The sequence below is a fragment of the Coenobita brevimanus genome, chromosome 38 (assembly GCF_032717465.1).
Source record: "Coenobita brevimanus isolate Jiangsu-jjx chromosome 38, ASM3271746v2, whole genome shotgun sequence".
In the NCBI taxonomy this organism is placed as follows: domain Eukaryota; kingdom Metazoa; phylum Arthropoda; class Malacostraca; order Decapoda; family Coenobitidae; genus Coenobita; species Coenobita brevimanus.
In genome coordinates this window covers 52501-185000 of record NC_136991.1, presented here as the reverse complement: position 1 = coordinate 185000, position 132500 = coordinate 52501, and the positions used below count along the sequence as shown (strand labels likewise).

Sequence of the window (132500 nt, the reverse complement as noted above, 5' to 3'; positions counted from 1 at the left end):
CATATATATATATATATATATATATATATGTCATATATTTATATATATATATATATATATATATATATATATATATATATATATATATATATATATACACACACACACAGTATATACTTGTACTGTCTCTCTCTCTCTCTCTCTCTCTCTCTGGCTCACAGATTCCCTGTGTTAGGGATTTTGCTGGAAGGGTGTTAGGCTTACCGCCCTCCGCTTGTTGGCTCCTAGTTGCGAAGGTCATAGGTCCCTACCCTAGGGTTCCCTTCTTTATTAAAATTGGAAAATACCCAGTTCCATCCTGTATTGAGGACACTGGGTGCCAGTGGGTTAAATATTCAGCTTGTCTTTGATCATCAGTATTAAGACTTTACGTAGCAGAACCCAGAACTGACAACCATCAGACATCGGTCTCTAGGGGTTAAGTAGGAATGTTTCTCCTTTATTATGAGTCAGATTGACCCTCCAGTGTGACTACGTTTGGTCATGAGCTGAACTGAGAGATGTTTGTCAGGCTAAACAAATGTTCTATAGTAGATGAGCAGGTAGAATGCCCCATCTGGAGTAATGGCCTTGCATAGGTTTAGTCCTCGTGAGGTGACTGGAAGTTTTCCGTTAGGTAATGCCACCAAGGGCAGTACCTCTAAATATACTGAACTGCAGAACTGTAGTCTAGCTTTGATTCCATACACCTTGAAGTAGGTAATAAAAGTGTGGATTGGCTGTTCCAATTTTTAGCACGTTTTAGTAATATTAGCTCATTTCTTAATGGTTTCATAGTAGTAATTATGCTTAGCAAGCTTCCAGCACAGTTTGGGAGCCAATTTAGTTACCTCTGACTTTTTTTCTTTTTTTTTTTTTTTACATTAGGTGGGTCAGCCATGGTCACCCCAGCTGTCCTCTCCATCCAGCCCCTCACCACTGGCCTCACTCAGCCCTGTCACTGTCAGCCCTGCCAGCCCCATCAGCCCACACCTCAAGGTAGCACTGTAGTTTGGCTGTTGTTATTGTGACCCTAGATTCATATGAGTGTGAACCCAGTGGATTGTAAGCTGAAACTGCTCTTTTCTGGTAGTCCGCCATCCTCCGTTCTGGGGATAGGGAGGAAGTTAAGGGACACTGTTGTGTTAATTGGGCAGCAGAGCCCCCAGGTAATATCAGTGCTATCACATGGGGGTGTCCCTTTCTTGTACCACTAAAGCATATGGCTGTAGATAGATAGATAGAACAAGAACAGTTAAAATAATAAGGATCACTCAGAGTGCAATGCCTGTGTCCTACAATTATTGTAAGGCTGAACCTCTGACCCTGCCTTCTGACAATGGCATATGACAAACTACAGTGATTCCTTGGTTGTTGTGCATGATTGGTGTCGCACCTTGTGTGTGATAACGAAAGCAGAGAACCTATGGGATTTATCCTGATTGGTAGTGGGCATCCCACTTGTAAACCAAAGTTTTTCCATTTACAACATTTTAGACCCACCAAAAACATACCTACTGTAATGGTATTAGAAACACACATAGTTACGGTTAGTTTAATAGAAAATGATAAAAAGGACATGATAAGGAAGAAATACGTATCAAATAGAGACCGGAGGTGGGGTTGAGGTATGGGGTTCTGAGGCTAAGAGTGGAGAGTTCGTGGTCTCCACCACCTGGAATTAAATCCTCGAGTACAGACTCATCTTTATATCCCTCAAAGCCATCAGAAACCACAGATTTTGCATCATCATTGTCAGCAGAAACTAGCTTAGGTGCACAATAGCAAACTTTTTTCCCAAAATATGTGTGATAATGGCAGGAGTGCAAATTTTCATCTAGCAGTGATAATGAATGCTGCGATAACCAAGGGATCACTGTATTGTCAAATTCGAATTATATCATCCTTGCCTGATGCTTAACCCTTCCACTAAGTTTGGTCCAGACTGGATCAAAAGTGTTTCAGTTAACTTTCCCCTGCAACCTTGTTCCCAAAATAGCATCACCTCATTTTTGGCAGATCATAAACCCTTCCACCAAGTTTGATCCAAATCAGATTACAACTATTTGAGTTAAAGGGTTGAATCTTTTGACCTTACCCTGTGCCCTTTGCCTCTGGATGATTGTTTTCAAAGTTGAATTGCTTCTGTACCTGACAGCTTTTTCATAAAGTGTACTCAAAATCAGATCAGAACTGGCTGAGTTGAAGTCAGATAACTGGATGATGTGGAACCTACTGTAGTGCCCCTGTTAACAGGATGGAGAAATCCAAATGTGGCATCCACCTGGAAACCAAACCTCCACGCTCTTCCTCGTGCCTCACTATGGTGGAGTACTTTCCGCTGCAAGGGAGCTTTGGTTCACTGAATGGGACGTTTGCTTGCTTGTGACTGCTCAGTCTGCTTGGCAAGAGACGAGGATTACTCAGTAACAACAACAACAACGACAACTTGCCCGTGACATATAACCTATTACAGTTAACTCTCAGTTATCCAGTGTAATTCAGCCAACCCCTGTGCTGGATATTGCATAGTATTCCTCAGTCGGTTCTCCATTCAGTGTCGAGCCGGATAATGTGTTACTATCCATCTTGACCCTCTGTCCTAAAAACTTTCCCCTGAGTAAAAGATGAAAATTAAGCATAAAGTACAATTCAGTATTGATACAGTACAGTAATACAGTACATAGTTTACTATGTACACACCTAGTGTTGGCATCGATGAAGGGTAGAGTTGTACGCCATGCGATACAGTATAGTTCACTTAATCCCATGTGGTCTAGTGGCAAATGACTTCCACAAAGATTATTCCAGCTCTACCACCTCAGGTTCTATCACTGCTGAGGATGCTGGGGTAGGCACTGGAGATGGAGTGGCAGAAGGTGTGAGGTGCAGCTCCAATGAGGCCTCAGACTGGGGCAAGACCTTTGGTGGAGACACCTCTCTTCAAGGGACTGAAGGTGATGCCATGGCCAAAGTACCTGGCTGAGGTGAAGAAGTGGCCATGGTGCTGGCTGGCTGAGATGGAGGAGGCTGACGTGAGGAAGTAGAGGACTGGGGTGACAGAGGCCAGTACAAGCAGGTCAAAGGCTGGGGTGACAGAGGATGATGCGAGGAGGTTGAGGGTTGTGGTGATGGAGTGGCAGACATCACTGGACGGAAAATGGACATATTGGAGTACTGCTTCATGATCCTTCTTGACTGCAGCTTTATAACATTCTCATGGTCCTCTCACAGGTAGGTGGCCATGGCATCGTTAAAGATGGGCACCCCATTGGGATGCTCATAGTAGAAGTGAAGGATGTCCACCACATTGCAGATTTGCTGGAGCCTGTCACCGCATCAGTCACAAGAGCAGAGCGTACAGATACATCTTCACTATACTAGATCCATGGGAGAGAATGAGAGAGCATCGGTAGGCTGGGTGGGCCGCTTCTGCAGCACATTTCCAATGTGCCATTTGTGTCTTGTGTCTGAGCTGGATGATACGCCTCACCGCTGGATATTGCATAGGACTGCTGATTTCTTCCTATTTTGGTGCCAGATATTGCTATAATAGAGCTGAGCAAAAAGCGCCATATATTGCGTTGGCTGGATATTACGATGATGGATTATTGAGAGTTTATCGTAGCTTTTTCACCAAAATTTAACCACGTGTTCTTTTAATGGACCTCATTCATTATTGCCAGTGTGGTACAATTCATTTCAATAATTTTACATAATTTTGCATGCATGCAAAAGGACTATCAGATAAAGAAGCCAAACCAAGCACATAACCCCCTCATGTTATGCATGCAGGTGTAATTCATCCTCTCCCAAAGAAGGGTGACCATTCTCAGCCCTCTGACTGTTGCCTAACTGCTTTGACATCCATTCTTTCTAAAGTTTTTGAACGTATTCAAAAAAAATTTGAAAGCACCGTACCTATCAGAACTTTCCTTCCAATTGCCAGTATGGGTTCTGCCAGGGATGCTCCACTGCCAGGCTTCTCACCTTCCTTGCAGACCCATGGTCATCCTCCTTTTGAAACTTTGCTGAAAGTTTTGCCATTCCATTTCTCATCTCAAAGACTTTCGATTGATTCTGCATAAATCTTTAATTTCCCTACTGCTCTCTTAGTGTTTCTGTCCTTCAATCTGTGCCCTCATCTCTAGGATCTTCTTTGGTTGTTCTATAGTTGTTGTTGTAGACAGCCACTGTTCTTCTCCTTGAGCCATCAGCAGTGGTGTTCCTCAGTGTGCTATCCTGCTACCAACTCTTGCTTCTATTCATCAGTGACCTAAGGTGTACATCTAACCCTGTCCACTCACATATGCAGAAGACTCCACTCTTCACCCTTCCATTTCCTTCATGCAGCATCCATTGCATTAGTAACAGCAACAAACATGGGATGAGGCTATGGCACACCTAATGTCTGATTTATCTTACATCTTTGATTGGGTTAAAAGCTGTGGTTGGCCTAAAAGTAATTGTATGTTTTTAATGCATCAAGAACTCAGTGCTAACATCTTTTGGCCCATCTAAGTCGTCCACAGGAATATCCTGTAATTTTTAACAATATCTAACTCAGGCCTTCATCATATCTGAACTCACCTGGGGTTTCACTCTCTCAGGATTTACCTTGGAAAGATCACATTATCTCTCCTGTAAAAAGTGCCTCCAAGAGATTAGGTGTGCAAAGCTTACTTGGTGCCTTCTTTACCCCCGCACAGTTGTTTACTTTATTCCAGGGTTTTATTCACTTCTGTGTGGAGAATAACTCGCATGTGTAGGGAGGCTCCCGTCATACAACACTTCTCAGCATGGTGGAGTCAAAGGCTTTTTGACTTGTTAACTCTCCTCCTCTCTCACATACTGTATATACTTGTATTAGAGAGGGTGGTGTGAGCTGGGGAGAAGGCATTGAAATAGTGGGGGATAGGGCGACATGGAAGAGATTTGTTTGTAGCCACCCCTTACGGGATTCGGGCGTCTGGCTATAGATAGAGAGAGAACTTTCCTCCTCCTGCTTGCTCCCTATAATCTCTGTATCTTTGCTGCACTGGTGCATCATTATCTCTTTCTTATTGCTATTTATGTAGTCACTGCTCCTCTGAACTGTATGCTTGCATCCCCTCACCACTATGGCAGGCTTGTAGCACCCATCTGACAGTAACTCTCATCCATTTTCTGTCCAGTTCTTGAATGCAAGAGTTAACCTTTTCTCCTAGTTAATCTTGTATGCAGCAGGTCAACTCTGGACCTGTCTTATCTGTATTTCCTGCAGCCCATGATCTCCAGTCTTTTTTAAGCACAATGTGTCTAGGCATGTCAAAATGAATGGATCTGGAATTTGGCTCTCTGTTATTTTGTTTTTATTTTTTCATGGAGGGAGCAACCTTGTGGGCTTTTGGCCTTTGGTTCCTTCTTCATTACAGAAAAAAAAAAAATCTTTATCAGGTGCGAGGGTATGCTGGTCCAATGAGTCCAACGCAGGCGGAGGCGTTCCAGCGACTGTGGCGAACAAGTTCCATGCCCTCACCCCCACGCCACCCCAGGGACAGGATGGCCTCACTTAGAATCACTGATCAGGACAAGGGATTGGAGAGGATTGGAAGGTGGGATACTGAGTAAACAGCATATATGGTACCAAGTCGTTATCATGAGATCTGTTTTGACATTCAGTTTTACTGTTAAGTTTTCAGTAACTTGCAGAAAATATATTTAGCTGTTGGTCAACCCCAGTCTGTGTGGCTGAACAAGCCCATCAACTGCAGGCAAGCAACCACCCCTGTAGGGCCGTCTAATGTGGTGGACTGATTTATGGATGACAGTGCCTCACAAAAGCGAGGCACAGGGAAAAGCGTCAAGGTTTTCTTCGTGAATGGATGCCACATTTGCAGTGCTCCACCCAGTTGGGTGGGACACCAGAGCAGGCTCCACACTGCCTTGTTATCTGGTTGTGTGGTTACATCCTAGCATTGCAAATGGTTTCTTGGGGTATAGGAATCTGTACTTGTCACTCAGTGTCGAACCACCTCAAGTTGGAAGAAGAATCATAAGAAGTGGAAGGAAAGGAAGGTAGAAGTAGGAAGAGAAATGGGCAGACATAGAGATAGAATCAAAGGTGAAGGAAGAAGTAGGCAGCAACACATCAGGTGAGTGGCTGATGGTTCCCACCTTGTACCACCCATGTTTAGTAAAGTTTCATTGAATGGTGAGTGGCATACTGGCTGTGCTGTTGCCTATGTCTCCCTCTGTTATGTTTTATATTCTTATGATCTCTTGGCCAAATCTAACCCCAGTCTTTGATGGGGAAGAGAGGTTGGAATGATGGTGGGGAAAAGAGATTGAGGTAATGATCATGGGGAAAAGAGGTTGGGATGATGATGATGATGATAAGGAAAAGAGGTTGGGATGATGATGATTTTGTTATGATTGCAGGGAATTGGCAGCAGACAAAGGAGTGGGATGGAGAGAATACTGGGACTTCTTGGGAGAATTTGCTAACATGTCATCGGAGGAGGGAATGCAGAAGCTGGAGTTGTACCTCAAGTCAAAGTTCAAGCGGGTAATTGAGTTTGGCTGTGCTCAGATCAGTTCCAGGCTTCCCCTTCCATCCAGTGACTCTCTGTGTCTGTCTGTCTGTCCCTGTCTCTTTCTCTGTCTGTCTGTCTGTCTCTCTCTCAAGTATTTTTCAGTTTTTGAAAAGATGTTTTTGTGTGTGTGTGTGTGTGTGTGTGTGTGTGTGTGTGTGTGTGTGTGTGTGTTAGAACATGCTTGTATTTTAACACTGTTCTGGGCCAATGACACACCGATGCGCCTTTTGTTGGCCAACCAACGGTGGCGCATCGTTTTTTAACAATTTTTCATGACACAAATATATGGCACAACAATTTGGTGAACACACCAGACATGCACAAGTATTCCCTCCAAATGATGGGAAGTAGAAAACATTTTGTTTCTTATGCACACTATTATTTTTCATGTACTGTACTGTATATTCAGAGGAGTAGACTGTAGCACCAGTCGAGCAGGGCAGTACTCCCGAGGTGGATGGAAAGCTCATGACAGGGAGTGCTGGAGCTTCCGTTTCATCAGCCCTCAGGACTAGTTCCTGACCATCCCCCTTTGCTGGACTTTTTTAGTGTCTCAGTCACACAGAGAATAGGCCAGCATGCTCTCTAACACAAATTTCTCTAACTATCTACACCAAACTACATGCACAGTACACACTACAATTCCTTTTCCAAAATTCCAAAAAAAAATCATGGCGTCTCATCACCCAGCCTTGGAGTCCCGGGGGGGGGGGGACCATAAATGCCCCCACCTTCCACCCCTCTCCCGGTGACGACTCGAGGTGCCTGGAACCACTGTCTGACTCTCTTCTTCATTTCTGCAACATTCGCGGCCTTTCCTCTAACTTTCACTCTGTTGAGCACCACCTCTCCTCCTCTAAACCTCACCTTCTTTTTCTAACTGATGTCAGTTGCCTCAGCTGTCTGAGTCCTGTCCCCCGCCATTTCACTGCCCTGCCCCCAACTCACACCCCCCTCTCTCATATACCTCTCCACCCCATCCCTCCATCTCATCCTCGGCCTCCCCCTCCCTCTTCCCCCTTCCACCTCACTCACATACACTCTCTTTGTCAGTCTTTCACCCTCCATCCTCTCCACATGGCCAAACCACCTCAGTGTGTTCCTCATAACGCTTCCACATCCACACCACAACGCTCCTTTATATCCTCATTCGTCAGCCTGTCTCTCCACGTGACTCCACAGGCTCCTCTTAAATAACTCATTTCCACTGCTCTCACTCTTGACTTGTGTCCTTCCAACAATGTCCAAGCTTCACTTCCGTACATTAGAGTTGGTATCACAATACTGTCATGTAGTAACTTTTTCACTTCCATGCTCACTTCCCTGTTTCTTATCACTGCTTTCAAAGAACCAGCAACCTTTCTTCCCTGCTGTACCCTTTCAAGCACTTCACCCTCCAAACCTCCATCCTTACTCATCACACTACCCAAGTACTTAAACGTACTCACATTTTCCAATTCCTCACCATCCAACCTCGTTGTACATTCACTGACTTCACCTCTCTCAAAGACCATCACTTTACTGTTCCCTACATTCACCTTTAGATTCCGTTTCTTACACACTCTCTCAAACTCATCGACCAACCCTTGCAGCTCCACTTCGTCTTCACTCAACAACACAGTATCATCTGCAAACAACAGTACAGGGAGTTTCCAAACACTATCCTCTCTCACCAGGACCACTTCAACATCCACTACCCTACCTTGTACCTCTTTTATTACCCCATCCATGTACAGATTGAACAACCATGGGGACATGACACATCCCTGTTTCAACCCAACTTTCAAAGAGAAAAATTCACTTAGTTCACCATCCACACGCACTGCAGCCTTCGCACCATCGTACATACTCTTCACAGCATTCAACAACTTCCCATCTACTCCATATATTCTTAACACTTTCCACAATCCTTGTCTATCCACCCTGTCATATGCTTTCTCTAAATCCATGAAAGCCGCATACAACTTCTTTCCCTTCTCTAGAAACTTTTCCACTAAAGATCTAAGAATGAATATCTGATCTACACAACCTCTTCCCTTCCTAAAGCTTCCCTGTTCTTCTCCAACTAATTTCTCTGTTCTTTCTCTAACTCTGTCAATAAGTATCCTACCATACACTTTTCCTGTTATACTAAGAAGACAAATGCCCCTATGATTACCACACACTTCTTTTTCCCCTTTTCCTTTGTTCATTCATTCATCATTCATTGCCAGACGCCATGTATCCCATACAGGGTGGCCAAGGGCTTAGAGTTAATTGTTTTACAGGGAGGGGCACTAATCCTCCACCAACCCCACTTGACGTAGGGATGCCAACAGCATCTGGTGTTCCCAGGCGGTCACCCATCCAAGTACTAACCAGACCCAACGTTGCTTAACTTCGCTGATCGAACGGGAAGCGGTGTACTCAACGTGGTATGGCCGTACAAGGGAATAATTATACCTGAATTCCAATCTTCCGGGACTCTACCTTCCTCCCAGGCCAATCTGCACATCTTCCACATCCATTCTACTACTATCTCTCCCCCATGCTTCATCATTTCACCACACACTCCATCAATTCCTGGGGCTTTCCCCGATTTAACTTTCTTCATTGCTTCCACAACATCTATCCTACTGATTTCTTCCTGTCTTCTCACCTCCCTCCTTCTCCCAGCCATTCCCCAGCCACTTATACCCGCATTACTTAAATAAACAGAAATCATGGGTGTGTAATTATCTATCTATCTATCTATCTATAGCCCGACGCCCTAATCCCGCAAAGGGTGGCCGCAGACAAAACGCCTCCAAGTCACTCTGTCACCCACCATTCGACTCCCCTCCCCCCAACTCACCCGCCCCTCCCTCATATACCTCTCAACTCCATCCCTCCACCTCATCCTCGGTCTACCCCTCCCTCTCCCTCCCTCCACCTCACCTACATACACCCTCTTAGTCAGTCTTTCATTCTCCATTCTCTCCACATGTCCAAACCACCTCAGTGTATTTCTCCTAATCTTTTCAACCACATCCACATCTACCCCACAACGTTCCTTCACTTCTTCATTCGTCAACCTGTCCCTCCACGTCACTCCACATGCTCCTCTCAAGTAACTCATTTCCACTGCTCTCACTCTTGACTTGTTCCCCTCTTGCAAGGTCCACGCCTCGCTTCCATACGTCAGGGTTTTTTTAATGCATAGTATTATTTTTTATTTCCACTTTTTTTTTGTCAGAATCATCACTGAGACCAGAAAATTTTATGGGAATTGTGAAAGTAGTTGTATTTTGTCATTGTATCATGAAATATTGAATAAGTCATTTTTTTTTTCATGTGTAAATGCACTTCGTATCTTTTAATGCATTCGCAATATTTTTTCAGCGCATGTTTTGTGGTTATTTATGGTCAAAATTGGATGAAATTTTGATATTGTATGCAAAATACGTAGTATGTTACTATCACAACAAAAAAACTATATACAGTAATTCCTCATTTATCAGCACATAATAGAGCCAAAGGCATGTCTGGGTAGTGGCAACATCCGGATAATGAACACTATTCCCCTACCGTACCCAGACCCTACCTATGCCCACGTCCAACCTATACCTAACTTATTTGTACAGTACCTAAGCTTAATTTGGCACTGTGTTCTGGTCATTCAGGCATATTTAGACATCAAAACACACATAGGAATATCCAGAGTAATGCTAAGCACCACGAGAATCATGCAGAAAAACCACTGAAAACCAAAAAACACCTTACCTAAACGCTGTTGTATGCACAATACCCCTCCTTATTTTGGCAGGTTTTCCGGTCATTCTGCCATATTTTGACATCAAAACATACAGTACATTGGATTATCCAAAATAATTTTCAGCACCAAGAAAACCATGCAAAAAAAAAAAAAATGAAAACAAAAAAACACTCTACCTATACACTACTGTATGTACAGTACCCCTCCTAATATTTTCACTGTTTTCAGGTCAGTCTGCCATATTTAGACTTCATAACACACACAGGAATATTCAAAGTATTGCTAAACATCAAGAAAACCATGGAAAAAAAAAAACATTGAAAATCAAAAAACACCCGACCTATACATGACTGTATGTACAGTGTATCTATCTATAGCCCGATGCCCTACTCCCGCAAAGGGTGGCCGCAGACAAAACGCCTCCAAGTCACTCTGTCACCCACCATTTGACTACCCTCCCCCCAACTCACCCCCCCTTCCCTCATATATCTCTCAACTCCATCCCTCCACCTCATCCTCGGTCTACCCCTCCCTCTCCCTCCCTCCACCTCACCTACATACACCCTCTTAGTCAGTCTTTCATTCTCCATTCTCTCCACATGTCCAAACCACCTCAGTGTATTTCTCCTAATCTTCTCAACCACATCCACATCTACCCCACAATGTTCCTTCACTTCTTCATTCGTCAACCTGTCCCTCCACGTCACTTCACATGCTCCTCTCAAGTAACTCATTTCCACTGCTCTCACTCTTGACTTGTTCCCCTCTTGTAAGGTCCACGCCTCACTTCCATACGTCAGGGTAGGGATCACAATGCCATCATGCAGTGACTTCTTAACTTCCATACACACCTCCCTATTTCTCATCACTGCTTTCGGTGTACCAACAACCTTCCTTCCCTGCTGTACCCTTTCACGTACCTCATCCCCCAAAGTTCCATCCTTACTCATCACACTACCCAAGTACTTGAATGCACTCACATTCTCCATATCCTCACCATCCAACCTCACTGCACACTCTGTGACTTCACTCCTCTCAAACACCATAACTTTACTTTTGTTTACATTAACTTTCAGCTTCCTCCTCCTACACACTGTCCCAAATTCATTCACCAAACCTTGCAACTCCCATTCATCTTCACTCAACAATACTGTATCATCAGCAAACAGCAACACCGGAAGCTTCCAAATCTCACCCTCATTCATTAGGGCCAGCTCCACATCCACTGCCCTACCTTGCACCTCCCTTGCAACCCCATCCATATATATATTAAACGGCCATGGAGACATCACACACCCCTGTTTCAGTCCCACATTGAGATCAAAGAACTCACTCAGCTCACCATCCACTCGCACCGTAGCTCTAGCTCCCTCGTACATACTCTTCACAGCACTCAACAATTTCCCCTCCACTCCATATATGTACAGTACCCCTCCTAATTTTGGCACTGTTTTCAGGTCAGTCTACCATATTTAGACATCAAACACATATAAGAATATCCAGAGTAATGCTAAACACCAAGAAAACCATGGAAAAAAAAAACATTGAAAACCAAAAAACACCCGACCTATACATAACTGTACGTACAGTATCCCAACTAATTTTGGCAGCTTTCAGGTCAGTCTGCCATATTGAGACATCAAAACACACATAGATTATCCATATTAATGCTAAGCATCATGAAAACAATGCATATACAACAAAAATCCATTAAAAAAAACTGACGACGGTTTGAAAATCAGTTGTCTGTGACAAGTGATTGCTCCAAGGGCTCAAAAAAAATTCAGCGGCCAAATATGCCACTGGAAATTGGTTATATTGGTATGAATGGTATACCATCATATTCACTGGTGTTTATACTATATGGTAAGCTAATAAAAACACTTAACCCACCGCGTCCTGTGGATGTATATATATGTCCGAACGTTTTGTCACTGTGACTCCCGTTGACGTATATAAACACTCTGCAGTTGCAAGGTCCGTCATTTGCACATTTTTCAAATTTCGCGCGTGATTTTTGGCACGTATACACAGGACACCTTCCTCTACCTGGTGCCAGGTGGGGACAATGCCTTACCCCACATGATCCCCCCCGCATGCCGTTGTCTCGGCAACTCACCTGTTACTAGTGACCCGGCCAGTAAAGACATGTCGCGCCATGGTACGAAATTCAAGGCCAGAGTGATTCCCCAATTGATGATGACAATGTGGAGGACAAAGTTTACGTAGCGTCAGAGGAAGAAACAGCCAGAAATGACGATCAGGTAATGTCGCCGAAAAAGGTACAGTATGTTGATGTGTTTGGTAAGTGAAACAACACTTATATTGCCTATATTACTGTGTGAAAACCAATATTCTCTTGTACTACATATAAATTCGTACCAAATAAATAAATAAATGCCTATTATGAGTGGTTACCCCTCCCATAGAACACATTTTCTCTGGAGCCATGCCCCATAGAAGACAGCCAGGTGAGGGTACTGTTACCCGTACCAGCATTTTAAAGCTCAGGTGAGTGATTCCTCTATGAATTTTCGATGTTTCTCATTAAAAGCTGAGGTTTTAGCCCCCCCAAAAAAAAAAAAATCTATCTGTCTATTGCCAGACGCCATAATCCTATAAGGGGTGGCCATTTGACTTTGAGTTCATTGTTTTACGGGAGGGGCACTAACCTTCCACCAACCCACTTACTGGCATGTAGGGAGCATGTATGGTTTGGTTATATGGTTACCACCCAGCATTGTAAATGGTTTCTTGGCTAAAAAAAAAAAAAAAGAAGAAAAGAAAATAGAAAATCTGCTGGGATTGAGGGAGGTTATTGGTTTAAAATCTGCCAGGATGGGGCAGGTTAAAACTGATACATAAAACTAAAGAAATACAGCAGTAATAAAGTGTTACCTTCATGAAACTTCCCACCATCCTAGTTCAAAATTTTGCCAGCATCTTCCAAGAGGTAAGCATATGTCTAGATGTAGAATTTGATGAATTTTGCGGAATTTTGATACGACCAATAGTAGTAGAATAAATAGCAAAAAAAACTTGAAAATTCATGAGTCAGTGTTATCATTGCAGAGGAGGGTAGGGACTGAGGGAGTGAGGGTGGAGCCGGGAAGGTATGGAGGAGGGACAGGAGGGCGGGAGAAGCGAGGCTGTGGGCATAATTCTCCCCTTCTGTCAGCAGGTGGACAGGCACTTTTACCGTACATTAACTTGTGCCTTACGGTCTGTTAGACATCGAGTGGCCATGCAGAAACACAACTCACCATGACCAGGGGAATTTCGACCTTCAACAGAGAGGCAGACAGACGCTCTTGCTGAACATGTACTCGTGGCCTGTGGTCTGTGTTCGATGGAGGTGGCGGTTGGGAAAGACTTAGCCCCCATGGCCGCGCGATATTATACATTCGGTTGGGAATGTGTATGAACGTTTTGACACCGCTTGCGGGTTACAGTCGTATTACTTGGGTGCTGGAGGTTTGTTGGGAGTGATAGGATTGAGCACATGACTTTGACCATTCAATACAGGGGCAGATGGACATTTTAGCTCTGGTTATGGGTTACAGACTACTTCCTGCTCATGGTTGGAGACCAGCTGCCACAATACCAAACGTTTGAACATGTCAGCCGGCTGGCCGAAGTTCTCAGGGACTTTTTCTTCTGGATAATAGCAAGTAAATTCGGATAATGGTTTAATAGTGCCAAGGCCTAGCATCTGGATACTGAGCATCCAGATAAATGAGGGACTACTGTATATGTGAAAAATGGGTGCTTTGTTACATCAAAGCAAAACAGTATACACAAGCAGGGCATGAGTGGTAAATATGGGGAGCCACCCAAGGCCACACAGCTCCATTTTGTTGGAAACTCACCCCTGGCCCGGAAACAGGGTAGAAAAGTTACACATGGCTGGCCTGGATTAATGTTAAGCAGTTTTAATACAAAAATGGTTAAATGTTCTACAAGGGAACTCAACCCTGTTCTTTTCTACAGCTGATGAAAGAGAGGGAAGAGCTGGATGCCAGTGAGTTGACAAGGAGATTAGCAGGAGAGGCATCTGCAGAAGAATGTACCACCCTATCAGGTTAGAATACACATTTTCTATAGTATTAATGGGAAGTGGACACGTAGTGGTGCTGTGGGTTAAGGCACCCTAGTTGGATGTTGCCAGTGAAGGTTTATATCCAAGGGATAGTTGTGGTTTATCACTCTTATCTTAAATCTCGGGACCAACTGCCTAGCCTCAGCCTCCTGCGCTCCTCATGGGGCAGTGTAGGATTGGATGATGGATGGATGGATGGATAGTTGTGGTTTACTGCTTGCATAATGCTATTCAGGAAAGAGCAATTGGTCATCCCCCCCTTAAATGTTGGAACAGGGTAATTTAGCCCCAATCCCCTATGATACTCTTGGAGCAGAAAAGGCTTGGATGATAGCTAGATAGGTAAGTGGGAAAGAGTGTAAGATGATGATGACGATGATTATGATCTACAAATATGAAAGAGGGTTAGGTGATGATGATGATGATGTACAAGTGGAAAAGAGTGTTAGATGGTGGTGATGATGTACAAGTGGAGAAATAGTTTTGGATGATGATGATGATGATGATGATGATGATGATGATGATGATGATGCACTTGCAGGAAAGAGGGTTAGGTTGGTGATGATGTATAACTGGAATCAGAAGTCCTGTCAACTGTCCTGCTTTTCTCTCCATTCATTTGTTCATTTTTGAAGGCTCCAACTGTGCTTGTATGTGTCGGCCATGGTCACCTAATGGCAACTCTCCATGCTGGTCGGTCTCTGGCAGCTTCCCTATTCAGTCCCTTATCCCTGAGGTCATACTCAGTGACCTCGTCCCAGGTCTTTTTCAGTTTGCCTCTCGCAACCCTACCCCTAACATTAACACTTCTCACTTTCTGCACCCAATTATCATTCCCCATCCTTTCCACATGCCCAACCCATATCAATTTACCTCTCCTCATCACAACATCAATACACTCCAGTCTCTTCCTACTCCTCAACTCTCCCATCATAAACCTAGACCCCCAGGCCTCACACTTAGGAACACACTGCACATTCACCTAATCGTCATCATTTTCGTATGTTTGAGCCTGTTAATACCCTCTTCCTTTACCACTCAAGGCTCGTTGCCATACAGCATTACACTTCTAACATGCTGCCTACAAAGATCCCTTAGCATGGAGGGAGAGCCCTCTTAGTGTCAGGAGAGGCAAACTGTCCCTGAACTTCTTCCAACCAGACCTCACTCTAGGCACAGAGCTAGCTCCAGCCCCACCTTCAGCACATAACATGGCTCCCAAATAACAAAACTCTTCCACACACTCAAGAGACTCAGCAGCAGGTTCAGTCCTTTCACGCCTGACAACCTCCACCTGTTCTCCCCGACACACTGCACACATGAAATCAGCAATATCTCAGTCATCCTCTAATACCACCACATCTCTTATGTACCCATGTATCACAGACACTGCACCAGATGAAATTACTTCCCACATCCTTGTGGCAAATTGCACATGGCCATTCTCCCTCTTTGACAGTACTGCCCCCCGCCCTAGATAACATCACTTTTGTTTTATCTGCCATTTACTCTAAAGCTCTTGTGTCCCGTACCATCTCTCCAGTTTGTAAATCTTTACCCCTGCCCCCTTTCATTCTCTGCAGTCAGCACCAAATCATCTGCATGCAACATGTCCCATGTGAGTCCATTTCTGAAGTCACATGAGAGGCCTTCAAGTACAGTCGCAGCACAAAGTCCTTGATCAGGGTGTAAGGGAAAGTCAATGCCACCACAGGGCTGCAGTGCGTTGGAACACTTGCCCTTACACCCCCTGCAGGGGGTGATGGGGGAAGGAGGCAGGGGGTGTAAGGGAACGTGTTCCGATGCACTGCAGCCCTGTGGTGGCATTGACTTACCCTTACACCCTGGTCAAGGACTATGTGCCACAACTGTACCATGATAAACAACAAAGGGTTCAAAACTGACCCCTGGTGCACACTAACATTCGCGGAAAACTCATCACTCAAATCACCATTCATCTTTACCTGGGTATGAGAACCCAAATACCTGGCAATAACCATCCCAACCTCAAACCCAAACAGATAATCTTTTCATCCTCAACAGACTCCATCAACATACCCATCTCCCACACCAAGCCCTCGTCCTCCCATTATCCCCTGATATCACCTTTTGCTCCCCAAACCTTGCTCCAACAACATCATGGAGAGTGATCAGAACCCTTGGCTCTGACCACCTCGCAATCATCATCATTACCAAAACCAGAATCACCCCAGCTGGCCAGACACACATTAATTATAAGAGAGCCAACTGTGAGGTCTTCACAATGGAAACAGAACAGCACTGAAACATTAAACAGTACACCCATCACAAACATCAAGACTGCTCTGCACACTTTCAGTATAATTATTCAAAATGCAGACAAAAGACACATCACTAGAATCAACAGAAAGAGATACAACCCCAACTTCACACCAGAAATTCAAGGCGTCATCAGTCAATGCTACACACTACAGCACTCCCCAACGCCCCATATACAAGACACAGTACAACAAATACAGAACTCCACACTCAGATAAACAATAAAATATCAGAACAGAAGAGCTAAATTGGAATAATTATTATCTCCAAACACTTGACCACAAAACAAACATCAGCAAACTCTACAGAACACTAAACAGGATCACACTCTCCAACAGCAACACTACACAATCCTATGCAGCCATCACAACAACAGACACCATACACTCACACAAACAGCAAGCAAACACTCTCATCAATCACTTTTTGCATGTCAGCCATCTGAACCCCCATCGCGATGGCTGACGTCTCATCTGACGCACGAGACTTCCCCACAAATCCAGACTTCGCACCTTTCAGTTACAACCAGATGAAGCACATCATTAGCAACCTTAAGCACTCATCTGCCTGTGGACCAAGGCAACATAAGCAACATACACCTTAAGCACCTTGGACCACAAGGCATACAAGCACTCACCAACATATCAAACTATCTTCCCCGTGAGGACAGGGTCCACCTGGCCAGGCTGAGATGTGGGCACCATCCAGCCCTCTTAAGCTACCAGAAGAGGCTGGATGACTCCGTCGCTGATGCCTGTCCAGGATGCAACACAGCATCCCATACTATTAAGCACATTATGGAAGACTTCATTCCACACAATCACCTACGCCAACAACACAGCATACATTCTTTGAGAGCTCTGTGGGAAAGCCCGGTCTTGGCCATGGCCTTCCTAAGGGACTCGGGGCTGTTCGGCCAGACTGCCTAGGGAACAACTACTACTACTACTACTATAGCAACTCACACATCATAATACCCAACACCTGGAAGCATGGCACTATCATCACTATCCCCAAACCCAACAAAGACCCCGCATTACCATCCTCACACAGCCCCATCACGCTATTCTGCACCTCATGCAAAGTCACTGAACGACTGGTATTACAACTAGTTACACCTCACACCCCCGTAGCCCCATCACAACATGGTTTTAGGCTGCTACACTCCACAGACACTCTTCTTACAGACCTTACACAAAGAATTTCTGATGACATGAATTCAGCCAGGCCACCACACAGAACACTCCTAGTCACACTAGACATTAGCAGAGCTTTTGGTGCCATCCTCCGCCACAACCTCACAAACAAAATATTCAACACAAACGTGCACGGTGACACAAAAGGATGGCTGGCAAATATTTAGCAGGCAGATGTGCACATGTAACATTTGCTGGTCAGTCATTGAACATCAGAAACTGGCATCCCTCAGGGATCTGTTTTGCCCCTTACTCTCTTTAACCTATACATGCATGACATACCCACACCCCACGCACCACAAATACACATAGCTTCCTGTTGGAATGATATAACACTTACGTGTACACACTAAAACACAAACACAGCCGCACACATCCTCCAACCGTACCTCAACACACTACACGAATGGTTCACCGCAGACAGACTCAAAATTGTCCCACCCAAATCTACAGTGACAGAACACAGTCACATTCTACACCTCACCATAAACAACTCTCCCCTACCACACACATGCACGTGCACACACACACACACACACACACACACACACACACACACACACACACACACACACACACACACACACACACACACACACACACACACACACACACACACACACACACACACACACACACACACACACACACACACACACACAATCCTTGGTGTAACATGCAATACATCAATGCCATTTAAACAACACATCACAAATATTAAAAATGAATTAACACCAAGACTCAGTGCCTTAAGGTCACTTGCCCATACAACATTTGGACACAACAAAGAAACCACCACCACAGTATACAAACAGTATATACATTCAATGATGAATTATGCTAGCCCCGCATGGGCTTCTAATCTCACTGAAACACACTACAACACTCTGCAGACCATACAGAACAAGGCCCTAAAAATAATCACATGCTGCACAGCTGCTACACCCACAGATCACCTACACCAAGAAACCAAAGTCCTCAAAGTCAAGGATCATCTAGACATGAGAGGCACACAAATTCTTGCTGCAGCCACCACAAACCCACACCATCGACTACACTGCACGGTAGCACATCCACACACACCAAGGAACATCAAAACAACACCCAGCACACGTTATCATACACAAATACTGTCATCTCTTCCCCCTTGCCCACCTCAAATCAGCTTCCAGAAGCATATCCATACTCAAATAATTTGCCGCTCCATTCAATCACTTAAAGACAACACACAGCTGCATGCACGGCCTCCTGATATCCACCCTTCTGAATCCTACCTCCCTCGTGAGGACAGGGTCTACCTGGCCAGGCTGAGATGTGGGGATCATCCAGTCCTCTTGAGAGTTATCAGAAGAGGTTGGATGACTCCATTGCTGACATCTGTCCGGGATGCAACACAGCACCCCATCCTATTAAGCACATTACGGAAGACTGCTTTGCACACAATCGCCTGTGCCAACAACATAACATACACTCCTTGAGAGCTCTGTGGGAAAACCCGGTCTTGGCCGTGGCCTTCCATAGGGACTCAGGGCCTAGGGAACAGCTATTACTATTACTACCACCCCATCCAGCCACTCCTCATTCCCAGGCATTCCCATTGCCCACTTCATCGCCTTCTCCAAATCAACAAAAACAAGGTACAGTTCCCTTTTCTTTCCCATATATTTTTCCTGATGCTGTAACAGTGAATATGGCTTCAGTGGTCCCTTTGCCACCATGGACTTTGAAAATCAGTGTGGGAAATCTGGTACAACTGAAATTGTTAACTTTATTTAGCTTTAGATCATTGTCATCCCTGTAGGTCCATGTGGATTCACTGCACTGATTTTCAGAGTCCATGGAGAGAAAAACAGGAGTGGCTACAGAACTTTTGATGCTTACTGTGCAAGTGGGAAAGAGAGTAGTATGGTGAGGTACAAGTGGGAAGGAGGATTAGGTTGATGATGTTAAGTAATCCTGATCTGTCTGGTCAAGCAGACCCATTTGCCACAGGAAAGCAACTGCCTCTGCAGGGCCATCCTGTGCGATGATGATGATGATACACTAGTGAGAAAGAGGATTAGTATGGTGATGATTATGTAGGAAATATTTGTCTATCTTATCTATCTATTGCCAGATGCCATAATCTCGTAAGGGGTGGCCATTTGACTTTGAGTTATTTGTTTTACGGGGAGGGGCACTAACTCTCCACCAACCCACCTGTTGACACGTAGGGAGCATGTATGGTTTGGTTATATGGTTACCACCCTGTGTTGTAAATGGTTTCTTGACTTACAGGAAACCATTTGGCTTATCACTCAATGTAAAGCCACCTGTAAAGGAAAGAAAAGCAATAAGAAGTGACAGGAAAAATGGGAGAAATAGGAAGAGAGGAGGGAAGGCACAGAAAAAGAATGATAAATGCTAAGGAAGAAGTAGGCAGCACTACATCAAGTGAGTGGATGATGGTCGCCACCACCTACCATTCGTCAGGTGTAGGAAATAGGATTATAGTAATTATGATGGTGTGTTAGTGGAAAAGAGCATTAAGATGATGATGATGATAGCACTTGGAGTTAGAATGATAGATATGAGTTATCAGTGAAGCGTATGTCGTGAATAAGTGATTGAGAATGTAGCCTACTTCATGAGGCATGTTATAATTGTGGTAGTTCATACTTTGTCATGTTTTTCCCATTTCTTGCTCTCAGGACACTACTTCCCTCGATCATTGGATGGGAAGAGAGATTGGGATGGTAATGATGATGATCATGATGATAATATGCTTATAGAAGAGCAGTTTCATATACAGTGCCATATTCAAAAGAATTGGTGACTGATTTTGACATTAATAATTAGAAATTCAGATTGCTTTGGCAGTGTTCAGGGTATGTGCTGCAAGGCATAGTACTAGTGGTTTGAGATATACAGTACTGTACATATCTGGCAGAATGATTGTATGATTCTCCTACATTCCTCATGGGGCAACACTGGATTAGATGATGTATGTATGTTATTCTCCTCCCTACATTTATATGTGTGTACAGTATCTGGAAAGGCAAGTAGTGGCTACATCAACTTATGACTTGAACTATTAAAAAGTTGAAAGTTAAATTGTTGAGGGGAAGGCGGACCTGGCAGTTTTTTATGGTACTTTATGGAACATGACAAAAAATGATAGAGCATGTCGGCTTCTCTGTATCATTACTGGCTGCAATCGGTATTATTGGATGCAAGCTGGAAGATAACTACAGCTGTTTCTTAACTGACCATCACAAAGGGATTACCTTGCCTTCTTCCATTCTAAGTTTTAAGCATATGGTCTCTAGTATGACTGCCTTGCTGTATTCACAGTGAGAAATCATCATCATCATCATCATCATCATCATCATCATCCAGACCTCCATTTCCACCCTAGGGCAGGGTGAGGAGTAGAAATGATAATGTATAGATAATTATCATTAAAATTTTTAGTAAATTGTTCCTGCAGGATTATGACATTTCAAGATTAATGTACATCTCGGCTGTTTTTAGAATGGTCACTCATACTAACGTAATGTGTTTCCTTAGTTATCGGTGAGGGAAGCTCAGCTGAAGTCAGGTAAGTGTGGTAATACAGGGAATGTGTAGCCTCACTAAATTCTTTCACTTTAACTTGACCTAAAATTGTCATCTCTCCATCTTGAATGCAGTTATTACTATATATATAACAATAGATTAACAAAGAAACATCACTAGTCATGAAGAAGTGCCATGGAAAGGATGCAGAGATGTAACATTGTATTACAGGGTATTCTGCCCTTGAGTTACTGTATGTGAAATACTTCAAAAGGATGAAAGTCTGGACCAAGTTAAGGTGATTGAAATGCAGTTGCTTAGTTAACACTTACTTACATTTCAGATCTTCTCTCCCATCTTTATTTTATCCTGCTCTCTGTTTACCTTTCATTTACCTTGCTTCTTACATGGGAGCAGTTATAATTAATTAGCAGATAAGATCATTGTAATAATATGCTTCATGGTGTAAGAAGACAATTTTTATTTCACATCAGACTTTGTATATAGCATCTTTGCATATTATATTTTTAGAAAAGGGAACACAAAGCCAGATTGCACAGGTAAAAAAGTTTGTGATCTGAACTGGTAGTAAAGTGAATCTGTTGATGATGATTGATGGCTTCACCCACTCATATTCCTTGTACTCTAGCTCGGCCTAAATTTGCCATTGCTCCATCTTGATATGGAGTTGTAACAATGGATTAACACTAGAATATGGTCCATCCATCCATCCATCATCCAATCCAATGTTGCCTCATAAGGAGTGTAGGAACCCGGGGCTAGGCAAGTTGGTCCTGACATTTAAGATGAGAGTGACCAGCCTCAGTCATCCGTGTGGGGCATTACATGAGCAATAAACCCCAACCACCCTTTGGATATAAACCTACACAGGCTGAATCCGATTGGAGCACCTTAATTACCCACTAAACCACCAGGCGCGATTATTTGGTTATATGGTTACCACCCAGCGTAGTAAATGGTTTCCTGGTGTACAGGAAACCATTTGGCTTGCCACTCAGTGTAGAGTCACCCATAGGCCGAAGGAAAAGGAAAGAATGAAGGAAAAAAAGACAGAAGAGGGAGTATAAAGTCACCCATAGCCAGAAGAAAGTGGAAAGAATGAAGGAAAGAAAGACAGAAGAGGAAGGATGGAAGAGGAAGGATGGAAGAGGGCAGACACCCAAAGCAGCAGTGCATTGAGTGGATGGTGAGCACCCCCACCTGCCTCTTGCGAGTCATTAATAAGTGCTATGGAAAAGACGTACAATAGAAGCATAACATTGCCTTATTCTCCTTTGAACTGTGTAAAATAGTCACAAAAGGACAAAAATCTGGGCCAAGTTAAAATGACAAGACTATAATAATTATGATGATCACCCTACCATAGTTATAGTAGAGCTGTTGGCCTTGATTTATTGGTCCACAATTGTAAATCAGTTGAGCCAGTGGAAGGTCATGTAAGTTAACAGAGTATGCTGGCAGTGACAGATTACAAACCAAGATTAATTTGACATTACTGATTAAACAGTCAGTGTGTAGCTAAGATCATTATTAATGAGAACTCACTGAGTCAGATCTGCTTCACTTGTCCATCTACTGTTCATTCAACTGTAGTGTAATTGGTGTGTGCAGCTATTGCCATGGCTTCCTGACTCATTACAGATATTGTTTTACTCCTTGAGCAACTTGGCCACAGGCAACAGTCATCTACCTCAGACAGGATTTTATGTACTTTCTTGTTTATAGATATGCATAACCTCATCACTTTGAGGGTGTATTTTTCATTGTAATTATGTTTATCTTCAGACAATTAACTTGAGTTAAGGGAGACTTTTTTAACTGGAAGGGTTAGATTATAACATACATTAAACCATTGTCTAATAGATAGCCCTCATAAGGAGTGAAATCATGTGGGAATAGCAAAAATAGAGTAAAAAATTGGTCATTGTATTGAAGGGGTTAAAACTGTCCATTGCTTCTGTTTTTTCTGCCACTACGTGAGGCATGATTTATGATTTTTCCATTTCCAGATCACACAGATGTTTATCTATATCACTGTGATAAAATTTATGTATATATTTTTTTCAACATCTGCTACCACCAGATGATTTTAATAATCATGGGAAAGATCTCTTGTTGTGAAGGGACAGTATACATCTGCAGTATCTGTCTGTCTGTGGTTGGATGCCTTATTCCGGGAAGTGATGACCCCAAACAAATTGCCTTCATTTTACCTTGTTCTCCATCATCAGGCTGCCTTCTGTTCAGCTTAAACCACCCTTATTCATATACTCATTACAGGGTATTCTGCCTTTGAGTTATTTGAAATACTGTAAGATGCAAAAGGATGAAAGTCTGGACTAAGTTATGGTGAATGAACTATAGATGCTTAACTAACTCTTACTTACATTTCAGATTTGAGTGATGAGTTTTCTGTGAATGTTGGTGTGCATCAGTCTTAGCCCTTTGTAGTTTATCATGGTGCAAGCCCTCCCTCATTACTTCAGAAATGGACTCCCATGGGAAATATTGTATGCCGACGATATGGTGTTGACTGTGGAGAATGAAATGGAAGCAGGAGGAAAGATTTAGGAAGTGGAGAGATGGTATGGAGCACAGGGGCTTGAGAGTAAATGCCGATAAAACAAAGGTGATGGTATCTAGGGTTGGTGGCAGTACTGTCAAAGAAGAGGGAGGGGCCATGTGCAGTTTGCCACAAAGGTGTGTGAAGTAATTCCATCTTGTGCAGTCTTTTTGATAAGTGGGTGCAAAAGAGATGTAGTGGTATTAGAGGTAGGCTGTGAGATAATGCTGATTTCATGTGTGCGATGTGTTGGGCAGAGTACGTGGAGATTATCAGGCACAATAGGATTGATCTTGCTGGTGAGTCTCTTGAGTGTGTGGAAGAGTTCTGTTACTTGGGAGACATGTTATGTGCTGGAGGTGGGGCTGGAGCCAGCTCTGTGACTAGAGTGAGGAATGGTTGGAAGAATTTCGGTGAGCTGTTGCCTCTCCTGTCATTGAGAGGGCTTTCCCTCCGTGCTAAAGAGATCTTTGTATGTGGCATTTGTTAGGAATGTAATCCTGTATGATAGTGAGACCTAGGCAGCAAAGGAAGAGGATATTCATAGGCTTAAACCTACAGAAAGGACAATGATTAGGTGGATATGCAATGCGTCCTTGAATGTGAGGCTTAGGGGGTCATGGTTTACGAGGGAAGAATTAAGAGGAAGAATGGGACTGGGGTGTAATGGTGTTGTGATGAGGAGAGATAGACTAAGATAGTTTGGGAATGTAGAGTGGGTGGGAGATGGCAATTGCGTGCAGAAAGTGAGAAATGTGAACGCTAGGGGGGTTGCAAGAGGCAGACTGAAAAAGACCTGGGACGAGGTCAGAGAGTGTGACCTCAGGGACAAGGGACTAAATAGGGAGGCTGCCAGAGATCGAGCAACATGGATAGCTGCCATTAGGTGACAAGGCTGATGCATACAAGCATGTTGGAACCTTTATAAATACAACAAAATGAAGCAAACCCCATCCCTCCACCTCCTCCATGGTCTCCCCCTCCACCTCACTCGCCATCATTCTCTTAGTCTGTCATTCGTCATAAATGCCTTCACTGTGAGACATCTCAGAATTGATTGCAGTCATATGGCACTAGCAAGAATAAAATATAAATATCATTATGATAATGGTTGTATGTCTGGTGCTTTTTTTTTTTTTTTTTTTTTTTTTTTTTTTTTTTTTTTGCTAGACCTAAACATATCGGAGGCTTTCTGTGATTTGCTTTTTTAACAAAGCCATGATTTTTTTTTTTTTTTTTTTTTGCAAAGAAGCTTAATTTGTGTGGTGCCCTATTTAACTGTTTTTTGTGCTACAGAAGAAAATAGGCTGTGGCCACACAGGATATAGGGAGGCTTGGGTGGGTTCTGGTAGGAGGCTTTACATCACTGTAACCCTTACAATTGGCCACTCTGGCAGTAAGCAAATGTGAGCAAGAATGAGAATATGAGTGGGTCAGTGTGGGAAGTGTTGACAGTAAACTTTACATACTTCAAGCCAGGCGGGCAGTGGCATAAAATAGATATTGTGCTATTCATAAACTGATGTGTCATTAACACCCTGTATTTAGGATGTATCCCTTACCAAGCATAGTGACAACATTTATCACCCTGCATCTTTACTGAAAGAGGACTAGAAGAACAAATAATTTTTGGTGTTTACTCATGCCAGCCTTCTCTCACCTCCTGCCCACTTCCTGTGTGACCATGGCTCAAGGCTTTCTGTGATTTTTTGCTTTAACCAAAGAACTATGCATGTCTTAGGCATTTCTTTATTTTTGCATATCAGGTAATGGAAGTGCTGTGAATGTTTCTGGTGCTAATGAGTGTAGCAGTAGCACCCTGGGGGAGCTGTGCCAGGAGCTTGAGGCACTCAGACTAAACACTTCACTCTCACCACCTCAGCCTAACTCAGCGCATCTTGCCAGTGCCAGCAGGTGACACATCTGTACCAGTACTAAATTTAAATATGATATACTTCATTATATGTGGTGGTTTGTGGTGAGGACCATCATTTACTCACATGATGTGGTGTTGTCTACTTCTCCTTCCCCTTCATCATTCCCTTCACTCTTCCTACATCTCTCATCCTTCCTGTTACTTTTTATTACCCCTCTCTCCACTTCTAGTATCTCTACAATGAGTGACAAGCTTAATGGTTTCCTGTAACCCAGGAAACCATTTACAATGTTGGGTGGTAATCATAGAACCAAATAATGGGGATGACATGGAGCCTGCCATGGTGCCTGTACAAACAAGGTGGAGTGAGCAATTGCGCTGTCCATCAGGCAAGCAAACCTCCACGTTTCCCCACACCTTGGTGTTGTGAGACGTTGTCAACCGCAAGGAATTGTCAGTTCTCTGCACAGTAGGTCCTACAGAGGCCATTGCCCAGCCAGACAGACTGAGATTGATCAGTAACAATGACAACAACAGCCTGTACAGTAATATTTGATTTTGGTGGTACGGGGGATGATGAGATAGTAGTTTGCGACTGCTCAGCCAGAAGACTGGGATTGATCTGCAACAATGACAATACCCTATACAGTAATATTTAATTTTGGTGGTATGGGTGATGATGAGATTGTAGTTTAAATGGGAATTTAAATTTAAATGGCCATGTGGGTGAAGCAGCTCATGATAATGAAGGGGTACATGGGGAATGTGCATATGGTACAAGAATGCAGAGGAAAAAGATACTCGAATTTGAGGAGGCAGTGAACATTATTGTGTGCAACTTGCATTTTAGGAAAAGAGAGAGTAGACAGATTACATGTGAGACTGGGGGAAATAGTAGCCAGATTTACTGTTTCCTGGTCAACAGGGCTGATAGGATGTTGGTGAAACATGTTAAGAGTAAGCAGATTGCATATGAGTCTGGTGGAAATAGTAGCCAGATTGATATTTCCTGGTCAGGAGGCCTGATAGGAGGTTGGTGAAAGATGTTAAAGTTATAGGGAGTGAAGAGTGTGCAGGAACACAAATTACTGTGACATGGTGCTGAAGGAGTGGGAGGTGAAGAAAACCTATGCACCCAGGAGAAAGTATGGAAGGTGAAAACCATATAGTAAGGGATGCCTACTATAGCCTTCTATGGCAAAATGAGTCGAGTGGTGACTGAACATGGAGCTGTTGACAGAAGTGTTAATGAACAGTACAGAGCTCTCAAGAATAGTCTCCTGAGAATTGCTGATTTAGTGTGTGGATGTACAAGGGGTCCCACCAAGACATAGGTAACATGGTGGTAGGATGAGGGTGTAGAAGCCACATTAAAGGAGAAAAAAAGATTCCTGGGAATGGAAAAAGGCTGGTAACAAAGAGATGCCAAGTGTAGGGCTAAAAAGGAGGTATACAAGGTAAAATCTTAGTCTCAGGGACTTTTACTGGATATCCTAGATAGTGCTGAAAGAAAGAATGTGATATGTAAGGTGACATATCAGATGATGGAAATCAGGGATATCATAGGTGAGCAGTGTGTGAAGAGTGATGAAGGAAATGTGGAAGTGGAGAGTTAGGGTATTAAAGGCATCTGGAGAGAGCATTATTACCATTTACTGAATGATGAGTTTGACTGGAACAGGGAAGGTTTGGAGTCAGCAGATCCAGTGTTTGACCCCTGGCTTTTGATTGATGATGCCATTGTGGGCAGGGCAGTAGGCAGGATGCGGTTGGGGAAGGTGGTGAATGTGTCTAGGTTAACTGCTGAAATGCTGAAGGCCTCAGATGTAGGAGTGGGTTCAGTTATGTATTTGAAAAATTCATAGAGAGAGAGAGAGAGAGAAAGTATTGTTTGTGGTAGGAGGAGGCACTCACCATCTACTTACTTGATGTAGTGCTGCTCTCAGGCATCTGCCCTTTCCTCTCTTCCTTCCTTCTTTCATTCCATCCTTTTCTTTCTTTTCTTCATTCTTTCCTCTTCCTTCTGTTTATGGGTGACACTACACTGAGTGACAAGCCGAGTGATTTCCTGCACACCAGGAAACCATTCACTATGCTGGGTGGTAAACATATAACCAAATTATGGCGCCTGGTGGTTTAGTGGGTAATTAAGGCACTCCAGTCAGATTGAGCCAATGCAGGTTTATATCCAAGGGGTTGTTGAGGTTTATTGCTCACATAATGCCACTCAGGGATGAGTGATGTTGGCCACTGTCATCTAATATTTCAGGACCAACTTCCTTAGCCTCGGACTCATACGCTGTTCATGGGGCAATACTGGGTTAGATGATGAATGATGATGAGATATGAGTGTGTTGTCCCAGATGTCTGGCTGAAGAGTGTGATTGTTGATATGTGTAAGGGGAATGGTGATAACCTGAAAAGAGGAGGTTATAGAGTCATAAAACTTTTGGACCAGATAATGAAAGTAATGGAGAGGGTCATAAAATGTATGATAAGGGTAAGAGTGAATAGTAATGAGATGCAGTTTGGGTTTATGCCAGGCAAAGGAGCCACTGATGCCATGTGCATTGCCCAGCAGCTTCAGGAAAATTATATTGGGGAGAAAAGGGAGCTGCACTTTGTTTTTGTTGATTTGGAGAAGGCCATTGATAGTCTTCAGAGTGGATATGATTATGTGTATGCGTGCTCACACCCAGGTGAGAGGATGAGTTTTCCATGAATGTTTGCATGCATCAGGGGTCAGTCTTGAACCTTTCTCACATCACTTCAGAAATGGATTTCCATGGGAGATGTTGTATGCTGATGACTTGGTGCTGATTGCAGAGGATGAAATGGAGGTGGAGGAATGATTTAGAGAATGGAGAAATGGAACTGGGGACAAGGGTTTAGGAGGAAATGTGAATAAAACAAACATGATAATATCTAAGGTTGGTGGCATTACTGTCAAAGAAGAGGGAGTGTAGCCATATGCAGTTTGTTTCATTACTGTGAGAAGTAACTCTGTCATTTGCAGTATTTATGATAAGTGTATACCTCGATATACGATACCCTTACATGCGATACCCCGGCTTAGTAAAGGTGGTAGAAATACCACCATATCTCACTTAACGATGGCCAAACCCTGGTTTAATGATGGGTTTTTATTTGTTTTTTACTGATTTTGATGATATTTTAGGCAAAAATTGTGTGTCTAGGTTGATTTATAAACTGTTTCAAAACTTAGATTAATGTGTTTTAGCCATAGGTGGGGTGAACATTGTCATTTTGGGGTACAGTTTACTAAGCTTGATTTTTCCAGACTTATGTATGACAATTTTCAGATTTTATTTTTTGGTTTTAGTGAATTATTTACAGGTGTTAGGCTTAGGTTAGCTTCTTTTACAGCTGTTAGGCTATTTAGATTGGCTTTAAACTTGTTTTTGGACCCATTTGGGTGAGTTTAGGACTTGGTTGGGGGGGGGAAACCCAAGTCTCAAAAGTGCATCCATATACAGTACTTTACATATTAAATCTACCCCGAGATACGATACCCTGCCTAACAATGGGTTTTTACTTAACCAATTATATTGTTAAACTGGGGTATACCTGTAATGGTATCAGAGATTACTGCAAAATAATGTAATGCTGAAGTGTTAGGTTTTGAGTATGTAATGATTGTCAGTCATGAAGGGATTGATCTTCCTGGAGAGTCTCTTGAGTGTGTGGAGGAGTTCTAATGTTTGGGGGATATGCTGTGTGCTGGAGATGGGGCTGGAGCTAGCTCTGTGGCTAGGGTAAGGAGTGGTTGAAGGAAGTTTAGGGAGTTGTTGCCTCTCCTAACATTGAGGGGGCTGGAATCTTTGTATGTGGCCTGTGTTAGGAGTGCAATGCTGTATGATAGTGAGACCTTGACAGTAAAGGAAGAGGGTATTCATGGACTCAGACTTACAGAAAGGACAGTGATTAGATGGATGTGTAGCGTGTCCTTGAATGTGAGCCTTGGGAGGGTTAGGATTGCTACTGAAGAGTTGAGAGGAGGGATGGGACTGGAAAGTATTGGTGTTGTGATGTGGAGAGGTAGATTGAGATGATTTGGGCATGTAGATAGAATGAAGGATGACAGTTGGGTGCAGAAGGTAAGAAGGGTGAACATCGATGGTAGGGTTGTGAGAATCTCTATCTATCTATCTATAGCCAGACGCCTCAATCCCGTTTGGGGTGGCCATAAACAAATCACCTCCACATCGTCCTATCCCCCGCCATTTCACTGCCCTGCTCCCAACTCACACCCCCCTCTCTCATATACCTGTCCACCCCATCCCTCCATCTCATCCTCGGTCTCCCCCTCCCTCTTCCCCCCTCCACCTCACTCACATACACTCTCTTCGTCAGTCTTTCACCCTTCATCCTCTCCACATGGCCAAACCACCTCAGTGTGTTCCTCGTAACACTTCCTATCACGTCCACATCAACACCACAACGCTCCTTTATATCCTCATTCGTCAGCCTGTCTCTCCATGTGACTCCACAGGCTCCTCTTAAATAACTCATTTCCACTGCTCTCACTCTTGACTTGTGTCCTTCCAACAGCGTCCAAGCTTCACTTCCATACATTAGAGTTGGTATCACAATACTGTCATGTAGTAACTTTTTCACTTCCATGCTTACTTCCCTGCTTCTTATTACTGCTTTCAAAGAACCAGCAACCTTTCTTCCCTGCTGTACCCTTTCAAGCACTTCACCCTCCAAACTTCCATCCTTACTCATAACACTGCCCAAGTACTTAAACATACTCACATTTTCCAATTTCTTACCATCCAACCTCGCTGTACATTCACTGACTTCACCTCTCTCAAAGACCATCACTTTACTCTTCCCTACATTCACCTTTAGATTCCGTTTCTTGCACACTCTCCCAAACTCATCCACCAAGCCTTGCAGCTCCCCTTTGTCTTCACTCAACAACACAGTATCATCTGCAAACAACAGTACAGGGAGTTTCCAAACACTATCCTCTCTCACCAGGGCCACTCCAACATCCACTACCCTACCTTGTACCTCTTTTATTACCCCATCCATGAACAGATTGAACAACCATGGAGACATGACACATCCCTGTTTCAACCCAACCTCCAAAGAGAAAAATTCACTTAGTTCACCATCCACACGCACTGCAGCCTTAGCACCATCATACATACTTTTCACAGCATTCAACAACTTTCCATCTACTCCATATATTCTTAATACTTTCCACAATCCCTGTCTATCCACCCTGTCATATGCTTTCTCCAAGTCCATGAAAGCCGTATACAACTTCTTTCCCTTCTCTAGAAACTTTTCCACTAAAGATCTAAGAATGAATATCTGATCTACACAGCCTCTTCCCTTCCTAAAGCCTCCCTGTTCTTCTCCAGCTAATTTCTCTGTTCTTTCTCTAACTCTGTCAATAAGTATCCTACCGTACACTTTTCCTATTATACTAAGAAGACAAATGCCCCTATGATTACCACACACTTCTTTTTCTCCTTTTCCTTTGTACAAGGGAATAATTATACCTGACTTCCAATCCTCCGGGACTCTACTTTCCTCCCAGGCCAATCTGCACATCTTCCACATCCATTCTACTACTATCTCTCCCCCATGCTTCATCATTTCACCACACACTCCATCAATTCCTGGGGCTTTCCCCAGTTTAACTTTCTTCATTGCTTCCACAACTTCTATCCTACTGATTTCTTCCTGTCTTGTGAGAATCAGACCAAAAAAAAGACCCGGGACAAGGGCATAGAGTGTGACTCAGGATGGGACTGAATAGGGAGACTGCCAGAGATTGAGCAGCTTGGAGACCCACCTTTAGGTCACCAAGGCCGATGCATGCAAGCATGTTGGAGCCTTTATAAACTATATGATGCAAACGATACGATATATGTAGAGAGAGGGAGAGAGACCCTCTGGATGCATGGGTAAAACGTTAACTTAAGGTACGGTGAAGGTAAAATCTGCTCTTATGGAGATCTATGTTCCATAATAAAAATCTAATATATTAATCAACCCTTTGGCCTGACCCCAATGTACATACTAAAGACCTACTGTGGCCTCACCTAGACTACAGATATGCTGCCTAAGGGCATTGCATACTGTATAGAAGTAAAGCAGATGTAAAACACTGACATGAAAGAGATTTAATTGGAGATAAGTGGAAAAACAAACCATATGGATGATTTTATCTGTCAGAAACCCCTCTCTCTAGTACCACTGTGCACTGTATGCAGTCAGCATGATTTTGTTGCACATGAGGCACTGCTTTTCTCAACTGAGCATGGGGATTCCATGCATGCAGAGCTCATGTATCTAGAGGGTGTGCTGCAGATACATATATGATATGCAAACATCCTTGTGCTTTAGACACTAAGCTGTATGTTCTGTTTTTACTAATTATAAACTGTTCATTTTTATTTCTGTTATTAATATGGTGTACCATGAGCCTGTGTATTTTTCTTTTAATACTCATATTAATAGAATTGAAGCAGTATTTTTCTGTTTGCTATGGTGTTGCTCAGTATATTTAATTGCTATAACAGTTATATTACATAATGTGTAAACCCCATATTTCAGTATCCCCTAAATGAGTGGTAGTATCCTTTAAAAAAAAAAAAAAAAAAAAAAAAAAAAATCATCCATCAAATTTAACAGTTGTTACTATTATTCACTGTTTTAAATGAATATAACATGAGCATAAATCTAATTATTTTGGGGTAAGCCAGTAGTACCATGTGTCACCCATAAAATACAGAGAATACCATGTGTTCACTTTTTTATGCTCGTTTTTTTCATTGAGCCCACAGTCAGTTCAGTAAAAATTGCCATGTAAACATTGATTCTTTCGTGTAAAACTGATAGGTACCCCAGTTCCCATAATTTTTGGTACTGTACCAGTTGTATGGGACAATTTATGATATATTAAATCACACTCATGACATACAGAAGGAGGACTGTCTTTAAATTAAGTCTTTATTGTATGTCAGTGATGTATTCCAGTATACAGGGTGGTCCATATGTTGCACTCTCAAGTTATTTGTGTTATGGGTACACCTGAGTCTCCTTTTGTGAGGAGCAAAGACATTCTGACTGCCATATGAAATTACTGATCCTCCTTGAAGTCAGTGAAAAAAAAGAATAAAAAAACGACACTTTAAAGTATGAAAAGAGTTACGAGAAATGGAAAGTGATGCAGGATGGGCATCAGTAATACTGACTGAGTCTTTCCCAGTATACGTGAGAACTGAGTTGCGTAACAAATGGACCATTCTGGATATCATAACTTAAGTATTACTGCTGCAGTATAATTTATACTAATGTACTGTATATGGGATTCTCCACAGTAAATTTCTTGCATTCTGGAAAGCAAATGAAGAGGTTAGGCAAGATGAGCCAGACGCTGGGCCAAGGAATGAGGTGGAGGAGGAGGTGGCAGCTCGACAACTTATGTATATTATAAAATCCACCTCCGTCACGGCCTTCCGCTTGGCCGAACTGATGGGGGAGCTGGCACGTGATCTCCAGTCCAACATGGTGGCCAAACTCTCCCTTCCCAAGACCATCAGAACCAAACTAAAGCCAGAGATCCTTTGTCTGAGGAACGTGGTTGGGAAGTGTTGCATGGACAAGCCAGTTCTGGAATTGGAATATGGTTTTATCCATATCCTCTTAGCATCCAAAACAGTAGAGCACATCCAGAGGAATTTGATGCCCTGTGACATAAGCATGCTGGTGGAAACAATGAAAATTTTTGTCTCACACCTGAACTTCACACAACTGGACTCCTCAGATGAAGAAGGAAACATGCAAATTCCTGATACCACAGAGAAGGAAATCAATGCACAGCATTTCACTTGTGTTCTACATTGCCTTGAAAAAGCTCTGCGCATTGCATATAGTAGCAGTAACTCAACAGAAAACTTAGACCTAAACAGAAATGACACAAAGTTAAATTTAATGCAGCTGGGTGAATGTAGGTGTCTTTGGAGAAAAATTAATACAGAGGATGGTTGTAAATCAAGAAATAACACAGAGGATTGGTCTAAATTAAGAAGTAACACAGAAGATGATTATAACTTAAGAAATTACACAGAGAATGATGAATCTAAACTGTGCAGTCAAACTAAAGTGCCAGGTAGTGCAGGGAAATACAACAAGGCCTTTGCCTTCCTTCATGAGATGTTGTTCAGTGGACAGAAAGGATCAAATGAACAGAAAGAATCAAATGGAGAGAGAGAATTGAGCATTTCACCAATCCAAAATGATGATAGTGTGGTCAGACATTTACTGTTTTGTGATGATGACAATGATGATGACAGTGTGGTGATCAAGGCAAAACTGAAGGTTAAGAATGGGGTGAGCATTGCACAAGAGGTGCTACAGGGAAGTGGACAAGACCCAGAAACACAGGTACAGTACAGTACATGCAGTTGCCATCATTGTAACCCCTTCACTCTGATGGCTTGGTTATTTTTATTTTACCATACAAATACAACCTCCTTCCAGATGTTATACTTAGACAAGACTTGAAAAAATACATCACAGGATTGAAGGAGGTACCAGGAAGTAGGTTCTTATTGTACAAAAAACTTGACTTCATATGTTCTCAAAAAGTATGTAGGCCTATGTAGCATACTGTATAAAGGTACAGTACAGTACTTTATGCAGTTTTCTAGGCATTTTTTTTGCATTGTAGCTCCACTGTTATAGGCACCTGAAGTCCATATACAGTAGTGCTGTTAGCACAGCCATGAAGTTGATTTAACACACTTGCATAGTGGGACCTAATTCTTGCTTAAGTAGAATACTGTCTGTACAGGGAAGTGGACAAGACCCAGAAGCTGAGGTACAGGGAAATGAACAGAATACAGAGGATGTTGAAGGGTCGGAGACGGATTGTGACCAGGACAGCTTTGCCACTGCTGCATCCTCTGTTGAAGATGACATGCTTACACCAGAGGAGGGGGTCAGGGTCTATATTAATGGGTAAGTGAAAAAGAAAGAGAGAGAGAGAGATGATGCCTTTGAGTCATGTGGACACATCATCTGGATGTGCTGTTGCAGTACGAGTATTAGTACAGTACTGAAGAGGGATACCTTCTCATAATGGCACTGATATAACCAGGCATCCCCACTGTCTCTTTGGTCAAATGTTCCTCAACTCTCTCCTGATCTCCAAAAGAAAGATAGGGAACCACAGGAGAAGATCAGCTGTAGCCTACAGTCCATTGGGCTCACATCCAGATGAACCTGAGATTGCAACAGTAAACAACGAGGCCATCATTGTTTTCTGTGGACCATTACACCCTGAAGGGGATAGTAATGGAATTGGTGGTAACTGTTTTATTTATATTTTATTCTTTAGCAAAGCTACTCAGAAACCCATACTCCTACATCAGTATGACACAAAAAGTACCTGTACCATTAAACTTTTATTACCTATTTTGAAATGTCTTTTTCATAAACAGATTATCAGCTTTTTCAGTTTAGAGATGCTCTACCGAATCTCATAATCAGTTCATGAAGTCTTGTTACTTTTGGTACCTGTAGGAGACACCAACCTTGAGCTTTAAGTTACCATTGAGTTAAGGCTCCTGCATTGTTTGCGACAAGAGCAAAGGCATGTTAAGTGAAAACTTTTTAAATGTTTTAGCAGTGTAGTGGCAGGGCCCCACTACCACCACCACCACCACCTGCTTGCCACCCATTTTTTCTTCCTTATCCCACCTTACATATTGTGGAGAGATGTTAGTGATATGTTTTCTTCTTTACTAACATTAGGAATTACTAAATGATATTTGACTGTTTCTTTCTTCTGTGGGTGCTTGCTGAATGGCATTTTTGGCAAACCGTGACTGGTGAAACCTGGTGTGTGGTACCAGGAAGGTGTTGTCATTAATGGATGATGTGCATTAGCCAGTGGTTAGCCATTAGGCGTGTGCCATTAGATAGTAAGAGGACATGTACAGTGATGTTTAGTAATATACGTGTTTGTCATCCATGGTTTGTGCAGTGGTGAGGCGAGTAAAGTGGATGTGGATGTGTTGACGGCACTTGGAGGTAAGATGGTGGATGCCAACCGGTATCCACACCTGTACCAGTGGCAACAACTCATATCATCTTATTCTGAAGCTGAACGAAACAGGTTTGTCAACCCTTTACTATGTATTTCTTAATCCCTTCAATCCAGTGACATAATTTTCATCATAGTCAATCTCACTTTAAATCTCAGGACTGTAGCCTAGCCCCAGGCTTTTACACTTCTGGTGGGGCAGTACACATAAAGGAGTGGGTGATAGATAAATAGATTGATTCAGGCTATCACCAGACAGTTTCATTCAACCTACTCATGTTCCATTGGCAACACCTCATATTATCATATTTGAAGCTGATTGGTGCAGAGAAATCAGCACTTTATTATGCACTTGTTGTGGACCCAGGCTCATCCAAACATAAACCCATGGGATTGTAGGCTGAAGTTACTATTTCATTGCACTCCACCATTCACCTTTGGGAGGACTGGCATGAAACTGGGTTATGTTGCTGGACAGTGGAGCTGCTTTGTTAAATTAGTGCCACCATGTGAAAGCATCCCCCTCCAGATCCTTGCACTTCTTAATGTCTTTAATAGATAATATTTTTTTATTTTATTGTTGGTGGTGATGATTTTACTTGCCATGGGATAGAATTTTATAACTGGAGATGTTATATAGATGATAGGTCTTTCATAACATGAATGAACTAAAAAGAACATCACGTGGATTGAATAGGCTAGGTAAAAGGAGCAGTGATATTTTTATGCATCCATGCAATGTATTCTGCACAGTACACATCAATATCCTCTTTTCTGGTATTGATGCAAATTATGCTGATGTGAGGGCAATATCTATCTGTCTATATATATACCTATGTTGCCTCCCCTAAAGAAAGGGGGATAGCCGAGACAGGACAACACACTCCCAACTTAATCATCAGAGCAATATATGTACCATAAAAAAATAATGAAGTGCAAATATTCAAAATGAATCACTAAAGAAAAGAGGCTACAAAGCCTATTACATGCTAAATATGGCCCTAAGCACATTTTCTATTTATGAGGAACTTAACCCTTATTCCCATCTAAAGGTGCAGTGAGGCAGGATCCAGAAATAAGGAAAGAGAAAGTACAGATGTAAGAGAAATGTCAGCAGCATTCCCATTGAAATGAGTCACACAGTCAATCTCTTTCTATCAAGAAGCCGATGCCTTAATCCCAGAAGACAGCCAGAAACACTTGCCTCTATATTATCTTGTCTTTAGCCATCAGGCTGCCTTTCCTGCAGTCCACACAACCTTCACTTATATACCTCTGCACCTCATTCTTCCAACTCATAGTCAGTCTCCCCTTTCCCCTTTGCCCTTTGCCCACATCCAGTCAGGCTTTTCTTCTCGCATCATTCAAGCTCCTTGAATCATGGGTCCACCTCCTCGGACTAATCATTGACACTTTTTTTTTTTCCTTGTACAGTTGATGCATTTCACATATACCAGCCAGATAGTCATTCTGTCAACTACCTTCATAACCTGACAAAGTCTGTGTGTGACTTCATAATGATTTAAAGTGAACCTATGATGATGATGATGATGATGATGATGATGATGTATGAAGGGTTTTCCTTTAATACTAAGAATACTGTACAATTCTTGTGTGAGCAGTATTATGCTGAATGGCAGTGAGAGTTGGCCAGTGAGAGAAGAGGATACAGGCAGATTGGAGTACACAGAAATGGGAGTGTTGAAATGGATGAGTTGGATGTCATTGACAGTTGAAAACAATGTATTGCAAGTGAACTTTAGCATAAGAGATATAGTATTACAGAAGTGATATGAACACTTCTGTCATGATGGTTTGGACATGCTGAGGGGAAGGGGGAGGGTGAATAGTTGAAGAGTCACAAGTATGAAGATGATGTGAAGAATGTATAGAGGCAGAGTGAGGAAGACCTGGGATGAGATCCTTTGTGTGGTGCAGGGGGAGGAAAATAGCTTAAGGTAATGACACATGGACAGCTGCCATCAGCTGAAGAGATCTGCACATACTGACATGATCAGTGGTCTCTTATTGTGAATGTAATGTCAACATATGTTGAATTTAGTTTGTTTCTTCCACCATAATATACTGTATATATATATATATATATATATATATATATATATATATATATTTATATACAGTATATATATATATATATTTATATATATATAACTCGGCTCCTCCCTTCCCACAGCTGGGCATCTCCGTACATTTCCCGGGGTCGCTACCCATCTTGCCAGAGCTCTACCCCATCTCGCCTTTCCTGCCACACCACCCCGGAGTGCCCCAACCCTGGGCCAGCCATGGCTTCAACCCCACACGTTCTATTTCCAGCCAGCTTTGTCCACCATGACTCCCCTAGTTGAGTCTGATGCCCAGCTCTTAGGCTGCATAGTAGGCATTGTAGCACCTCTTCCCTGGCAATGTATTGTGTTTATTATACATTAATATGCTGTTATATATTATTTATATACTGTAATATTTATGTCAGAGTAATATGCACCAGAAACAAGCAAGAGATTATTAGCATGCCATAAGGAATAGATGCTACAAAGCCTCGTTAACCAACAAGAATATGGCCCTGCATATCTGTATGTATAAAGACTCCTGGCCAAGTTATATGATAAACAAGTCCCCTTAGTAGTTAACTGCTATCACATGCCTTTTTTTCTTTTCTTTGTTTTTAAGTCGTGTAATTCACTCTAGTTTGATTATAAAGTGATTAGTAGGTGTTTGAGTGAAAACAAATGTACAGTATATCTAAACAATCCTGTGCACAACTTAAGCTTAGGTGAGTACTGTATATGATTATGACTCTTCTTAGCACATCATCCTTACTAAGTTTTGTCCCTGCAGTTGCTCCGCTAGTTGCAAAAATCATTGATTCGGATTCTGAGAATTAGTTCATAACTCAGGTAGTTCATAAGTTTAAATTCAGTAAAACCTGAGGCCAGGTGTGTAAAAATCGTTGGTGAAATTATGAACACTGGTAAAAACTGAAATATCATTGTTGTGCCAGTTGCTTCAGGTAAATTATTACAGTACAGTCAGCGCTCACATAACGCGCGATCAGAGTGCGCGAACCTCTCATAACACAGGAGGTGCCATTTTGTGTCCCAAAAATGTCAGAATGCGGAAAAAATAGATATAACATGGTCGAAGGAAGCTGCTCATTTTTTACACCTGACTATGCTGTGACGATGGACATAATGTGGCAGGAGGCTTCCAGTTTATGTTTCAGAGTCATACTCTGCAGCCAATGATAGACAGAATGCGGCTTGAGGCATAACATTACAGTTGGAGTTCACAGAACACGGCAAATGATAGACAGAGAGCTTATTGTATCAGCCTATGACGTATTGCTATCACGTGTCTGTGCAGGAAGTTGTCATGGTCCACTGAGCATTCGTGCCCCAGTTGAGCCTACCCTCTCCCCTCACTCTGGCTGCACATGTGCTCTGTGTGATCTTTGCTATTTCTTTTGGCCATGGAACTCCACTCCATCTACCCCCAGCAAGCCCACGATCTCTTCCATTCAAAGTGAGGAATCCTCCTGTGTTTGTATATAATGAAGTCTATTAAGTAGGTAAATGTCCTGGAAAAAAAATCCCTGAAAATTGCCCCAAAGTTGGAACTTGGGGCTGGCTTAGGTACCATGAAACCCTTTAACATATATTTGGCCCTATAATGGGGACAATATTCCCACATTATGTGAGTACTGACTGTATGTCAGTTTTGAAAGGTTTAATAATTTTAACAAGGGAAGTTATATAGTATTCAGTCGATTTAATTGAAAAAATAACTCAAAACTGTAAATGCTTCTCAAAAAAGTTCTTAATCTGAAAGTCCCTAACTTGAATATTTTTAGAAAGGGGAGCAACTGTATATCTTAATATTGTCTTGTATGTTTTTTTTTTATGTTATTTGAATGTCAGCATAGCTTATGTTAGTGACGTGCAAGAAGACATAGAGGTGTAATGTGTAGAATAAATTTCTAAATAAGAGATGTTACAAAGTCTCTAAAGCCATGCAATATATACCTCTGTGTCTGGCCTTAGGGTAGAACACCCAGATTGGAGTGATGGGCTTAGATTTAGTCGTTATGAGCCTGGGATGTATTTTTAATGCGGTTTTACCTTCTAATGAGAGTTTTATTCACCTTAGGATGGCTTTCAAACTGGAGAGAGTAGATGTAACAGTATTGAACCTCTGCAATGTAAGTCTGCCCTCAAGTTAATAAAATTGTCTGGTAAGAGCAGGAATAAACTAAAAGGGGTTAGTTATAGCCCTAATAAACCCATTCAGTGCAAGAGGCTGTTTCTAACTTGAAAAGAATTATCTGATAACAGCAAGAACAAACTAAAATTGATGTCACTGGGATTCCAGGGCCAATTGAGGTTTGTATTCTGATCTCTTTAACTTGGCCCTAAACTGACATCTGCCCACCTTGAATGCTGAACTGTAACAAGGGATTAACACTAGAGTATGGTGCTAGTCATGAAGATGTTCTGTGGAAAGGATGTAGAGCTATAGTATTGGTTTATTTTGCCATCCAGCTGGAGAAAATATGCCACAGAAGGACAAAAATCTCTGTCTGCTGGAGGTGAAAGAGCTATAACTTTTGAAACTTTGACTGTCTTGAATTTATGCAGAGAACATCATAACAACTAGCAGCTATAGAAAGTTCCTTGGGGGGGGGGGTGCCTCTCTCTCTCTCTCTCTCTCTCTCTCTCTTTCTCTCTCTCTCATCCAAAAATCAGGATTTAATGGTGAGTGTGACCCATTATTTTTCACAGGTTATATATGCTGTGATAAAGTACAACTATTCAGCTTCAAAATAAGCCCTAATTGTGGCTATTATGATAACAAGTAAGCTTACTGTATGCATTTCAGGGAAAACATTCGTGTGAGCATGCTGAAAACTGAAAATGTTTGCTTCCTGTTCATTTTCATTTTCTGTGGTATTATTGTTCTAAATACAATAAATTATACATCATTGAAAAGGAAATTTATTCAGCTGCATTTTGGAGAAAAAAATATTATTGTCTCAAACAGTTTTTATTTTGGGGGGAGGGGGACAGAATTTTTTTTAAAGTTTAAAGTTTTTGCATGTTAGATAAATTCTACTTGCTCTGTGTATATTGCTTTTTTGAACATTAGTATGATAAAGTACGATTACTAACCTTCAAATCAAGACCAAATTGAGCTCTCTATGATCAGTAGTAACTTTGCTACGAGCGGTAGTAGTGAAACATCTCTATGCGACTGTTAACACAGCACTTCAACTAAAGTCACACACCACAGCAGTTTTTTACAAGCACCAATGATGGTAAAGGGTTAATAAATTTAATTATTAAATTTACTTAAGCATTTGGTAAAACAGTGATATTTCAGTTTTTACATGTGTTCACCAATGATTTGTGTGTATGGCTTTGGGTAATAATAAAATTACTGTTTACTTATAGTCTTTTTGAACTATGAAACATTTCTTAACACCATTTACAGTAAGTCTGTAAGTAGGGCAACAGCTGTAGCTTTTTTAACATCTTTTCTTCGCTATGAAGTCCTCTAGTAATTGGGGAAAAAATGCTTATTAAAATTCCATTGATACATGTGAGTTTGATTTGCCAGTTTCTCCCAGTTTCTAGAACCAGTAGTAAATGCCATATGGTCTGGTAGTAGAGCTGTTAGGTTTGGTTTACATTCTAGTGTGAATCCTATATGCGACCAGAGGTTCTTCCATGTAAAACACAACCATGGCTGGTGTAAGTCAATCTCTTGCCAATAAAAATGTTGGACTGCAGTAGCTAGGCCTCAGACCCCTACACTCTAAAGGGGGATGATATAACAGTGGCTGTTTTTTAACACTGTAGTGTGGACTGCTAAGAACTGTATTGTCAGTGTATGTTATACAGTCAGCCCTCACATATTCCCTTCACTTTTGTCCTTTTTTAATTTCTATCTTTCTATCTATCTTTAGCCAGACACCATAATCTCATAAGGGGTGGACATTTCTCTTTGAGTTAGTTGTTTTACGGAGAGGGACACAAACCCTCCACCAACCCACTTGTTGACACGTAGAGAACACGTGTGGGTTGGTTATATGTTTACCATCCATTGTTTTAAATGGTTTCCTGACTTACAGGAAACCCTTAGGCTTGTCACTCAATGTAAAGTCTCCTGAAAGGAAAGAAGAGTAATAAAAAGTGACAGGAAAATGGGAGAAAGAGAGGAGGGCAGACACAGAAAAAGAATGATAAAGGTGATAGAAGAGTAGGCAGCACTACATCAAGTGAGTGGATGCTGGTTTCCACCACCTGCCACCAGCATTTGCCCCCTTCAGATAATTTTATTCAGCTCAAGAAATGCTTTGAATACTGTATATCCCTCATTAACCCTTTACTGTACTTCTAGAGGTCTGTTCTTTTGGAACAAAAGATGGGAAGAATATGAAAATGCATTATTGGACTGAAGGTGTTAAGGTTTATAGTCTGTTTTCACCTGACAGATGTGGGCATTTTCCACAACTTGAATACTGTAATGAGTTGTTGTTGTGTGAAAGTTCATCATCCTTAGTTATGGTGTAGAAATGAGTGTCCTCGGTTACTAGTCAAATAAACCCTCCACTCTAACTACGCTTGGCCATCAGCTGAACTGAACTGAAAGGGGTTTGAAATCTATAGAACAAACACATTACAGGTGTGCTTTTCTTAGTATGTCAGTGTATACTCTGTCCACATTGACTTGATCTAAAATTGTCATCTGTCCATCTTGAATCCTGAAATTTAGTAAGAGATCAACACTAGTATATGATGGTAGTAATGTAGTGTTATGGAAAGGATATAGCCCTGTAGTTACTGCTGTATGTTGTTTTGTAATAGACCTACAGGAAATAAGCTGCAAAATGATGAAAATATCTGAAAAATTAAGGTGAATGAACTGTAGGATTGTGTTGTAAGTGGCTTTAGAAGTTTGATAATGCCTTTTCCTTAATCATTTATTCAACACATTACACCTCAATAGACCATTATATATTGTTTATAAATAGCATATGGGAGAATGTTTAGGTGTAATATGGTGTGCAAACATACTGTATTGCCAGGAAAAAAGTGCTGTGAAGCCTACTGTACCACTTACAATACATCCCTCTGTTTCGTTTCGTTTTTAAAGGCTCCAACATGCTTGCATGCGTCGGCCTTGGTCACCTAATGGCGGCTCTCCATGCTGCACGATCCATTGCGGATTCCCTGTTCAGTCCCTTAACCCTGAGATCACACTTAATGACCTCGTCCCATGTCTTTCTCGGTCTACCCCTCGTAACCCCACCCCCAATATTAACACTTCTCACCTTCCTCGCCCAATTATCATCCCCCATCCTCTCCACATGTCCAAACCATCTCAATCTACGTCTCCTCATCACGACACCAATACACTCCAGTCCCATCCTATCTCTCAACTCTTCCATTGTGAACCCAACCCTCCCAGACCTTGGACGCAGGGACGCAGTACACATTCACCTAATCATTGTCATTTCTGTATGTCTGAGCCAGCGAATATCCTCTTCCTTCACTGCCCAGATCTCACTACCATACAGCATTGCACTCCTAACACATGCTGCATACAAAGACCCCTTAGCACGTAGGGAGAGTCCTCTCAATGTCAGGAGAGGCAAGAGCTCCCCGAACTTTTTCTAACCACTTCTCACCCTAGCCACAGAACTAGCTCCAGCCCCACCTCCAGCACACAACATGTCTCCCAAATAACAAAACTCTTCCACACACTCAAGAGATTCACCAGCAAGTTCAATTCTTTCACATCTAACAATCTCCACCTGCTCTCCCCGACACACTGTACACATAAAATCAGCATTATCTCACAGTCTACCTCTGATACCACTACATCTCTTGTGCACCCTTTTATCACAAACACCGCACAAGATGGAATTACTTCCCACGCCCTTGTGGCAAACTGCACATGGCCACTTTCCCTCGTCTTTGACAGTACCACCACCAACCCTAGATATCATCACTTTTGTTTTATCTGCATTTACCCTTAAACCCTTGTGCCCCATACCATCTCTCCATTTCCTAAACCTTTCCTCCGCCTCCCTTTCGTTCTCTGCAATCAACACCATATCATCAGCATACAACAACTCCCACAGAAGTCCGTTTCTAAAGTCACATGAAAGGGCTTCAAGTACCATGATAAACAACATGGGACTCAAAGCTGACCCCTGATGCACACCAACATTCACGGAAAACCCGTCACTCAAATCTACCTGGGTGCGAGCACCCACATACATAGCCATAACCACCCTAACCAGCCACTCCTCCAAGCCAAGTTTTCTCAATGCCCACTTCACCACCTCTCTAGGGACTCTGTCAAAGGCCTTTTCCAAATCAACAAAAACAAAATAAAGATCCCTTCTCCTACCAATATATTTTTCCTGAAGCTGTCGAACAATGAATATGGCATCATTGGTCCCCCTACCTGGCATGAACCCGAACTGCATCTCATCAATATTCACTCTTTCTCCAATCATACCTTCTAAAACTCTCACCATTACCTTCATTATCTGATCTAAAAGCTTTATACCTCTATAATTTCCTCTTTCCAGGGCATCACCCTTCCCTTTATACACATTTACAATTACACTCTTCAGCCAATCATCTGGGACAACACACTCATAAATAATCCTATTTATCAGGTCAGTGACTAACCTCACCCCTATATCTCCTGAGGCCTTCAACATTTTGGCAGTCAACCCAGACACAGCTGCTGCCTTCCCCACCTTCATCCTGCCTATTGCCTCACTCACAGTAGCAGCATCAATCAAAGGCCAAGGGCCAGACACTGGATCTGCTGGCTCCAAACCTTCCCTGTCCCAGTCAAACTCCTCATTCAACAACCGGTTATAATGCTCTCTCCATGCATCTGTAATATCCTCACTGTTCACCACTACCCTTACTTCATCATTCTTCACACACTGCTCACCTATAATATCCCGATTATCCCTCTTCACCTGACCTGCCACCCTAAATATCATAGTTTTCCTTTCCCCATGATTTAAGTTATCAAGTAAAAGTCTCTGTGATTCAGACTTTGCCCTGTATACTTCTCTTCTAGCCCTACATTTGGCAGCCAAATATTCCTCTTTGCTACCACCCTTCTTCCATCCCTCTGTCTTGAATTAATATAGAATTGACTCTTTTTCTTTTTTATTTTATATATTTTATTTATTTATCATCCATCCATCAGTCATCCAATCCTATGTTGCCCCATGAGGAGTGTAGGAGCCTGGGGCTAAGTAAGTTGGTTCTGATATTGAAGATAGAGAGTGACCAGCCTCACTCATCCCTGAGTGGCACTATGTGAGCAATAAACCCCAACCATCCCTTTGATATAAACTTACACGGGCTTAGTCCAATTGGAGTGCCTTAATTACCCACTCAACCACCAGGTGCCAAAATTTGGTTATATGGTTACCATCCAGCATAGTACAGTAAATGGTTCCCTGGTGCACAGGAAACCATTTGGCCTGTCACTCAGTGTAGAGTCACCCATTGGCAGAAGGAAGAGGAAAGAATGAAGGAAAAAATGACAGAAGAGGGAGTGTAAAATCACCCATTGCCAGAAGGAAGAGAAAAGAAAGAAGGAAAAGACAGAAGAGGAAGGAAGGAAGAGAGGAAAGGACAAATATCCGAGAGCAGCACTACATCGAGTGAGCAGATGGTGAACGCCCCCATCTACCACTTTTTGTTTACTTATTTAATTATTTATATATACAGAGGTCCAGGAAGTGGACTTTCTGACCACCATGTGGTGGTGGTGGTGAAAATCAAGGTTCAAATGCAGTGGAGCAATAGAAGGAGAGGAGGACAGGAAGAAGTAGTCCATACAAGGAGGGTAGAAAGTTGCAAGAGAATGGAAAAAAGGCAGAATATAAGAGGGAAGTGGAGGAGCAATGGGATAAATATGATTTGGAGCAGATAGGGGAGGTGGAAGGTGTGTGCAAGATATTCACAGAGGAAATTTGTGCAGCTTGTGAGGTGGTGTGTGGGGTGAAGAGAAGATGAAAGGGGATACAAGGAACAGCATGGTGGAATGGTGAGGTGAGACAAGCTTTGGTGCAAAAGAAGGAAGCATGTGTGTGGATAGGACATAGTGGCATGGAGGAAGTTGAGAGACAAGAGAGAGTTACGTGTAGAGAGGAAGAGAGAGGTGAAAAGATTAGTAAGAGAGAGTAAGAAGGATGAGGAATTTGGAAGGTTTTGAGTGTAAACTGGAGGGAATGTAAACTGGAGGGAAAGAGTTAAAGACAGTTAGACAGGGTGATAAAGAAGTTAGTCAGGGAGTGAAAGCTAAAAATGGCAGATTGCTAGTGGACAAAGGAGAAAACATGAGCAGATGGAAAGAACACTTTCAGGAATTATTAGACATAGAAAATGAAAGTGGTGCAAAGATAAGTGGCTAGGGAATAGTTGGGAGGAGGGAGGTGAGAAGAGATGAAGAAATCAGTAGGATGGGAGTAGTAGAAGTGATGAAGAAAGTCAAAATGGGGAAAGCCCTAGGAATTGATGGAGTGTGTGGTGAAATGCTGAAGCATGGGGGAGAGATAGTAGTAGAATGGATGTGGAAGATGTGCAGATTGGCCTGGGTGGAAGGTAGAGTCCCAGAGGATTGGAATTCAGGCCTCATGGGGCAACACTTGATTGGATGATAAATGAATGAATGAACAAAGGAAAAAGGGAAAAGGACGTGTGTGGTAATCATAGGGGCATTTGTCTTTGGAGTGTAGTAGGAAAAGTGTATGGTATGATACTTATTGAAAGAGTTAGGGAAATAACAGTGGAATTAGCTGGAGAAGAACAAGGAGGTTTTAGGAAGGGAAGAGGTTGTACAGATCAGATATTCATTCTTAGGTTTTTAGCTGAAAAGTTATAGAGAAGGAAAAGAAGTTGTATGTGGCCTTCATGGATTTGGAAAAAGCATAAGCAACGTTGGGTCTGGTTAGTACTTGGATGGGTGACCGCCTGGGAACACAAGATGCTGTTGGCATCCCTACATGTCAAGTGGGGTTGGTGGAGGATTAGTGTCCCTCCCTGTAAAACAATTAACTCTAAGCCCTTGGCCACCCCGTCTGGGATACATGGCGTCTGGCAATGAATGAATGAATGAATGAAATATGACAGGGTGGATAGACAAGGAATGTGGAAAGTATTAACAATATATGGAGTAGATGGGAAGTTGTTGAATGCCGTGAAGAGTATGTACGAGGGGATTATGGCTGTAGTAGTTCATGTGGATAGTGAATTGGGTGAGTTTTTCTATTTGAATGTTGGATTAAAACAGTGATTTGTCATGTCTCCATGGTTGTCCAGTCTACAGTATATGGATGGGGTTATAATAGATATACAATGTAGAGCAGTGGATGTTGGAGTGGCTTTAAGGAGAGGGGGCTGTGTTTGGAAACTCCCTGTACTGTTGTTTGCAGATGACACTGTATTGTTAAGTGAAGATGAAGGGGAACTGCAAGGCTTGGTGAATGAGTGTGTAAGAAATAGAATCTAAAGGTAGATATAGGGAGGAGTAAAATTATGGTCTTTGAGAGAAATGAAGTCACTGGATGTACAGTGAAGGTGGATGATGAAGAAAAAGAAAATGTGAGTGCATTTTAAGTGCTTGGTTAGTATGATGAGTAAGGATGGAAGTTTGGTGGGTGAAGTGGTAGAAAGGGTACACCAAGGAAAAAAGGTTGCTGGTTCTTTTGATACCGGGAAGTGAGCATGGAAGTTAAAAAGTCGCTGCATGACAATATTGTGATACTAACTCTAACGTTTGGAAGTGAAGCTTGGACCTTGTTGGAAGGACAGAAGTCAAAGAGTGAAAGCAGTGCAAATGAGTTATTTGAGAGGATAATGTTGAGTTACATGGAGGGATAGACTGACAAATGAGGAAGTGAGGGAGCATTGTGGTGTGGATGTGGATGTGACAGAAAGCATTAGGGGAAAATACACTGAGGTGGTTTGACCATGTGGAGAGGATGGAGAGTGAGAGACTAATGAGGAGAGTGTATGTGAATAAGATGGAGGGGGGGAGAGGAAGGGGGGATGACAAGGATGAGATGGAGGGGTGGAGTGGAGAGGTATATAAGAGAGGAGGATGTGAGCTGGGAGCAGGGCAATGAAATGCAGGGGACAAGGTGACATGGAGGCAATTTGTTTGTGGCCACCCCTTATAGGATTAAGGCATCTGGCAATAGATAGATAGATAAATGGATAGACACTGGGGGTAATAACTTGTAAGTATAATCCTTCCAGTATGGTGTAATGTACATCCATTTTTTCTTCCTTTTTCCAGATGATATTTTTCAACTTATGACAGACCTCTAGGAGAGGAATGAAGGGCTTAATGATGGGTGTATCTGACTCCTCCTGCTCAAAAAATCTTTCCCAGGTTGCAAAAAAGTAATTACAAATTTGCAGTAATACTGTGCAGTTCTGTGGCCACCCCTTACGGGATTAGGGAGTTCGGCAATAGATAGATAGACAGTACTGTAATATAAACAAAAAACTACATCACCAGTTTGAAGGGCATAACCCACTGAGCCTGGGAATATGTTTTTCATTTAATTCTTGACACTATTTAATTCACCCTAGACTTTTTGAACTGGAGTAGTTAGATATAGCCTAATAAACCTTGCAAATACAAGAGGACTTTACCAAGTTAAATATAATTGTTGGGGAGCAGCATACATAAAATAAAAATACAATATTAGATTGAAGGGCTTAATTTTCATCTAGTCTTGATGCTACATGATGCACACTCTGAATGCAGTGGGTTCTATTCTAAGTGACTTTAGAGATTTTACAGGACCTCTTTTCCAATGTTTTTTTGTGCATATTATACCTCAATATCCTCTTGTATGTTTTTCATGCAAAGCATGTTGATGTTAAAATGCTATAATATGAAAGAATGTTAAGGCTTGCTTTTGTTTTTTATGTTTAGAGACCATTGGCCATGGTAGTATGTGTATGTCTTTTCAGCTGTTGGCAATTCTTTTGTCACCGTCGTGAGCTTTTCCCTCCTCAATCCATTGGTCTCCACACAGGACCTCAGTCCAGGTCTCCTCAGTCTGCCCTTGGGCATCTTCTCTCCACATTCTTATTCAAGACTCTCTCCAACCAGTCACCCTCATCTATCCTCTACATGTTCAGACCATTTTAACTTGCTTATTTGCTGAGGATGAGACATCACAGAGCATCCTATTCTATATAGAATATGGCCAAGTACCTTATCAGTTGTGCAATAATGTATGTTTTCTGTCCCATCAGTTTCTTTAATGGTACTGCAGAGGGAGGCGCTGGCTCAATCGGTAGAGAGATGGCCTGCAGTCCTAGCGGTCCCAGGTTCAAATCCCGGCTGAGGCAGGGAACAGTTTAAGGATTTGAATTTCATTAAATCAGGCTTTACTGATCTACCAGAAGACACACCGACATGTCGTAAAAATACCCCCACTAATACCAATACACCAGTCCTGTATGAGACAGCCCTAGCATGTATTCAATACGGACGGTGGGTGTTAGCGCCGAAGTGGTGACATGTAGAGGTGTATGGTATGTAGGAGGATTGCTGGGCCTTGATAGCAGGCTGTGAAGCCTATGTCCAGAGTCAGACACATTAAAAAAAAAAAAAGGTGTAAAGTTTAACTTTTCAGCCCTGTGAATTTTTCTTTGTTCTTGCCATAGTATACTATGTGGAAACTTTTGCTTTGGTATGATGAGTTGCTGTGTTAAATAAAGTGCAGTACATGAGTACAGTAATTTGCTTCAATTTATGCCAGGGAGCTTCAGCAGTGTGTCTTCAATGATGATGTATTTGATGCAGTGATATACCTGGACAGTACTGTATTTTATTTGTGCTGGAGTTAGTGCTGCTAGAGAGAAATGCCTTCAAGTGGTGGAACTGATATAACCAGATGGCTCCACTACTTGGTTGTGCAAAAATATCACAACTTCCTCCATATCCCCTGAGCTGAGGATAGTGGACTGCAGCAGAAGGGCAGCTTCAGCCTGCTGTCCACCTGGTTCACTTGCAGATGAGGTTGGAGCCACAACAGCAACAACAATGATAAACTGTACATTATTTTGCATAGAGTATATTGTTGTACTGGAGGTGTCTGAAACAGTGTCAAGTATATATTTTGTGCCTTGAGTGAGGTACCTAAATTATGGTACAGTAGCTCTGAGCAGTATACTGTTGACAGGGTGTCTCGTATATAGTTGTTCATATATTATATATGCATTCTGGTTCTCATTCTCTTGTGTTGTAGGGACAGCTTAGTTACCATTACCAGTGGTTACCTATAACCTTTCTGATGCTTTAACCCGCCCCATCCCGACGTTTTCTGGGCAGTGGTCTGCCCCAGTCCCGACATTTTTGGACCATTTTTGGTGAGAAACATCAAAAATTCATAGAGAAATCGCTCACCTGAGGTTTAAAATACTCGATCCAGGTAGGAGTACCTCCTTACCTTACAGGGTTTTCTATCAGGCTGGCTACAAAGAAAACAAGTTCTATGGAAGGATAACTATTCTACACCACTCATAAATGGTATTTATTTATTTATTTGGTACGAATTTATATGTAGTACGAGAGTATATTGGTTTTCAAACAGTAATATAGACATTATAAGCATTGTTTCACTCACTAACTCATCACCACTCCTGACCTTTTTTTGCCACATTACCTGATCATCATTTCTGACTGTTTCTTCCTCTAATGCTATGTAAAGTTTGAACTCCACATTGTCATCGATTGGAGAATCACTCTGGCCCTGAATTTCGTACCGTGGCATGACATGGCTTTACTGGCCAGGTCACTGATAACAGGTGAATTACTGAGAAAAGGTCATGCAGGGAGGGGGAGGAGGTCATGCTGGGTAAGGCATTGTCCCTGCCTGGCATCTTGTAGAAGAGGGTGTCCCGTGTATACGTGCCAAAAATCACTCGCGAAAATTGAAAATTGTGCAAATTAGGGACCTTGCAATGTCCTTGCAATGTTGCCGTGTTAATTTACGTCTCCGGGATGTGAGTGCACATCACGTGAGGACGTGAATTCACGTCTCCGGGACGGGGCGGGTTAAACTGTCAACTCTTTTTTATTCATTCATTTATCATCTAATCCACTGTCGTTCCATGAGGCATGTTAGAGCCCAGGGTTAGGCAAGTTGGTCCTGACATTTAAGATGAGAGTAACCAGCCTCACTCATCCTTGAGTGGAATTATGTGAGCAGTAAACCCCAACCATCCCTTGGATATAAACCTGCACTGGTTCAATCCAACTGGAGCACCATAATTGCCCACTAAACCACACAGGCTCCATAACTGATTATATAGTTATCACCCAGGGTAGTAAATGGTTTCCTGGTATACAGGAAACCATGGCTTATTTACTTTTCCATAGATTGCATGGTTGATTAGCATTTTCACAGAGCAGCAAAAATATCCATGCTTGTCTGTCTAGCAGCCTGTTTACAGCCAGACATCATAATCTCATAAGGGGTGCCCATTTGTCCCTGAGTTAGTTGTGTTACAGGGAGAGGCACTAACCCTCCATCAACCCATTTGCTGAAATGTAGGGAACATGTTTGGGTTGGTTTTATGGTTACCAGCCAGTGTTGTAAATGGTTCTGTGACTTACAGGAAACCAATAGGTTTGTCACTTAATGTAAAGCCACCTGAAAAGGAAAGAAGAACAATAAAAAGTGGCAGGAAAGATGGGAGAAATAGGAAGAGAGGAGGGCAGACACAGAAAAAGAATGATAAAGGTGAAGGAAAAAAGTAAGCAGCATTACATCAAGTGACAGGATGATGGTTGCCACCACCTACCACAACCTTGCTTATCACCAACAAATCAATTCCTCCTTGCTACACGCAAGACATAAGGTGCCATGTTCAGATCACTCTCTACTGTATATATGTTTGTGTTGGAGTTGGGATTTGCGCCGGAAGTTTTCCCATCACTGCTTGTGCCTGGGGCTTGGCGGGCAGTCTGACTCAGGCCACCCTAGAGAGAGGACGCGCCCTTGCCTGTACCTATTAGAATAAATCTCAAGCTGGCCTTGCTGTTTTCATCTCCCTCCTGGTTCTTACCCCAACATGGTGCAGTGGAGTTCTATGGGTGACCCAGGGGCGATGCCGCCAGTGCTCGAGCAGGCAAACCCTGAGTCAAAAGACTGTTTCCGCCACATGGCACCAGGAGACCAAGTACGCAGCAACATGTGCAATGTGCCACCACCCCAGCTACAACCTCCAGAAATAGGGACAGCCAGTGTACCCAACCCTGCACCTGGAGGCACAGGCCCAGTGGTGAGTACCTACACCACCTATGGCTCCTGGTACTCCTGGTAAGGCTATTATGGGAATGTCGCCATCCCAGTTCAAGGCATGGGCTTGCGGCGTCAAGTGCTACAGCAGTGGTTGCAGGTGGGTCCCACCCTTGGCCGTAGGTTACGTGAGATTGCTGTGTGATCCCGAAGCGCAGCAATGTGTGGACACACGGGTGGCCAAACATAAATTCAAGGCCATGTGCACGGAGGAGGCCATCGGTGTGGTAGGGAGCATGGTGGTGGGCCCCAGGTATGCTGTGGGAGCATGGTCAGACTTCTTCACATACACACAGGAGCCCAATAATAGTGTGTGTTCATATATGGTAAAATGTAGAGCCAAGGTGGTAGTGGGTGATTTTAAGTGCCCCCAGTATCCATAAATCTTGACAATTTCATGCCATCGAAAAAGCTTTTGATGGGGTGCACAACATCAGTATGAAAACAGAAGTGCTGCGGCAGCTTCCAATATTGCGATCTGTGGAAGAAATCACAAGCGCCTATGAACTGTTCAAATCGGCGGAGAAAACCACAGGAATGCGCAGCCATAATGATGTGGCAGGTGCTTCAATGAGTGACGAGGAGGAAGCGGAAATAGCCGGTGCCACTCGGGTGCAGCGGGTGGGTGCAGGTCCATCCCAGCCTCCTGCCCCTCCCCCACCAGCAAAGGGCTGCTGGAGGTGTGGTGGCAGCAAGTGCAGTGGGGAGCGCTGGTGCCTTGCCGTCAAGGCCACCTGCCGCAGATGTGGGAATGTTGGCCACTTCCAGCAAGTGTGTAGGTCAGCGAAGCATCACGGTAGCCAACGCCGAGGCGTCAGTGTGCCTCAGGCTGGAAGTGACATGTGATGACCCACCTGCAGCATGCGATGTGATGGCGGCAGCCGACATGGGTGCACAGGTATGCATAGCAGGATGGCACCTCATGTGGGGCCTCGGGCTGACACTGTGAAGTCTACAGAGACCTACCATGAGTATTAATCACCTCGCAGGCGGGAGCATACGTGTTGTGGGATGCAAGGAATGCAGCTTCAACATGGGCGGAAGGTTTGCTATGACGAACCTGTACTTCACTGATGGGGTGCAGCAGCTGTATCTGTCACTGCAGACGTGCAAAGTGCTGGGTGTGGTGCCATGTGACTTCCTCAATGTGCCTGTGACTGTAGGGGCCGTTGAACAGGTGGAAGAGCCCTCAGTCCCTGCCCAACCTGATACTCCCCCATACGCCCTGACGGAAGACAATGTGAACCTGTTGGAAAGGTGGTTCTTGGAGCACTTGGGGTGCATGACATTCGCAGTGAACCGCGCCCCCCTGCCAGAGATGAAGGGGCCAGCCCACCACATCCACCTGCACCCCTGTTCAAAACCCTACTTGGCGAACACGCTAGTGTCTGTTCCCCACCCCTTCTATGACAAAGTTTGCCAGCACTTGGAAGAGGACATAAGGAAGGGTATCATCGAGCCTGTACCAGCTGGAGAACCCATGGAGAGGTGTTCCGGTATGGTAATGGTCCCAAAGAAGGACAGGTGGTCACACAGAACAGTGAACAATCAGCAACTCAACCAGGCAAGCTAGCGGGAGACCCACCACACCCGCCTCCCCATTCGACGCAATCACCAACATGCCAAAGCACATGTACAAAACAGTAGCAGATGTTTATTTGGGGTACCACCAGATTCCCCTGGATGAAGAAAGCAAGAAGCTCCACTACTGGCGGACACTTACGGGCCACTGTGCAGGGCAGGACGCCTTTACCAAGCCTTTTGACGATGCAACAGCAGAGATCCTGGTGAAACTGAAATGTGTCAATGACACTCTCCTGCATGACCATAGTGTAGCTGATGCTTTCTGGCACACATGCCAGTTCCTGCGAACATGTGTGGAAAATGAGATCACGCTCCGCCCAGACAAATTCTGCTTCTGCAGGAGAAGCATGAGCTTCACAGGTTATCAGCTCAGCTGGGAGGAGTATCAGCCTAGCCAGGACTTGCTAAGCAGTATAACTAGTTTCCAGATGGCGCCACGCCCCTCCCTCACAGATATCCGATCGTGGTTCGGGCCGGTGAGCCAGGTGGCGCCACTCCTAATTGTTGCACCACTCATGGAGCCCTGCAGAGAATGATTGAAAAAAACCATCAGGGAAAGTGGTGTACTGGGATGGCCAACTCCAGTCCATCTTCAAGTTAACAAAGGAGGCTATAGGCAAGCTTGCAGTGGAGGGCCTCCAGTATTACGACACCACACAGCCCACAGCAGTGTTCACCGACTAAAGCAGGCTTGGCATTGGTTTTGTTGTCATGCAGCAGTACTGCCAGTGTGTGTCTGAAGAGGCCCCCCTGTGCTGCAAGGGTGGCTGGAAACTGGCCCAGTTTGGCAGCCACCATCTAACATCAGACGAGAAGAGCTACTCATTGCTGAAGGGGGAGGCCCTTGCCATCACATAGTGCCTGATAAAGGCATGCCTGTTCCTGCTGGGATGTCCAGACCTCACCTTCATCACAGACCACCGTGCACTCACCAAGATCTTCAAGGACAAAGAGCTGAAAAACATCAGCAACCCCTGCATATTCAACCTCAAAGAAAAGACATTGATGTATTCATTCACATAAAGTATTGTATCTGTAGGGGGAGATGAACCGCACAGCAAATGCACTCTCAAGATACCCCCTGCTATGGGGCAGACTGGACAAGACAGACCTGGTGGAAGATGAGGCTACATGTGTCGCAGTCGCAGCAACGATGGCCTGCTCCCCAGAAGATGAAGAAGGCGCCATCATGGATCTCCATCAAGTGGAGGAGGAAGCGCACCAGGACGAGGGCTGCAGGCTCCTCCATGAGAGCGTGAGCAACAGGGACTAGGTCGACTTAAGGATGAGGAGCCGATAGCACTCCACCCTTACTGCAGGATGAGGAGGCATCTGTTATGCCAGGGGGACACCGTCATATGCACCAGCAACGAGGGACACCTGCGACTTGTAATTCCCACAGTCCTTTGCCCCATGGTCCTAGTCAACCTCCATCCAGGTCACCAGAGCAGGGACTCCATGCTCAGGTGCACCAGGCAATGCATGTACTGGCCCAGCATGGATGCTGAGGTGGAGCAGAAGAGGAGGCACTGTCAAATATCAACAGTGAAATCAACATCCCATCACAACCCACAGAAAACTTGCTGCCCACACCCCCACCTGAGTACCCCTCCCAGCAAACAGTGACTGACCTGTTCCAACTGGAGGGGGAAGAGTAAACTGCTTATGCAGACAAGTTAACTGGCTGGCTGAAGGTGGAGCATCAGTCCAGGGGCACCGCCAGTTCACGGCTCATAACGGCCTTTTATAAGTGGTTCAAAAGGTTTGGTGTCCCGTAGGTACTGTCTTGTGACAGAGGTACAAACCTCATGAGTTGGGAAATGAGGGCATTCCTATCCTCGTGGCGTGTGCAGCTGAGGGTGTCATCGGCCCATTACCCACAGTCCAACGGCCAAGCTGAGGCCGCAGTCAAGTCCACCAAGAGGCTGCTGAGAAACAACACTGGCCCAGGAGGCTCCCTGGACTCGGATACTGCCGCCAGGGTCATATTGCAGTAACCCAACACCCAGCTTTTGCCACCGACGCCTCCCCAGCCCAGCTGCTGATGAGGTGTCAGCTGAGAGACTCTGTACTCACTGCCAAAGAACACTACAGGATCAGCAGGTGATGGGCCAGGATGTTGAGAAGCAGGGAGCAGGCCATGGCCCACACTGGGGATGCAACAGCCATGAGATTTAACCAGACGGCACACAACCTTGCCTCTCTCAATCCAGACCAGCAGGTGCGCCTACAGAACCAGAAGATGGAGCGGTGGGACTGTGTTGGGATTATTGATGACATTCTAGCCCCAAGGCAATACCTGGTGTGGCTGGACGGCAGTCGGCGAGCCTTCCTCAGGAATTGCTGCCACCTACAGTACACACCTATGAGGAGACAGGGAAACAGACACCACCACACACGTTGAGGGTGGCCCCCGGTGGGAAGCTACCGTAGGGGAGAGGCCCCTTAACCTCTCCCTCCCCTAGAGAGGCCAGGGCATGCTTGGTGTGTCCCGAGACACCTAGAAAACTATGTACCATGACATTGCTGTGTTTTGTACCCCTAGGCATGTTAAATTGTTTTATAATGTGTATAACATTGTTGCACTTGTACCATGATACCAGAGCAGTGGTTGCTCCAGTACATGTCACTGAATTCCTTATTGTTGTAGCAATTATGCCATTCTGAAGTCAGCATATAATTATGTAACATGTAAATTTTGCCAGCATTGTGTCATGTAACGCTTAGTCTTAAGTTATGATGTGTGTCAGTATCTGCCCATTGTTTTGTTATTGCAGCAACCTCCTCCTCCTTGACCAATGTGCTTTGTGTCAATACTGCAGGAAGTGAAGAATTGACCGTAATGGAGAGGGGGTGTTGGAGTTGGAATTCAAGTGGGAAGTGTTCTCACCATTACCCATGCCTGGGGCCTGGCAGGCAGTCTGACTCAGGCTTCCCAAGAGAGAGAAATGGCCCTTGCCTGTACCTATTAGCATAAATCTCAAGCTGGCCTTGCTGTTTCCATCTCCCTCCTGGTTCTCACCCTAGCAGTTTCCTAAATAATGGTATCTTAAAATAATATGCAATTTCCAAGTCATATAAGAATTAAAATACTTGATATTTATGGTATTCTTCAATTTATGTGGTACCTGCTGGGCAGTCATAATTCTAACAAGATGTATAGCAAATATATTTTCACTATTTATTCATAACCCAGAAACTGAAGCAGTGTGTAAATTTTAAAAAATGTGTTAGGGAAATATAATAGCTTTTCCTATCAGTCCATAACAAGAAGGGGCACTCAGACAGTGCAGCACCCATGCCCTACTGTCAGCCTAAAGGCTGAACATTTGACTTTGTCCTGTGACCTTGGTTCTCAATTGATTGTTCTCAAAACTGAACTACTTCATCTTTGCCTGACACACAACCTCTCTACCAAGTATGGTTCAAATGTAATCAAAACTGTTCAAGTTATATCTAGTGTTGAACCTTTGACCTTCGCCAGTGACAGTTCTTATAGGTGAATAACTTTTATCCTTGCCTTAACCCCTCCACCAAGTTTGGTGTAAATTAGTTGTGAATTATGTTAACCTTGCCATATGGGCTTGACATCTGACCAGTTGTTCACAAAAACAAAGGCCAACCCTGGGAAGGCCCTCAACCTTTCCACTAAGTTTGGTCCAAATTAGTTAAATTGCTCACAAATACAGTACAGTACATAGGCAGGCTAGCACAAATATATGCCTAGCAAAACTATACCACACTCTTACTGTCATGAACCTGGGTGCAAACATCATTAATTTTACTGATTTTTTTTTTTTTTTTTTTTTTTTTTTTTTTTTTTAAGATTATTGTACTGATCATCTGCTTATCATCCCCTGAGCAAATAAGAGAAATTTTCTTTGCCAACAACAATGCCAGATCTTAGAAGTCATCCTTGTAATAAATAAAGATTTAGTCAAGATCTTTATTGGAATGTGTAGTATAAATCATGTAACCTGTAAAATTTTCAATGGAAAGTGGGCTTCGTGTAGTACCAGAGGTGAGCTTTAGTGGAGATAAGAGCAATGTGATGCAAATAGGGGGCGATGTTGAAGAGATGGAAGATAGAGAGTGGTGGTTGGGGGGTAAGAGAATGGAGGAAGTAAAGAAGTACAAATACTTGGGAGTGTGGATAGGAAGGAACGATTTAAAGGGAGAGATTAATGAAACAGTACGGAAGGGAGGGAGAATTTGGGGAAGTTTACTAAATGCAGTGAAAGCGAGAGCAAATGGGTATGAGGTAATAAGAGGATTGTGGTTGGGGTTTGGAGTGCCAGCCATAATGTATGGAATGGAGGCAACTGGATGTACAGAAGAGATAATGGAACAGTTGGAAAAAGTTCAAAACAGAATAGGTAGGCTAGGACTGGGAGCAAAGAAATGGACAGCAGAAGAAGCGGTGAGAGGAGATACAGGATGAAGCACCTTTAGAGAATGAATAATGAAGGCGAAGATGAAATTCAGGCTGAGACTAGATGCAATGGAGGATGATGCCTGGATTGGATGAATCTACTTGTGGACAGAGGTTAGAAGCAGATGGGAAAGAGAATGTAGGAGGGGACAGAGGAAACTTGGGATGATACAAGACAGACCAGGAGCAGAATGGAAAGAGAGAGGGGGTGGCAAAATAGAGAACTTAGGAGGGGGCAACTTAATGAAGATGGTAGAGAAGCAAGTCCAGGAGGGGGGGATAAGAGAATGGAAAAGTGGGTTGGACAAGAAGAAGACATTGGAGATGCATAAGAAGAAAACGAAACCGGGGAGAGAAGAATGGTATGATGGGAGTTTGGGTGGCAAGATTCCCTTTAAAGTAAGAGCAGGGGCCTGGGAGCTAAATTCAAGAACATGGAGGTGGAATTGGGTAGTCAAGGAATGCAAGAATTGCTGGTTAGGTGGGGAGAGAGTGGAAGAGACTGTTGAACATGTAGTGATTGATTGTGAGGCCCATAAAAAGGAGAGAGATGTGTTAGAAGAGAGAATAAGGAGATATGTGGGAGCAGAGATGGGATGAAGTGAAATCATGATAGAGGGACAGCATGGTTGCCTGGATTGGATGAATTAAATGAGGATAAAGTAAGGGAGAGAATGGCAAATTATGAAGAGTTTCTTATGTGACGTATGGAAGAAGAGAGAGAAGAGGAGAAGGAGAAAGAGGGGAGAGTGTAGACGTGGAGTGAAAGTACGTATCTTAATCTTTTCATAGCTAGTCTCAAACTATCTCCTACCAAATTTTACAAACTAGTCTAAAATTTTTCCTTTACCTTTACATTTCTCTTGGGGCAATGCCGGTATCTAGGCGATACTGGCGAGTTGGAAGGTGAACCTCCCCGCAGTTACCCTAAGAAGAAGAAGAAGAAGAAGAAAGTTCGGGTAAAGCGATCATAGTGATAAGCGATGTAAACTTTAGTGTCAATAGGCAACATGGCGCCTACTGCCCGTAATCGAGGGTCAGGACACAGCAAAAAGGAATTGCAAAAAGAGATACTTAAGCGTCAGACCAGTGCTAAAGAAAAGTAAGTAAATTTACCTTGTGAATAATAACAGATTCAGGCCAGGCAGTATTTGTGTAGTTTTCACTGATGCAAGTAAATTTATACGCAAAACTTGGTTTTAGGATATCACTTATAAGACCGAGTGACAAGAGTGAAAGATGAGTTTTGGGCGAGAGTAGAAGCATGTATGGACAAATTCGAGAGGAGCGAGAGAGTGCTTTTGATTGGAGACATGAATGGCAAAGTTGGGAATGTACGAGAGGTTGGTCAGTGGGGTGTGCCAGCTGAAGTTGATGGAAATGGTATTGCTTTGGTGGACGTCTGTGCTGGTAAGGGGTTGACAATAGCCAACACCTATTTTCGTCATAAGATGATACACCGGTATACATGGAGAGTAATGAGGAGGATGGATGGTGAACTTGTTGAACGAAAGGCAATGATAGACTACGTGTGTGTGGATGAGCGAATGAAAAGACAAGTGTTGGATGCAAGAGTGTGGAGAGGGTGGGGGAATGGAGTCTCGGACCATCACTTAGTGATGGCCAAGGTAAAGCTGCAAAGAAAATGGTTGAGGAGACGAAGGGGAAGACAGGAGGAAACAGCTCCTGTGAGAAGAGTGGAGAATTTGCAAGATAGTGAGAAAGTGGGAGAGTATAAGAGCATAATGGAAGAAAGATTGGGAAGGTATGAGCTAGAGCAGATGAAAGGGGTGGAAGACGTATGTAAGATATTCACGGAAGAGATAGGTGCAGCGTGTGAGGCGGTTTGTGGAGTGAGGAGGAGATGCAAGGGTGTGCAAGGGACAGCATGGTGGAATGATGAGCTGAAACGGGCTGTGGACCAAAAGAAGGCATATAGTGAATGGTTAGCGAGTAGAGGTAGAGGAGAAGATGAGAGATAGAAGAGAGAGGTATATGTGACCAGGAGAAGGGAGGTGAAGAGACTAGGGAAGGAGAGTAAGAAGAAAGTGGATGAAGAGTTTGGTAGGAATCTGAGTATGAAATGGAGGGAGAGTAAGAAATTGTTTTGGAAGGAGGTAAAGAAAGTGGTCAATTTTTACACGTTACCCTCATCCGATTTTCGACTTTTCGTTAACATTTTCTAGTAGAACTGATCATTCTAAGAATCTTTTCTTCTATGACATTTCTCTCGCAAATTGATAATAAACGAGTTACACGCGATTTACTTCCACCAATCACAATCACAGACGAGCGCGCGCTCTGTCCGCTCACCCGCTCACATTTCAAAGTTTGTCCCGGAAGACCAAACTTTACACGTACTCCTCATTTTTACACGTTTCCCTCATCCGATTTTTTCATCCAACCTTAGTGTTTCCTGTTGTTTTTGGTGTGATTCGATCGATTTTAACCTTCGTTTCTATCGCAAGTCGCTAGTTTTTGTTGAACGCCACTAGCGACTTCCGGTGGAAAGAACCGGTCCAAATCAACAAAAATCCCACCAAAAACAACCGAAAACACTCAGATTGGATGTTTGTTATTACTTGAAATGTAATTTTTTGCGGTTCTTCCCCCTCCCCCAGGAATACTGGGGGACCTGTGGGAAACCGGGGTGTTGGGTGGGGGAAAAACGCAAAAGCGAGTGATTTCTTACTGGAACTGTTATCAAAATCAAATGAAAAACACTAAAATCCTTCGGAAGAAAATAATTTTAAGCTTCTTAGGGAATTCGTGTTTCCTAACTGGGGGGCTTCGCCCCCTAGACCCCCCAACCCTGGCCGTGCTTCCTAACTGGGGGGCTTTGCCCCCCAGACCCCCCATGACATTAACCAAACCTCATCTAACCTAACCTAACCGAGTGTAAATAAGAAATAATGCAGACAGAGCGTGCGCTCGTCTGTGATTGTGATTGGTGGAAGTAACTCGTTTATTATCAATTTGCGAGAGAAATGTCATAGAAGAAAAGATTCTTAGAATGACCAGTTCTACTAGAAAATGTTAACGAAAACTCGAAAATCGGATGAGGGTAACGTGTAAAGTTTGACCAAGAAAGTAAGGCAGTGTGAAAGGGGAAATAGTAGATTGTTGGTGGAGAAGAGAGAGAAATTGAGATGGAAGGAGCACTTTGAGGATTTGTTGAATGTAGAGAGTGAGAGCAGTGCGAGTATAAGTGGTTGGGGAATGGCTGGGACAAGAAGAGATGAGAGGTGGGAGGAATAGATCAGTAGGTCAGAAGTAGTGGAAGCAATGAAGATGATCAAGTTGAGAAAGGCCCCAGGAATTGATGGAGTGTGTGGTGAAATGCTTAGGTATGGGGGTGAGATTGTTGTGGAGTGGATATGGAAGTTGTGTAGATTGGCTTGGGAAGAGGGAAGGGTTCCAGAGGACTGGAAATCAGGTATAATTGTTCCTTTATACAAAGGAAAAAGGGAGAGATAAGTATGTGGTAACCATAGGGGTATTTGCCTTCTTAGTGTGACTGGTAAAATATATGGTATAATACTCATTGATAGGGTTAGGCATAGTGTGACTGGTAAAATATATGGTATAATACTCATTGATAGGGTTAGGCATAGTGTGACTGGTAAAATATATGGTATAATACTCATTGATAGGGTTAGGCATATGACAGAGGAGCTAGTTGGAGAAGAACAAGGGGGATTTAGGAAGGGAAAAGGGTGTGTAGATCAGATATTTGCTCTAAGATGTTTAGTGGAGAAGTATCTAGACAAGAGAAAGAAAGTGTATGCTGCCTTCATGGACTTGGAGAAAGCTTATGACAGAATAGATAGGCAGGGTATGTGGAAGGTATTAAGGATTTATGGAGTGGAGGGGAAATTGTTGAGTGCTGTGAAGAGTATGTGCAAAGGAGCTAGGGCTACGGTGTGGTTGGATGGTGAGCTGAGTGAGTTCTTTGATCTCAATGTGGGACTGAAACAGAGTTGTGTGATGTCTCCATGGCAGTTTAATATATACATGGATGGGGTTGTAAAGGAGGTGCAAGGTAGGGCAGTGGATGTGGGGTTGGCTCTAATGAATGAGGGTGAGATTTGGAAGATTCCGGTGTTACTGTTTGCTGATGATACAGTATTGTTGAGTGAAGATGAATGGGAGTTGCAAGATTTGGTGAATGAATTTGGGACAGTGTGTAGGAGGAGGAAGCTGTAAGTCTTCATTACTACTTCTGCTACTGTGACAATACCACCACCACCACAATTAATAGTACCATTTTCTTTTGGTTGTTCAGGGATGTGCGTGAGAGTGAGAGTGAGATTGTAGCAGTGGTGGAGGGGTGGTGTCCGTCCCAGTACACAGCCCTCAAGGCTCTGCTCTCAGCTAGGCTGTGTGCTGCCATTTGGGGGCTTATAAATGACTGTGATGAGACTTACAATTATTGGGAACCGGTGAGTTGATTTTACAGTAAATTCCATTTATTTTGTCCTTTTCTGCAATTAACCCCTTTAATCCAGTGCCAGGTGAAAATGTAGGAGAGTGTCCGTGCTTGTAATTTATACAGTAATTATTATTATTTGTTTTTATCAATAAACTATAGCCTAATATTCAGACTGATAGCTTTAAAAAGCTGCAGTACTACTGTATGGTACATAATATTAAAATACCGCAGTTAATTATACAGCCTTGTCAGTTTTACTTGCACACACTTTGGCAGATAGCTGCCGACAGAATTGGACTTTCAAGTTGATTCAATCCCAAGATCAGTTTGTTATCCATTGTTTCATGCTTGCTAACCTAACTTCATCTAACCTAACCAAACTTGATTTAACCTACCCTAACCAGATGACTTGATGACAAACGGGTTTCGGGTCAAGTTGATCTGGTTGTTCCCAGTAGGATGCTGCTGCAGAAGTCAGCAAACCTAACCTTATTACTGGGTACTCGTAGCATCATTTTTGTCATTTACATGTGTCATAATGAATAACACAGTTTTGAACCTTAATGCCTGTCATAAAATTTCATCATCATCACCATCATCCGGATCTCCTTTCTCACTCTAGGGCAGGGTGGGAGTTCTTCTGCATCTGGACCAAGTGACATATTTTCCTCTTTATTCTGGTCCTTTACAGACATTTTCATTCAAGTTATGTGTGACTTTAAAAAAAAAACTGGTTAGATATAGCCTTCACTAACCCTGTCACTGCTAGATATAATTAAACAGCAGAATGTAGTTTGATCATTGTTTTTTGCAAGAATGAAATCTAGAATGTCATCAGATTGAATGGGTATGCAGCATGCACTAGGAGTGTAATGTTGGGCGGTAGTGAGGCCTGGGCAGTAAAGGAAAAGGATATTCATAGGCTCACACTAGTAGAAATGATAATGATTAGATGGATGTTTAGTACATGGTTGAATGAGAGGCCTTGGGGGTGTGTTAGGATTGCGATTGAAGGAGCTGGGACTTGAATGTCTTAATGTTGTGATGAGTATGAACAGACTGAGATGGTTTGGGCATGTTAAGAGAATGCAAGATGACAGCTGGGTGTGGAGGGTGAGGTGTGTAAATGTTGAGGGTAGGGTTGTAAGAGGCAGACCAAAACAGAGCTGAGACAAGATCATAGAGTGTGACCTCAGGAATAAGGGACTGAATAGGGAGACTGCCACAGATCAGGGAGTGTGGTGTCTCCATTAGGTGACCAAGGCTGACACATACAAGCATGTTGGAGTCTGTGAATGAAACAAAATGATTATTCATGTATTTGAAGTAGTTATTTATTTATTTATTAATACTGGTATTTTGTTAAGTGGTATTTATTTTTCAGACACATTACCTACTGTATGGCAAGGGTTTCCAGACATGGGAGTATTCGCCAGCATTTGCACTGCGCTCATACACCTACTTATTGGTGCACGCTGTACCTGGCTGGCTGTATTGTACACTTCTCCAGCCCAACCCCATGCTGGTTTTCTTCTTTATTCGATGCTGCCTTGCACTTGGATGTTCTGGCTCTGAACTGTACTTTTACAGGTACAGTATGCATACATTGCATTTATATTTGCAGTTACATCAAACAGTCAAACACACTTTCATTTGTTCACTCACTCACTCTTTCAATCCCATTTACTCTCATAACTACCATTCAAGAGACCATTGACTATGCTGGTATGTATAGATCTTTTCAGTTATTTCCCTCCTCAGTCTCCTGCCTCAAGGTCTCTACTGTACACTGGATCTCATCCCAAACCTTCGTCAGTCTGCTTCTGGACATTCCTCTCTTCACCTTCATATCTTCAGCCAGTCACCCTTTCACCTCCTCTTAACATTCCCAAACCATTTCAACCTATGGGTTCAAATGATTTTTCTTATATCTTTTATTTCAAATCTGTCATGAATTGTACTGTTCTTAGAATAGTTTCAGCTGAATTATCTCTGAGTTAAACTTTAATATACCTGGGATGTTGTAATCTGTTTCCTATAGCCATCATGCCTTTCCTTGCAATAATATAATGTTACCTTTGCTGTTTACCTCTTCATGTCTGTGTCGTATTTTTCATCTACAAAAAACTCTTAATTATCCGTCGCCACAGCATCCTGCCCAGTGCAGTATCCGGTGCAGCTCTTGGGGCTAATAAAGCAACATCCGGCAATTTGTATGCAACATCCAGCGATGAAATAGGATGTAACCAGCGGTCCAGTTCAATGTCTGGCGTTGAGGGGTCTCAACCAGCTCGTAAGCAGTAGCCAACTGGCACCAGGGAAACTCCTGAAACTCGGGAGCCAATGAAAATGCCCGCTACATGCCAGCCAATCTGAATTGCCGTGGGCGTGGCTTGTCCGGCCCGCCAAGAATACCCCTGCTCTCTCATTGTCACTCATGGATGTCATAGAGTCAAGACGTGTCTGTGCGCTTCCGCTCTTCTGACAGTGTGGTCACAAAATGCTGGTGCTTTGACAAACTCTTTGGTGCCTTATGTTCAAACTGTTGTACTGTATGGTATTGGAAAGCCAATGGCCTGTCAGTGCTCATGTCCTAGTGCTTTATTGTGATTGTTAAACTACCTCTGTGCTGTATTATGTACTGTACTGTTTATGAGTGCATACCCCCAAGTGCTGTTTCTCCTCATTGATGCCAACATTTGGGGAGTATATACAGTAGTACATAATGTACTGTACTGTATTATTGTACTGTATCATTACTGTGTTGTTTTTATATGCTTAGTTTGTATTTTTTACTCATGGTAAATTTTTGTATATTTACCTAGTTGTGATATACAGGAAATGAGCTACGTTCATGCGGTCCTGTCTCTGTTTCTCAATAAGTCAGATTTTGCTTTGAACTCGTTTAAGTTTTTAGACTGGACGATCTCTTTGTCCAGGCATTTCCACAGGTCTGTGCATCTACTCTATATGAAAAACTATATTTCTTGATATCCTTGAAGCAACTCAGCTTTTTCAGTTTCATTCCGTGGTCCTCATGTTACTCTCCCATCCCATACAAACAGATCTTTTCTGTCAACTTTATCTGCTCCTGTCATGACCCTGAACACTGCAGTCATGGTGCCCTTCTCTCTCCTTTCTTCTAAGGAAGGCATATCCAGCTTCTCCAGCCTCTTTCTGTGTGACAGATCTACCAGGCTAGGGACCCTCTTGGTTGCAGATCTTTGTATTCTCTCGATCTTGTTTATATCTTTTTTTTTTGTGTGTGGGGACCACATTACTGGCACTGCTGCATATCCCAGCCTGGGGCAATTCATGGCCACCATAACCACCATAAATTTTTTCATCATCTTTTCATCCATGTAATGAAATGCTACTTCTGTGTTAGTCAAGAGTTTATACGTCTCTCTAACTGCCTTGTTAATGTGTTTTTCAGGTGAGAAACTATCCTGGACCAGTACTCCCAAATCTTTCTCTTCTCTCACTTTTGTGATTGGTTTATTACCCATCAAATAATACCGTGATGGCCCCATGGTCCTTTTACCTATTTCCAATATACCTGTATATGTGTGTGTGTGTGTGTGTGTGTGTGTGTGTGTGTGTGTGTGTTTAATCTGATTTTTTTTTTTTTTTTTTTTTTTTTTTGATATTCCTTCTTCTGTTGATCTTGTGTAAAAAAAATATATATATATTTATATGATGATGGCATTATATCTGCAGGGGTGTGTGTAAGGAGTTTGGTAGCAACATTGGTTTGGTGACGCTGGGAGTTCAGGTTTTTTCTGCTGGGATGTTCACTGCTGCTACTGCCTTCCTGCCCTCCAGCTTTGCCATGTGAGTTGATATAATGTTTTTTTTTTTTTTTTTTTTTTTTTTTTTTCACACAAGAGAACTAGGCCATTCCCACAATCTCAGTCCTAAGTTGTACGGTAGTTGCAAGAAATTCTATGAGCCTACTGCCCTCCCACGTTCCAGATTTGCCTTGTGAACTAGTATAGCATATTGTTTTTAACCTGACGAAGACCCCTAACTTCTTCATTTCAGTTGAATGCCAATTGTCGACAGATTACAGTAGAGTTTAAGCAATTGGTAACCAAGGAGGCTCATTCCTACTCTCCAGTTTTGCCGTGTGAGTTGGTGTAGTGCATTTGTTTTGCCTGACAAAACTTGGCCACTCTCAAAACTATATTTCAAATTGTGGTTGAATGATATTCAGTAGTATAGCACTCCCATAACTTAAATGTATTTTTACCTGCAGTGATAGCCAGCAGGTCAGTGAGTGGCCAGCGTTCTTCTTTTTTTTGTTTCTCCCGCTGCCTCTGGCAGATTTGTTAAAAAGAGACCTTTGGAGAAGAGCGTCAAAGACTTTGGCCAAAGGAGAAAACCACAAAATCCTTGCACAGGCAAAAATGTGGACCCGGTGACTTCAACACTGTCCATATAGTGACCCCTTCAAAGGTAAAGGACCGAGTAAAGTGGGCCTGCTCACTGTTTGATCCAACTTCCTCATGACAGGTCCCAGAGCAACTCTACTCATTTTTGTTTTAACTCTCAATTTTCTGTTGTTGCAGTAACTGGCCCAACGCAATAGCCGGTGCATTTTGCTTGGCTCCATCAAAGCAATATTTGGCAGAATTTGACAATATCCGGCTCCAAAACAGGAAGCAGCCATAGGTCCTATGCAATATCTGGCAGAAAGGCATATCATTTGACTCTGATGTGGGACCCAACTGGCACCCAGAAAAAACCCACAACACACCAGTCAGTCAGAGTGCGTTGTGAGAGCGGCCCACCCTGTGTGCCGAGCCTACCGTTGGTCTCTCATTCTTTCCCATGGATCTCATATAGCGAAGAAGTATCAGTGTGCACTGCTCTTGTGACAACACTGTGGCAAAACTGTACTGCTGTGACCTACTCTGTGGCCTCCCATGACTCGCTCATTGCTGTAGTGCTGTTACTGGGCTTGTGTCCTTTCAGTCCTTCATGTCCTAGTGCTCTGTAGTAATTCTGAAATTCAAGTGATACCTACCCCTAGTGCTGTGTTTTTGCTTGTGGTCGCATGTGCCATGCTCGTTCCTGTTGTGCTGTGACCGTGCCTGTGGTCTCACATGCCTCATTCTCTGCTGTTGTGTTGTGACACACCTTGTGGCCCTTAAGTGCTCCATGTCCTAGTGCTGTGACTACTTGACCCTAGTTCTGCATGATGGCAGAGTTTTTGGCATTTGTGGCAGTGCCCTGGCTGCTGCAGGCCGTGCTGGCCTTGTGCTTGGTCCTGGTTGTTGTCTCCAAGGCACCTCCACCACCTACTAAGAGGCGTCACATAGTTTTCTCCATGGAGAAAAAGATGGAGCAAGGCTGGACTATCGCAAGGCTGATGCGGCACTATGACATGCCCCAGACCACGTTGCAGGATCAGCAGAAGAACAATGATTCCATCAAGATGTTCTTCTCAGGGTGAACATGGCATGACTATGCTATGGAACGACCGCAAGATGATGGCCAAGCCACGCTTTGGCGAACTTGACCAGGCCTGCCTGAAGTGGTTCCGACAACAGCGTGCCAGTGACATGATTGTGCGTTCCATCGAACTGAAGGCTGCGGGCACCAAGTTTGGTGAGCAGCCGGGGAATTGGATTTCAGGGCCTCTGAAGGTTGGCTGACACGGTTCAAACTTAGACAAGATCCATCTAACAAGATTACTTATGGTGAAGCTTTGGATGCAGACTATCTATCTATCTGTCTATTGCCAGACACCATACTCCTGTAAAGGGTGGCCATTTGACTTTTGAGTTATTTGTTTTACAGAGAGGGGCATAAACCCTCCACCAACCCACTTGTTGACACACAGGGAGCAAACACTGAAGGAATAGATGAGTTTTGCACCAAACTTATAAACCCAATTGATGAAGAAGATCCGTGTCTCAATCTCATCAGGTTTATAACATTGATGAACTGGTCTGTTCTTTTTTTTTTTTTTCATTGCTGTAGTTTGGTGAACCGAAGTATCTTGCTGAATTGTTAAAACTCCCATCGACACGCCCGGGTGTGATGTTACGCAGTGAAGATGATTCCTTGCATCTTGATGAGCCAGGAGCCATTCACCAGTCATCTTTCTCTGATCGTTCTTTTGCATATAGAGCCCCTAGATTGTATAACAGATTGCCATTGTCCATAAGACAACTCTCTACTGTTGAATCCTTTAAGAGACAGCTGAAAGCCTTTCTTTTTTCAAAATGCTATGACCTGGAGAGAGGTACTATGACGGATGATTATAGGGTTTAATTATTGCCACTTTCATGTATATATGATGTAGCTTGTATTGTATACAAGAAATGTCACAATTCTTGTAATTGTAAAAATATTGTATGTGTGTCGAGCGCTAGTGAATTCACAAAAGGAAGAACTGGCGCTTTTGAGAAACAAAAGGCCAGATTCTTGTTATTATTATTAGTTGTCCGTAACACACCACCATCTGCACAGCTACTCACAACACTTCATTTCCTGACCACTCACTATTATTCGCATCACTTTCTTTGCATTCTCTTGAGTGGTTCACTTAACACTTCAAAATCGTTATTTTACAAACATTATATAATAAAATAGCGTGATACTAAATCGTGAAAAACTATTCAGCAGTAGTAAATAATGCTAAACAACGAAACATATTTACAAAGCTTACACCAGACACTTTCATTTTTCTCATATTTTAGCAACATACACTTACTCTTACTCTTTATCACTTATTTACATTTGTTCAGTCACTTTTCTAGAGGGGCTAGAAGTTGACGAGTGTGCGAGTCATGGTTGTGTAACGTAGGCAGGTTAGCTTGGCTTGGAGCGTGATTTGCTGGCTTGTTTTTTCAGAGGTTTTACAGTATATTCACAAGTAGGTGCATACTTCCTTTTCTGTGAACTGTAACCTCTAGCTCCTCGTTTCTTGATAACAACAAGTGAAGTTGAGGGCTGGAGTGAGTACAACAGACCACCTGTAGACACCATGACTTCCTGAAGCAAACTGGGCTCACGTGGTTACATATTGCGTGATGCGGTGTGGAGGATGCTAAAAGGATGAACTGGCAGCCCCAAGCATGGGCAGTTGAATACACAAAGTACTCTTACTAAAATACTGTACTGTACAGGACACAACTTTTGAAACTATCTATCTACTGTATCTATCTATTGCTAGATGCCTTAATCCCGTTCGGGGTGGCCACAAACAAATCGCCTCCACGTCGCCCTGTCCCCCGCCATTTCACTGCCCTGCTCCCAACTCACACCCCCCTCTCTCATATACCTCTCCACCCCATCCCTCCATTTCATCCTCGGCCTCCCCCTCCCTCTCCCCCCCTCCACCTCACTCACATACACTCTCTTCGTCAGTCTTTCACCCTCCATCCTCTCCACATGGCCAAACCACCTCAGTGTAGTCCTCTTGACGCTTCGTATCACATCCACATCCACACCACAACGCTCCTTTATATCCTCATTTGTCAGCCTGTCTCTCCATGTGACTACACAGACTCCTCTTAAATAACTCATTTCCACTGCTCTCACTCTTGACTTGTGCCCTTCCAACAACGTCCAAGCTTCACTTCCATACGTTAGACTTGGTATCACAATACTGTCATGTAGTAACTTTTTCACTTCCATGCTTACTTCCCTGTTTCTTACCACTGCTTTCAAGGAACCACCAACCTTTCTTCCCTGCTGTACCCTTTCAAGCACTTCACCCTCCAAACCTCCATCCTTACTCATCGTACTACCCAAGTACTTAAACGTACTCACATTTTCCAATTCCTCACCATCCAACCTCGCTGTACATTCACTGACTTCACCTCTCTCAAAGACCATCACTACTCTTCCCTACATTCACCTTTAGATTCTGTTTCTTGCACACTCTCCCAAACTCATCCACCAAGCCTTGCAGCTCCCCTTCGTCTTCACCCAACAACACATTATCACCTGCAAACAACAGAACAGGGAGTTTCCAAACACTACCCTCTCTCACCAGGGCCACTCCAACATCCACTACCCTCTCTCACCAGGGCCACTCCAACATCCACTACCCTCTCTCACCAGGGCCACTCCAACATCCACTACCCTACCTTGTACCTCTTTTATTACCCCATCCATGTACAGATTGAACAACCATGGAGACATGACACAACTCTGTTTCAACCCAACTTTCAAAGAGAAAAATTCACTCAGTTCACCATCCACACGCACTGCAGCCTTAGCACCATCATACATACTCTTCACAGCATTCAACAGCTTCCCATCTACTACATATATCCTTAATACTTTCCACAATCCTTGTCTATCCACCCTGTCATATGCTTTCTCGAAATCCATGAAATCCGCATACAACTTCTTTCCCTTCTCTAGAAACTTTTCCGCTGAAGATCTAAGAATGAATATCTGATCTACACAGCCTCTTCCCTTCCTAAAGCCTCCCTGTTCTTCTCCTACTAATTCCTCTGTTATTTCCCTAACTCTGTCAGTAAGTATCCTACCATACACTTTTCCTATTATACTAAGAAGACAAATGCTCTTATGATTACCACACACTTCTTTTTCCCCTTTTCCTTTGTACAAGGGAATAATTATACCTGGCTTCCAATCCTCCGGAACTCTACCTTCCTCCCAGGCCAATCTGCTCATCTTCCACATCCATTCTACTACTATCTCTCCCCCATGCTTCAGCATTTCACCACACACTCCATCAATTCCTGGGGCTTTCCCTAACTTTCTTCATTGCTTCCACAACTTCTATCCTACTGATTTCTTCCTGTCTTCTCACCTCCCTCCGTCTCCCAGCCATTCCCCAGCCACTTATACTCGCATCACTTCCATCCTCTACGTACAACAATTCCTTAAAGTGTTCTTTCCATCTGCTCACTTTTTCTCCCTTCTCCACTAGTAATCAACCATTTTTATCTTTCACCCCCCTGCTAACTTCACTTCCACCCTGTCTTACTCTCTTCACCTCTTTCCAGAACATTTTCTTACAGTCCCTCCACTTTTCACCCAGATTCCTTCCAAATTTCTTATCCACTCTTTTCTTACTCTGTCTTACTAATCTTTTTACCTCTCTCTTTCTTTCTACATATAACACTTTCTTCCACCTCTCAACTTCTTCCACGCCCCTATTTCTCATCCATTCATTGTATGCTTTCTTCTTTTGTGCCACAGCCTGTCTCACCTCTTCATTCCACCACGCTGTTCCTTGCACCCCCCTCCGTCTTCTCTTCATCCCACACACCACATCACATGCTGCACATATTTCTTCTGTGAATACCCTGCACACACCTTCCACGTCCCCCATCTGCTCCAATTCATATCTACCCAATTGTTCCTCCACTTCTCTCTTATATTCTGCCTTTTTCTCATCCTCTTGTAATCTTTCCACTCTCCTTGCAAATACTCCTTCTTCCCATCCTTCCCTTGTTCTATTATTCTATCTTATTTGTATCTTGATTCTGGCCACCACCAAGTAGTGGTCAGAAAGTCCACTCCCCCAACCTCTATAAGCTCTTTCATTACACATCTTCGCATCCTTTCATCCACACACACATAATCAATCATTGGCTTTCTTTTCATTCAGTTCACCACCCACCCTTCTCATGACTCACCATGTATACCTGTGAATCATTTTGTGTCTGAAGAGGGTATTGGCTATCACCAACCCTCTCCCAGCACAAATGTCCACTAACGCACTGCCATTTTCATCTATCTTTTGAAACTGATTCATGGATTTTAAAAGGAATATCTCAGCCTGTTGATTGGACCTTTTAAAAGGAATGTCGGAGACTGTTGATTGGACCTTTTGAAGGGAATGTTACAGCTAAGGGGTTAAACAAGTACAGTACAGTATAGTCATTTTCCTGTCCTAACAATTAACTCAGTGACTGAACCTCAGTAACTGTAGAGCTGTTGCTTGAAATGTGGTTACAAGTTTAGTAGCTAGCCTTACAGTCATCACCCATGTGAAGGAAATGCAGCCACAAGTAAACAAAACAAAGCCCAAGCTGATACTATCACATTGTTACAGATGTTATTATACATATGTGATTTGTTTTCTCCCAACCCCTTTCAGCCACTTTGCTGGTGTAATTAGCTGGTTTTGGTGCTGGCTTTATCATCCAGTCCATAAAAAACAGCAGTATCATGGCCAGCCCTAATATGCAGATGCCCTAAGAGGAAATATGACATTTTGGTATATGAGGTGTCTCGTGGACAAGGGGCGAATGCGCCATTTTTTTTTTTTTTAGTTATGAGCGTTTAAAGTTCAGGAATAGGTGGCAGACATAGAATATTATAGAATAGCATGTTATTATATATCATTAGAATCCTCTGGAAGAGGCAAATTTATACTGCAGGAAAAAATGAAAACACACACACACACACACACACACACACACACACACACACACACACACACACAGTAAAACACGCGATGGTGTTTTTTCATCATATAGTAATTATTGTTCAATCAACTTGAAATTCATTCCTGTATTAGATGTAAATGAAACTAAGATACTTTGAAATTTTCAGCCAAAAATTCCTATAATTAATATTTTTCCTATAATTATTAATTAAATATTTTCATCTCCTTATCTGCAACAGGTTGTTTTATTGTGTGTATGATAACCATTATATTGTTAATGACTGACACAATGAAGTTATAATACCAACTATTTACAACTCCAACCACACACCAAGATGAAGGGGGGGGCGGCCTAATGGTTAGTAGTTGAGGACGTCATCAGAGTGTAAACAAAGCCAGGCTTCACTCACGTGCTTGGCGGGATGACTAGCGGGGGTGCTTGCACGCGTCTGATAGGCTGAGAGGCGGCCCTTTAACTCTGACAGAGGGAGCCGCTTGCCCATTGGCTGGGCACGTGCCGAGATTCGCCCCTACCGCTCTGAATTCACAGACCCTCCCCGCCCTCCTCCTCCCCTCCACGTGTGCAAAACAAGGGAGATTGAACCTAGAATTCTGAACCCACATGGGTCGGAATCGGAAAACACTCTTCACCACGAGATTTTCAGTGCTTCCATCTATCGGAAAACATGCATAACTCATTTTTGATGGGGGTGGCGCATTCGCCCCTTGTCCACGAGACTCCTCATATGTACGTGTCATCAAATAAAAAAACAGGTTGGGAAATGAAGATGTCGTTTTTTTCTTCCTTAACAAGGGATTTTTTTTTTTTTTTTAACCTCTTGCAGTGTATAAAATACCGTAGCTTTAAATCATATTCCCATCACATCCCTCTAATTAGAGTTGTGTTTTTGTGCTAATTTCTTATTAAGTAATAACATTTAAGATGGAGTAATGTCAGTTTAGGTCAGGTGAAAGTGAAATGTTTGTGTATTGATGGTCATGCTTGTGAGGTGAGCCAGGATTTGGAGGGCTTGAATAGTGATTAAATGAGTATGCTGCCATTTCATTGGGTAAGCCATTGCTTAGTTCTTCCTGTGCCATATTTGTCTCTTTGCTCTTGGAGGAACCATGCTTCACCCCATCCATGGATAGGGAAAAGAGATTGGGATGATGGTGACAGTGGCAATGATGATGATGATGATGATGATGATGATGATGATGATGACAATGACCTATGATGATGATGATGACTGACAAGTGATGATGATGATGATATGTGGCACCATCCAGGTACATGACACTGCTGTCTGTGGGTGCATGGTTCCATCAGTCTCCCCAGCTGGCCATATTCACTACTGCCATATCCACCTTCCTTGGATGGCCCTTTGCAGGTGCCCTTGGGTGAGTTGCCTCCTGTACTGTAGCTTTGGTAAGGTCACATCCTCTGTTTGTCTTTTTCATCTGTTGGATGATATTTGTAAGCTGAGAGAGTTTTGATGTGTTTGTCTAATATGCTCAGGTGTCGAGTTATTCGGACAACAGAAACTGGACAAGGACCATACTATTCAAACCCCTGTCACTCAGTATGTTTGCATGTACTGTATAACGGTACAATGTATTCTGGTGACTTTCCAAAACTCTCACTCTTACCCCTTCTTACCACACTGCTTCACGTAAATTACCCCGTGCTCATGCCAACCATCAGGTACAGCACTGAAAGAGATGTAACTGTTTTAATTAAGAACATGATTGGTATTAAAATAGCGTGGATGAAAATATATGTTAGGCTGGGTACCCGTGTGTAGATGCCTAGCTCCTTGGCACTCTTGTTCCTCCCCCTTCCCCCTATGCTGTTGTCATAAAATTTCACCTTCTCTTGTATCATGCAGCCTTCAGTAGGGATGTTATTCTCTCTCTGGCGCCACATGTAGCACCCTTTGAGCTTCTCAGTCGGCTTCAGGACAACATTATGAACTGCCAGGTTCGCATCAGTGATGCAAACCTGGCAGTTGGATCATCTTTATTTTCTCCTGGTCTTTCCAAATCATTCTGATGACGATTTCATTCACGCCATGCTTCTTCGCCACTTCTACCTGCCTCTTTCCATGTTCTAACTTCCATTACCATCTTATACTTCTGGGCATATGTGAAGATGCGCTGCTTTCTGGGTGGCTGGGGCCGATCACGCATGACTAAAAGTCAATGTCCTCACTCGATATTTAAAAAAAAAAAAAAAAAAATCTTGCAGCCAGCTTGGGTAGAACTTGTCGAAACATGAGAAAGGACTGATAGCAATATGCTTAGTTGGTCTGAAATGTGTTGCGAAATGCAAAATCAAATGAAGAATGTGGAACTGAATGCAACTTATGAGAACACATGGAGGAAAGAGTAATTTTTTTTCTTATTAGAAAATGTTTTTGTTCCATTTCATCTCCTAAAATTGTGAAACCCATAAATTTTCATCTGATCGTACAGCCATGAGTGTGCACAGGACAGGTACCTGGATGTAAGCCGGCCAGTCATAGCGCGTCTGATGGGTGACATCACTCGCGCGCAACTTTCAAATTTCATTGCCAGGCCAGCTGACTTCCCGCGTGAGTTCGAGTTCTTCTCCATGTTGATAATGACCTGTCGCATTATGCTGAGCGCGTTACAACAAAAACATTTTACTCTTGCGTTTTACTAAAGGACTGAGAGTATTTCACCTCTTATACTTATCACATTTCTCTGCTGGCTGATGTGTTTGTGCATAGAGACGCTTGTCATTTTTCTCTGACCACATTTAGTTCTCTATTAAGATGTGTCAGGGAGGAGAGTGCTTGATATACCCTTATTGTGAAGTAGACATAGAATAATAGTAGATAAGCTTTTGTCCCTGACTTCACATTAAGGCAAATTATTTTTCATTAGGATAGTGAGAGTTGGGGAAAATGGACATTTTTTGCTGGAAAATCCCAAAAGCCAGCCTCCATCTGGAGCCATCCCTCTCAAAGGGGCACTTTCAGACCATGTAAACACACGGTCACCCCTCGCAGAATAAACAAAACATTGTGTTTTTGTAGGATTTTGCTAAAACAAACTGACCATAGTCAACATGGCTAAATAATGGTACATGAAATGGTTTATTTACACTTCCTTGTCAGTTTCTTATGCATATTAAACCTCTTGAAATTCTCTTTTATGTTATCTTACATGAGAGGGGTGGTTGAGGTTTATTGATTTCTTGACAGTGAGAGGGCTATCCCTCCGTGTTAAGGGATTTTTGTATGCAGCATGTGTTAGGAGTGTAATGCTGTATGGAAGTGAAACTTGAGCAGTAAAGGAAGAGGGTATTCGCAGGCTCAGACATTCAGAAATGACACTGATTATGTGGATGTGCAGTGCGTCTCAGAATGTGAGGCCTGGGAGGGCTAGGTTTACGATGGAAGAGCTGAGGGATAGGATGGGACTGGAGTGTATTGGTGTTGTGATGAGGAGAGGTAGATTGAGATGGTTGGGCATGTGGAGAGGATGGGGGATGACAATTGGGTGCATAAAATGAGAAGTGTTAATGTTAGGGGTAGGGTTGCTAGAGGTAGACCAAAAAAGACCTGGGACGAGGCCATTTAGTCTGACCTCAGGGATAAGAGACTGAATAGGGAAGCTGCCAGAGATTGAGCAGCATGGAGAGCTGCCATTAGGTGACCAAGGCCAACACGTGCAAGCATGATGGAGCCTTCAGAAACGAACAAAAATGAACAAACAATTCCACACAGGAGTGGTCAACTGGTCACTTTTGCCTAAAAAATGTGGACTGAGAAGCTTAGTCCCTGGATCCCAGTGCTTGCGACTGGAAGTGAAGAAGTATAGGATAGTTATGTTTTTAGTATCAATATAGTGTGCCACAGTGTCATAAGATAATCAAGCAGTGTAATGTGGTACACAAAAAGAATGCCGAGGAAGAAGTGTCATGAAATATCTAAAACCGCTAAACACCACCCTTATAATGAGGACTTCACAGAGGCACCAATAGGACCAGGGTCAGGTGACTTTGCTGTTTGGTTACACAGACATTTCTCAGCTCCCTCCTAGTCCCCTAAAAGGAGGATGTCAGACTGTAGCCAAAGGGCAACTTCAGCTTGCAGTTTGCTGGGCATAGGCTCAGGTGAACCTAGGGGCAACAGCAAGTACAACAACTATATCCTTGCTTTCCAGCATTTGCATCTCTTTCATCACAATTCCAGTGAATTTAATGCTTTGTCTAGTTCATTTTATTTCACTTTGGAAGGACCTTAATTAATGCTGAGGTTAATGAAGGCTTCATCTAAACCTGCCACTTCAGAGAGTCTCCCTTAAGCTTATGACAGTTTCTTGCTAATGACAGTATTTTTTTTTTTTTTTTTTCAGTATTCCCATCGCATATGACATCATTGTGAGGAAGAAGCAAGTTGTTATGTTTGTTAAGTGGTGTTTCATCTCAGCCATCACAATTCTGGTGAGTTAAACACCTTCACTCCAGTGGCACACTGTTGCCTCAGATATCATCTTCATCATCATCATCCATTTCATCTTTGTCTTTGTCATCATCCAAACTTCTTTTTCCTATCTAAGGATGAGGAGTTACATGGTCCAGAAAAAAAGGAAGGAGAAAATGAAATTGAGGGAGAACTGACCAGTAGCATAACTAGTAATATGGGCCATACACTCATTCTCACCATTCAGGCCTTTAAAATATTAGCTCCACCTCACAGGTATGACCATCTGCACTTATATATTGTATACTGTAAATAGTTTGTGGATACCAAACTAAAATGCGAAATATGTTCTTGAGCAGAAAGGGCCATTTGAAATGATTTCTATCTCCTTCACCCTAAGGGGTGTGTTGGAGCTGAATAAAATCATGTGGCATTACCCAGAGTATAATCATTAGTACAGTAAATAACTTCATTTACAGAGGCTCCAACATGCATGCGTCGGCTTGGTCACCTATTGGCGGCCCTCCATGCTGCTCGACCTTTGGCTGCCTCCCTATTCAGTCCATTATCCCCGAGGCCACATTCTGTGACCTCATCCCAGGTCCTTTTTGGTCTTCCTCTTGCAACCCAACCCCCAACATTAATACTTCTCACTTTCTGCATCCAGATGTCATCCCCCATCCTCTCCACATGCCCAAACCATCTCAGTCTACCCCTCCTCATCGCAACACCAATACACTCCAGTCCCGCCGTACCTCTCAACCCTTCTGTCATAAACCTAGCCCCCCCCAGGCCACACATTCAAGGGTGCAATGCACACCCATCTAATCATTGTCATTTCTGTACATTTGAGCCTGCGAATATCCACTTCCTTTATTGCCCAGGCCTCACTACCATTCAAGATTACACTCTTAACACATGCCGCATACAAAGATGCCTTAGCATGGAGGGAGAACCTGCTCAGTATCAGGAGAAGTAACAGCTCCTTGAACTTCCACAGAGCTAACTCTAGCCCCATCTCTAGCACATAACATTTCCCCCAATTAACAAAACATTTCCACACACTCGAAAGACTCACCAGCAGCATGAATCCTTTCACGCCAGATAATCTCCACCTGCTCACCCCAACACTTCTCGCACATGAAACCAGCGTTATCTCACAGTCTGCCTCTAATACCACTACATCTTTTATGCACCCACATACCACAAACACTGCACAAGATGAGATTACTTTCCACACCCTTGTTGCAAACCACATATGACCACTCTCTCACTTCTTTGGCAGTACTGCCACCAGCGCTAGATACTAGTACCTTTGTATTATCAGCATTTGCTCACAAGCCCTTGTGTCTCATACCATCTCTCCACTTCCTAAATCTTTCCTCCACCTCCCTTTCATTCTCTGCAATCAACACCAAATCATGCATACAACATCTCCCATGGTAGTCCATTTCTGAAGACACGTGAAAGGGCTTCAAGCACCATGACCCCCCTGACTGACCCCTGAATCACACCAGCATTCATGGAAAACTCATCACTCAATTCTCCATTCACTATTTGGGTGTGAGTACCCACATACATAGCCATAACCATTCTAACCATCCACTGCTCAATCCCAAGCTTTTGCAGTGCCCACTTCACCACTTCCCTAGGGACTTTGTCAAAGGCCTTCTCCTAATCAACAAAAACAAAGTACAGATCCCTTTTCTTTTCTGTATATGTTTCCTGAAGCTGACAAACAGTGAATATGGCATCAGTTGTCCCTTTGCCTTGCATAAACCCAAGGCATTCCCTCTTCCTGCAATCATACCATCTATGCCTCTCCATTACCTTCATTATCTGGCTCAAAAGCTTTATGCCTCTATAATTTCCACTTTCTAGGGCATCACCTTTCCTCTTGTACACATTTACAATCACACTTCAGCCAGTCATCTGGGAAAGGAGTCATTAATGATCATATCAGATCAACAGCTAACCACACTGCCATATCTCCTGAGGCCTTCTGCTTTCCGGCAGTCAGCCCAGACACTCCTACCGCTTTGCCTACCTGCATCCTGCCTACTGTATTGCCCTGCTTCCAGTAATAGCATCATTCAATGACCAAGGGCCTAACCCTGGATCTGCTGACTCCAAACCTTCCCTATTCCAGTCAAACTCCTCATTCAGCAACTGATTATAATGCTCTCTCCAGGCATCAATAATATCCTCACTGTTCACCACTACCTTTCCTTGATCATCCTACACACATTGCTCACCTATGATATCCCTATTTTCTCTCTATATCTGATTTGCCACCTTAAATATCATATTCTTCCTTTCCACCCTATTTAGGTTATACAGCAAATATCTTTGAGACTCAGACTTTTCCCTGCATGCCTCTTTTCTAGCCCTATACTTGGCAGCCAAGTGTTCCTCTTTGTTACCACCCCTTTTCCATTACCGAAAAAGCCTTCTTTTCTCCTTAACTGCAGTTTCTACACCCTCATCCTGCCACTATGTTACTTTATGTCTTGGAGGGCCCCTTGTCCATCTGTACACTGAATCAGTAACTCTCAGGAGTTGTTCATTAGAGCTCTGTAATGTTCATTAATATACTCCTATCACCAGCTCCCTGTTCAGCCACCACTCTACTCATCATGCTATAGAAGTCATCTCTTACTGCTTGATTTTTTAACTTCATATTTTCCTCCTTGGTGCATAGGTCCTCTTCATCACCCACTCCTTAAGCACCATGCCACATCAGTAATTTGTGTTGCACACAGTTCTTCCTCCCTGTAACTTTAACATCCCTCACCAATCTCATATCAGCCCTCCTGACTAGGAAATAGTCTATCTGGCTGCTATTTCCCTCTGACTCGTAGCTGTGTAATCAACCCACTCTTTTCCTAAAATACATGTTGCACACAGTCATGTTCATTGCCTCCCCAACAGCGAGTATATTTCTCATTCCTCATTCTCGTACCATTTGCACATCCCCCATGCACTGCCTCATATCCTTGAGCTGCTTCACCCAAATGACTGTATATCCCCTTCCCAAAACTTCAGTCTCATCATCCCCCAGTACCACTTAGGTCATGTACAGGAATACCTCGGTTTAACAGTGTAATTGGTTAGGTAAAACCCAATCGTTAGGTGGGGTATTGTATATTGGGGTACTTTTAACATGTAAAGTAATGTGGAGTGTTTACCAGCCTTGGATTTCACCCCAAACCAAGCCCAAACCCACCCAAATGAGTCCAAAGACAAGTTTAAAGCCAATCTAAATGGCCTAACAGCTGTCAAGGAAGCTAACCTAAGCCTCACCTGTAAATAACTCACTAAAACCAGCAAATAAAACCTGAAAATCATCAAATACTGTATAAGTCTGGAAAAAATCAAACTTAGTAAACTGTACCCCAAAATGACAATGTTCCCCACCTATGGCTAAAACACATTAATCTAAGTCTAAAAACAGTTTATAAATCAACCTAAACACACAATTTTAGTCTAAAGTATCATCAAAATTGGTTAAATCAAAACCCATCGTTAAACTGGGGTTTGGTCATCGTTAGGTGGGGTATGGTGGTATTTCTACCCTCATCGTTAAGCCGGGGTTTTGCATCTAGGGGTATCGTGTATTGAGGTAAAACTGAATTGACTCATCCCAGAATTAATTCTTTTCTACATCATCGAAGACAGCCTGAGGAGTATATGCCAATATAAATGAAAATGTGAGACTACCGAACAAAATTTTCACTACTATAATCTTTTCATCCACTCTCATTACATTCATGACATATTCCACCCATTTTTCCTTAACCAGCACACCCACACCATCATGCCCATCTGCCCTTCTCTTCCAAAATATTGTGCATCAACAGTTCCTCCCAGCAGTCATTCTGGCTGATCCTCCCCTATATCTAACCTCCTGTACACAGCCAACATCCACTTACCTCCTGGTCATAGCCTCACTCACTTCCCCCGCTCTACTCATCAAACTACCCATATTCCAAGATGCCACTCTGATCCCTCTGGGCGATTCAGTATCAGCAGGCTTTCTTCTTTTTGTCATGTCATTCAGGAAAGGGAGAGACAGACCACAGGCCCAACACACCCGCACAGTCCCAAGTCCAGGCACGGAACTTGGGACCCATAGCCCTCCAACCATGACTGTGGTTGTGGCAGTGGCCTTTGGGCACCTTACCAGCAGGACAGCTACAGGGACACCCTCATAGGGCACCCTGGCACTGTAACTATTCTGCCATTATACACCCACTGATAGGGCAGCCTTCTTACCATCTGTATATCAATCATCCAGTCCTCTATTGCCCCATCAGGAGCACAGGGGTCCAGGGCTAGGGTACTCAGTCCAGATATTGTAAGTGAGAGTGACCCATGTTGAGTGGCATTACGTGAGCAACAGACTCCAACCATTCCTCAGATGCAGGCTTGTGTGGACCACATTTAGCTTTGGCATCTCAGCTCACTCCACCAGGTATCTAATAAAAATCTTCAGGCTATTCAGCTCTCAGTGTATAGTAATATAGTGGGTGGGGGATTGACTACTTTGAAAAACCAGAAAAAGTCAATATTTTCAATATGACTGAACCAGTATTAGTGAAATTTGGTCCTTGCTTTATTTAATTACAATTTATCCACATTTACACCATGTTCCGAAAATGGTCTCCTTCAGCTTCGAAACATAATTGGTCGAAGAGTGTGATTTTAACTGTTTATCAGGGGAAGGATGATGCTTTGGAAAGATGAAATTATACAGGCATAATGCTTTTGGACCAGATAATGAAGGTAATGGAGAGAATCCCAGAAGGTATGATATGAGGAAGAAAATATTGATGAGCTGTAGTTTGGGCTTGTACTAGGCAGAGGGACCACTGATGCCATATTCATTGTCCAACAGCTTCAGAAAAAATGTAGGAAGGGAGAATTAGTTGTACTTCTCACTGTCAGGGAGGTTGTGAAGTGGACGGTGAGAAAACTTGGGATCAAGCAGTGGCTGGTTTAGAATGGTTATGGTAATATACAAGTGTGCCCGCACCCAGGTGAGAGTGAACAGTTGTCTGAGTGATTAGTTTCCTGTGAAAGTCACTGTGCATTAGGGGTGAGTTTTAATCCCCTTATTGTTTTTCATGGTCTTTGAAGCTTTCTTACATGACTTAAGAAGTGAACTATCATGGGAGGTTTTTGTATACTGTACTGATGACTTGGTGCTGATCACAGAGAATGAGAGGGTAGGAGAGGAAAGATTTAAGAAGTAGAGAGATGGAATGGGGTACAAGAGCTTGAGAGTATATGTGGATTAAAGAAAAATTATATGTGGGGCAAGTTGTGATACTGTCAAAGCAGAGGGAGTGTAGCTATATGCAGTTTTCCACAAGGGTATGGAAAATAACTCCATCTTGTACAGTGTGTTTGTGATAAGTGTGTGGATTCGAGCTGTAATGGTTTTAGAGGTAGGCTGCAAAATAGGGTTAATTTTGAGTGTGCAGAAGGCAAAGGAGAACATACAGACGGAGATAGGCAGGAAAGGATTAATTGGGTGGATAAGAATTGTAGTGGTATTAGAGGTAGGCTGCAAAATAATGCTGATTTTGAGTGTGGAGTAAGTAAAGGAGAACAGAGCTGATTTTGATTGTGCAGTAGGTAAAGGAGAACAAAGCCGATTTTTTAGTGTGCAGTAATTAAAGGAGAACAAAGCTGATTTTGAGTGTGCAGTAGGTAAAGGAGAACATACAGGTAGGAAAGGATTACTTTTGCTGTAGTCTTGAGAGTGTGGAGGAGTTTTGTAACTGAGGATATAAAATATGTGCTGGAAGTGTGGTTGGGGTTATCTAGGCAGCAAAGATAAATAGTAGTTGGAAAAAATACAGAGTTGTTGTCCCTCCTTACACTGAGAAGGATCTCCCTCCATGTCAAGGGGTTCTTGTATGCAGCATGTGTTAGGAGTGTAATGTTGTATGGTAGTGAGACTTGGACAGTAAAGGAAGATGATATTTGTTGGCTGAAACATACAGAGATGAGAATGACTAGGTCTGGGGGACTCTGGATTGCAAATGAAAAGCTGAGAAGAGGGATGGAACTTCAATGTATTAGTGTTGTGATGTGGAGGGGTAGATTGAGATGGTTTGGGCTTGTGGAGAGGATGGAAGATAACAACTGGGTGCAGAAGTTGAGAGGTATGAACATTGAGAGTAGAGTTGTGAGAGGCAGGCAGAAAAAGACTTGGGACGAGGTCATAGAATGTGACCTCAGGGATAAGGGACTGAATAACGAGAGTGCTAGTGATCAAGTAGTTTGGAGAGCCTCCATTAGGCAATCAAGACTGACACATGCAAGCATGTTGGGATTTAGGATGATGATGATGATAGGAAGTAGGGTAAAGGTGGTGGTGGTGGTGGTGGTGGTGGTGGTGGTGGTGGTGGTGGTGATGATGATGATGATGATGATGATGATGATGATGATGATGATGATGGTGAGAGAAGGGGTTATTGTGATGATGGTTATGATTATTATAATAATGACAGTGATACTGCTCCTGATTCCACCTGACAGGTTCCAATGGTCCAGATAGACTCCCAATATTTTGGGCGTTTAGTGGTGGCACCTTTAAATATTGTGCTCTACAATGTGTTCAGCTCACGTGGCTCCAGTCTGTATGGAACAGAACCTTGGACATTCTATTTTATTAATGGATTCCTCAACTTTAACATCATGTTCATCGCAGCATTCATCTCACTTCCACTCTGCGTGAGTTGTTTGTTTTTTGTTGTTGTTTTTAGCATTTTTAAAGATATAGCTGATTTCTTTACCTGTACATGATCCATCTATCTGTATGTCAGAGGGTCAGAGAGGGAGGGGCCAGGGAGAGAAGGGAAGGTGGGTGGGGGACAAGTGGTGGAGTTCAGTGAGGGAGGGGAGGTAGGGGAGGGATAATGAAATGCGAAATGGTGGTCACATTATTTGTCTATATTCTTTCATGCAGGGCATGATATAAAGTAATTAATATTCTGTAAATTATGTTGAATTACACCTTATACAGCGGCATCAGATAACAAGCTTAGATGGGTGGATCAAGGGCTGGCTCGTGAGAGAAATATACTGACATGACAAACATCAGTGCAGAGCCATCGAGACTGTGTGGGTCCAGATTGTCAATGCATGGAAGCCAGAGAATGACAGGACACAGGCCCGCCTCCTGCAGCACACTAAGGACGTGTGGGAGCTGTTCAGACGAAACCAGCAAACCATCAGCAACATTGTTTCCACGGTGCAGCAAAAATGCCAGAGGTTATTAAGGCAGGAGGCCTGTGGACTACTTACTAATGCATTTCTGGTTGCTTTGGCTTGACCACTGTTGGTTAACACTGGCGTAGATATATTTTGGGAGGTAGGGTAGGATTTTGCTTCATTTTCCTTCTAACAGATTATGAGAGATACCATTATTATATCCACCCACATGCACAGACATCACATTTATTTACCTTTTCTGCAAAATTATTCCATAAAATTGTTGACATGATGGTGACTGTATGGAGGGAGTACAGTATATACCTATGTGATGATCGTATTCACTGTCAACACAGCCACGTCAGGGGTTGCATATGATATTTAGTTCCAAAAATTAATGACATACTGTTTAAGGGTAGAGGACGTTGTCACGGTGTTTTTAAAATAAATGCAGTATTAAAGGATAATTCTCAATAATACTGAAGAGCAGGGACAATGAATTGTCTTGCTAAAATCAAGCAGTGACTGCTTTATGCTGGCTTGCTTCACCGATTCTCTCAGAACGAGAATTTATAAACTTTCTCAACAGTACACAGCAGAGACTAGTTACTCACAATTGCTGTTTATTGGTACTGTTAGCCTCTGGAGAAAGTGACTTCATCCCTGACAATAAATAACTAATACTATTAATGATATCAGGTTCTTGCTAATGTGTTAACTCCTAGAAGGCACAACGGATTTTAAGCTTAATTATAGAGAAATGAAACACGAGTTTACATTACATTAAGCTCAGAGAAGAAGAACTGTTAAATTTATTGATTAAAAAGGAATAAATTTAACATTACATTTCAAAGTGAATTCAAAATAAAGAGATTGCACTCACTTGCTCAGTCAAAAGCTAACCTCTTAAACCTAGGAAAATACGAAAAAGAAATACTGGTCAATGTAGCGTATCACCAAGGAAGGGTGGGAGCCTGGAGAACTGTAGATCTAGTGGAGTCTGGGTGCTAGAAGACCTCTCTCACTCTCACTGCTGGAGCACAGAACCACACTCCGTCGCGACAGACAAAAGACTGATTCAAATTGGATGTGTGGGGTAGGATGCCCAGGCCAGCCGGAAGAAGGCGGGGCCAACGGTTGAGGCAAGCAGGGGCAAACAGTATAGAAACAATAATATCGCTCAGTAGAGCACTTAATGACGTGCATTAGAACGGTCACTTTTGAAACAGTGACGAATGTTTTGAAAAAAGTATACCATCGAAATGGAGAGAGAAACGGTTAACTGAACGATACACAGTGAGTTTTCCACTAATAATTCGTGGTTTCTCACAAAAGGAAAATGTCGCGAATTTGCTTCGTGACAGACGTTTCTTACGCAAACATTATGGAAGTTAGAGCCATCCAGATTCCATACTGCGTCAGAAGTCAAAATACATGGATAAACACAAATATCTGGTTCCATACTAACAATTAATGTCACATCAGTATATTTCTCTCATGAGCCAGCCCTTGATATCACCACCTATCTAACGCTTATTATCTGACTTCGCTATACAAGGTGTAATGCAGCATTATCTACTGGATATTAATTCCTGTATATTATGCCCTGAATTAAAGAAAACAGACAAATAATGTGACCACCACTTCACATTTCATTCTCCCTTCCCTACCTACCCTCCCTCCCCTCCCTCACCCCCCCCACCATCACTCGTCCCCCCACCCACTTTTCCAGCTCTCACTGGCCCCTCCCTCTTAGCCCCTCTTACACCAGTGTGACTTGCCACGCATAAAGCAGCCAGCCTGAGGCACGGGGTACAGAAGGATAGGTGGCTATTTATGGCCACAACTGTACATATATACAGTACATACATAAATACATATATGATGTTCTTGCACCTTAAGTGTTCATTGATACATCTTGCACAACACATTGGCAAGCCAGAATATTAATCAAAGGCCACACAACACTTCACGGTTTTATTCTTCCAGGCAAAGCTGAGGTACACTAGCAAAACATTGTGGCTTCTCTCTCTCTCTCTCTCTCTCATGCTACGTCCATCCTTCTCTCTGTCGGCCCAAGAAGTTGGGACAGTCCCTTTAAATACCCCTCCAACTCTGCCACTAGTATAGTACAGAATATTTGAGAGCCTAGGAGAGAACTCACATTTTCCAGTGCGATATTTATATTGCACTTGCATAAACAGTTATGACAAGAACTAATTCCTAAGGTAAGAGATGGAAAATCAGACAGACATGTCAAAATATATAGACTATTCCTCACATTTTTAGATATAAACCACAAACCTACTCCTATAGCTTAACAGTATACAGTAAACTCTCAGTTATCCACCATCGCAATATCCAGCCCAACACAATATCCAGCGCTGCTGGCTCGGCTCAGTGAAAACAATATTCATTACATTATGCAACATCCAGCACCAAAACAGGACATAACTGGTGGGTCTATGCGATATCTGGTGTTGAGGCATGGGGGAGGCAGTGGCTGAATCGGTAGAGAGGTAGCCTGCGGTCCTATCGGACCCAGGTTCAAATCCCCGCTGGGGCAGGGAACAGTTTAAGGATTTGAATTTCATGTAAAGCAGACTTTACCGATCTACCAGAAGACCAGCTGACATGTCGTAAACATACGCCCACTAATACCAGTACACCAGTCCTGTATGAGACAGCCCTAGCATGTGTAGTAGTAGTAGTACTAGTAGTTGTTCCCTAGGCAGTCTGGTCGAACAGCCCCGAGTCCCTTAGGAAGGCCATGGCTGAGACTGGGCTTTCTCACAGAGCTCTCAAAGAATGTATGTTGTGTTGTTGGCGTAGGTGATTGTGTGCAATGCAGTCTTCAATAATGTACTTAGTAGTATGGGGTGCTGTGTTGCATCCTGGACAGGCATCGGCGACGGAGTCATCTAGCCTCTTCTGGTACCTTAAGAGGGCTGGATGGTGCCCACATCTCAGCCTGGCCAGGTGGACCCTGTCCTCACAAGGGAGATAGGATTTAGAAGGGTGGATGTCAGGAGGCCGTGCATGCAGCTGTGTGTTGTCTTTAAGTGACTGAATGGAGCGGCAAGTGATCTGAGTGTGGATATGCTTCTGGAAGCTGGTCTGAGGTGGGCGAGGGGGGAGATGACAGTATTTGTGTATGGTATCGTGTGCTGGGTGTTGTTTTGATGTTCCTTGGTGTGGGTAGATGTGCTGCCATGTAATATAGTGGATGTTGTGGGTTTGTGGAGGCTGCAGCAGGAAACTGGGTGCCTCTCATGTCTAGATGATCCTTGACTTTGAGGACTTTGGTTTCTTGATGTAGGTGGTCTGTGGGTGTGGTAGCTGTGCAGCGTGTGATTATTTTTAGGGCCTTGTTCTGTATGGTCTGTAGTGTTGTAGTGTGTTTTGGTGAGGTTAGAGGCCCAGGCAGGGATTGCATAATTCATCACTGAACGCATGTATTGTTTGTATACTGTGGTGGTGGTTTCTTTGTTGTGTCCGAATGTTGTATGGGCATGTGACCTCATAGCATTGAGTCTTGGTGTTATTTTATTTTTAATGTTTGTGATTTGTTGTTTAAATGACACTGATGTATGTTACACCAAGGATTTGGATGTATGTGTGTGTGTGGTAGGGGAGTGAATTGTGTATGGTGAGGTGTGGGATGTGACTGTGTTCTGCTGTCCAGTTTGTGAGAAAGGTCACTGTAGATTTGGCTGGGGCTACTTTGACCCTGTTTGTGATGAACCATTTGTGTAGTGTGTTCAGGTAATGTTGAATGATGTGTGCAGCTGTGTTTGCATTTTGGTGTGTACATGTAAGTGTTATATCATCTGCATAGGAGGCTATGTGTATCTGTGGTGTGTGGGGTGTGGGTATGTCATGCATGCATAGGTTAAAGAGTGTAGGGGACAAAACAGATCCTTGGGGGACACCGTTTGTGAAGTTTCTGATGTTCGAAGACTGACCGGCAAATGTTACGTGTGCACATCTGCCTGCTAAAGTAGTTTGCCAGCCATCTTTTTGTGTTATTATTTATGTTTGTGTTGAGTATTTTGTTTGTGAGGTTGTGGTGGGGGATGGCATCAAAAGCTTTGTTAATGTTTAGTGTGATTAGGAGTGTTCTGTGTGGTGGCCTGGCTGAATTCATGCCATCGAAAACTCTTTGTGTACGGTCTGTAAGAAGGGTGTTTGTGGAGTGTAGTGACCTAAAGCCATGTTGTGACTGGGCTAGGGGAATGTGAGCTGTGACTAGTTGTAGTACCACTCGTTTAGTGACTTTAGAGGGGGTGCAGAGGAGTGTGATGGGGCGGTGTGAAGAGGGTAACGTGGGGTCTTTGTTGGGTTTAGGGATAGTGATGATAGTGCCATGCTTCCAGATGTTCGGTATTATGCTGTGTGAGTAGCTGTAGTTTGATATGTTGGTGAGTACCTGTATGCATTGTGGTCCAAGGTGTTTAAGGTGAATGTTGCTTATGTTGTCTGGTCCACAGGCAGATGGGTGCTTGAGGTTGTTAATGATGTGCTTCGTCTGATTGTAAGTGAAAGGTGCGTAGTCTGGGTCTGTGGGGAACTGTCTCTTACGTCGGATGATACGTCGGTCTTCGGGATGGGGATTTAGATGGCTGACTTGTGAAAAGTGATTGATGAGAGTGTTTGCTTGTTGTTTGTTTGAGGGTTTGGTGTCTGTTGATGTGATGGCAGCGTGTGATTGTGTGGTGTTGCTGTTGGAAAGTGTGATGCTGTTTAGTGTTTTGTAGAGTATGCTGATGTTTGTTTTGTGATCAAGTGTTTGGAGGTAATTTTTCCAGTTTAGTGTTTTGCTGTTCTGATATATTACTGTTTATTTGAGTGTTGAGTTCTTGTATTTGTTGTACGGTGTCTTGTGTATGGGGTGTTGGGGAGTGTCGCAGTGTGTCCCGCTGTCTGATGAGGCCTTGAATTTCTGGTGTAAAATTGGGGTTGTGTCTCTTTCTGTTGCCTCTAGGGATGTCTTTTGTCTGCATTTTGTATAATTGTATTGAAAGTGTGCACAGCGGTGTTGATGTTTGTGATGGGTGTACTGCTTAGTGTTTCAAAATGTTGTTCTGTTTCAGTTACAAAGGCCTCCCAGTTGGCTCTCTTATAATTAGTGTGTGTGTGTGTTTGTGGCCAGCTGGGGTGATTCTGGTTTTGGTTGTGATGATGATTGGGAGGTGATCAGAACCTAAGGTTTTGACCACTCTCCGTGATGTAGTGGGGGCGAGGTTTGGGGAGCAGAAGGTGATGTCTGGAGATGATGGGAGGAACAGGGCTTGGTGTGGGATATGGGTATGTTGGTCTGGATTGTTCAGTATGAAAAGATGAACTGTCTGGGATTGTAGTACCAGCATGTGTTCAATATGGGTGGTGGGTGTTAACGCCGAAATGGTGGCATGTAGAGGGGTATGATATGTAGAAGGACTGTTGGGCCTTGGGAGCAGGCTGTGAACCCTATGCCCAGAGTCGAGCACATTAAAAAAAAAAAAAAAAAATCAACCAGCTCATATGTGGTAGCCAACCGGTGCCGTACTACTATACTGTATTACTGTACCGTATCATTATTTTATTATATTTTATGCTTAGTTTTCATCTTTACTTATGGGAAAGTTTTTAGGATAAAGGGTTGAGACAGAGTAACACAATATCCGGCTCAACGCCGAATGTTGAGCCGGTCGGGGGTACTATGCAATATCTGGCTTTTCATTTTATTCGGCATAGGATGTGGCTCAATGACAACGTGTAATTGAGATTTTATTGTATAATTATACATACAGTATACACTGGCATAATACGAGAATATTGTACCCGGAAACTTCCACTTTATGAGATTTCCACGTTATAGGGCCATATGTTTACATGTTAACCCGTACCGTGCAAGCGACGTAGATCTACATCCCCTTCAAAAATGCCGGTGACGTAGATCTATGTCCTGCAGCACTGATAAGTCATTGTAAGCAACCTAAGTAAAATGGAAGGTAATAACGTATCTCGCTAACTTCAGACATTTCTCTGCTAAGCTTACAACACTGATTTATGTGCATTGGAAGCAAGTGAGTCTTCACAGGCTCACAGCTGCTCTGCTCTGTCAGTAACCTTGAAGATTTCAGAGGTCGAGTGCCAGGGATCTTATATTGATGTATTAAGCTCACTTACCCACAAAAATAATCCCAAATCAGTTCAAAAGCTCAGTCACTTTGCTGTATTAGTAACCTCCAAGATTTCGGAGGTAGAGTGCTACTAATCTGACTTGATTCAACCAACTTTCTGGCTTTTGGTGATTACTTTTATTAGTGCCGGGGATCCTATATTGATGTGTTAAGCTCATTTAGCCAAAAAAAAAAAAAAATCCAAAATCAGTCCACAAGCTCACAGCTGCATTGCTGTCTCAGCAATCTCGAAGATTTCAGAGGTGGAGTGGCACCAACCTGATTCGATTCAGCTGACCATCTGGCTTTAGTGATTTCATTTATTAGTGCCAGGGATCTTATATTGATGTATTAAGCCCATTTAGCCAGAAAAAAGAATCCAAAATCGGCTGGTGTGGAGGGGTATCAGTTGATTTATTTGCTGAGCACGGTATGGGTTAAAGGGTTTCGTAGTACCTAAGCCAGCCTCAAGTTCACCTTTTGGGCCAATTTTCCTTTTTTCTCTTCCAGGACATTTAACTGCCTAATAAAAGACTTCATTACATACATTCATCATCCAATCCTACATTGCCCCTTGAGGAGCATAGGAGCTTGGAGCTAGGCGAATTGGTTCTGATGTTTAAGGTGAGAGTGACCAGCCTCACTCATCTCTGATTGGCATTGCGTCAGCAGTAAACCCCAACCACCCCATGGATATAAACTTTCACTGGCTCAATCCAATTGGAGCACTGTAATTATCCACTAAACCACCAGGTGCCAAAATTTGGTTATATGGTAATCACCCATTGTAGTAAATGGTTTCTTGGTATACAGGAAACCGTTTGGCTTGTCACTCAGTGTAGAGTCACCAACAGGCAGAAGGAAGAGGAAAGAATGAAGGAAAAAGACAGAAGAGGATGGAAGGAAGGAAGGATGGAGAAGAGGAAAGGGCAGACACCCAGGAGGAGCACTACATCGAGTGAGTAGATGGTGAGCACTCCCACCTACCACACTGGAGGATTCCTGACCTTGAATAGAAGAGGTTGTGGGCTTGCTGAGGGGAAGTGGAGTGGGGTTCCATGGCCAAGAAAAAGAGCAAAACTTACACAGAGCATATGTGCAGCCAGAGCAAGGGGAGAGGGTAGGCTCAGCTGGGGCAGGAATGCCCAGTGGACCATGACGACACCCTGCGCAGACACATGACAGCCATACGTCATAAGCTGATGCAACCCACACTGTGACTGTCGCTCTCCACGTTGTGTCTGTCCCCACGGCATTATGACCCCAGTTTGCCGTGTTATGACTTAAAACCATAATTTGGGGCCTCTGGCCAAGTTATGTTTATTGTCGCTGTGTAGTATGGTGTTCAAAAAAATGGGCAGCTTCCTTCATCTGAGTAAGGTCTGTCATTTTTGCATTGTGACTAAATTTGGACATAAAATTTTGTCCTCCATGTTATGTAAGTTTCACGTTACAGGATCGTGCATTGTGCGTGCACTGACAGTACATAATATATATATGTATATATTACAGATGATGGTGATACAAGTAGTAATACCACTACGTAGACATCGGCAAAGCCTCCCCCTTTGGCTGAGTCTGTCTCCAATGTACCTCTGGCTCTGTGTCTTTATCCTTCAGCCACATAAGGAGGAGCGATTCTTGTTCCCCATCTACCCCCTCATCTGCTTGGGTGGAGCAATCACTACAGGTACAGTTTAGTTCAGCCACCTTAACTTGGTTTTGTCTCTTGGCTGCTTTTTTTTGCAATATACATCATACAGCAGTCATGAAGTAGTACAATTTATCTATCTAGCTATCTATTGCCAGACACCTTAATCCTGTAAGGGGTGACCACAAACAAATTGCCTCCATTTCACCCTGTCCCCTGCTATTTCACTGCCCTGCTCCCAGCTCACACACCTCTCTCTCATATACCTTTCCACTCCATCCCTCCATCCCATCCTTGACCTCCGCCCCTCTGTCTCTACCCCTCCACCTCACTCACAGACACTCTTCTTGTCATGCACTCACTCTCCATCCTCTCCACATGGCCAAACCACCTCAGTGTGTTTCTCCTAATGCTTCCTGTCACATCCACATCCTCACCACAACGCTCCTTCACTTCCTCAATTGTCAGTGTGTCTCTCCGTGTGACTCCACACGCTCCTTTCAAATAACTTATTTCCACTGCCCTCACTCTTGACTTGTGTCCCTCCAACAGGTCCAAGCTTCACATCCATATGTTAGAGTTGGTATCGCAGTACTTTCATGCTGTAACTTTTTCACTTCCATGCTCACTTCCCTGTTTCTTATCACTGCTTTCAAAGAACCAGCAGCCTTTCTTCCTTGCTGTACCCTTTCAATCGCTTCACCCTCTAATCTTCCATCCTTACTTATCACACTACCCAAGTACTCAAATGCATTCACATTTTCCATTTCCTCGTCATCCAACCTCACAGTACATTCACTGACTTCATTTCTCTCAAAGACCATAACTTCACTTTTCCCTACATTCACCTTTAGATTCTGTTTCTTACACACTCTCCCAAACTCATCCACCAAGCCTTGCAGCTCCACTTCGTCTTCACTTAACAACACAGAGTCATCTGCAAACAACAGAACAGAGAGTTTCCAAACACTGTCCTCTCACATTAGGGCCGCTCCACCATCCACTGCCCTACCTTGTACCGTATCTCTTTTATAACCCCATCCATAAACAGATTGGACAACCATGGAGACATGACTCACAGTGGTTTTATGATGACCTGAACATTTAATTTCTCCAAGTATTATTAAATATCGTAGTAATATCACTTACAGTGATTAATCCGAGCACTGAGTTATCCTCACTTGATACTCAGTGGATTATTGTAACTTGTATGATTTGAATGATGCTAGAAAAATCTAATTTTCCTTATTTTGCCTTGAGGTCAGTGGGTAGCTATTGACAATATTGATCATATGGTGGCATGTGGATTTTTTTTTTTTTTCCAGCCACTCTCCCCACTCGTTTCTCCCCACATATTCATACCACTGTAGTTTTTTGTATTCCTCATATTTTTACCGGCCTGGGAGGCTTTGTAATGCATGTACCTTAGAGAATTATTTTCAACATTGGACATTAACATTGCCATGTACTGTACAGGTATATTATTTATATCACAATTTTTTATATTATTTATTTTATTTTTTTTATTTTTTTTATACAAGATGAACAGAGGAAGGAAAAGCAAGTTACATATTCCAGAGGCCAGGTGTCTTACATTCGTAACAAAAATCTGTAACTGTTGTGGGTTGAAGTTTGGGGGAAAGCTAATCTGGGGAAGCAAGTTTCAATGAGAAGCAGTTTGGGTAGTAAAGGAATTGTGATTGGCATAAGTTCTACAATATAGCAGCAGTGTGACAGCTAAGTCATGGATGCTACCAGATGCCCATGTAGCATGGGGGAAGGCATGGAGAGGTGGCACAAATGGATACAATTTTCTCTTAGCATTTGTCATAAAAGAATCAGTAAAATAATGCAAGGGACGCAACATTCCATATTACTTGTAGGGGAGGCAGGTCATTTGTAATTGCAGGGCTATTAATTATTTATGTAGCTTGTTCTGAATTTTGTCCAGTTTTAGTGCAATTCACTTTACAAGGGTGACCAGTATTCGAGGTGAGAGAGCACATGACTTTTGTAAACTATAGCTAGCTGTTAATCAGTGAAGGAGTTACAGATTCTTTACAATAATTGAAGTATCTTTGAGGTGGTTTTAGCAAATGTTCAGATGTGAGAGATTCAATTGAGTGTACAGTATTGATAAGCAAAATTGAGAATTTCAGTACTTTCAGAGACAAGAAATTGGTTGCATTGAAAGTACCATTGGAATCAGGCAGTATCTGTGTATTAGTAAATTAATGAGACATTGTTATTTTGTTCCCATTCAGTGGTCTTAGATAAGTCTTGATTTATGGAGATTACTGTGCTGAGTTGGGAGTTATAGATATCAAACTTTGTGAATAGGTGGTTCAGTGTGAAGGAACTGTGAAGCAGAGAGTCATCTACACATGAAGGAATGCGATTATGGGTGACAGACAAGAGATCATTATGAAGATCAGGGTTGGAGCCAGGACTGATCCTTGTGGCACACTGAGTGGAAATTTTAATATACATCATTTACCCCTTTGCTCTTATCTTTCTGTTACTGAGAATATGAGGAAATCATTGGGACAAAGTATGACAGGGCATGGCAAGGAAGTTTGGATAACAAGGAATGGTGTCACACCCTGTCAAAAGCATTACAAATATCAGGGGCTACTGCATGGACGTTTTGCATATTGGTTAATTGACTGATGGATAGTATGAGTAATGAGAGTGACTAAATCAACAATGGATATTTTTTGGCAAAAACCAAACCGTCTTTAACTAATTAAGATGCTGGATTTACTAATATACAGGATAATATTAACATACAGAGGATGATATTGACATATCTGTACTTTGTACAGAAATGCCAGTAAATTAGTAAGAAAAAGGTGTTAGGGAACCCTCTTAAGTAATAAGCACAACAGAAATACAATCAGTTAAAATATACACTGGTAACAAATTACATATAACAATTGCAAACACATACATTCCCCCCCCAGTCATCCCCCACAGTACCACACAATTATTCTCCACAAATACACCACATAACTAACATACCCAACATCATCCTGGGTGGTGATTTCAACGCCAAGGCATTGGCCTGGCATGTCAACAACCCTGACACAGACAGCGGACTGGTACTACAATCCCAGACAGATCATCTTTTCATACTGAACAGTCTACATCAACATACCCATATCCCACACAAGCCCTCTTCCTCCCATCGTTCCCAGACATCGCCTGCTCTCCAAACCTCGCGCCCACTATATCCTGGAGAGTGGTCAAAACCCTTGGTTGATCACTTCCCAATCATCATCACTGCCAAAACCAGAATCACCCCAGCTGGCCACAGACACACATACACTAATTATCCCATCACAAACATCAACACTGCTATGCACACTTTCAATACAATTATATAAAACACAGACAAAAAGGACACATCCCCAGAGGCAACAGAAAGAGACACAACCCCAACACACCAGAAATTCAAGGCTTCATCAGTCAACGGGACACACTGCGACACTCCCCAACACTTCATACACAAGACATCGTACAACAAATACAAGAACTCACCACTCAGATAAACAATAAAATATCTGAACAGCAAAACACTAAACTGGAAAAATTACCTCCAAACACTTGACCACAAAACAAACATCAGCATACTCTACAAAACACTAAACAGCATCACACTTTCCAGCAGCAACACCACACAATCACATGCTGCCATCACAACAACAGACACCATGTCCTCAAACAAACAACAAGCAAACGCTCTCATCAATCACTTTTCACAAGTCAGCCATCTAAACCCCCATTCCGAAGACCGATGTATCATCCGACGTAAGAGACAGTTCCTCACAGACCCAGACTATGCACCTTTCACTTACAACCAGACAAAGCATATCATTGACAACCTTAAGCACTCATCTGCTTGTGGACCAGACAACATAAGCAACATTCACTGTAAACACCTTGGACCACAATGCATACAGGTACTCACCAACATATCAAACTACAGCTACTCACACAGCATAATACCGAACATCTGAAAGCATGGCACTATCATCACTATCCCTAAACCCAACAAAGACCCCATGTTACCTTCCTCACACCACCCCATCACACTCCTCTGCACCCCCTTTAAAGTCATTGAACGACTGGTACTACAACTAGTCACACCTCACATCTCCCTAGCCCAATCACAAAATGGTTTTAGACCACTACACTCCACAAATACCCTTCGTACATAACTTACACAGAGAATTTTTGATGGCATGAATTCAGCTAGGCCACCACACAGAACACTTCTAGTCACACTAGACATCAGCAAAGCTTTTGATGCCATCCCCAGCCACAACCTCACAAACAAAATACTCAACACAAACATGCACAAAAACACAAAAAGATGGTTGGCAAACTATGTAGCAGGCAAATGTGCACATGTAACATTTGCCGGTCAGTCTTCGAACATCAGAAACTTCACAAATGACGTCCCCCAAGGATCTGTTTTGTCCCCTACACGCTGTAACCTATACATGCATGACATACCCACACCCCACACACCACAGATACACGTAGCTTCCTATGCAGATGATATAACACTTACATGTACACACTAAAATGCAAACACAGCTACACACATCATTCAACCGTACTCAACACACTACATGAATGGTTCATCACAAACAGGGTCAAAGTAGCCCCAGCCAAATCTACAGTGACCCTTCTCACAAACTGGACAGCAGAACACAGTCACATCCCACACCTCATGATAAACAACACACACACACACACACACACACACACACACACACACACACACACACACACACACACACACACACACACACACACACACACACACACACACACACACACACACACACACACACACACACACACACACACACACACACACACACACACACACACACACACACACACACACACACACACACACACACACACACACACACACACACACACACACACACACACACACACACACACACACACACACACACACACACACACACACACACACACACACACACACACACACACACACACACACACACACACACACACACACACACACACACACACACACACACACACACACACACACACACACACACACACACACACACACACACACACACACACACACACACACACACACACACACACACACACACACACACACACACACACACACACACACACACACACACACACACACACACACACACACACACACACACACACACACACACACACACACACACACACACACACACACACACACACACACACACACACACACACACACACACACACACACACACACACGCACACGCACACGCACACACACACACACACACCTTGGTGTGACATTCGGTACATCAATGTCATTTAAACAACACATTACAAACATTTAAAAAAAAAAAAAATAACACCAAGACTCAATGCCTTGAGGTCACTTGCCCATACAACATTCGGACACAACAAAGAAACCACCACCACAGGATACAAACAATATATACGTCCAGTGATGAATTATGCAAGCCCAGCTTGGGCTCCTAACCTCACTAAAACACACTACAACACTCTACAGACAATACAGAACAAGCCCCTAAAACTACTACGCTGCACAGCTACTACACCCGCAGACCACTTACATCAAGAAACCAAAGTCCTCAAAGTCAAGGATCATCTAAACACGAGAGATACATAAATTCATGCAGCAGCCCCCACAAACCCACACCATCCACTACACTACATGGCAGTACATCCACACACACCAGGGAACATCAAAACAACACCCGGCACACAATATCATACACAAATTCTGTCATCTCTCCCCCCTTGGCCGCCTCAAACCAGCTTCGAGGAGCATATATATTCATACTGATCACTCGCCACTCCATTCAGTCACTTAAAGACAACACACAGCTTCATGCACGGCCTCCTGATATCCACCCTTCTGAATCCTATCTCCCTCGTGAGGACAGGGTCCACCTGGCCAGGCTGAGATGTGGGCATCATCCACACTCTTTAGTTACCAGAAGAGGCTGGATGATTCCGTTGCTGATGCCCGTCCAGGATGTAACACAGCACCCCATACTATTAAGCACATTGTGGAAGACTGCATTGCACACAATCACCTATGCCAACAACACAACATACACTCCATAAGAGCACTGTGGGAAAGCCCAGTCTCGGCCATGGCCTTCCTTAGGGACTTGGGGCTCTTCGGCCAGACTGTCTAGGGAACAACTACTACTACTACTAATAATAATAATAAGCATAAAGACTTCACTGTCTTATGCATCTTTGTTGCCCAGTATAGCTTCTCCACTTTCATTCATTCCCTCTAACCACTCCTATTTTTATCTACATTGCTCCTCTCAGTTTTACCATGTATACCACAGTCATATGTTCAGATAAACCCCAGCATTGTCCTATCACCATCCTTGTACTAACAGCACTTCCGAGCATCTTTCTCTGTACAAACACATAATCAGTCAAGGTGTTTTCAACTTTCTCTTCAGCCACTGTGTACCATATATATATATATGTGTGCCAGTTAAATCAGTGCCACCACATGAAGGCATCCCTCTCCATCACATGTAAGTTTTGTATAATATTAAAAAAAAAAAAAATCAGCTGCAATATTTTACTGCCACTCTTAGTGAATGTTGTATTTCTTTATGATTGTGTTAGACAGTATGCAGTTCATTTTATTTTGTTTTGTTTGTAAAGGCTCCAATATGCTTGCATACATCAGTCTTGGTCGCCTAATGATAGCTGTCCATGCTGCTCGATCTCTTGCAGCCTACCAGTTCAGTCCCTTATCTTGGAAGTCACACTCAGTGACCTCATCCCAGGTCTTTTTCGGTCTGCCTCTCGAAACTCTACCTCTAACGTTAATATGTCCCACTTTCTATACCCAGTTATCATCCCCGATCCTCTCCACATACTCAAACTATTTCAATCTACCTCTCCTCATCACAGCACCAATACCCTCCAGTCCCATCCTACCTCATAACTCCTCCATCATAAACCTAGCCTCCCCAGGCCTCACACTCAGGGACACATTGTGCATCCACCTGATCGTTGTCATTTCTGTACATTTAAGCCTGCGAATATGCTCTTCCTTTACTATCCAGGGCTTACTACCATACAGCACTGCACTTCTAACACATGTCACATACAAAGATCCCATATCACGGAGGGAGAGTCCTTTCTGTGTTAGGAGAGGTAACAGCTCCTTGAATTTCTTCCAACCACTCCTCACTCTAGCCACAGAGCTAGCTCCAGCCCCACATGCAGCACATAACATAATTCCCAAATAACAAAACTCTTCCACACACTCGAGGAACTCACCAGCAAGATCAATCCATTCGTGCCTGAAAATCTCCATATGCTTTTCCCAATGCATCGCACATAAAGTCAGCATTATTTCACAGCCTGCCTTTAATACCACTAAATCTCTCATGCACCCACTGTAATGGTTTTGTTGCAGACAGTGTGCAGCGAGTGTGGTGGTGGTTGAGGGGAGGTCGCCCTAACCACTACCTCCGCCACACCACCTGGTTGGCTCTATCCATTCTGGCCCTCTCCTCCACACTTAGTGTCTCACGCATTTTTTCACAGTACAGAGGTGAGGTGACCTTTGTGTTTATGGTAATGAGTGCATATATATTTAGAGACTATTGACCATTCAGGCATGTATAGAGCTTTTCATTTACGGCAACTTTTCAGTTGTTGAAGTCTTGAACCATTTCCCAACTTAGAACATTATCAGAGAGACCTACATGCAGGATTTCATTCCACATATTTCTTAGTATTCCCCTGAAGATTCTTCCCTCCTTATTCATACCTTTCCGTGTGGAAGCTTAACACCATACACCACTGTCCATAAACACAGGTGAAGATATAAGGAGTTCAGTGGTAAATATAGATTTAAGTTAGGTTGGTTACAGTTTCATTGCTTCATGGTTAGGTTAGATTAGGTTAGGTCTGGTAAGTTTGGCCTGCATAGAGTATATTTGTCATTTTAGGGATCTGGACATTGTTCCAAAAGTCACATTTTAGGTAACATAGAAAGCTTCATAATAACTCTTTCTTAATTATTTGTTTTGCATCAGGATCTGTCTTGAGCCCTTATTGTTTATCATGTTGCGTGAAGCCCTCTCACATGACTTCAGAAATGGATTCCCATTGGAGATGCTGTCTGCTGATGTCATGGTGTTGATTGCAGAGAAAGAAAGGGAGGCAGAGGCAATATTTTGGAAGTGGAGAGATGGAATGGGGCAGAATGCTTAAGAGTAAATGCAGATAAAACAAAAGTGATGATATCTAGGGCTCGTGGTAGTACTGTCACAGCAGAGGGAGAGTGCTCATGTGCATTTTGCCACAAGCACATAGGAAGTAACTCCATCCTGTGCAGTATTTGTGATAAGTGAATGCATAAGAGATGTAGTAGTTTTAGAGGTGGACCGAGAGATAATTCTGATTTTGTACATGCAGCGTGCCTGGGAGACCATGGAGAGATTTTCAGACATGAAAAGATTGATCTTACTGGTGAGACTCTTAGAGCATACAACAAATTTGAGATATTCCATCATCACCATTCATTACCGGTGCCATCCCCCTCACCATTGTTTTTACTTCTCTCATCACCCCATCCATATATATATATTGAACAACCATGGGGACATCACATTACCTTGTTGCAAGCCCACATTGATCATGAACCACTCACTTAGATGCCCATCTACCCTTAGACATGCCTCACTACCATCATAAAAACTCTTGATGGCACCTAGCAGCATACCGTCTACATCACACATGTGCAAAACTTTCCACGATCCTTCTCTGTCTACTTTGGCGTATACTTTTTCCGGATCAATGAGTGCCGTAAACATCTTATAGTCCTTCTTAATAGCCTTCTCCACTATCTGTCTCACTGCAAATATTTGATCCACACATCCTCTGGCACTCCTAAAGCCACCCTGTTCATCAATCACTAGGACTTCTCATATCTCTCTTACTTTCAGTGTAATAATTCTTCCATATACCTTCCCTACCACACTCAATAAACTTATGTCACGATAATTCATGCACCCACTTCGCTCACATTTATTTTTGTACAGGGATGCAGCAGTCAAAAATATTAATATCTCTGTTGTCCTCAGCATTCCGTGCCCCAGTTGAGACATTCATGGAGATAAACCGACTGGCAGCAGAGGGTCATTTCCCTGCTGACCGTCCCATCACTCTGTGTCTGGGCCGGGAGTGGCATCGATTTCCTTCATCATTCTTCTTGCCTGGCCTTAAGTGAGTCCTTCCTCTTATCATTCTTCTTACCCAGTGCTAGAAAGGGTTGCTTTCACACAGTAGCGAAGGTATAGCCAGGCAGCTTCCCTTCTTGGTTATGTAAATTTTCCTGAACTCTCTCTCCATCTCCCAAAAGAAGGATGGTAAACTGCAGGAAAACAGCAACTTCAGAATGTGATCCACCAGTTTCCTGTCCAGATGGGACTGGGGCCACAACAGCAAAAACAACAACATTCTTTATACCTGAGCCTAAGTGAAGTCTTGATCATTCATCCTCCCCTGCTGTAAGTGAACCATTACATTGAATGGATATCTGTCTGTCTATCTATTTTTATCAGTCTCTCTATCTGTCTGTCTGTCTGTCTGTCAGTCTGTTTATCTATGTATCTATCTGTCCATCTTTCTTTTTTATGTGTGTGTGGACCAACTTGCCTAACCCTGGGCTCCTGCATTTCTCATGGGGCAGTGTAGGATTGGCTGATGGATGGATGGATGTGTCAGTCTTTCTATCTTTTTATATGTCTGTGTATGTATCTCTCTCTCTCTGTTGGTTGCCAGGGCCCATATTTATTATTTGATGTGAACATTTATGGTAGATGGGGGTGCCCATCATCCACTCACTCAATGTAGGGATCCCTTATGGTCTCTACACTGAATGGCAAGCCAAATGGTTTCCTGTACCCAGGAAACCATTTATATGCTGGGTGGTAACCATATAACCAGGGTTTTTGGCCAGGTTAGGTGTCCCCCAGGTTCTCTTATCTAAAATCACTTAATCATGGCAAAATGTTTCAGAGAGCCTCGGAAGGCCCAATAGCTGCTGAGGGCCCCAACCAAATGGGCAGATTCGCATGGCCATGTGTGATGTGAGAGGTGTAAATGAGGAGAGCAAGAGGGTGGAAATGGTGAGTGTCTTCAAAAGTGCGAGGTATGCTGTGATGGCATTGTGTGAAACAAAGATGAAAGGGTGTGAAGTGGATGAGTGGAAGGGTGTAAAGTGTGTGAGGTCGGGCATGAATGGGCGAGGAAGATGCAAGGAAGGAGATTCTTTGTTGATGAATGAAGTGTGTCAGAGTGGAATGAGAGATTACAATGTGTCAGCTGAGATGTATGTTTGTCAAGTTTAAGTTTGAGAAGGTGAAAGTGGCTGTGATTGTAGCATATGCACCGTGCAATGACAGGAGTGAGAGAGATAAAGACAGGTTTTGGGATGAGCTGGATGAAGTGGTGGGAGAAATGCCCAGGAGCTATAAAGTGATTGTAATGGGTGATATGAATGGAAGAGTAGGCACTGGTCCTGAGGATGACATAGTGGGTTGTAATGGAGTGCCAGGAGAAAATGATAATGGGAAGCGACTGAAGGATATGTGTCAGGAATGGAGGTTGTGCATTTGTAACTCATATTTCAAACACAAAGATGCCCATAAATATACATGGTATAGGGGGAATGGGGATCGTGTTGAAAGGAGCCTGATTGAGTATGTGCTCGAAAAGAGGTCAATGCTGGAAATGGTTGCTGATACAAGGGGAGTGACAGGATGTTGTGGAGGTCTGTCTGATCATATGATTGTGGTATGCAAGGTCAAGCTGATAGGAGTGAGGTGGACCAGGAGTGAGAGGAGCAGGCAGGGAGAAAGACTAAGAGTCGAGAAGCTGAGGATCAAAGAAATGGCAGATGAATACAGGACCAAAGTAGGGGAGGGGTTAGAATCAGTGAATTGGAATGAAATGGAGCTGGACAGCCTGTGGAATGCATATAGAGATTGCTTAGTTAGGGATGCTAAAGCGGTGTGTGGTGTGGCAAGAGTAAGAACAAAGAAGAAAGGTACGGCATGGTGGGATGAAGAGGTTAAGAGAGCAGTGAAGGAAAAGAGGAAGTCACTAGAGTGGTTACAGGACAGGGGTTCAATTGAAATAAGAACTGAATATATTGAGAGCCAGAAGCATGTGAAGAAACTAGTGAAGAGGAAAAAGGAGGAGCTAAATGATGATCTAGGAAGAAATATGATTGCAAACTACTCTGAAAATAGGAAGTTATTCTGGAAAGAGGTGCAGTAACGTAGAAGTGACAGCGGATAGAAATGTTAAAGTGTGAGGCACTTGGCATGTGCAGCGAAGGAATGCAGTGATAGGAAAAGTGACACTCGCATAGGTGAAGAATGCTATGAAATGGCCGAAAAATGGGAAAGCAGCTGGGGTTGATGAGGTGTAAGCAGAGGTGGTTAAGTATAGTTGAAAGAGTGGAATGAAGTGCTTGTTGGAGATATGTAAGAAGACATGAATGAGTGAAACTGTTTAGTGATTGTAGCCCTGTACAAAAATAAAGGTGAGTGAAGTGAGTGCAACAATTATCATGGCATAAAGCAGCTGGGGTTGATGAGGTGTAAGCAGAGATGCTTAAGTATAGTTGAAAGAGTGGAATGAAGTGCTTGTTGGAGATATGTAAGAAGACATGAATGAGTGAAACTGTGCCAGCAGCGTGGAAAAAGGTTGTGATTGTACCCCTGTACAAAAATAAAGGTGAGTGAATTGAGTGCAACAATTATCATGGCATAATTTTATTCTTTGAGGATTTGTCGAATGTAGGGAGTGAGAGCAGTGCGAGTATAAGTGGTTGGGGAATGGCTGGGAGAAGAAGAGATGAGAGGAGGGAGAAAGAGATCAGTAGGGTGGAAGTAGTGGAAGCAGTGAAGAAGATCAAGATCAGAAAGGCCCCAGGAATTGATGGAGTGTGTGGTGAAATGCTGAGGTATGGGGGTGAGATTGTAGTGGAGTGGATATGGAAGTTATGTACTGTAGATTGGCTTGGGAAGAGGGAAGGGTTCCGGAGGACTGGAAATCAGATATAATTGTTCCTTTATACAAAGGAAAAGGGGAGAGAGAAGTATGTGGTAACCATAGGGGTATTTGCCTTTTTAGTGTGACTGGAAAAGTATATAGTGGAATACTCATTGATAGGGTTAGGTATATAACAGAGGAGCTAGTTGGAGAAGAACAAGGGGGATTTAGGAAGGGAAAAGTGTGTGTAGATCAGATATTTGTTCTAAGATGTTTAGTGGAGAAGTATCTAGAGAAGGGAAAGAGATATGTGGAAGGTATTAAGAATATATGGAGTGGAGGGGAAATTGTTGAGTGCTGTGAAGAGTATGTACAAAGGAACTAGGGCTACGGTGCGGGTGGATGGTGAGCTGAGTGAGTTCTTTGATCTCAGTATGGGACTGAAACAGGGTTGTGTGATGTCTCCATGGCTGTTTAATATATACATGGATGGGGTTGCAAGGGAGGTGCAAGGTAGGGCAGTGGATGTGGGGGTGGCTCTAATGAATGAGGGTGAGATTTGGAAGATTCCGGTGTTGCTGTTTGCTGATGATACAGTATTGTTGAGTGAAGATGAATGGGAGTTGCAAGGTTTGGTGAATGAATTTGGGAGAGTGTGTGGGAAGTTAATGTAAACAAGAGTAAAGTTATGATGTTTGAGAGGAATGAAGTCACAGAATGCACGGTGAGGTTGGATGGCGAGGATGTGGAGAATGTGAGTGCATTCAAGTACTTGGGTAGTGTGATGAGTAAGGATGGAAATTTTGGGGATGAAGTGCTTGAAAAGGTACAGCAGGGAAGGAAGGTTGTTGGTTCACTGAAAGCAGTGATGAGAAATAGGGAGGTGAGTATGGAAGTTAAGAAGTCATTGCATGATAGTATTGTGATCCCTACCCTGACATATGGAAGCGAGGCATGGACCTTGCAAGAGGGGAACAAGTCAAGAGTGAGAGCAGTGGACATGAGTTACTTGAGAGGAGCATGTGGAATGGCATGGAAGGACAGGTTGACAAATGAAGTAGTGAAGGAACGTTGTGGGGTGGATGTGGATGTGGTTGAGAAGATTAGGAGAAATACGCTGAGGTGGTTTGGACATGTGGAGAGAATGGAGAATGAAAGTCTGACTAAAAGGGTGTATGTAGGTGAGGTGGAGGGTGGGAGAGGGAGGGGAAGACCGAGGATGAGGTGGAGGAATGGAGTTGAGAGGTATATGAGGGATGAGGGAGTGAGTTGGGGGGAGGGTAGTCAAATGGTGGATGACAGAGTGGCTTGGAGGTATTTTGTATGCAGCCACCCTTTGCGGGATTAGGGCGTCGGGCTATAGATAGATAGATAGATAATTTTGTTGAGTGTGATAGGGAAGGTATGTGGAAGAATTATTGTAGAGGATGCAAGAGATTTCAGAAGTCCTAGTGTATGATGAACAGAGTGGCTTTAGAAGTGGCAGAGGATGTTTGGATCAAACATTTGTGTGAAGACAGATAGTGGAGAAGGCTTTTGAGAAGGACCATAAAGTGTTTATGGCATTCATGGATCTGGAAAAAGCATGCAACAAAGTAGACAGAGAAGGATTGTGGAGGGTTTTGCGGATGTATGGTGTAGATGGTAAGCTGCTAGGGGCTGTCAAGAGTTTTTATGTTGGTAGTGCATATCACTCATCTTAAATGTCAGGACCAAGTTGCCTAGCCCCGGGCTCCTATGCTCCTCATGGTGCAGCATAGGATTTGTTGATGGATGGATGGTGAAGCATGTGTAAGGGTAAATAGGCATCTTAGTGAATGGTTCATGAACTGTGTGAGCGTGTGACGAGGTTGTGTGATGTCGCCATGGTTGTTCAATATATGTATGGATGGAGTGATAATTCATCCATCCATCATCCAATCCTATGTTGGCCCATGAGGAGTGTAGGAGTTCGGGGCTAGGCAAGTTTGTCCTGACATTTAAGATCAGAGTGACCAGCCTCACTCATCCCTGAGTGACATTACATGAGCAATAAACCCCAACCACCTCATAGATATAAACCTTCACCAGCTTAGTCCAATTGGAGTGCCACAATTACCCACTAAACCACCAGGTGCCATAATTTGGTTATATTGTTACCATACCACCCAGCATAGTAAATGGTTTCTTGGTGTACAGGAAACCATTTGGCTTGCCACTCAGTGTAGAGTCACCCATGGGCAGAAGGAAGAGGAAAGAATAAAGGACAGAATGACAGAAGAGGGAGTGTAAAGTCACCCATATTCAGAAGGATGAGGAAAGAATGAAGTAAAGATAGACGGAAGAGGAAGGACGGAAAGGAGGGAGGAGTGGAAAGGGCAGACACCCGAGAACAGCAGTACATCGAGTGAGTTGATGGTAAAGAGAGGGATGGCTTTGGTAATGAGTGGTGATGGATGAAATATCTCAAATATGTTGTATGCTGATGATGCAGTACTACTTGCAAATATCGTACAAGAACTTGGTAGACTAGTGCTGAGTTTTGTTAATGTCTGTGAGTGTCGTGCCTTGAAAGTAATTGTAAAAGAGAGTAAAGTGATGGTAATGGAGAGAGGTGCATCCCAGTGTGATGTTACAGTGAATGGAGAAAGACTGGAATTGGTGAGAGAGTTCAAAAACCTGGGTACAGTGATAGAAAAGAGGGGAAAATGTGCAAAGGAAGTGGCAAGTTGAGTGACATAAGGAGGAAAGTAGCTGGTGCTGTGAAGGCCTTGATAAGAAACAGAAGATTGAGTGTTGCAGCTGCATGAGACATACATGAAGGAGTGTTAAAGCCTGCTATAACATATGGATGTGAGACTATGGTGTGGCATGACAATGAAAAGTCAAGAGTTAGAGCAATGGAGATGGGACTGCTGAAGAATGTATATGGAATACAGAGAGTGGATAGGATATGAAAGAATGTGATTCGTGAACGATGTGGAGTGAGGAAGTCTGTGGACACCCGAATCGAAGAGTGTGTACAGAGATGTAATGGTCGTGTGGAGAGAATGGATAACAATAGAGTGGTGAAAATGGTATATCTGAACGAATTTGAAGGAGGATGGGGGCAAGGTAGGCCAAGGAGGAGGTGGAGGGATATGGTGGATGAGTGTGTGAGGAAGAGAAGTTTGGAAGTCGGTGAGGCTAGGTGACTGACAAGAGATCGAGCTGGCTGGATGAATGTTGTGAGAAGTGCATGATCAGGAATTTGGCACCCCTTTTTAACGTGACAACGTCCGGATTGACTCTATCAGATACGTTTGTGTGAAGCTGCAGAATGTGGTGAATGTTTTTGGCTTATCAGATAAGAGCCAGGATTCCAAGGGCTTGAATGATGGGTCAATGGAAGCTTGTCCCATTGGAGTGGGTAAACTTAGGCTGTCTGGACAGGCTACTCCTCACCCTCCCCTAGGGTGGGAAAAAAGGTCCAAATGATGATGATGATGATGATGATGATGATGATGGTGATGATGAATATATCCCATTTGGAAGTGACAGTGCATTGCAAATGGCATTGTTCCCCAAGAAATGACTGGAGGGTACTTGTTACTTTCAAAGAGAGTAGATATCAGTTCACATAGGAACCCATTCAGTGTGTGATATTCCCCCCCCCCCCCATCTCCAGACATTTTTATTCAGCATTTGGCAGACCTTGTATTGAACAGGTTAACATCATCATTTAATCCTGTGTTGCCCCATGAGGAGTGTAGAAGCCCAGGGCTAGACAAGTTGGTCCTGACATTTAAGATGAGAGTGACCAGCCTCACTCATCCCTGAGTGGCATTACATGAGCAGTAAACCCCAACTACCCCTTGGATGGAAACCTGCACAGGCTCAATCCAATGGAAATGCCATAATTGCCCACCAAACCACCAGGCACCATAATTCGGTCATATGGTCACCACCTAGCATAGTAAATGGTTTCCTGGTGTACAGGAAACCATTTGGCTTGTCACCCAGTGTATAGTCACCCATTGGCAGAAGGAAGAGGAAAGAATGAAGGGTACATTTATTTCCTCCATTTTGAAGTCTCTGCTGCACAGAAGAAGATCATTTGGAGGTAGAATAAAATTAAAATGCTCCCTCCAACATATAAAATTGAAGAGTACAGTTAGAGACCACCTTGTATATTGACAGAGAACTGTAGTGATGATCCTTGATGCAGCTAGGGTATACAGTTCATTAAGTCTGCATTCCATAGCTAGGTGCCATGTGAAATAGGAGGATGCAATTTTTGAACATTTCTGTATGTTGATAGTACTGTAGGTTTTGTAATGATTATCCTTATTGCAGTTGGAATGTACAGTTCATTGAGAGTGAGTTCCGAGGCCAGTTACCGCAGCCTTACTCGCAGGAGCCCAACGGTACTGCCATCATCCCACAACACATGAATGATGCAAACCTGGAGGAGACTACTAGATATGTGAGTCTTTATAACTATCCTTATCTACTCATTGAGTTATATTCTTGTTTGCCTGGAATTTATGTAGCACCATTCCTGAGTGTTTTATTATATTTATTCTCAATCAATAATGCAGTGTCTTACTGTTTATATAGGCTCAAACATGCTAGCATGAGTCAGCTTTGGTCACCTAATGGTGGGTATCCATGCTGCTTGATCTCTGGCAGTTTCCCAGTTCATTATGCCTGAGGTCACACTTTATGACCTCATTCCAGCTCTTTCTCGATCTGCTTCTTGCAACCGTATCCCCAACATTCACATTTCTCTTCTTCAAGTTGTCATCTTTCCTCCTCTAAACATTCCCAAACCATCTCAATGTACCCCTCCTCATCACTAAGTCTCATCCTACCTCTCAACTCTTCAATTGCTGTCCTGGTTACTCCCAGGCCTTGAATTCAAGGATGCACTACACATGCATCTAGTCATTATTATTTTTGTATTGTTGAGCCAATGAATATTCTTTTCTCTTTCTGTCCAGATTTTATTGCCATACAGCATTACAACTGTAACATGCTGCATACAAAGATCCCTTAGCAAACAAAGAGAGTCCTTTCAGTTTTAGGCGAGGCAACAGCTCCCTGATCTTCCTCCAGCCACTCCTTACCCTAGCCACAGTGCTATCTGTGATCCCACCTCCAGCACATAACTTGTCTCCTAAATATCAAAACTTCACACAATCAAGAGACTTTCCAGCAAGATCAGTCCATTCATGCTTTACAGTCTCAACATGCTCTCCCCGATGCACCACACAGGACGTTGTCAGCGTCGGAGCTCCATGCAGATTGTGGGAAAATAATGCAAAATCAGCGGCAAAAAGGATGCATGCTTGCCGTGAATATGTAAATTGAATGTGTGAGTGATGGTCCTATCTCGTTTGAGTGAAAATCAGCCAGAGGTGTCGGTCACATAAAACAGAGACGTTTTTAAATTTTGTGCGAATGCGCCATGGCGGAGAGAAGCAGAACATTGTATACATCCAGTGATTGTGAGTTTGTGGGATTCTCCAGAGAAGACCAAAGCAACAGAAGTATCAGACTGAATCAAACAAGAATAACAAGCTTGGGGAAAATGGCTGAGGAGAATGCCCAGGAATTAAAACAAGTATGGGCAATAATTACAGTAGTGAATTACAAGAACGAACCATGGAACAGGAGAGGGAGACAAAGGAGTTGAGAAGTAAGTTAGAGAATGTCTGCTCATGCAATGCCGACCAGGAGAGAAAGGTGTCTGAATTAAAAGTGGGTAATGAATCAGCTGCAAGTGAAATAAAACAGCTTATATGGGCAAAATAAGAGGCTGGAGGAGGAAAGAGACAAGATGAAGTGTAAACTTGATGAGCATGAATCTAAAACTAAGATGCATGAGGAACCTATCAAGGAAATCCAAGAACACCACAAGGGATGGAAGAAAACTCAACAGGAAGATAAAATAAGTCTTAAGGATATTTTAGAACAACAGGGAAAGGAAACCCAGGAAAAGGTGGAGAAGGAAGTGGTGAAGGTACTAAAAAGTAAAGAATCACTTGTCAGAGATGCATCAGACAAGACAAAAAGGCATTATTATCTCAGGTTTGAAATAAAAACCGATGTCAGTGAGGTCAGAAAGAGAAAGGGAAGAATTGAGAAGGGCGAAGGAAGTAGTGTCAATAGTCATGAAAGGAAATGACAAAGCCCAAGAGGAGATCGAAGAAGTGTTTAGACTGGGAAAATATGTGGAGGAGGAGGAAAGACAACTAAAAGTAAAAATAAATTTCAGACTCAGGTCACAGTAAATGAAACATCAAGACTTGGAAATTAGCAGGTAAGGAAGGATTTTAAAGTATTTGGATAAGGAGAGATACAAATGAGGAAGAGATAGCTAAAATAAAGGAACTTGTTAAGAAAGCAAAGGAAAAAAAGTCCAGAGAACGGAAGAAGAGAAGACAGAGATCTATTGGAGAGTTATGGACCAGAAATTGAGGAAGTGGTACTGAAGGAGAGAGGGAGAGAGAAGGACAGAATAAAAAACATTGCAAAGAGATTGAGAGTGGTGTATGGTAATGTAGATGATCTAATCTCAGCAAGGGTACAAATAGACGATTTCTTGAGGATAAATGAACCAGACATTATGTGCTTTGTAGAGGACAAGCTAAGAGAGGATATTGAAATCCAAATGGGAGATGGGAAATACAAAATATGGAGAAGAGATAGAAAAAAAAAAAATGGGAGGATGAGTGATGAGAACAGTGAAAAACAGCCTAAATGTGATTAGTGTGGAACTGGGAGAAGGTAAGGCTGAAGTGATAAATGTGGTAATTGAAACCAGAGGGAAAGGCAAGAGAGACATTGCAGTAGCATATGTCCCCCCCAAGACAAGGGCATGGAATGAGGAGGTATATCAGGAGATGTTGTCGGACATGGTTAGATACCTACAGAAAGCGATTGAGAAAAAGTAACAACATAATCCTGATGGGTGACTTCAATTGCAAAGAGGTAAATGGGGAGGAGTGGGACTCTGGAAATAGCGAAGATTCATGGGGCAGTGTAGTATTAAATATAGTAATGGATAATGTACCAATGGATGAAAGAAGAGACAAGATTTAAGGGGGATGACATGCCAGCAACACTAGATTTAATTCTAACCAAAGAACCTAATGGAGTTGAATCTCTGAAATACCTGTGTTCTATAGGAAAAAGTGATCATGTGGTGATAGAGTTCCAAATGATAGAAGGAAATGGGAAGACAAGAGATGAGCTGTACAGGCATGGGAAAGTAAACTTTACATGACTGAGAAAATTTTTTGAAGAAGCGGATTGGTGAAAATTCTGGGAAACGAGAGATACAGAAGTGGGATATCTTTCTGGACTTCTATAATACCGATGTGGAAAAGTATATGCCAGAAATTAGTGGGAAAGAGAACTGGAGAAATGACTGGTTCAGCAAAAGGTGAATGATAACAAAAAAAGAAAGCGATAAGGCATGGAACAAATGGAGAAAGAGTGGTAATGATAGAACAAAGGAAGAATATAAAAGAACTAGAAATGAATGAATAAGAATACATAGAGAAGAAAAAAGAAACTTTGAAAAAGATTTAGTCGACAAATGTAAGGAAGAACATAAATTGTTTTACAGGTTTGTTCATCGCAGATTGAAACAAAAGGAAGGAATCAATAAGCTGAAAGTAGAAGGAAATGTCTATAAAGACATGGTTATGCAAGCTGAAATAATGAACAAATGCTTCCAATCAGTGTTCACTAGAGAAAGTGATTTTGTGGAGGAGGAGGGAGGGACTGGAAGTGTAGTGTTAAAAGATGTAAAGCTGAAGTGCAAGAAGTATACAAATTACTGGAAACAAAAGATATAAGAGAGGTCCCAGGACCAGATGGGATCTCTGATTGGATACTAAAGGAATGCAGAGAACTGGTGGATAAGATTCACAGTTTAATTGTGCGTTGTTTGGAAGAAGGGAAGGTGCCTTGGGAATGGAAGAGGGCCAGTGTGGTATCATTATATAAGGGAGGGAACAAGGAAGAACCCCTGAATTATAGACCAGTTTCCCTGACCAGCTTGGTCATAAAACTGTGCAAGAGAATCCCGAAAGACGGGTGGATAAAATATCTGGAGGAGATGGACAGTTTGGCAGAAAGTCAGTTTGGATTCAGAAGTGGAAGGTCATGTGTTTCCAATTTGTTGAGCTACTACTTAAGGGCAGTAAAAGTGCTACAGGAGAGAGGTAGTTGGGTGGATTGTGTGTATTTAGATTTGGAGAAAGCCTTTGACAAGGTACCCTACAAGCAATTAATGTGGAAATTGCAACACATGGGAGGACTGAAGGGGAACCTCTTAAAGTGGATGAGAGACTTCTTAAGAGACAGACAGATGAGAACAGTGATAAAAGGCAGGATGTCTGGAAGGAGGGGAGTAACAAGTGGAGTCCAACAGGGCTCGGTGTTAGCGCTTGTGATGTTTCTGATGTACGTAAACGATATGGTAGATGGAATGAACAGTTACGGAAGTCTGTTTTTGCTGATAATGCAAAGATCTTGAGGAGAGTAGAAGTTGAAGAAGGCTGTAAAATGCTTCAGGAGGACCTGGATAGGATTCACGATTGGAGCTGGATGTGGGAATTGAGATTCATCTATCTATCTATCTATCTATTGCCAGATGCCATAATCCCGTATGGGGTGGCCATTTGACTCTGAGTTATTTGTTTTACAGGGAGGGGCACTAACCCTCCACAAATCTACTTGACACGTAGGGAGCACGTATGGTTTGGTTGTATGGTTACCACCCAGCGTTGTAAATGGTTTCTTGGATTACAGGAAACCATTTGGCTTGTCACTCAATGTAAAGCCACCTGTAACAGAAAGAAAAGCATTGAGTAGTGACAGGAAAGATGGGAGAAATAGGAAGAGAGTAGGGCAGGCACAGAAAAAGAATGATGAAGGCTAAGGAAGAAGTAGGGAGCATTACATCAAGTGAGTGGATGATGGTCGCCAATAGATAGATTAAAGATGTGAAGATAATCGTCTGGCCCACCTAGCAATGTGCTATTTAGCTTCCTAAACCTATGCTATGATATCGCTATGAGTCACGGAAAAATTGATAAAGTTATGATGTATTTACCAAATGGGCGAAAACATATGAGATTAACCGACCGCTTGACTGCTTGGAATCGTAGCGTAGAGTCGTGTAAACATACCAGTGACCTTCATTCCCTCCCCGTAATTGTTCAGTTTTCTTTTTAGCTCACACTATCTTGACATCACTGACATTGGTACCGTAAAGGGTTGTTCAGTGCTGGAGGTTATTAAGGGGTTAATGGGATATATTACTGTTTGCATCAATACTCTCTCTTTCACGTTAAACACAAAAACGAACAAAAGAATGAGCGCTAAATGTACGTTTAACTTTCATCAGAAAGATCTTAGCAATTCATATTCCCCCAGTTTATTTTTAAGTATTTTTCTGACTTTAAGTTAGGTTAGGTTTCGTTAAATTATTAGGAACTGTACAGTTAAACTCGGTTAGATTAGGTTTATTTAAACAGGACAGTCCCTTCCACCATTATGCTGAGGAATAACAATACTAGAGCTGTCACAGCCGTACAGCTAAAAACAACGGGGAAACTGATTTAACAAGCAACATTTATTTATTGGTAATGCATTACAGTATCAGTGGTTAATGGGCTATGCAATTACTGGTAAATGTCATTTTCAGGAAGGCGTCAAGAATGAACGAATTTCAAGAATTAGCAAGGGGGCTTGGAACGTAACCTTCGCTAATTTGGTGGGGGTGGTTACTGTACTGTATGATACTGTGCAGTATTGTAATCAATACAGTACTATACCTGAATCTCAAAAAATATAGAAACTAGTGAACATACATTGTAATGAAACATTAGGCCTACAAGTCACAGATAACACTTCCTGGACTGCCGAGATGATTCCGGACATCTGCCGAACAATCAGTGATTTTTGTAAATGGGACTATTTCTCAAAACTGCCAAAATGTCGGATCTACCGAATAATCAGCTGCCGAATAATAGGACTTTTACTGTATACTAAGAAGACAAATGCCCCTATGATTACCACACACTTCTTTTTCCTCTTTTCCTTTGTACAAGGGAATAATTATACCTGACTTCCAATCCTCCGGGACTCTACCTTCCTCCCAGGCCAATCTGCACATCTTCCACATCCATTCTGCTACTATCTCTCCCCCATACTTCAATATTTCACCACACACTCCATCAATTCCTGGGGCTTTCCCCAATTTAACTTCATTGCTTCCACAACTTCTATCCTACTGATTTCTTCCTGTCTTCTCACCTTCCTCCTTCTCCTAGCCATTCCCCAGCTACTTATACTCGCATTACTTCCATCCTCCATGTTCAACAATTCCTTAAAGTGTTCTGTCCGTCTGCTCACTTTTTCTCCCTTCTCCACTAGTAATCTACCATTTTTATCTTTCACTCCCCTGCTAACCTCACTTCCACCCTGTCTTACTCTCGTCACCTCTTTCCAGAACATTTTCTTACAGTCCCTCCACTTTACACTCAAATTCCTTCCAAATTCCTCATCCACTCTCTTCTTACTCTCTCTTACTAATCTTTTCACCTCTCTCTTTCTTTCTACATATAACTCTGTCTTCCGCCTCTCAACTTCTTCCACGCCCCTATTTCTCATCCATTCATTGTATGCTTTCTTCTTTTGTGCCACAGCCTGTCTCACCTCTTCAGTCCACCATGCTGTTCCTTGCACCCCCCTCCATCTTCTCTTCCTCCCACACACCACATCACATGCTGCACTTATTTCTTTTGTAAATATCCTGCACACACCTTCCACGTCCCCCATCTGCTCCAATTCATATTTTCTCAATCGTTCCTCCACTTCTCTCTTATACTCTGCCTTTTTCTCATCCTCTTGTAACCTTTCCACTCTCCTTGCAACTACTCCTTCCTCTTGTCTTTCCCTTCTTCTATTCCTCCATCTTACTTGCATTCTAATTCTGGCCACCACCAAGTAGTGGTCAGAAAGTCCACTCCCCCAACCTCTATAAGCTCTTGCATCCATTACACATCTTTGCACCCTTTCATTCACACACACATAATCAATCATTGCCTTCCTTTCATTCAGTTCACCACCCACCCTTCTCATTACTCGCCATGTATACCTGTGGATCATTTTATGCCTGAAGAGGGTATTGGCTATCACCAATCCCCTCCCAGTACAAATGTCCACTAACGCACTGCCATTCTCATCTATCTCAGCAGGCACACCTCACTCACCAACTATTCCATCCCTTCACATTCCCTACTTTACCATTCATATCACCAATCAAAAGCACTCTCTCATTCCTTCCAAACTTTTCCATGCACACTTCCACATTTGTCCAGAACTCTTCTCTCACTCTGCTAGCACGATCTTGCGTTGGCGCATACACACACACAATCTCCCACATTTGTATTCCAACTTTCAACTTGACCCACACACTCCTTGACCCAAGTGATCCATACTGTCTTATGCTCTTCTTCCATCTTTTACTCACAACTGTACATACTCCTTCCTTTGCTCTCTCATTCTCACCTACTCCTGCACATATACCTCATCCATACTCCCATTCTCTCACACTTTCTCCTCTCCATTTTGTTTCAGTTAATCCACATACGTCCACTTTCGCACCCTCAAGCACCTGGACAATCTCTCTCTCTTTCACCTCATCATTCGCTCCTCTTACATTCCATGTTGCCATTACCAAGTCCTTTGTAATATGTGTAATTTTTAAGAACTGTACAGTACCTTCGGTACAGTTAAGTGTACTGTACCCTACTGTGTTGCAAGACTTGATTATCAAGGTTTGACACATTTATTTACTGTATTGTGCACTCTTTGAGCATAAAGTAATAATATACTGTACTGTTCAATGTTTTGGTGAAAAAGCCGTGTTTTAGTGAGTGTGGGTGTGATCTGGGGATAGGGGCAAGCATGAGCTCCAATAATTTGGATTTTTTGATAATTCGACACAGGGTTCCCCCCAGTTAATCCAAATTATAGAGGGTTTACTGTACTTAAATTCACTCACATTTTCCATTTCCGCACCATCCAGCCTCACTGTGTATTCTTTGACTTCATTTCTTTCAAAAACCATACTTTATAGATCTGGTTTCTTACATTCACCCCAAAATTCATTCACCAAGTCTAGCAGCTTCCATTCATCATAACAATATAGTATCATTAGTAAACAGCAGTACAAGACTTTTCCAAACCCAGCCTTCTCTTACTTGATGCAGTGCTGCCTACCGATATTTCTTCCTTCACCTTTGTCATTCTTTTTCTGCATGAGTCTCCCCCCCCTTCTGTCTCTCTTTCTCTCTCTCTTTCATTAGTTTGCATACTAGCATACTGACCTTTATTAACAGATTCAGTAGGATAAGAAAAAAAAAATGTTCTTGAGCCTAAAGACATTGTATTTTATGCATTTCACTAGATAAGCAGACCTGTACCTCTGCTTATTGTTAGAAGTTTTTTTTTTTTGGTATCTTTATGTGATTTTCACTCATTACCAAGCTCAAGTCACTCATGCCACCATCACACAACACAGAATATGATGAACCTTTAGGAGTCCCAGGGTTCTTGTTTGGCAAGCCACGGCGCGCAAATGCGAGTATTTTTTCCCTTCGGCGAACAAACTTTACATGCAAGTCGCCTTTTGGCAAGGAGAAAATACATCCACTTCAAAACCCAGTACTGTAAACTGCAAAATAAGTAAATCTCACTTAAATGAACAAAAAATCACGTTGTGGTCAGTTATTAAGTCTTTCCTTGTCGCCATTGTGAATGTTTAAAACCTCATATGATTCTAATCATCACAATGTGTAAATAAATAAATATATTTGTTGCTCGTAAAATATTTCGGCTCGTAGTTAGTTTGGCTACTAAAAATTTATTTGGCTCGTAAATCTGAAACTTTAGGAGCCAAATGGCGCGCAACCATCGACAGTTAGCAAGAGCCCTGAGTCCATTGAATGTGCAAATCTTGTTAACTGCTGACATGCATTCAGTGTGCTGTTGTACTAGTATGTTTTAGCTGATGATGATGGTTTTTCGATCCTTGGCTGTGTGTGTGTGGGTACATGCAGATTCGTGACAAGTGATGATGAAGAAAATGAGGATAAAGTTAATGTCTGTCAGACTGATGCTAAAAATAATGATAGAGATAGCAGTAGTAATGTTGATGGTGATGATGTTGCTCCCTGTTTGTTTAGGTTGACATTCAGTCATGTGAGCTACTGGTGGACTTAGACCATGAGGAAGAGACACCTCGTGAGCCCCGCTATGCTGCTTACACTAACAATTGGACCACCATACACTCATTGCCCTTCATGGATTCTTCCAGGTTAGACAACAGTTTTGTCATATACACATTATGATAATGTACACAGATTGCTTACATACATGGTTTGGTTTCATCCAGTTTGGTTATATATACGGCTTGGTTACTAAGCACACCCATCTTGCAGTGGACTGACTCAGGCATTTGATGACGATGATGATGATATACTGGAATATCCTACTTAGATGCTGAAGAAGGACACTTTCATGTAGTGACAGTGATATATCTGGATGGCACTGTTGCTTAGTTGTACAAGTATCCCTCATCTCCGTCCCTCTCCTTAGAAAGGGGGATGGTGAACTACAGGGGAATTGTGTTCTTCAACCTGCAGTCCATAGGGCTCACATTCAGATGAGTCAGGATCTGTAACACCAACTAAAGTTTCATTGTTGTGTGCCCTGCCTCTGACTCTACTTGCCACCCTTTCAGATCCAACCGACTTCTGCGAGCGTTCTATGTGCCGTTCCTGACTGAGTGCTACTCCACATACCTCAACTACACACTTTTGCAGAGCACTAGATGGAAATCTAATATCAGAAATCCAGGGCACTAGCTCATGCTCTCTCTCTCTCTCTCTCTCTCTCTCTCTCTCCAGTGTTTGTAAATATATTTGTATGCATGTCTGTAAAAGTTTATATTTATAATACTGTGGACCCTCATTATATGTGGGTCTCATTTGCGTGAAACATTTTTTGAGTGGCACTATAAACCTGAGCCCAAAATTGGTTGCGCATTAAAATTGCATTTTGTGTGTGGCAAAATCCCTGTTGTGAAAGCTGCTCCAGCTGCCAACAATAAAACAAAGCTCACATAGTGACATGCACCAACATGGCAACCACACATGTGCATTTACTTCCTACTCCTCCCCACCTCATGCATACACACTGTGCTTCCTCCTTTCCCAGTCTCCTAGCAACCTTGACTTGCTGCCTCGTGCATCTGTATCCCATGCAGTCGCCATAGTGTATGTGTGTCTGAGTGTAACTTGTATGTGCGATGACATTGGCTACCTCTGCACTTTTTGCACTTGGAAGGTCCTAACAAATTCTGAGTTCAGAAAAGAAAAAAAAGATTTGTGCTGAGGCAGCTGTCAGCTAATGAACAAGTGATGGATGCAGTAAATTTTTAAAATGTTAATGAATTGACCATTTGGACTATGAAGAACAAAATCCTTCAAGGTATAGAACTTAGTGGTGGTGAGGATCTGTGGTATGTGTGGAATTATGTACTGCTGAGAACAGAGAGAGTGGTGTATAAGTACAATTGTGCGCAGCGTTGATGCAGACATCCTCATAGTTAGTACAAATATCAGGTTCAAGGCATATGAAATGTACACTAAAGTTGCCAAAGTGATGCAAGTTGAGAACCCACAACTTAACACTGCTTACCTGCTACCTGCCCAGCCCGACTCGTGACCAGCCATACCAATCCCCTTTTCCTAGCATGTCCGCACCACCATACTCGCCAACACTAGCTTCTGATTACATGGATCATGCCTGCCCAACATGCCTGAATTTTTCCACAAATTGTTGAATGAGTATGACAGGAATGAAACAGTAGGCATCCACGACAGACTTTCAAAAGGCATTCGACAAAGTGCCTCACTTCAGACTAATGTCAAAAGCGGATGCACTCGGAATTAATAGGGAGGTTACACTCTGGATAAAAAACTGGCAGATGGATAGGAAATGGTGAATAGTGATCAGTGGAATTTTTTCTGACTGGGCTTTGGTCACATCTGGAGTTCCCCAAGGGTCTGTCCTTAGTCCACTTCTGTTCATCAGTTATATTTAGTCTGTTAAGTGTTATCTCAAAGTTTGCAGATGACATTATACTTGAAGGGATTGAAAAACTCCAGGCAGACTTGTATTGGCTAGGGGAATGATCTGAGACTTGGCAAATGCCATTTACCTTGAAGAAATGTGAAAAGATGATATTGGCCATGCAAGTCCTGGGTCAGAGTTTTCACTTTTGGGGAGAAATTTGGGGATTACAGATTTGGAAGAGGACTTAGGTGTATTGATCAGTAGTGACCTACAGTTTTCCAAACTGTGCATTGAAGAGGCGAGACACCCAGAAATTGCTAGGCTACATCCAGAAGCAGTTTCATTATAGTAATAAAGAGATTGTTTTACACTCTGTATACAGTACTCCTTAATATGGATGATTGTAAAGTATACTTTGCAATTAGAAAAGACATAGAACAACTTTAAAGAGTTCAAACCAGAGCTACAAATCTTATTCCATCCATCAGGAGACTGAGTTATCATAATTGCCTGACAGCTCTGGAACTGTTTTCATTAGAAACTCATAGACAACGAGGTCAGCTGTCTGATGTTTAAAATGCTGAATGGGTTTGACAGTCTTGACCATAGAAAGTTGTATAATCTCAACATGCAGCCATGGTTGGAAGCTGGAATTGAAAAGATTTCACACCAGCATATGTGAACACTTCTTCATGTACAAATTCTGCTTGACCTGAAACAGACTCCCCATGGATGTTGTTAACAGTACTACTGTGGAGCAGTGTAAAAGAAACTTGATAGGATATTACACACATAAGAGTGAGTATGAAGTATCTCCTTGATATGGACCACAAAGTCTTTGAGAAATTGTACTAACTTTTCCCTGTAAATCCATGTAACAACAAGGGGATGAGTGAGTTTTAGGGCATTGAGACCTACCATCATCCCTTGAGGGATTTGAAGCACTTTACATTCCTCCTCTTCTAGCCCCTTAGCCAAGGATGTCCCGCAACCTCCACACTCAAGTTATGCAACGGCATCTCTCACATGAAATGAAAATACCCACTTATTTACAAATTTTTACCTATTCTTTTACCAAATTTTATGCTTAACCTTCTGGCCGCATGAGGCGACTGTGGTCACCCTACTAATTATTCTTCATGATGTGTTAGGCAACTGCAGTCCACAGCTGACAAAAAACTGTTCAGGTAACCCTCCACTGTGTATAATACCATGTTTTGAGGAGAACCACACTAAAAAAGCATACAGAAAAACATGCAAGTGCTCATAATCTTCACATGGTTGCTCAATAAAAACAGACTGATTATCATGTTTTGTTTGTTTTACCCAAGATGAATCCAAATAATGGCTATTGTCATGACTGAGATATACTGTTATGCCGGAGTCCTTCTGGTCTAGTGGGGTTCTTTGAAACAGGGAGGAACACCAAAGCAGGGTTCCACACAACTTAAGAGTACAGGGTAGACACAGAAACTCCAGATGACAGGACAAAAAAATTATTATTGCACAAGCCTCTATATACAACCTTACATCGAATATCGAGAGGTTTATATACTGTACAAGAAATAGTCAGCTGGGGTGAAGGGGAATTGGGAGGGGAGATGTGGAGGGGATGTCCCGCATATAACACTGACACCCATCACAAGGACTTCTCTGGAAAAGGATGGGGCCGGGCTTTGTCTCTACGTCTGTAGGGGGTGTTGGGGTGTAGCAAATTATTTGAGGTAGGACCAAGGGGGAGGCGGACTACTATTCTGGCTCCGGCAAAGTGGAGACCCGATGGGTGGCTCTCTCTCTCTCTCTCTCAGCCTGGGGATAGAGTAGTGTGGTCTGTACCCAGAGTAGGTTTAGCGGTGAAGTTAGAAGGGACCCAAGATAGTCTGGACAACAAGTTTATATTACTAAGCCCAGGATTCCTTTTGTAGGGATAGAAGGGCACTCCTTACATGTGTGAGGCGAAGTGTGTGTGTGTGTGGGGGGGGGGGGGCTGACTTCAGCTTCAGCGTCATGCTGGGGAAGCCTGCTGGACTCCGGGGAGTGTGTGGTCTGGAACTCCTTCTGCATTGCTAAGCTGCCTCTAGCAAGCTCGGTTGTGCTGCATCTAGCAAGCACACTGGAACACTGGAACTCCTTCTGCATTGCCAAGCCCCATCTAGCAGGCTTGGTTGTGCCGCCTCTAGCAGGCATTAAGCTGACGAGTCTCCGGGCTGGAAGGACTTCCAGACACTGGGCGCACTGGCTCTTTGTCTTCTTCTGGTGCGGACACTCTCATTTCAGCTGCCCGGTGGCATTTTCTGGTCACAGTTGGAGCCGGGACTGTGGTATACTTTTCTGTCTGAGCTAGAGTCCCAAGTAATTTAAATACAGTACCTCATAATGAGTACGCTTCTCAAGGGGCAACATAGGATTGAATAATGGATGGACTTCATAATGGGTCTTACTGCACAAAGAAATATGAACTCTTGTGAAAAGTACAATGGTTTTCGGGCATAATCATGCCTCAGAAATGTATTTTAGCAAAGTGTGAGCAGTGCAAGGTACTATAGGTGCAAAATTAGACAACAGCAAAATTGATTATTTTTGCATTTTATAAATCAGAAAATGACAATTTTCTCATAGAAAAGCGCATCTTTGACCATTATTACAGTAAAAAATGGAAACTTCACGGTCATTTCCCATTAGAAAAATACAGTAACAACAAAGTTATGATTAGCATTTTCATTTTTTAGAGACTTAGCCACATCCAGACCGAGAAATGCTAGGTCATGGCCAAAGGGTTAATGATGCCTTCACTGTTTCTGTACTTCCTACAAAGTGCAGGTATATCATGTATGCAATGGGGGAGTGAAAATTTCTCAACAGGGCCATATGGAGGACTTGGGGAAAAATTTTGAATTTCCTTAGATACACCGACTAAATTAAAAAGGTTATACATGATGTCGTGTGCAGTTCAGTTTGCATGGTACTTTTCAGTGATACATTAGCCATGCAAAGTAAGGGTCCACTGTATATATGGAAAAGGATGTTTTCTCATGGTGGCACGGATATAACTGGGTGGCTCCAGATGCCTGTTTGTACAAACATCCTTCAACACAAACCTAATCCCAAGAAAGGAGGATGGTGGATTGCAGAAAGGAAACATGATCCTGCTGTCCACTGAGTACACATCCAAATGAGCAAATGAGCCGTGGGTCATCACAATAGTAATGTATAAATACCCCTCCCCCTCAAAAAAAAAAAAAAAAAAAAAAAAAAAAAAAAGTGCAAACCTCAATTATGGCTTTCTGAAAAACACTAGATGGACACTTAATATCATAAATCTTGGACACTAGCTCATTCTCTCTTCATTGTTTATGAAGGTATATTTGTAAGTATACTCAGTCATCTAGTAACGCGGACAACAGGGACTGGACGAGGACTGTGCTACTCAAACCTGCATCACTTAGTAACTTTGCATGTGTTGAGAAGTGGGATTTGCTAGATAGGAAGTACTGGAAGGTTCTCAGTATCTCTCATATTTTTCAGTTATGAGCCAGAGTTGCCAGTTAGCCTGCTGTTGGTGAGCAGAGGTATTTTGTAAAGTTATGCATTAAATTTTATGCTCTTTTTCTCTGTAATGAATTATTTACATGATTGTTAATTTTTTTAATTTTACTTAAGATTGTATGCTAAATAATTTAGAATGTTACCTAGTGTAAGAAAACTCTGGGGTATTTTGAGTATCTCCAAATGGTAAATCTTCCTCCTTTGAGATTGCACTAGAACTTTGGAGAAGCAGGGAAGGTATATAGGAGGTGGAAAAGCCTAGGGGAGTCAGTTTCGTTTCAGCTTTAGTTTCAGCGCAGTTCAGTGTCAGTGCGGCCTAGTGAAGATTGTATGGCTCCGGTACTTGTGAAAATAGTGAAGTGTGGCAAACATTAAGAGTAATTATTTGGTGAAGAAAGACTGTGAACTTGAGAAGCCAGCTTATATTTACCATGCCTGAACTGATCCTGGTGTTGCATACTGAAAGGCTGACCATAGGAAGAACAACTCACTGGACAACGTCCTTCCTATACTGAACTATGGCTGTTGGAGCCTGTGGCAGTGTGGGATGGGGACTTAACATGTGGTAGCAGGAGTGGGATCTTTAGAATAGTGCTGCAGTGAGTCTGATCTTCGACATGAGACAGAAGGTGTACAGACAAGAGGCCAAGCTAGGGAGCAGGAGGTGTCCCTGGCTGCAATCATGAAGCTGTTACGAGCACAGAATGAAGGACAGAAAAGGCTCAAGAAAGAACTCACAGAACAACTACAAGCACAAAGTGTACAACTACAAGCACAAAATGAAGAACAGAAAGAGCTCAAGAACAAAATCAGAGAACAGCTGGAGGCACAAAGTGAACAGCTACAAGCAGAGAATGAAGGACAGATAGAGTTCAGAGAACAACTAGAAGCACAAAGCGCCAAGGTGAAGAACAGAAGGAGCAGTATGAACGGTGTCAAAAGGCTTTACAGGAGCAACAGGGGAGTTACAACTGAGGATGCAGGGACAGCTAGATGCTTTCATGGGGGAAATAAAAGAAGAGCAACAACAGTTGAAGGAGGAAGTATATGCTGAACTACAGCAGCAGATATGTGAGGTAAGCGGTAACGTAATGGAGTGCAGACAGCACGTAAACGACCTGTTGAAAATTGGTGAGGAAATAGTGATGGAGTGCAGACAGTATGTAGATGACCAGTTGAAGCATGTAGTCAACCATATGATGATAATTACAGTAAACACTTAATATAACAAACCCCGGTATTGCGAATTTCAGATATAACGAACGGCCAAATCGCAACCGAACTTCCCCTGGATTTTGCGAACAGAGGTCATGCGGGGGAAGTTCGCGAATCAGCCCACGGTGACAACAGCATCCCTTCCTGCACAGTAAGTGTACTGTAACAGTATTACATTACACTACATTCTTATTATAGGGATTGTATTTATATGTACAACTTCATACAGTATTGTATTTACATGAATAGCTACATAAACTTTAGTGGGGTGTATAAAAGCCCACATTGCTTAGAGGCAAAGCAAGGATCCTCTCTTTGGCTCAGTGGTAACATGTGTCTGTGTATGAGGCGCGAGGGCCTGAATTCAAATCCCGGCCAGACCAGTGATTAATTTGTTAAGTTTCATTCCCACCTTTACTGCAATGAATGCTATTGTGAAGAGGCTACAATAGAATCCAACAGAAGCTCCCTAACACCTCCTCCTTAGCAAAGTATTTTTGTTGGATCATACGATGGTGAATTTTACTACTATGAACGTATTTTGCATCCCAGGAGAGACTGTGATGAAGACTGTGGTTAAGAAGCTACAGGAGACCCCAACAGAAGCTTCCTAACACCTCTTCCGTAACGATTTATTTAGTTATTTTCTTTGCGGCAGACTAATTATGTTTTCTATGTTATTTATGGAGAAAGTGATTTAAGTAACACAGAAAAGGACAGCAAGGTGTACTAACCAGAAAAAATCAGTTAGCAAGAGGTGTTAGGGGGTTCCTTTAACCGACAAATGGTCCATCCATCCATCATCCAACCCTACTGTACGTTGCCCCATGAGGAGCGTAGGAGCTTGGGGCTAGGCAAGTTGGTACCGACATTTAAGATGAGTGACCAGCCTCACTCATCCTTGAGTAGCATTATGTGAGCAATAAACCCCAACCACCCTTTGGGTATAAACCTACTCAGGCTCAATCCGATTGGAGTGCCTTAATTGCCCACCAAACCACCAGGCGCCATAATTCGGTTATATGGTTACCACCCAGTGTAGTAAATGGTTTCCTGGTGTACAGGAAACCATTTGGCTTGTCACTTAGTGTAAAGTCACCCATAGGCAGAAGGAAGAGGAAAAAATGAAGGAAAGAAAGGCAGAAGAGGGAGTGTAAAGTCACCCACAGGCAGATAGTAGCAATAGTAATAATGGTAATAGTATAATCATCATCTAATCCTGTGTTGCCCAATGAGGAGCGTAGTAGCCCGGAGCTAGGCTAGTTGGTCCCGCCATTCATGATGAGAGTGTCCAACCTCACTCATTCCTGAGTGGCATTACATGAGCAGTAAACCCCAACTACCCTTGGATATAAACAGACACTGGCTGAATCCGGTTGGAGTGCCTTAATTACCCACTAAATCACTAGGTGCCATAGTTTGGTTATATGGTTACCATCCAGCATGGTAAATGGTTTCCTGGTGTACAAAACCATTTGGCTTATCTTTCCTAATAATGAGGTAGGGTCTAGAGAGAGACAGACCTACAGACAGACAGACAGACGGACAGACATAATGGCACAGTACATCCCCCTAGTACGCGAGTATATGGGCAGCAGAGGATGTCTTGTACTAGGAATTTGCGTACTGTAAATACATAAACTTATGGGAAAAATTACATATGGGCGGCACCCCCCTTCATGGCCAACCCTTGAGACGCATTTGACCTAAATATTGTACTATACAGGGAAACTGTCTAAGACATATTACCTAAGATAAAGTAACCCAACAAGATTATGGCTTTACTAGGTAAATCAACAAGGATATGGCTCAACTAAACCAACAAGAATATGGCTGCTTACCTTTACCCAAGAGGACAACAGGCGTGATGGAGGTAAGAAGAGGATCCGAGGCAGGATGAGGCACCTAGCGTGCATCTCCTGCATCACCCACCACACCACCCGACACACCACCTTCCTCACCACTTTCCTCACCAGCACTTTCGACACTTTCACTAGCTAATGCACTCACTTCATTCATAAACCCTTCAAAGTCTATTTCTGACACCCCAGACATAGAATCAGTCTCCTGATCCTCGTCAGGATATAGCTCTTCTGATGTTGAAGGGAGTGATTCCTCGCTTTGTTCAAGCCGAAGGTAACGGGTGATGAGTGTTTGCTTCCGTTGGTTTACTTCCTGGTTGTACTTGTCAGTGTAGTAGCGGAAGGTTTTGTCCAATGAAGACATCACCTCCTCCACTTGCAACTGAGAGCATTCGATGTCCTTGAATTCTTCCTTGAATTTATCAAGGGCACACATTACCTGGCTATCTCCATCATGGACAAATCTTCACTCTCCATCACTGGTGTTGCTGGCTTTTCTGCTGCAATCTCCTGCTCTGCATCAGCCTCGTCCACTTGCTGCACAATATCCTGGGGATCCTGCTGCTGCCGAATGTAAACCCCTGATCTCCTCCAGCGATCAGTCCATGGCATCACTCCCAACTGTGTTCAGGTCGAGAATTACCTGCAGTTCCTCACAGCTGTCGGTGTTGCTGTGGAGGTGATCGTAGAGGCGTTGGTGGTATAGCTGCTTGACCATTGCAATCAGCTCCTGGTCTAGTGGTTGGATGAGAGAGGTCGTACTTGGGGACAGAAAAACGATCTTGCATTCCTTGCTGAGGTCTGCTAGCCAGGTTAGATGAGTTGGGACATTGTCGAGGATGAGAAGCACCTTGAAGGGGATGCCAAGTTCCTGGGATTTTGCCCTGGCATCAGAGATGAAATGCCGCAACAGCCACTCTGAAATGATGCTACTTGTCATCCAACTGTGATCTGATGTCAGGGTTGGGTGGGGGTCCCATTCAGTGTGTGTTGCCATTCCTGTGGTTAGAAGCGTGAGGTCGAGTCTGCCACCTTGTAAAGGTGTGGGAGCGACTTGTAAATGTGTGGGAGCGCCTTGTAAGTGTGTGGGAGCGCCTTGTAAATGTGTGGGAGCGCCATGTAAGTGTGTGGGAGTGTTGGGGTCATTTAGGAGTTGTATGCCAGGAGCGAGGGTTAGCAGTTCTGATATGTGTCATCCTGCGGGGTTGGTTGGGGATGTGGATCTAGGCAGGGGTGATGGGCGTTCAAGCCGCCTTTGATTAGCGTCAGTTCATAGGCTGCGAGGGTGAAGAGTTCTGCTAGGTCGAGGGCGGCGCTGGGTTTGCGATAAATGTTGAAGATTTTTAGGGGAGTGTTGGCTAAGGTGATGGATACACCCTGAATTTCGACCTCTTCGCCGCAGTGTGGTGGTTGTGGGATTTTGTTTACCTGAATGTGATTACGTATGAGAATGGCACAGCCTCTGGGGCCGCCCCGGAAGTGCGGAAGGAGAAAGGAGTTAAAGCTCTTTAGCTTGAGGGAATGTTGTTCGGTGATGAGGGTTTCTTGTAAGAGGAAGATGTCTGTTTTGTCTCTGTGCGCAGCCTCGTGAAGAAGGATGAGTTTGTTCTGGCGCCAAGGATGTTCCATTGTATGATCTTTAGGTTGTGTGTTGGGGGGGGGGTTTGCTGTTTGGTTAGGACGGTGTTGTGGCCCGGTACTAATTAGTGGGGGTGTTTGGTCCGTATGAACATTGTTTAGTCTTCTCTGGCTGTTATGGAGTGTTTGTTGATCGGGAAATGGGAGTGAGGGCGTTCTCGTTTGTCTAGGCCCGCTGAAATGCTCCGTGGTTTGAGGCGTTGGGTTTGTGGAGGCGGGAGGGTTAGACTGAGGTGATGAGGATTGGGTTTGTCTGGTTGTTTGTGAGAGGTGGCACTCGTTGCTAGGGTGTGTTCTGGGTTGGGTACGGGGGTCGTTGTGGATTGTATTGGGTTTTGTCGATTTGGCTGAGGATCGCTGAACTGGGCGAGACTGTTGGAGAAGTGTGTGCCCTCTATCCAGGTGTCTGTCATGGTGTTGAGTGCTGGTGTGAAGAGTTGGGGGTTGAGGGGGCAGTGGAGCTGAGTCCCAGCACATTTTATGATGGCTGTTCCTAGGTAATGGCAGGAAGATCGTAGGGTTTCTTTGGTTTGTGCTATTTGTTCTGGGTTCGTGACGAGGGTGTGCAGAAGAGATGGTGCTGTTGTTTCTGACTGACGTGGAGGGGGAGCTGTATGGGTTGCTGCTTCGTGTGTTATGTGGGCAGGAGACGGAGGCTCGCCAAAGGCTTTGGTCATACAGCGGGCGGCTTCCTCCACTTGTGGGTGTCGAGTGATGGGGCGTAGGGGGTATTTGAGGGGGTAGTCCATTAGGATCAGTTTTCGGGTGTTGAGTTGAGGGTCGATCTTCTGTAGTAGAATGGGTAGGTTTCCTGCCGTGTCGATCGTTGCTAGGAGGTAGTAGGAGTCTTCGTCGAGTGGTACCACGACCGTGCTGTTGTTCTTGTCAGGTATGATTGTGATTTTTAGTTCGGGGTGTTCCTCTTCCAGGGCCAACAATGTCGTAGCTGGTTGGGAAGGGGTCCTGTCGTGGAATCTGGAAGCCTGGGAATTTGGATGGGAGTGAGGTTAGGGGTTTCACTGAGACAATGGGCTGTGTTCTGTTGTAGGTGCTGGGTTGCGGTGATGGATGGCTTCTGGCCGAGGAAGTAGCGTTTCCCGAGGGTTGTGGTGTATGAGAGGAGGGGAGGGGGGTCGCTGTACTATGATGAGGGTTCTCAGTGAAACAGCGGCTGTCTTTATTTCCGCTTCTTCTTTTCTTGGAGGCCGGCTGGAAGACGTCGTCTTTGATGGTTGTGGTGGAAGGGGTGGAGGTAGATACAGTGCTGGCGGTTTCGTCTGGCATGAGGGCGGTGGTTGTTCGTGAAGTGAAAGAGTTTGAGGAGGCGGTTGTGCTGGTTGTGCGTGTTTCCTCTGTTGTGCTTGTGTTCACTGGCTCGTGATTGTAGGTGGTTTGGTTGGGAGGAGTAGCTTGCGAAATGTCTATGGGGACATGAAAGTCATTGTCGTTAGGTTCATAGCTTGATGTTGATGGCTGTGGCGGGGGGTTCTCCTAAGTTCCGTTGTTGGGGAGTTGCTTCTTCGTTGCAGCAAGCTGAGGTGTGGGTGGCTGAGGCCTTCTTGCTCTGTTGTCTGCACGTTTCTGTCCCGCTGCTTGTTTTTTGCAGATGGGCTTTGTGGATTGCCTCTGTGGATGGTCTTCGATCCCGATCTCGAGTCCATTGTGTGAGATAGTAAAGTTGGGTGCCAGGCCTACCTATGCCAGAGATCCTGGGCGCCGGGTTTTTACCTCCCCCGCCCTCTAGAGGACGTCGTGAGGAGGGACCCTGGCTCCTACTCCGGACTGCCCCTTGACGGGGAACCTAACCCTAACAGCAGGGTGCCTTCCTGGTACCCCCTGGCTCCCCAGTCACTCTACTGTAGTGACCCCCGTCGTGTCAGCCCTAAACGGCCTTCCCTCGGGGTTCAGTTCGTCAGTAGCGGGGTAACAGGAAATCCTACGGCAGAGTAGGCAAGGAGAGCAGGGGGTAAGTGGGGGATAGGATGTACTGAGTGTGTGTGTGTGTGTGTGTGTGTGTGTGTGTGTGTGTGTGTGTGTGTCTGATGTTGGGGGAGGATTGGGAGGAGGAGTGAGGCAAGAGGAGAAGTGTGCGAGGATCAAAGCTCTACCTGACTGCAGTATACAGCCGCCAAGAGAGGCAGTGTATAGCTGTAGTCAAGATGAAGGAAATCTTGGAAGAGACAATGGTGATAATGCAGGGTCGGTAGGTGCTGGTGTCAGGGTAAGCGAAACCTGGGTAGCAATGTCCGTAGAGTTTTATGCAGGACTGTGCTGCTGGAAGAGACGTCTTTTCTCGGCAGCTGCTCGACCGGATCTGTGGGAGGTATATGAGAGAGCGGAGGTGAGCTGGTAGCAGGGCAGTGAAATGGCGAGGGACGGGGCGACATGGAGGCGATTTGTTTGTGGCCTCCCCTTACGGGATTAAGGCGTCTGGCAATAGATAAATAGTATTCAAAAGAGTATATGATGTTTTGGCAGGCTCGTACAGTGATCCTGGCCACGCTGCTCGGTCAATAGGGAAGGACAGGACAATCGGTAGCACCTGAGATGGAAAGCTTTGGGTTACGGTGGGGCCACACTTGAGCCCAAACATGTGACCGACAAGAGGAAATGAAGCTCAGGGGCCCCTCCAACGATCAGACTCGGGTATTGCAGCGGCTCTAACCCGGTGCTTTGTGTCGTCTTCTCGGTCACATGTTTCGCGCACGTTTTGCCGCACCCAAAGAGTTGCTTGCTGCTGCAAAATGAATCTAGATGTAATTCTTAGTCCTGTGGTCTCATCAGCTTAACTACCGTATGCTTTCCTTAAGCTTTCTCCATAGCAATATCCCAGTACCCCTGCTTGACGTAAGAGGAGACTAAAAGGGGCCTTTTTGTCTCCCATTTTTCTCTCCTTACTGTCCTCTTCTTCCCCTCTGTCCTACCTCTGTTCTTGATATTTCCTTGTTTCTCCCGGCCTATATTTTCCCTCTACTTCTGCATTGCCATATAGCCATATTATGGCTTGGTGCTTACTCTTGATTATTCCTTCCTTCCTTCCGTAGCGATATTTTGTGTTTATTGCTCCTAGATACTGTATTGTGTTGTCTGCAATTTGTATTTTTGTGATGTCAATGAAGACTGCGTGAATAACACACAAGAATGCATTAACTAACCAGATATTTAAATAAATTGGTAAGTTACAGGTATTAGGGAGTTGGCATGTGTGGTAAGCAGATTTCTGGAGAGTGATTGAAAGGAGGATTGACGGAAAATGAGAGAGAAAGAGAGATAGAGATAGATAGATAGATAGATAGATAGAGAGAGAGAGAGAGAGAGAGAGAGAGAAAGAGAGAGAGGGGTTTGGGGTGCGTTTCAGGGGTTGTGTGGGTTCTGTTTGGGGTGTGTTTGGGTGGTTGTGTGGGTTCTGTTTGGGGTGTGTTTGGGTGGTTGTGTGGGTTCTGTTTAGAATGTGTTTGGGGGGTTGTGTGGGTTCTGTTAGGGGTGTGTTTGGGGGGGCTATGTTGGTTCTGTTTGGGGTGTGTTTCGGGGGGCTATGTTGGTTCTGTTTGGGGTGTGTTTGGGGGGGTTGTATGGGATCTGTTTGGGGTGTTTTGGGGGTGTGTTTGGGTGATTGTGTGGGTTCTTTTTGGGGTGTGTTAGTTTTTTTTTTTTTTTTTTTTTTTTTTTTGGGGGGGGGTGGATTGTGTTAGGGGTGTGTCTGGGGGGTTGTGTGGGTTCTGTTTGGGTGTGTATCGGTGTGTTTGGAGGGGTTGTGTGGGTTCTGTTTGGGTGTGTATCGGTGTGTTTGGAGGGGTTGTGTGGGTTCTGTTTGAGGTGTGTTTGAGGAGGTTGTGTGGGTTCGTTTTGGGGTGTGTTTGGGGGATTGTGTAAGTTCTGTTTAGAGTGTGTTTGGCATGTGATTGGGGGGTTGTGCGGGCTCTATTTAAGGTGTGTCTGGGGGGGGTTGTGCAGTTTTTTTTGGGGGTGCGTTTGGAGGAGTTGTGTGGGTTCTGTTTGGGGGGGTTGTGTGGTTTTTGTGTTGAGTGTGTTTGGAGGGTTATGTGGGTTGTGTTTGGGGTGTGTTTTGATAGGTTATGTGGGTTGTGTTTGGGGTATGTTTGGGGGGGTTGTGTGGGTTCTGTTTGGGGTGTGTTTGGGGGGGTTGTGTGGTTTTTGTGTTGGGTGTGTTTGTGGGGTTATGTGGGTTGTGTTTGGGGTGTGCTTTGAGGGGTTGTGTGGGTTCTGTTTGGGGTGTGCTTTGAGGGGTTGTGTGGGTTCTGTTTGGGGTGTGTTTTGATAGGTTATGTGGGTTGTGTTTGGGGTGTGTTTGGGTTGTTGTGTGGGTTCTTTTTTGGG

At 43.2% G+C, this 132500-nt stretch overlaps 2 protein-coding genes and 1 non-coding gene across 4 annotated transcripts in view; 2 read left to right on the top strand and 1 right to left on the bottom strand.

The window, feature by feature from the left end:
- Positions 1 to 38437, top strand: part of Ankle2 (ankyrin repeat and LEM domain-containing protein 2) — an 82711-nt gene extending 44274 nt beyond the window's left edge. The window contains exons 7-15 of the mRNA XM_080269875.1: positions 868 to 978; positions 5416 to 5573; positions 6400 to 6526; positions 14278 to 14368; positions 25768 to 25915; positions 33242 to 34307; positions 34717 to 34883; positions 35911 to 36042; positions 38165 to 38437. Of these exons, the coding sequence (XP_080126001.1) occupies positions 868 to 978; positions 5416 to 5573; positions 6400 to 6526; positions 14278 to 14368; positions 25768 to 25915; positions 33242 to 34307; positions 34717 to 34883; positions 35911 to 36042; positions 38165 to 38336 (2172 nt within the window). The 3' untranslated portion in view covers positions 38337 to 38437. The remainder of the gene's footprint in view (positions 1 to 867; positions 979 to 5415; positions 5574 to 6399; positions 6527 to 14277; positions 14369 to 25767; positions 25916 to 33241; positions 34308 to 34716; positions 34884 to 35910; positions 36043 to 38164) is intronic.
- LOC145396661 (5S ribosomal RNA) lies at positions 8864 to 8982 on the bottom strand. Its single transcript, XR_013896820.1, has one exon. It is a non-coding gene; the product is annotated as a 5S ribosomal RNA (ribosomal RNA).
- Positions 38438 to 59383: 20946 nt separating the features above from the next.
- Alg9 (alpha-1,2-mannosyltransferase Alg9) lies at positions 59384 to 121193 on the top strand. 2 transcript variants are annotated; one of them, XM_080269876.1, is made up of 13 exons: positions 59384 to 59475; positions 62659 to 62815; positions 64190 to 64395; positions 66526 to 66639; positions 74483 to 74593; positions 77579 to 77666; positions 84196 to 84390; positions 92547 to 92724; positions 100184 to 100321; positions 101859 to 102000; positions 109093 to 109222; positions 118008 to 118138; positions 118565 to 121193. In XM_080269876.1, exons 1-13 carry the CDS (start codon positions 59384 to 59386, stop codon positions 118686 to 118688), a joined length of 1806 nt encoding a protein of 601 aa, XP_080126002.1. In that variant the 3' UTR covers positions 118689 to 121193. The 2 variants fall into 2 exon arrangements, with proteins under 2 accessions (XP_080126002.1, XP_080126004.1); XM_080269878.1 differs by lacking the exon at positions 118008 to 118138.
- The last annotated feature ends 11307 nt before the right edge of the window (positions 121194 to 132500 follow it).

What these genes read in the sequence shown, in the direction of transcription:
- Alg9 (XM_080269876.1), top strand. Translation starts at nt 59,384, where the DNA reads ATGGCGCCTACTGCCCGTAATCGAGGGTCAGGACACAGCAAAAAGGAA. An exon ending in CTTACAATTATTGGGAACCG is followed by an intron (nt 62,816 to 64,189) that starts GTGAGTTGATTT and finishes TTTATTTTTCAG; the next exon opens with ACACATTACCTACTGTATGG. An exon ending in CCCTTCATGGATTCTTCCAG is followed by an intron (nt 118,139 to 118,564) that starts GTTAGACAACAG and finishes CCACCCTTTCAG; the next exon opens with ATCCAACCGACTTCTGCGAG.